Source organism: Leopardus geoffroyi, chromosome B2 (genome assembly GCF_018350155.1).
Source record: "Leopardus geoffroyi isolate Oge1 chromosome B2, O.geoffroyi_Oge1_pat1.0, whole genome shotgun sequence".
Taxonomy (NCBI): domain Eukaryota; kingdom Metazoa; phylum Chordata; class Mammalia; order Carnivora; family Felidae; genus Leopardus; species Leopardus geoffroyi.
Genome location: NC_059332.1, coordinates 20,471,117 through 20,615,295, shown reverse-complemented (window position 1 = coordinate 20,615,295; position 144,179 = coordinate 20,471,117). Strand labels below are relative to the sequence as shown.

Genomic DNA, 144,179 nt, shown 5'->3' with positions numbered 1-144,179 from the left:
ATAGGAGTAGGTGCTGAGGGAGGGGAAAGAATATACTGTATTTACACACAATGTAATTAAGTTACTTAGTATCGGCATGGGGGCTTTCATGACAGAATCTTAAGTCACATGTAAATATCGATTATGTATCAAAATTCCAATAACTCAGCAGACTCCGCCATTTGCTTTGAGTCACTGCTGAACCAGCTCTGGGGCTTTGAAAACTGATGAAACACAACTCAGACTCTTTGCTCTCCCCTCCCCTCAAATTAATAATGGCTATTAGCACTGATACACTGCAGCGTAGCCCTTTGTAGCTTGATTCACAGTATGGCACCGGACTTATTACCAAAGCAACCATTCCTTTATGTCTTAGTTGTTACCCTAAAAGTTTCAATGAGACAGTGAAGGAAATTTTCATCACAAATGTATAGCGGAAACTGGTAAGCGTGCTATCTGGTGCATCTAATGACTTGAGCGGAAGAAGCCTGTGGAGCAGCGTGCATCGTCCCGAATCTAAAGGCACATTTGGTGAGTGGAGCACTTAACACTAGTTTCAGATGCTCTGGAAAGCTCAGCGCAGGCAGATATGGTCTCTGAGGCCTCTTCAACTGCCTCTCTAGGTTATCAGAGCCATGCTTTAAGAATGTAGGACATGTTGGGGGCACCTGGGTGGCTCAGTCAGTTAAATGTCCAACTCTTGATTTCGGCTCAGGTCATGATCTCACCATTTCGTGAGTTCAAGCCCCACGTTGGGCTCTGCACTGACAGCATGGAGCCTGCTTGGGATTCTCTGTCTCCCTCTTTCTCTGCCCCTCCCCTGCTCATGCTGTCTCTGCCTCTCAAAATAAATAAACTCAAAAAAAAAAAAAAAAAAAAAAAAGAATGTAGGACGTGGCACCCGTTGAGACGACGATTCATAAGACAACCAAACCCTCACCTCATACAATCTTATTTTTTAATGAGAGCAACTGAAAAGGAACAGATTTTCTCTCCTGGATGAGTTGCTTGCAATAATTTTTTTTTTTTTTTTTTTTTAAATCACGTCTATGGAAATTCTTCCCTGCACCATAATCCATTAAGTTTTTTTTTTTTTTTTCCACGCCCCGTCATACAGTCAGTCCTCTGGGCTGACTTAAGAACATCTCGCTTGCGTGGCCAGCCAGGACGGGGCAACCAGGAAACCGAGCGTTAAGTGGCCGCTTCATCCCCTTTCCTTTGCAAGCTCTGCCAGGTGTAGCCCTGACTTCCCGAGCGCGTCTGGCTCTCGGCCGTATCCTGCCTGTTATCTCTGTCTGGCAAACAACCACTCTGGGCTTCCAGAACTTTAGAGCTTTTTGGGGCACCGATGATAAGTTATTCTCAGCCCACTGTGCCAAAAGCCCTGTTGGCCGGCGGGGACGGAGGAAGACCATTGTTGTCTCTGGCTGTTATCTCCCCCTGCGACTCCGCTTAGCACACGTGCAAGCCCCATCTCCCTGGTGTGCAAACGGGGCGCTTGACTCTAGATGAGTCAACGCGCTAATAAACAAGAGTCGCGCAGGAAATAGCAACCAGTCTTGAAAACAAAAAAAGAAACATTTCAAGGCTTATGGGATGCCGAGATGTTTGTCCTCGGGCGGCGCGCGTCTGCTTTATCTCACTTCACAGCCTTCCTATCAGAGAAATGGGGAAGTTAAGAGTTTATCAAATGTTAATCGGCTGTAATGTTTACGTACTTCTTACATAGCATGGAAACTATTTTTTGGTGCTGGGGGTGCTTTTAATTGCAAACGTCTATCTTCGCCATTCATCTCGCCCGTTGTCAGACTCGGTCTACTGAGACATTTCTTGTCTCCTGAACTTCTTCCCCTGCTAACAGCAATACCACCCTGACTGTGGCCTCTGCAGCGCGTGCAGTGAGATCAACGCTGTGAGCTTTCACCTAATGTAGACAGAGAGGCAACATGGGGACCTTGCTCTGGGGAAGGTTCTATGTCTGCGGCAGGAGCGCAGGGCAGGAGAAGAGCGAATCACACCTGTCACACCATGTCTTCCCGGCAAACACAGCGTGGGAACCAAGTACCTCTCAGCATCTGGCATGGGCCACGTGTGGGCCAAGCACCAGGCTTTGGCAAGTTAGCAGGAACCCGGAAGGCCCGCATGGGATGAGAGCTCAACCTTAAAAATGTGGTGGGTCACAATTGGGGTTGTTGAGGAAACACGGTAGGGGGGGGTGGGAAGCCCGCTCCAGTCCCGGGACCGCCTTCCTCTCAGAGATCTAGAATGGACAAGAGTGGTGCTTTGTATGACTCTCCAAGGTCACCTGGGATTAGGATCACCCTCCCTGGGGTGACACAGGGCCATTTTGCAATAATCCTGTGGGGAGACAGTCATAAGAGGGTGACCGTATCTCCCGGTTTCCTCCAGAAAATCCTGGGTTTGCCCTGGCATATGTATGAATAACACCTTTTTTCACACTCAGAAATGTCTTGGTTGGCATGATAGATGCTCCCCTTTTCGGTCCGCGCCCTAATGGGGCTGTCGAGACGCATTCCTGATGCCACAACTTCACTATTAGGGGCCACTCACCACCTAGCCTTTTTTTTTTTTTTTAATGTGATTGCAGCAAACATTTGCTCGGCACCCACGGGGGGCCAGCCCCTGTGGCTGGCAAAGGGGACAACAACATGAATATGAGAGACAGACTCATCCGGAGATGGCTGTGGGGTGCTGTGTTAAGTGCACAGCAGACGCGCACACAAAGCCTGGACCTCAGTGTGTCTTCAAAATGGCCATTCAGTGAAGAGCTGCCTGCCCGCTTAGAAAATGGTGCAGGGTATGCACTGGCTTGCAAGTGGGGACACAGTGGCAGCATGAGCAGCGCGAGCAAACAGAAAGACCCCACACCCGTGGAGCAGACACGTTTCTCGCTGTGCGTCAGGAAGCATTATCAGCATCTGGAGAGCAGAGTGTGAACGACTCACAGAAGCACTCACGTTTGGGGCACCTGGGTCCAACTTTGGCTCAGGTCATGATCTCGCGGTTCAGAAGGTTGGGCCCCGCGTCGGGCTCTGTGCTGAATGCTCAGAGCCTGGAGCCTGCTTCAGATTCTGTGTCTCCACTCTCTCTGCCCCTCCCCCACTCGTGCTCTGTCCGTCTGTCTCTCTCTCTCTCAAAAGTAAATAGAGATTAAAAAGAAGCTCTCACATTTTCCCTAAAGGATACGCATGATTTTTAATTTCAACATTTACTCCTATCAGAGCTTGGCTACTATCAAATATATACAATAAATCCACTCTTTGGAAGCGAAGATCCAGGCATGGAGTTTTAGATGAACAAAGAAGCCTTCTCCTTCGATTTCTATTTTTACTCATGCCTCCTGGCAGCAGACCATTCTCTGTTTTATTATCAGTCTTTAGTACGAATGCAAAACTTGATAAGTATTGATTTTTCTGATCCTTTTTTTTTTTTAATGGTTGAGTGAACATGCCTGCAGGTAAAAACATTTTTTTTTTGAATGTTTGTTTATTTTTGAGAGAGGGAGAGAGACAGAGTGCAAGCAGGGGAGGGGCAGAGAGAGAGGGAGACACAGAATCTGAAGCAGACATGCCTGCGCTTTTAGACTTTGCTCGTGTTCGTACATTTTCTACCTGAACATCCCTAGCCATCTTCTTCATTTGTTCTGAGGCCAATCATACGCCAAGACCCAGTTCACATGCTGACTCCCTAGGAAATCAATCCTGATCCCATGAGGCAAGGCCGGTCCTATTCTGTGTATTGATTCTTGATGGCACTTAGCACATTACTCTGTCACAGCCATTTGTCTGTAAGTCATGGTCCACAGCTCCTCTGAGTTCCTGGAAAGCAGACACTGCCTCTGATCCACCTTTCCAATTCTAGCATTTAGCCCAGAGTTCAGTAAATAATAAGGCCTATTTTGAATAAACATAATCACTGGTTTGTATCTTGATTTTTAAAAGATGTTTATTTATTTAGAGAGAGAAAGGGAGACAGTGAGAGAGTGAGCGAGGTGGAGGCAGGGGACAGAGAGAGAGAGAGAGAGGATCCCAAGCAGGCTCTGCACTGTCAGCACGGAGCCTGACGTGGGCCTTGAACGCACAACTGTGAGATCACGACCTGGGCCAAAATCAAGAGTCGGACACTCAACTGACCGACTGAGCCACCCAGGCGCCCCTCAATGTTTATATTTTAGGTAAAGCATTTTTTCACTGTTTACATTCAAGGTACATCTTCATTTACCTTTGTTTTGAAATCTGCCAGCTTCCTATCAGCTTTATGCTGGTCTTGCCTGTTGTAGGTCCTCTTTTCCCCATCTTGTTTTTTGCCTTCTTTAGAATTGACACAATATTTTAAGTTAATTTTCTTCCATTAACTCGGCGGTTTTCAATCTTTTACTATTCTTTTAATAGGTGTGATTACAACATGTATTATTCAATATCAAAAGCTAGTATCAGGGCACCTGGCTGGCTTAGTTGGTAGAGCATGTGACTCTTGATCTTGGGGTTGTGAGTTCGAGCCCCATGTTGGGGGTAGAGATGACATTAAAAATAAATAAATAGCATTTTTTTAATAGCTAATATCATTAACACTTTTACTTCTAAATGCAAGGGACCTTGGAGTAATTTCATTTATACCCCTCCTGATTGTTGCTGAGATTCTAAAAAAAACCTTTCTATATTTTTAAACATCATTTTTAATTTTATTGTATTTATTTTTACATTAAAAAAAAAAAACAAAGTATAGTTGATCATACACTCAGCTAGTGACACAAGAGACTGATTCTTAAATCAGTTAATCACACTTCTTGGAGCCGCTGAGTTCTTTCTTCCATAACACACTGGTTTTGCTGTTTGAGAAAACTTCTATGTGTGAGTTAGGATTTCAAGGATTTGATACCAAGAAGGGAATGAGGCCAGAGCACTTGAGATGGTAAGACATATAAGTCATTAAATACAACTCAAAAAAAAAAAAGGGCTTAAGGCAGGAGTGAGTTAATCAGGGAAAGAAACTGATCGATTGTTTTGATGAGAACAATGAAGAAAGCAGGCAGGGGACTAGGAAAAGTGGAGGTGATCCTGTGAAAGCATCTCAAAGTAGAAAAGCGAGGCTCTTGTTTTGTTATCTGCAAAAGGAATGACCCTGCGCTTTAGTTTACAAAGTAATTTCATACCCCTGACTGTAGTGACGGTAAAATTGGGCAGGGGTGAGGGAGGGGGAAGCAGCTGACTATATCACGTCTGTCAGTGCAATGGTAGAAAGCAAGTCGAGATGGAAAGGAATGGCCAGGAAGGGGTAGAGCCCCTCATGAAAATTAAATCCAAACAGAAGTAAAAATGTAGTGGAAAATGGAAATTTTTTTCTGGACTCATAGATTTTATAAATGTAGGATACCATTTATTCGGTACAGAACTCAAATGAGTCATCGATGCGTTTGCAGTGTCTTTATATTAGCTATTGCCTAATTCTTATTCATTGTACTGCATGTTTCCATAACATATCTGCTAATAAATATACCTGCTAGAGTGGTGGGTGCTTTCCTGAGACTTCTTCAATGTTATAATTTATGCTAGGAACTAAGGAAACAGATAAAAGGCATGGTCCCTGCTGCCAAGAAGTTGCTTGGCTTACTGGTGGAATTTCCTAGTACCCCATGTTGCTCTTGGTTATGCAAACATTAGATTCCTAGATTTTCAGTCAAGGTTACTCCATTTAGAAAAAGAGGCCTCGCTATGGTTGTTCACTGATGCGGCCACTCGGGTATTAGGTATAAGGGCAGGCCTCACAACAGATTCTAAGTAACAACTGTCGTAGCCTTTACGCAGCGACACGACTGTATCACTTTTGCTAAGACTGTGTGAACACAGCAAAATAATATTTCAGTAGTGCTTTTTAATCTTAATGACAAAAAAAAAAAAAAAAAAAAAAAAGGGAGCCAACGCTCTGTCCAGGAAAGAAGAAAATGGCTATGTCACTTGCTGGGATGCTAATGTCAAATTGGAGTGGGGATGGAAGGAATCCCGAGGTTCCGGTGGTGTTTTTGATTACAAGTTAATTAAAATCAAATCGTGTTAGGGGTGCCCGGCTGGCTCAGTTAGTGGAACGTGTGACTCTTGATTTTGGGGGTCATGGGTTCGAGTCCCACATGGAGTGTTTAGGTTACTTAAAAACAAAATCTTTAAAATCAAATTATATTAAATGTTCAGTTCCTCAGTCCCACTAGCCACATCCTAAGTGCTCAATAGTCATGCACAGCTCATGGCTACGACATTGGACAGCACAGATCCAGAGCATTTCCATCACCACAAAAAGTAAATGGAATGGGTTTCCTTAAAAAGGTTGAAGGTGCCAATGGGTTTGGATAGCTAAACAAGGAATTGTAATTAAATGTAATGAGAGATTTTTTTTTTTCCGGTTGAACTTTGTAGAATGTAATTAAGTCAAGCAATAATGATAGAGACAAACTTTCTCCTGGTTTTGGGTGTTTGGACGACCAAGTGTCTGAATTATGTCTCTGGGATATGCAGAATGCCGTGTCCCTGGGTCCAGCTACCAGATGGGCCTGGGGTCTCTGTGTCATCCAGCTGCTGGTTGATGGAAAAGGCCCTTCAAAACAAAGCACTGAAATAAGGATGCACATTCATCCTGCACATTTAACAAATACCCTGTCTGCCTACTACTGGATTCCATAATATGAGAGAAAATGCTTAGAACAAGAGGGGACTCTTATTCATGTGATTAGACACTTAAAAGTTTGCCCTTGACCTGATCACATGAGAGGGACAGAATGGAGTCATTCTGCAGTGGATTTTGTTAAGTGCAACTTATCTTGCTCACGTTGACACAGTATGCTTTTCTACACTCCATTTACTTGCTCCGATCCAAGACAATTAGATACATTCTACTCTTAATCTTCAGACATAAGACAGAGGCACACGGATAGGTGCAGTATTTCTTGAGTCATGTGGATAAATGAGACCAATAACAATGTCAGACCTGTAACTGGGGCTAAATGAGCTTGGTAAGTGCTAGTTTATGTCTTCTGTCTACCCCCTGGTGGAGGGATTCATTACTAGTTGTAGCCAAAGAAGGAAAGAGACAGAGAAAAAAGCATGAATTATTTCCTGAATATCTATTCAGTCCCTCCCTCAATAATCTAGCGTTTGTTGTTTCTACAAGATTGCCAGCTCCACAGGACAAGAACTGAAACCCATTATTTCCCTTTGAACATGTTCTTTCCTGGGAATGGCCAGAGCAGCACAGCAGTGGGAGAGCTGGCCTGCCAAAACGTTTAACTCTGAGCTCGAGAGGACATTGCTCAGGGTGCAAAAAAAAAAAAAAAAAAAAAAAAAAAAAATTAGAAGAAGAAAAGAAAAAAGAGTTATGAGCTCTGCTGCCCTGTCAGGTCTGGAATCCTTCCCTTGGCCAGCCATGGATAATACCTAATGAGTCAGAGGAAGTACTGTTAATTCTTCAAAGTGAACCTAGCTAATTGTGTAATGTTATTTGGAGGCATTGGAAGAAGCCAGAAAAGAAGGGAGGTTGGGGCAGAAATTCCTTCCTTTGCAATGATCGGCTTGCATCCTGCACCATCAGATTTGATTATCCTTATCTTTTCTTGCATAACTACTAATGTTATGACTGGACATAGGTGACCAGACTTCCAAAAAAAAAAAAAAGATCCAGCCACAAAATTTGACTCTATGACTGCCTGTGGTGGTAAATTCCTTACCCTGGCCACATGCTGTGTGAACAGCTATTTCCTTTGATTTATTCATTTACCAGCTCGTAATGCTATCAGGTACCCCCCTGTTCTCACATTAGAGAAGGAGGCAAAGAGAAAAGCCTGTTTTCTTGTATCAACCCTTTTCACTGAGGCCATTTAAGCTAAATATACTCTGATCTCTTTTTCTCGTATTGCATACGAAGTTAAAAAAATTAATTCCTTTCTTTAAGCTAGTTTTTAAAAAACTGAATGAGTCATACAGGGACCTGATTAAAATCATTTAGGCACTACAGTAAATTAAAAAAGCAAATATCTTTCTCATTGGAGACCCTTGGCTTTCCAGTCCCCACTTCTAAGGGCAGTATTATTACCAACGGCTGAAATATCCAGAAATATCCAAATATGCAGGAGTTCCAAACCCACGGATGTGTGCATTTCCTTATTTTAAAATGCATTTTCACATATCTTAGAGTCACCCTTTCTCATGGCTGCATACTGTACTAATTTGAATATACCTAATTTATTTAACTAGTTCCAAACTGATGGATATTTACATGTTTTCATTAGCTCGCTCATATATGAAAAGCCCCAACAAAGATCTTTGTATACATGCCTTTTTTAAAAAAAAAATATTTATTTTTGAGAGAGTGCGTGCACACAGGCATGGGATGGGCAGAGAAAGAGGGGGACAGAGGATCCGAAGCGGGCTCTGTGCTGACAGCAGAGAGCCTGATATGGGGCTTGATCTCACAAACCATGAGATCATGACCTGAGCTGAAGTTGGATGCATTAAGCGTCCCAGGCGCCCCTTTATGCCTTAACATACAAATATAAGTGTATGTATTTTAAATGTTGGTAGATATTTCCAGATTGCCCTCCAAAGATGTTACATTAATTTATACTGTCGCCAACCAAACCTAAGAGTCCTTGTTTCCTGCAATCTTCCATCAAATGCTAGCTCTACCTGAAAAACCACACACGGTGTAAGGAACCTCAAATAAACACTGAGTCCTGACACTGAGCCTTCTACTCCTGTAAAACCAGTCTCACCTGTGTAAGCCCTAATATTCCAGAGAAAAACAAGATGAAAACAAACAAAATGGGTTACATGGACGAACAACTAGAGCCACCTAGAGGTTCCTGGGTTCCAGTACCACCAAGTTGGTGAACAGCTCAATTTGTACCAATAACTGTTTATGCATGTGCTTTTTAGGGCTGGAGGCAGAGAGGGGAGTCCGTAGTTTTCATTAGATCCCCCAAATGACCTACTTCAGCCCAAAAGGCTAAGAATAAGTAACCTAGATAATAAAAAAGGGAAAGAGATAAAAGTAAAACTGTACACAAACCCAAGTGCCTGATTTCATGGCCGAATGTAGATAAACTACCATTGTAAACTTCAAACTATCATTACATAAAATAATGAAATCATGCTAGAGCTAGAATCGGTTCTCAAATTTGGGGTTAGAAAAAATTTCAAAAACAAAACTTGTGGCCCAGTGTGGTTTTGCCCAAGTTCTAGGACATCATGCAGAGATGTTAACAACAACAAAAACAACAACAAGAAAATAATAATAACTTCTGTTCTGCCATCATAAGAATATCTTAACATCAAAAAGTAGGAAAGATACAAACTTCAGAGTAAAAGGCAGAGTTCTTTAAATTGAATACATTTAACCGTTTAAAACTCCCTATACTGACCCTCATTTTCTCGTTTCAATCATCTGGCCCAAGCATCCAAATGGTGTGGACAGCAAAACTCTGTCACGTACTATCATTGCGAACTGGCACTTGGAAGTTACCGTGATCAGGGACTGGCTCTTGAATTCACAAAAGCCAGGACTCCTTAGCACCGGTCTCTTTTCTGATACGTGAGGCTGTAAAGCCCAGAGGAGACAGCACCGGATTTTGAGTCCTGGATTTGCCATTAATTAACTTTAGTTAAGTTATTTAACCTCTCTTCGAACTTCAGTTCTTGACATCACATGGGAATAGTAACACCTTTCCTGCCTACTTCACAGGACTGACGGGTTCAAAGCAAATATATAGGTGGGCAAGTTTTTTCTAGAAGGTATAATGTGTGATTCACTTTAAGTACTAACATTTACTGGGCAAAAAACAAAACAAACAACAAAAGAATTTACTCAGCATTTCTAAAGCGCTGGGTATTATTGTACTCAAATATTACTCCCTCTAGCCCTTGTAGCCACCAGATGAGGAAGCTGAGGCTGATTCTGGGTAAAGTAACGTGCTAGGTTTATTCGGTTAGAGCCGAGTAAGGCCAGGACTTGACCCCCTGGCTGCCTGGTTCCAATTCCATGTTCTTAATCATTACCATACACCCTTTCCCAATTAATCATCTAATTATTACTATTATTATTACAATTCTTGTATGTTTTAATTCCAGCTCCTCGCTGAACATATAATGGTTATTAATCATTTGCCAGACTCAGGCTCCTCTATCGGCAATACCTACAGATGATAGCTTTTAGTTTAATCACAAGGGATTCGTGCAGGGGCCATTCAGCTAATACATGCCACTTGTTTTTTTAATCTGTTTGATTAACCTTTGTAGCTACCTATAAGACCTAGCTGGTATAACCACTCACCCATATTGCTAAGAAAAAAGATTGGGCGTTATTATATTCAAACTGGACATATAAGTCCTTGCGGGGGGGGGGGGAGCTGTAAAAAACGGGGGAGTAGGGGATATGAAATTGAAAATGTGAAGTCAGTTTGAGAAGCTGATTCAGTTTACCAAATCTTCAGCAAATTTTAGGTAGGCATTAAAACAGCAGCTGAGGCTTGCTGCAGCCAAAAAACTAGGGAGAGACTCTGTAGTCGACTATCTCGTTCAGTTTATTTTGTGATTTATTTAGCAGAAAACATTATTGGTTTTTCTTTTTTACTCAAGACAGGATTATTTTTAGAGCAAGTTGACCGCGGCTCTGGAGGTTTTAAGGTCTGGAGCAGAGAACCCACAGCAGGGTGGCACCAGTAATGCGTGGGGACTGCAAGCGGCAAGGGCAGCACTGAGAGCCCAGGGGCCGTGCTGTCAGCTGAGAGAGGTCATGTCACCAGGACCAGCATCTCCCTTGGGTGTCCTTTCTTTGGACGTCCCGTTGCTTCCCCCAGAGCAGCACCACATCACCTCACGCTTTACGGGGCAGCTCCCCAAGAGGACTTCCAGCACCCCCCCGCCCTCCGCCTACACTGTTTAGAGCAACACTTTCCCATGCCGCTCTCCCATTCATAAACCAGCTGGCTTTTCTGGTCCCTATGGCATCTAGCTCCTAAGGCCCTATATCATTCCATAGGATTTATCCAATCGTGCTTTTCATGATTTCATCAATCCAACCCTACTTCAGGCATGAAGAGGACTTGACTTTTTTTTCCTTTAAAATTTTAACGTTTATTCATTTTTGAGAGACAGAGAGAGACAGAGTGTGAGCGGGGGAGGGGGAGAGAGAGAGGGAGACACAGAATCCGAAGCAGGCTCCAGGCTCTGAGCTGTCAGCACAGAGCCCAATGCGGGGCTCGAATTCACGAGCCGTGAGATCATGACCTGACCCGAAGTCGGTCGCTCCACTGACTCAGCCACCTAGGTGCCACAGGACTTGACTTTTCTTTAGCAGACAAAATGTTTGTTCTTACTCTGTGTGGGATTTTCTACCTGCTCCCTTTGCAAGGTGATCTAATATGAAGAGTGTAGTCTTCGGGGTCAGACAAGATGGAGGTGAGAATCTCCAACTTTCTCTCTCTCTATATTTTTAAACATTTATTGATTGGTTACAGTACATCAGAAATGGCTAAATTCTTTGTCTCATTAAATAGTTATCCATCACGTTAAACCTATGAGGCAGCTGTTATTATCTCCCGTCAGTTTATAGGTGAAAAAACTGGGGCAGAAGGAAACTAAGCACAGCCAGTCAGCAGAGGAGCTGGGATTCAAATCCCAAACTGCCTGCAACTCAGAGCCAATGACCTTAACCATTACTGATTAGCAACTCACTGGATATTTGAGCTTGAGTTAGCTACTTAATCTGTCCAATCCTTAAGACTCTCTTGTATAAACAGGGATATAAATATCCACTCTACTGGATTCATGAGATTATGTATATGAAGCTACTATCACAGAAGCTGGCATTCAAGAGGCTCTATAAATATTTCTCCTTTCTTTTCTGTTCAATTATATTCCACTCATCTTTTACATTCTGTCTCTTTCATGAAGCCTCCTTGGAAGAAAGAATGAACCACTTCAGCCTACAATGATCTCTTCCTCCTGTACAATCCAGGAGTTCTAATATTTAGTTTTAAATTGTGTTCCAACTATTTCCTTTAGGTTAGACTTTGCATCTCCACCTAAAATATTTTGTAGGCAGTAGCTACATATTATTCTGTTCACATCCCCTGTAATTTGCAAAATACGTGGTAAGAACTAGATAAATGTTGGCTGGATTAGCATTATAGCCTCCTGGATATGGTCTAAGATAGATCTTGCTTTAGAAAAAGTACATTTTTGGGGCACCTGGGTGGCTCAGTTAGTTAAGTGCCGGGCTTGGTTAAGTGCTGGACTTCGGCTCAGGTCATGATCTCACGGTTTGTGGGTTTGAGCCCCATGTCAGGCTCTGTGCTGACAGCTCAGAGCCTGGAGCCTGCTTGGATTCTGTGTCTCCCTCTCTCTCTGCCCTTTCTTGGCTTATACACATACACACACACACACACACACACACACACACATTCTCTCTTTCTCTCTCAAAAATAAATAAATGTTAAAAAAATTAAAAACAATTTTTTTAGAACAAGTTCATTTTTTTTAACTTTATATATTTTGAGAGAGAGAAAGAAAGAGAGAGAGAGTGTGTGTGAGGTGGGGAGGGGCAAAGAGAGAGGAAGAGGGAGAATCCTAAGCAGGCTATGCACTGTCAGCACAGAGCCCCACAGAGTCCAACGTGGAGCTCAAACTCACAAACCATGAGATCATGACCTGAGCTGAAACCAAGAGTTGGACACCTAACTGACTGAACGACCCACGTATCCCTAGAACAAGAGCTTTCTATATTAGAAAAGGCATTATGAAAAGAAAAGATTCGTGATTTATCATTTATCCAGCCTGGGTAACAATGAGTAGAAAATGAGGAACAAACTCTAACTCTCTTTGCTTACAGCCTGTGATGTCGAGGCTAACAAACTCTTGTTATTAAAAAACCAACTATGTCTTCCAAATTGCTATATTACCAGGGAAATAACATTGATACTAGAAAACATTAATAGCACCCAACCTTAAATATGTATGGCTGCAATTAGGATTTAAGTGCTTCACAGATGTGTTAATTATTCATAGCTGGTGATTTCCCTCTGAGGTAATTATAAAGACTATTAAAATAACTGGAATTTGTAGAATTGGCTAACTATTGTGTTAAGCCAATCTTGGGAGTGAGCCAAAATGAGAAGCCAAAAAAATGATTCCACTGATAGAAACCACAGCCAAACAACAGAGGCAACTGATTTAAGGATCCAAACACAGCTCATTCTCTCTGAGTTCTTAAATTAGACCTAAGACCACCAGAACCTGGCCCCGGCACACTCCACAGAAGGAACAAAGTACCAAACCTCATGCCTGGCCCTCTTCCACCCAGAGAGACGGCTTTATCCACAATCCTGGGACCGTACGTGGTCTACTTTCCATCCAGTACTGCGTAACGGCACAGGCCCTACTTTTGCTTTCAGCTTTTGTATGGACTCTTCTTTAGATGTTCTTAATTTCATCCATTACCTCTTTAAAACATTGACCATTTCCATCTACAGTTTCTCAATTTGGGCCTCTTGGCTTAAGAAGGGTAAACAGGAATCAAAAGAAGACAACGTCAAGCGGTAAGGAATTCTCTAATGTGGACATAACGGCCATTAGAAGGAGCTAGATGAAGGTTGCCAACCACACAGGTCAGCCAAGTGAGGGCCGGGCTAAATGGAAAGATATCTTAAAGGAAGGAAACCTCAATATAGCTATTTCCGCTATTTCTGAAGAAATGGTCTATGTCTAATACAAATCAGAAACAAACAATTTTAAATGCAAACTTCACACTGCACTTCTGAAAGTTATAAATTTCACCAGAGAGCATGTCAAACAATTTGATTCTGATGTATCCTAATGAAAAGGCATTGAATCAGTATCTATGCTTCCAGACAGGGAAAAGATTTGTGAATACCTAAACAAGGCAGGCTGAAAATAGTCTACCCGACTGTGAAAAACTTTTGGACGCAGCTTATGCAACCTCCTGACGTAACGAAGTGTCTCAAGTTTCTCTTCATTCTGTTAAATGTTACTCCCTGTGACACTTACACACAATACATTATACCTCTTATTTCATAGGGAGGATATGTCAACACAAAGTCCAATATTCAGATGACATTTCAAACAGGCAATCCTCTGGAAGTTTCCAAATAGCTTTAGAGTTGGCATAGTATAGGCTTCAAGTCCAAATGACTGTCCCCAATTTTTTCTCTGGACACGAAGAAGAAAACCCATAATATGAAGTTATGAAGTAATGAAGTAATTTATCGTGCCACTGTCCTTCACATGAGATTTCCAGAAGGTAGTGTCTAAATATTAGAAATGTTAATTTCTGGGGCGCCTGGGTGGCGCAGTCGGTTAAGCGTCCGACTTCAGCCAGGTCACGATCTCGCGGTCCGTGAGTTGGAGCCCGGCGTCGGGCTCTGGGCTGATGGCTCAGAGCCTGGAGCCTGTTTCCGATTCTGTGTCTCCCTCTCTCTCTGCCCCTCCCCCGTTCATACTCTGTCTCTCTCTGTCCCAAAAATAAATAAATGTTGAAAAAAAAAATTAAAAAAAAAAAAAAGAAATGTTAATTTCTATTGTTTGCCACGAACATGATTAGGCTACCTCGGTGATGGCCAGATTGTGAAGGATCACAGAGAAGGCAGCTCTTATTATGAATATCTACCAACCCGCATTGAAGACAAAGGACCCACAGGGTTCAAAAAGCTCTCACGCTACTCAAAAACATGTTTTGATGAAATGGATATTCATTCTCTCTAGCAAGTGTATGTTTCTTATCGGAAAGCCTGAAACTTTGAGAAGTCCCAAATTCTCTTCAGGAGTAAAAGGAAAACAATGTCGTAAATAACTATAGTTCCAGAGGCCGCAGGTAATCTCTGGGAAGGTTCCCAGAAATGGACAAAAAGGGACCCAAGGCCATCATCTCACCAGAGGCTATAAGGCAGTACAGTGTTCCCAAAGCAAAGACAAACAACTTACCCAGCCAGAGCCCCTCTTAGTAACGCCAAGTGGTACTAATTCATTACTGCTGGTCACTGGATTCCAGTGAAGGAAACTGAAATGTCATACCTTCATTCACAACATGGGCTCATGGAATTATTTTTTCCGGATTCCTTGGGAAGTTAAAGTATTTGAGAAGAATATCAGGAACTGTTGTTTCAGCCTGTTTTGTGAGTAGATAATTGCCTTCCAACTCCATTATTTCAGGAAATGATGTGTGCGGCATTGTTCTTAGATGGGGGTAGCACTGTGTTTTAGCAAGACTCATACATGCTTATTAAACAAAACAAAACAAAAGCATGCAGTCTAAGTAAGTCACTTCGCTGAACTCAGACTTTTTGAATCTGGTCTCTAGATAAGAGGCTGGCCCCAGACAACCTACCCACATACCAATAACATTCTTTTGAAAGGGTGTAAGCAAAACTTGTTTTGAGAAATGAGAAATTTCACCAAAATTACTAAATGTGGTAATAAATAACTTTGGTGAATTAAGTGCTGTCAAAATTGGTTCAGCAAAGACCTGTTTGAAAGGCTAGGTTTTTCTCTAATTTGGGTCTGAATCAAAGACCAGCCTGGGAACCAGAAGTAAAACATTTCATCCTGAGAAGTACCTTTGATTCCATGGAATATATTAGCTGATCTTCCTGAAATGTGACATCATTTGTGGTACCAGCTGTATGGGTGTGTCATCTAAGGATTTACAAAACTAGTATTTCTTTGGCTTTAGTATGTATTTTAAGACCATAGAAAGCAGTCTAATCCAGTTAAGTGCTCCAAGGGGAACTACTACGGACTTCACTTTAAGAAGCTTAATCTACTTACAATCATGACCTATCAACCTTTTTATGGATGGACCGCAAAGAGTGAATTCCCAAATGGATATCTAGAGTTGATGATGATGATGAAACTGTTGAAACACAAACCAAACATAAATATGGTACTTATACGTCAGGCTACGTTGGAAATATAGTACGTAAGTTAGCTCATTTAATCCTCAGAACAAACTTATGAGGTAAGTTTTGGTACTTTCACCACCCCTATTTTGCAGATGAGGAAACTGAGGCACAGGGTGGTTAAGTAACCTGCCCGTGGTCACCTAATGAATAAGTAGTGAAGGTGGAACTGAACTCACAATGGACACTTTTACCCCCTTAGTTATCCCATATTTCACGGTTCTCAGATACTTCTGTCTGATTCAGTTATGTATATTACAATCGTCATACCTCCTCTTAACAGAGGTTATTATTTGGATGGTTTGTTAATGAAATGAGAAGTCCTGAGAATTTTCTAGGTAGAGTCTCTATTATGATTCAACCTTCGTTTCCAATAGTTGCGGAAGAGAAGTTTTATTTTCCCCTTGAATAGCATATTACTATATTATAGGATGGGTCAATAAAGAGAGAGCCATTTTTATGAAATATCTATGTCTAGCATTGTCATTCAAAAGTTTAAGAATACATTGTCTCTAAAGTTTTTTTAAAAAATCCATTACCAAATGTAGAATTAAGCTATTAAGAAATACCTCAGTTCTTACATTTGTTTTTATTCTACACTTTAAAAAAATCAGGTATGAAGAAATACAGGTGAAGAGTGCTAGACTACAGCATTTCCTCTCATCCACCTACCCATTCACCCATCCATCCATCCATCCATCCATCCATCCATCCATCCATCCAATCAATAAGTCCCACATGCCAGGCACTGTGAATACAGAATGGGTAAGACAGACAAAGTTCCTGCCCTCATGAGGCTTATATTTTAGTCAGGGGACATTAAATACAAATGTGAGGGTGCTATTTTAGGCTGAGTGGTCAGGGAAGGCCTCTCTGAGGAGGTGATGTCTTGACCAGAGCGCTAAAGAAAATGAGGGAGGGAGTCTTGATTGGATATGGGGCAAAAGCATGTCAGTCAGAGGCTCCTAGGTAGAAATGAGCTTGGATAGGTTTGAAGATCAGCAAGAAGGCCAGCATGCTAGATGAAACTAAGCAAATGTGCACAGGGGTGGGAGATAAAATGTGACACAGACAGGATCTCATAGGCCATGCCATGAAGCACGGATTTTGTTGAGTGGGAGAGGATGTCATTAGTTTTAAGCAGGTGAATGACAATGCTCTGATCTGTGCTTTCTGAAAGACACATGTCTGCTGTGAGGGAAATGAATTGATGGGAGCAAGAGAAAAAGCATGGAGACTGGTCAAGAAGCAGTAGTCTAGGATCTAAGATCTAGGTAGAAAACCGGTAGTGGCTTAGACTAGAATTGCAGCAGTGAGCTGGTAAAAACTGGTGGTTAGACTTGGGATATTATATGAAGGCCGAGTCAACTTGGCTAAATGATGTACTGGATGTGGTGTGTGACGGAAGAATCAAGCACAATGCCAAGAGTTTGATCCAAGCAACTGGATAAATGGTGGAGCCTCATACTCATGACATTTGGAAGGGTGGGAGAGGGACAGTTTGGGAGGAAGGGGCATCAAGAGTTCTGTGGAGACAATGAAGTTTGACACCTTTTAGATATCCAAGTAGAGACGCTGACCAGGCCTATTTTTGAATGTGTGAGGGGAAAAGTCAGGGCTAGAGATATAAATTGGGGATAAAGTCATGGGACTGGCTGTAGGCAAGAGAATAGTCTGAGACTTAGGCACATATAAAATTAGAGGTTGGAAAGAAGAGGCATACCCAGAGAAGTGGAAGGCACCCTGGGAATATATGGTGATCAGAGAGCCAAGTGGAGAAAGTGTTTCTAGAAGGAGGGAGTAACCAACAGTATCAACTGCTGGGGTAGAAAACTGTGAACTCATTGGATTTGTCTTGATAGAGGCTGCTGGTGACCTTGACAAGAGGGGTTTCAGTGGAGGAGTGGTACTGAAAAGCAGGCTGGAAAGGCCTCAAGGGAGAATACAAGGTAGGGCAAGTGGAGACAGCAGCAAATTTTCAGGCATTTTACTGTAAATGTGAGCAGGTAAATGGAGCAGTAGCTAAGGGTAAATGTGGAGCCTCTGGAGGGCCTCGTGAGTCTAGATGGTAGTTTTAACACATTTGTAATCTGTTAAATTAATGATTTTGCATCATCTCTAAATGTTTTATCTTTTCATCTGAAAAAATGGAAGTAAATTAGTTTAACTGGTTATAACCTATGTTTGAAACATGCATTTTTCTTCTGTACACATTAAAATTTTTTTTTTAATGTTTATTTATTTTTGAGCGAGAGAGAGAGAGACAGAGTGCAAGCTGGGAAGGGGCAGAGAGAGAGGGAGACACAGAATCCAAAGCAGGCTCCAGGCTCCAAGCTGTCAGTACAGAGCCCGACACGGGGCTCAAACTCACGAACCGTGAGATCGTGACCCGAGCCAAAGCTGGACACTTAGCTGACTGAGCCACCCAGGCGCCCCTCTTCTGTACACATTTAATCAAAGTTTTGTTTTGTTGCTTTTTTAGGATACAAGGCAGAGTACAAATGGGCATCTAGACTTGGCTCAGTCGGTCAGCTGGCCATAGCAACTCTGAGTATTGCCTCTTACTTTCCAGTAACAGTAATCACACTTTAAAAGGGAACTTGCCCTTTTATTTACTAAAATCAAATCTAGATGCTCCTAGGTGGGCAGTGCAGATGAAATTTCTACTGGAGAACAGTAACCAGGCCTCCCAGGTATAATGTCCACCTTCTCCCTTGGAGATTTCTCCCTGCTATCACCACCATGTATGATGCCAAGGGACACCCACTTCCCAAAATCCACCCCCACCCCCCACACACCACTGAGGTCATGTTGGAATATTGAAAAAAGGTTTCACCAAGAATTTGGAGGTTACAAAGTGGAAATAGCATAAAATAAAACTAGATAATCTGGTTTATAAAACATAACTCACTCATCTTTGGCTCAAGCACTCCTATCGAGAGACTCCCTGACTAGCTCCATGTAGCAGAGGTTACCTGTAACCCTAACCCACCAGGAATGCCATCAAGTGTGCCCAGATTTCTGAAAGTACAGAGGAGAAGGGAAAGGGAGGGGAGAATGGAGGGATTCTCAACCCCTTTGGCCCTAAGAGTTACCACTTTCTCAGGTGATTGACAGTAGTGTCCGTGCATTCCAGCACTCAAGTCAGTCTCACTCTGGGACCTTAAGAAGATACTTACAAGAGATTGTAAGACAATAAACCCAAGAGCAATGCAAGAGCTATATACATAGACACATGTATCAGATATAGGAAGGTGTTTTGTTACCATCTTATAATTGTAGACACCATTGGGACCTGGGATCTCCAACACCACCTTAACTCACTTCATGGTAACCCAGATCTATGATGGGAAGACTAGTTTGGACATGAAAGAAGGGAAGAGGGAAAAAAATGAAAATAAACCCTTAGGAGTTGCTCTCTAGAGCCACTTGTCATTTCTCAAGACCCAAAGAAAGCCCTTAGGCGGCACCCTCACAGCCAACTCAGTCACCTCACAGAACGTCCCACACTTAAAAGAAAGAACCTCAGGGGCACCTGAGTGGCTCAGTCGGTTGAGCTTCCGACTTTGGCTCAGGTCATGATATCCGGGTCCGTGAGTTCGAGCCCTGTGTCGGGCTCTGTGCTGATGGCTCAGAGCCTGGAGCCTGCTTCGGATTCTGTGTCTCCCTCTTTTTCCGACCCTCCCTCATTCATGCTCCATCTCTCTCTGTCTCAAAAATAAATAAACATTAAAAAAATTTAAGAAAGACAGAAAGAACCTCAGACAAAATGTATGAAGTTCGTTGAACCTGCAAATGAAGATACCTTTATCCAGTGGTGGGTTTAAACAGCTATCACTGTCACCTGAGTACATTTCTAAAAATTTTATTTAAATTTTAGTTAGTTAACATACAGTGCAATACTGGTGTCAGGACTAGAATTTATGGATTCATGACTTACATACACCCCCCAGAGCTCATCACAAGGGTGCTGCTTAATACCCATCACCCATCTAACCCATCCCCCCACGCACCTCCCTCCATCAATCCTCACCTAATGACATTCAAAAATGTGTGAGTGTGCATGATGGTGGTAGGGAAGGGTGCTTCTTTTCTGTCATCTGCTTCCTATTGTTAACAAATCATGTTAAGAATTCCAAAATCTCTTCAGCACCAGAGAAGAAACTGTGACTTCATTTGGAAATGAGGTGGAGAACTCTCTGTTTTGAGGCAGTAAGAGTAGCAATAGAAACGCAAGCTGACTGGTGTGAGGCCAGGACTGGCGACAAAGAAGGATTTGGCTTAAACTAGAGAAGTCTCTCTTCATGAACTAAGGGATTTCTCCTTCCTCTGTTCCTATCTGGCAACATTACCTTCAGAGATACAGCAAGAGGGGTTCATTCCAGGTCTCTCAAGTTGAAAATCTGGGTACATTTAAATTTTATTAAAAAAAAAATTAAATATAGTGGCTTACATCATTACATACTACTGGTTCTACTACTGGTACCATAATATTTTGAGACCTAATAGTTTTGTGGGCTAGCTAAGAGCCTAGTCACTATGTACATCATTATTTCCATCTAGAGATTCATTCCAAGTTCCAAACAGATGACCTAAATTTTTGGGGAAAAAAAATATGTATATATTGGTTAATTGGGAGTAATTGTGTGTGTGTGTGTGTGTGTGTGTGTTTCAAAGAGGTTAAGATTTCAAGTTTCTATTTTTGCAGTATATAGTTCACGTTAAAAGCTTCCTAAGAGAAATAGCAAATAATAAATTAGGTGATGATAGACCAGAAACCTGATGGTATGTATACACTAAAAATAATGGAACGCATTAGTCTATGTATTTCTTCATATTCAATCATTATAAAACACAAATGTAAGTAGCGTGGATAATTCAAATCTTCCTTAACAAACTCATGACTAGCTCTGTAATATGGAGAGAATTTCCCTTGTTTAAATCATAGTCAGCACATGTTCTCAGCATGGGATATAAAACAGCATAAAACACATTCTTTGTCCTTGAACAATTTAGTCTTCTGGGAAAGGAAATGGGAAATCCTTAAACGGGGGTAGATGCTTAAAACCCCATAGTATTTTCCCACTAATTATATGAAAGCAAAATATCTAAAAGATGAAGAAAGGACCCTTCAATATCTTGACTTTCCTAATTTATAGTGATCGTACTCTCAAAAGCAAGAATTCAGTTACTTGGGAAAACAATTAAGAATCATATAAAAAGGGTAATGGGGCTGATTATCTAAATCTGAAACTGTGCTAGTAATTGGCATAAGTAATATAAATAGCACATAAACATATCTATATATGGATGTTAATAATCCCCACTACCTTAAATTCCAAACCAAGATCTTCAATTCTAACCCTGCCCTGTCTAGACTAGGAACTGCTGTTTTCAAGTACATTCTCAAGATCCATGAGCAGGTTAGTAATTTCCTCTATCAATCAGTCATGCCTCTGAGTCTACAGAGTAACCTTCCTGTAACTTTCATAGTGCCACTTACTCTAATAGTCTCATTACCTACAGGATAAACACAAATTACTAAAGTTGGAAATGATGTGAAAATTTTCTAAGTGATGTGTTTAAGTCCCTGTATAAATTTAGTGATGGTATGACTAATGCCAGTCTTTTGGCTCCCAAACCAGTGTGCTTTCCAAAATCTAGTCTTCCCTATCACCGTTTTCAACATCGAAGAGTCTACGAATTACTATTTTGAATTTGCTGGGCGTGTTTTTGATAAACAAGGGCAGAAACCAACCTTTATTCACTTCTCCATCCCTAGTATCTACTGAGGAATAGAGTGGCTAGAATATAGGTGCTCCATAAATGCTTACTGAACTAAACTGAACCAGACATATTCTGCCATCCTTTTTGTTCTCTAAGACCTAATGAATTCAAGTTTTATCTCTATTAAGAACGATTTCCTGATTATAATTCACAAAGATAGTTCCTACCTGGAATTCGCTTGTATATTATGGTGTGTGTGTGTGTGTGTGTGTGTGTGTGTGTGTATACATATACATATATATTTATATATATAAAATGGCCTTTGACATATTATAAAATATTATGGTCTTTGATATCATATTATTATTATAGTCTTGGCTTTCCTATTATTATATATATGCACAACTTGATTATAAATTCCTTTAAGATTGAATGCTATATTGACTGTATTTCTCTTGGAATCAAATCCAGATTCTGCACAATGCGCCAAGGAATAAATGCTTATTAAATCCTACTTTGGCTTCCATACTAGGTGGGGGAAAAATGCCCTGACAACCACCTCTTCGATTCCTATTATTTTACACCAATTATATGTTTGTCTCTAAACATTCATTTAGAAATTATAACTCTACCTTTATTTGGAGTACAGGACCGAGTTTTTCAAAAATTCATTTGAAAACATTCCTGGGAATGCTGTTTCTTTCTTTTTTTTTTAATGTTTATTTATTTTGAGAGAGAGGAGAGAGAAAGGGAGGGAGGGAGGGAGAGGGGCAGAAAGAGAAGGAGACAGAATCCCAAGCAGGCTCCATACAGTCAGTGCAGAGCCCGATACAGGGCTTGAACCCACAAACTGTGAGATCATGACCTGAACTGAAATCAAGAGTTGGATGCCTAACCAACAGAGCCATGCAGGCGCCCCTGGAAATGTTGTTTCTTGATTTGATTTTCGTTACACAGCTGTAACCTAATCATCAGTGCACTAGTCTATATACTTCAGTATAAAGTCCAAAACATCACCTCAGGATTTTTACTATGTATTTTTACTGCTAATAAAACCCGCACATCAATTATATAGTGAAAAAATATGTATGTTTGAGACAGGAATAAAGTTATGAAAAAATACAATTCTCAAATGTACTCCTAATCCTCCTGAAATCTTGTACATACTTTTCTACATTCTAGTAGTTTTGCTCAGTGACGTACCTTAAATTCATTATCTCTTACACATCTTTGTTCATAGATGGTATGTACCCATCTACACATAACTCTTAAATGGAGGGGAAAAGAAAACAAATCTGTTATCACAGTGACACCTGCTGGTTTTAGCTATAAATTTTAGATTCCAAGCAAAGGACACATTCTTTAGAATCAAAATTTTGCTTAGTAAAATTAAACATTAATGTCTTCCATTTGAAGAAATTGTTTATTTGATGTATAATTAATTTTTGAAACAAATTTAATATGCAATTGACATTTAAAACATTTTTGTGATAATAATCTAACTTTATAAACTGTTTTCTTAAAAATGATACATTTCCAAAAAAAAAAAAAAAAAAAGCTTTTTAAGCCTTTTGGAGTACATGATGTTTTTAAAAAAGTGGTTTGACTTGCAGCTTTCTTTTCAAATTCTCTACAAATATATTTTAAGGGAATGCATTATATTAAATCTTAAAATCATTTACAGGATATTTTCTTTGTAGAATTAGAATTTTAGCAATATAAGCAATTTCATAAAAGTTAAGAATTACATCTATGCAATAGAGAAACTTTTTTTAATGTTTGTTTTGAGAGAGAGAGAGAGAGAGAGAGAGAGAGAGAGAGAGAGAGAGAGAGAATGCGCACATGAGCAGGGGAGGGGCAGAGAGAGAGGGAGAGACAGAATCGCAAGCAGGCTCTGCGCAGCCAGCCTGATGCAGGGCTTGAACTCAAGAACCATGAGATCGCGACCCAAGCCAAAACCAAGAATCGGAAGCTCAACTGAGCCACCCAGGAGCCCCTAGAGAAACTTTTAAACACAATCTAGCTAATCTCATATATTGACTTTTTTCTATCAGCTCTACTGAGATATGACATATAACACGGTGTTAGCTTAAGGTGTGCAACATGATTTATGTATATATGTCAAAATGGTTGCCACAATAAGTTAACATCCATCACTTTGCAGTTATAATTTTTTTCTTGTGATGAGAACTTTTAAGGTCTATTCCCTTAACAACTTTCAAATATACAATATAGTACTGTTTATTATAGTCCCCATGCTCTACATGACATCCCGTGACTTATTTATTTTACAACTGAAGTTTGTACCTTTGACCCTCTTTGCCCATTTCACTCTCACTCCCCACCCTCCACCTCTGGCAACTACCAATCTGTTTCTGTGAGTTTGGTTTTTTTTTTTTTTTTTAGATTCTGCATATAAGTGAGATCACATAGTATTTGTCTTTTTGTAACTTAACTTACTTACAATGCTCTTAAGACCCATCCATGTTTTTGCAAATGACAAGATTACCTTCTTATGGTTGCTAAATATTCCAGTGTGTACATATGTATCACATTTTCTGTATTCAACTGTTGATGGACTTAGGTTGTTTCCACATCATGGCTACTGTGAATACTGCAATGAACAGAGGGGTGTAGATATCTCTTCCAGATAGTGATAATGTTGCCTATAAATATATACCCAGATGTGGAATTCCTAGATCCTATGGTAGTTCTAGTTTTAATTTTTTGAGGAACCTCCATACTGTTTTCCATAGTGGCTGCACCAATTTACGTTTCCCCTAACAGCGTGTGAGGGTTCCCCTTTCTCCACATCCTTGCCAATACTTGTTATTTCTTATCTTCCTGATAGCACGCTAACAGGCATGCAGTAAAATCTCATTGTGGTTTTGATTTGCATTTCTCTGACGATTAGTGGTGTTGAACACTTCTCTATATAACTATTGGCCATTTGTATCACTTTTTTCAAAAAATGTCTATCCAGTTCCTCTGACCATTTTCCAATTCATTGTTTGCTTTTATGCTGTTGAGTTGTATGGGTTCTTTATATGTTTTGGATAGTAACCTATCAGATATGATTTGCAAATATTGTCTCCCACAGTTTTCATTTTATTGATGTACAGAAATAAGTTTTTTGAAAGTAGTCCCACTTGTTGCTTTTAGTATCAAATGCAAAAAAAAAAATCATCAAATGTCAAAGAACTTACCTCTATGCCTTCCTTCTTCTAGGGCTTTATGGCCATATATTCAAGTCTTTAATCCATTTTAGTGTATGGTATAAGATAGTGATCAAGTTTCATTCTTCTGCATGTGGCTGTCCAGTTTTCCCAATACCATTTATTGAAGAAACTATCCTTTCCCCATTGTGTATGTATGTGTGTGTGTATGTATATATATATATATACATACATATATATATGTATATATGTATGTATATATATATATACACATACATATATGTGTGTGTGTGTGTATATACATATATATATATATATGTATATATATGTATATCTTAAAGTTTATTTGAGAGTGTGCATGTGTGCAGTGGGGAGAGGGGCAGAGATGGGGAGAGAGAATCCCAAGGAGATTCCACACTCTCAGCACAAAGCTGGATGCAGGGCTCGATCCCATGAACTGCAAGGTCATGACCTGAGCCAAAATCAAGAATCAGATGCTCAACTGACTGAGCCACTCAGGCACCCTCCCCATTGTATATTCTTGACTCTCTCATCATAAATGAAATGACCATATACACATGGGTTTATTTTTGGGCTCTATACTCTGTCCCACCGATGTGTTCCACTGTTCTGATTACTATAGCTTTGTAATATATTTTGAAATACAGAAATGTGATGCTTCCAGACTTGTTCTTCTTTCTCAAAACTGCTTTGGCTTACCGACTCTTTCGTAGTTCCATACTGTTTTTAGGATTATTCTATTTCTGTGAAAAATGCCATTGGAATTTTGTTAGGGACTACATTGAAATCTATAGCAATTGTATTGAATTTGGGTAGTACAGACATTTTATACATTTTATTATTCTTCCAGTCCTTGAACACAGAATATCTTCCCATTTATTTGTGTCTTCTTCAATTTCTTTCATCAATATCTGGTAGTTTTCAGCGTATCAATCTTTCACCTCTGGTTAAAATTATTCCTAGGTATTCTTTTTGAGATGTGCAATTTGTAAGGCAATTGCATTTGTAAATGGGTTTTCTTAATTTGATTTCTCTTACTTTTATTGTTGGGTGTATAGAAACACAACTGCATTTTGTGTATTGATTTTGTATCCTATAACTTGGCAGAATCTGCTGATTAGTTCTTTAGATCTAACAGTTTTTTGGTGGCATCTTCAGGGGTTTTCTATATATAATATCATGAAGGAGTACAACTGTCTCTCTTTGCAGATGACATTGACTTCTCTTACAGTCAAAATTTTCACTCATAAATGGTAAGACTTGCTATGAAGTCTAAACTCCATGCCTGCCTGGTCTCAATCAAACTTGATATTCTTTTTTTAAGTTTAAGGGAGGAAAGCAATTACTCCAGAGGAATAATGGGAACCACATTCTGTATTCACTTCCATTTTTAAAAAGTATACTATACTACTGCCCACATTGGCTGTGGAGGGGGTTGGCTGGCCAGGAGGGCTACATGCACTGCAAAAGGTTGGTTCTTCTATCCCGTCTCTCCTTTTGCTATTTAAGTAAAGGCTGGACCACTTGGGCCTGGTGTGTGTTGACTGTTCTCAGTGACCTCAAATCACACAGCGGTCTCTTCCCTAGTGGCACTTATCTCTTAACCTTGGCCAAACTCATATCATTTTCTATCCTGTGGCACAGCATGAAACAGTAGATATTTTCAGTAATTTAGAATATCTTAGAACACTGAAATTTCACATATTGACTTATTAGTGTTTGTAGCACATGAAACAGTCTTTTTTTAAAAAAAACTATGTAATGGTAAAGAAAAATTGGTGGACACATCTATCGTGTGGATTTTCATGATAGTATTTATGAAATATTTTTAAAAAAACATTAGGTATTTTTTTTTATCTGTCTAATGTACTGCTGCTGGCTCAGTGATAGGTGAGCAAAACACTGTATTACCTATATTTCTACCATTTTACTTTTTCTCCAAAAGAACACAGGGTGTATGTCTTGCTTACAAGGATGAAGTAAGATTAAATTACATGTAAGGCACTTAAAAGCACAATGTACACTGGAAGCTATAAGCTATGTTATATGAATGTATATATACTTACCTTAAATCGATTTGGATTTCTTCAGAAATAATTATAATCTTAAATTTGTGTGAGGATCAGGTGTTACTTATTAATTTATTGCTCTTATAATGCATCACATTTAAAAATCTCATTTTCTGGTTTTTATGGAACATAAAGATAAAAATTTCAGAGGCCACATTGCTTTGTTAATTTTGCCAGACCAGTGACAAGAAACCAGTTTTTAGCAGTTAAAATTTAAAAATGAGAAGAGGAAGAGCAGGCAGGCAGTGATGTAAGCGATTTTGATCCTCTCTTCATTCTATGACCTTGAATTACACTAAGTCAATAAAATATTAATATCCATATTTATTGAAGTTGAAAATTAATGAAATGATTGTAAAATTCTTCTGAAAGACTAAGAAAAAACTACTAGAAAGTACATTTTCTAGAATGGTAGCTTCAAGTATTTTCACTGAATTAGTGTTTAAAATATTTTTCTGGTATTTTTCATCCTGAGATATAGACTTATAGCCCCAAATTGCAAAAAAGAGCCTCTAAGGTGCAGTTTCAGGAAAGACAGTCACCATGCTAACTTTCAAAGCAATAAAACGCTCTAATTTTAATTTGCAATGGCAACAAGAACCTAACACATCAAAATACACGTACATTTAAAAACAGTTGAGAAAGTGAATGGAAGTGTTCATATGGAAAGCCTATTTGTGTTACAGGAGCAAAGACGACAATTTACAATGTATCTTGGAGGCATTTGTGACTCCTCCAGGTTTTCATGGCACTTCAGGTTTAATACCACAGATCTAATACCTCTATCTACATAGCCATAGTATCTATCTACATATTCACAAATAACAATAATGTCCTGAAAAGAATCCAAAATGATGTATTCAGGTGAAAGTGATGTAGGTTCAGAAAGACTATTATACTCTCATTTGTTTTCAGTAGCTCACAAATAGTAAGGAAGACTCCAGCAGAAGTAATAAAAACAATCAAATTAGTTCAGAGATAATAAACAATCCAATGAACAATATTTGGTACAATAATGAAAAGGAAAGGTGTCACCTTTTATACAAGAATATGGACATTTCTTTTGGGGGTTTTTAAATTTGGGGGGGGATTTTTCTTTTGGGGGTAAAATTTTTTTTTAATTTGGGAGGGAGAGAGAGAGTGAGAGAGCGAGCGCGCACACGTGAATTCTTACGAGGGGGCAGAGACAGATGAAGAGAGAGAATCCCAAACAGGGTCTATGCTGTCAACACAGAGCCCAACCTGGGGCTGGATCTCAGGAACCAAGATCATGACCTCAGCTGAGATCAAGAGTTGGACACTGAACCAACTGAGCCACCCAGATGCCCCTTGGGGTAGGTAAATTTTAATATAATAAAATCAACATGTATTTGTCTGACATGCTATTTCTGTGCAGAGAAATCTCACTAGATACTGAATACCAAAAACAATGAGAAAAACATTTATTTTTTTATTCATGGCTGAGTAATGGCAAATTAATGAAAACAACTGAAGGCAGATAGGAAAAAGTGAAATTCCATAGCATCATTTAGACTGGCAATTGGTAACAGTCCTAAAAGCATTTTCCCATCCCCGTAGCCTGAAAGGGTTCCAGTTTTAAGAAGCCATGCCTACGTGGGGGACAGGAATTAACAATTTGGGACTGTCTGCTCTGCCGTAACAAAATACTACAGATGGGATGGTTTAAACAAACTTGTTTTCTCACAGTTCTGGAGGTGGTAAGTCCAAAATCACAATTCCAGAAAATTCTACCTCTGGTGAGGCTTACAGATGGCCACCTTTTGCTGTGTCCTCCTATGAACTTTCCTCTGTGTGCAAGTGGAGAGAGAGTGCTCTGTTGTCTCTTCACTTGGTTACGGGATTGGGGCCCCATCCTCATGACTTCATTTAACCTTAATTACCTCTGTAAAGGCCCTATCTCCAAATACAATCACACAGGGGGTTAGGGCTTCAACATATTAATTTGGCAAGACAAATTCAGTTTGCAACAGGGACTGAGCTGGATGAGCAGTAGGACTGGTGAACCCCCAAAAGGTGTCATTCTCAATGAGTAAACTAGAAAATACCTAAATGTGCCTTTCTTTACTCCAAGGAGATCCATGAAGGGGAAAAAGTCTCCTCTGAGAATGCCTTATCACAGCCCAACACTCACCTATGTTTGAGAATGAAATTCACACTACTTCTAAGTGTATGTGCACATGTGCATGCATGCAGTGAAGGACAGGGGAGGGAGAGGCAGGAAACCCCAGAGGAAAACTGAAGGGATCCAGGGTTCATCATGCCACAAGATACAAACTGGTGGTGCGAGAAAAATGAAAACACTATCTCCCTATAGAAACATATTTTAAATAAAAACTCCCCAAAATAAAGTTTAGAGGAATACCAACTCATAACCAAAATCACTGATCATATTAGAAAACAAATCACCAATATGCTTGTTTCAGAACAAACAACATACAACAAATTGGTAGATTTAGAGTCACAAAAAAGGAGAAAACATGAAACTATCATATACAGAACATAAACATTTACTATGTCTTAGGAAAAGAAAAGGAGGGGGCAACTGGGTGGCTCAGTCGGTTAAGTGTCTGAATCGACTCTTGATTTTGGTTCAGGTCATGATCTCATGGTTCCTAAGATCGAGCCCTGAGTTGGATTCTGCACTGAGAGCACAGAGCCTGCTTGGGATTCTCTCTCTCTCTCTGCCCCTTACCTGCTCATTCTCTTTCTCACAAAATAAATAAACATTAGATAAAAAAAGAAAAGAAAAAGAGGAAATAATGGAGCTATTTCAAATGACCAGGAATGTTTGAGAAAGAAAGAGACAACACTTTTGGTAAAGAAAAAAACAACTGTAGTTAAAAACTCAATGGGTTAGGGGCTCAGTTGGTTGAGTGTCTGACTCTTGATTTTGGCTCAGATCATGATCCCAGGGTCACAAGATTGAGCCCCACTTTGGGCTTCGTGCTGAGCATGGAGCCTGCTTAAGATTCTCTCTTTCACTCTCCCTCTGCCACTCTCCCCTGCTCTCACTAAATAAATAAATTTTTAAAAATTAAAAAAAAAAACTCAATAAGATATAAATTGGTTAGAGATGGCAAGAACGCAGAATTAGGGAACTGGAAAACAGATTTTTAAAGAAATATCCAGAATTCAACACACTGCAGACAAGAGACAAAATCTGAAACAGATATAAAAGGGATTTGAAGAACAGTGGGATGGTAAAATATAAGTGTAATTTGATTTCCTAAAGGAGAGAACAGAGAGAATGAGCAATGTCAATATTTAGAGATAGTAGTTGAGAATTTTCCAGAATTGTGAAAAATCACTAATTTTCAGGTTTAGAAAGCTCAATGAATTTGAATAGGATAATAAAAAGAATTTTGAAAAGATCAAAAATACTGGAATTAAAATAAAAAAGAAAATCCACAGCTAGACACATTGTATTATGATGACTTTAACTGTAAAACACCAAAGATAGACTATAAAGAACCTGAGAGAGAAGACAGTTAGCTTCAAAGGAGTAGTGATCAGCTACAACTGTGATTTCAGAAGCAACAATGGATGCAAGAAGATAATGAAAGAATATCATTAAATACTGAGAGAAAATAATCATCAACCTAGAACTGTAGAGCCAGCTAACTTTCAAGGATAATAAAATGATAAGCTTGTGGATAAATCTAAATAAATACTGACTGTATAAAATAAAATAGCTATTTTTGTAGTGAAACAGATAAAATTAAAATTCTAGACACTAATTGATTGAGGAAATAAAGCTTTGTTTAGGAAGATAGGAAAGACACTAACTTTGGATTTTGTTAACTATGCAGGTTAAACTTCTTGGTAAGCACTGAAAGTTAAAAATTGAGTTTTATCTTTTTTTAAAAAATATTTTATGTTTATTCATCTTGAGAGAGAGAGAGAGACAGAGACAGAGAGAGAGAAAGCACAAGTGGGGGAGAGGCACAGAGGAGAGACAGAGTCCCAAGCAGGCTCTGCACCATGAGAGCAGAGACCAATGTGGGGCTCGAACTCATGGACCCTGAGATCATGACCTGAGCCAAGATCAAGAGTTGGACGCTTAACTGATTGTGCCACCCAGGCGCCCCAAGTTTTACCTTTTAAACTAGTAGAGGGAGTGTGAATGGAAAAAGAAAGCAAGGGGCGCCTGGGTGGCTCAGTCAGTTAAGCGTCTGACTTCGGCTCAGGTCGTGATCTCATGGTTCGTGAGTTTGAGCCCCACGATGGGCTCTGTGCTGACAGCTCGGGGCCTGGAGCTTGCCTCAGATTCCCTCTTTCTCTGTCCCTCCCCCACTCAGACACACAGACAGACAGACAAAGACACAGACACAGACACACACACACACACACACACACACACACACGCACACACTCTCTCTCTCTCTCTCTCTCTCTCTGTCTCTCAAGAATAAATAAACATTAAAAAGAAAAAGAAAATGAAACTCAATCTAAAAGAAGGCAACAAAACAAAACAACCAACCAACAAAACGTGGGCAGTGAGCAAACAGACAAGCACAAGAGATGAGATAAATGAATCCTAGTAAGTTACTAGTTTCAACAAATTTAAATGGATTAAACCCTCCACTTAAAAGATAATCAGACATGGGGCGCCTGGGTGGCGCAGTCGGTTAAGCGTCCGACTTCAGCCAGGTCACGATCTCGCGGTCCGTGAGTTCGAGCCGGGCTCTGGGCTGATGGCTCAGAGCCTGGAGCCTGTTTCCGATTCTGTGTCTCCCTCTCTCTCTGCCCCTCCCCCATTCATGCTCTGTCTCTCTCTGTCCCAAAAATAAATAAACATTGAAAAAAAAAATTAAAAAAAAAAAAAAAAAAAAAAGATAATCAGACAGAGAGAAAAAAATCCACCTAGATTTTTTGTTAAAAAACACAGATTTAAAAGTAATACAAAACTAAATAAAAAACATTACTAGGAATAGAAGCTACACTATAAATGTAAGATTTATTCTAAGCTTAGAAGAAAGAAAATGCTAAACTTATATGTACCTAATAAGAAAGTTTCAAAATACAGAAAATGAAAATTGACAGAATGACAGGAAGAATTAGAATATCCACTAGAGTAGGAAATTTCAACATATCTCAGAATCTGAGGGACCACTGAGAAGGAAAACAACAGTAAAACAGATAATTTGAACAACACTGTAAGTTTGTTTAATGGATACCCAATAACTGGAAAACAGTGTATGTTGAAACACTAATGAAACACTTACAAAAACTAACAATATTTTAGGTCATAAAGCAAATAAATTTCAATGTACCAGTCTGATACGGCCCCATTCTCTAACCACAATCCAATTACAGCATAAATTCATTATAAGAACAATTTAAAAATCTACAGGTTATGAAATGAAAAACCACCCGCAAATATGTAAGTCAAAAAAAGAAATCATAATGAAAAACAGAAAATACTTAGGCCTTAAAAACAAATGTTGCTATAGCACTTTAAAAGGACAGAACATCATTTCATTTGATCATTATAAAATAATCCTGTGAGCTACACAGAACCTATATTACCTCTGCTCAACCACATAAACAGTAGAAATGTTGAAAATTACAGTTAACTTTTTATGTAAATAAATTACCTATCAAAAGTGCTTTGGAAACTGAGATGCGAGGGAAAATATTAAGGGGAAGGCAAACCAACTGTCTCTTTCACACACTATGTTGAATAGCTCACAAAGTTATAAAGAAAGAATGTACTATCTTAACGTTTAAAGTTCAAGATGCCCACCAATTCATTTTGGTTTAAGAAGTCCTTTAGATCCTTATGTAAAATATACGAACTTATAATGGTATTTATTATTCATATGAGATGAACAAACACCATCAGAAACCTCTGCTGCACGAGTGGATGGAGGAACCAGTGAAGAGTACGTTTGCTCTCACACACACAGTCCTGATTTCTTGGTTACAGCATCTGTTCAAACGGTGCACAGGCAATTAACAGCATTCCAAAAACTGCCTACAGTACAAAGGGAATTTTCATTTAAGGTTCCCCTCCCTTTTCATGTGTGGGCTATTTTTGGAAGTACGGTTCTATTTTTTTCCATCCACTGAAAGAGAATTAAGAAAATTCCAACATGCCTTTGTGTCAGCAAGTGCTCTTTTTTAGTCCAGGTACCAGAGAATGATTGATGAACCTGTCAAGCCTACAGTAGCGGACAGAGAAAGTTGGCAGAAGTTCAGTGTTATTGAAAGAAATCTCAAATACTTATTTCATCTCCTCTATTAACTTTAATCACATTTTCAACATGGAGCCAAGAATGAAGCTTTGACAGGGGGCCATAAATTTACACAAGCAAGCATTGTCACTTTTCTGCAGTAGCAAGACTGAGATAACACAAGAGAGTTGGGTATTTTCTTTCCTGCCCCTTTCTTTACTGAAGAGCACTAAAAAAATATTTGAAAGATTTACCCATACCTCAAATTCATTTGCCATAAATCTCAAGAAATTATTGCATTTAATTTTGCTTGGTTTATGGCAAATAAAAAAATCAATTTAATTCCTCAATTAGACTGTTAAAAGCAGATTTTTTTTTTTTTTAAAGATCACAGTGATGACAGAATTGGTACATGTTTCATCATAATACACCTGCTTATGAGAACAGACGTTGAACACTAAAAAAGGATTTACATTTAACATGGATCATTTGCTATGTGGGCAAACACTTCTGGTTTATTCAGAGCCAGAATCTTTATATGGTTCCAGAGGGACTCCTTGGCAGATTCTGCTGATTACTCATTAAACAGTTGAAACATGTATGGACGTTATTTATCTTACAAAGCTTACCCACAGCAAAACAGACACAAAAACGAGGTAAATGAGGTGAATACTACGGACAAGATTATGGTTCTTGGAAAGGCTGAAAGTCAAATATATTTTTGGTAAGCTTTTCCTTCTAAGTATGTTTTAAAAGTTGAAAATATTAAGTGCCGGAAGGCCACAAAATTTAACAAGTGTGTTTTGTCACTCAGTGAAACACACGGCATTATGCTGAACTGCAAAATCTGTAACCTTTCCCAGCAGGCAGTTCAAAGGCCAACGTGGCCATCTTTGCCTCAGTAGAGACAAGGTTTTGACTGTCCTCTCTCTTAAATATGACCTCTGCTCCAAAGACATTTGTTTTTGTCTACATTACTCATGGAATAATACTGTATAACACTCTTCCAATAGCCAAGGACGTTATGACAGGCAGATACTGTATCTGCTTCTAAGTCAAATAACTACTGTTCACTCTGTGTGAGAATGAATTAAATTATTTTTCTAAGAAGCCTGTACTTAACAGTTCTCTGAGATGATCAATGGAAAGAACACCCAATTCTGATTAACAAAAAACAAATTTGTACCATTTTTCCTGCTACTCCTCCCCATTCAAATAATCATATGTAGGCACTTAAAACTGGAAAGATGTAGCTCTCTTCTATTAAACACTTAAGACTCCAGTAAGACCTTTCTTTCTTCTGATGTAAGAGTGCCACTGAATATATTGCTAAGCTTGAAGCAGAGGCTAAATGGTTTGGTGGGAACAGTTTTTTGGGGGAAGTCAATGTTTTCTTATTACTTTGTCACTCTTGTGGTTCAAGTTCTTAAAAGGTTGAAAATTTTGCTAGGTCCTTCTCCATCACAGCATACTGTTCTTTAAGTCTCTCCATGGCTTTTCTGTGTTCTTCATCCACTTCAGCCTGTTTGCTGTGTTGTTCTTTCATGAAATCTTCCCACTGGATTATATGCTGTTTTTCACTAGCTATTAAATGGTCATTAAGAATCTGAGAAAAGAAATTTAAAAGTCACATGACATTTTCCAGACAATTATTCTGCTATGCAGAAGAGACAAGCATAACTTTACCTCTTAATATTTGGTTACTACAGCAATAAGTTTGAAAGACACATGCTAAAACTGCATTACAGTTTTAATGTCCAATAGGAACACGACGTATAGAAACATCTAAGGCTTCTCTTACCATGACTGAACATGGGTAACCATATTTCTGAAATCTCAAAAATGTCTGGTATCTTTAAATGACAAAATCAAACACAATCCAAGTAAAGTTTATGCGTCTATTTCTCCTCAAGTTCCATTTAACTACCTATAAATTTTACATCAAGTTTAAAGAATATATGCCAAAAAGAAGCATTATTATATTAAATTAAAGTGCAGGTCTTCCATATTTAGATGCATGAAAAAAGTATAGATTGTGAATCACTGGAAAAGAATGGAAGACATGTCTTCAATTCCATCCCTTAAAGTAAGTAAACACCTAACGTGTCTGCGTCAGATATATTAAGTTTTTCTTGAGATTTTCTTAGTATTTCTAGATGAAGACGAAAAAATTTCCTTTTGAGTACCACGACAATAAAGACAAAACCACGTGTAAGTCAAAAAGGCATACATTTTGTACAATTAAAATTATTATCTTTGAAGATGCACAACAAAGAGCTGAAGAGGAAAAGAGAGTCTGCAAAATAACTTTATCCTTTATCCCTGCCTTAAATGCTCTACATACATGTCTTCAGAAGTTAAGCTTTGATACAGACTAAGTCCTATGAAGCAAACAAAACTGTGACAGATGCAGACCATAACAAGTTACAAAGCGCCTCAAGTCAGCACTAATTTCCAGCACTCTAATGAAAACAGGACACCTGGTATAAGCAGACATTGGTGCCCAGGTGCCTGGCCACACCAGAAAGATAGGTAACAGGAAAAAAAGGAAGCTGTGTTTTCATGCTGCCATGTGTCCTTGCTGCTCTGGTTTCTCTCCCCTCTGAGTCCTGATGATAAACAGGATGAAAAGCTGGACGATCCATCATTCTTTAAGTATTTATGAAGCGCATATTTTTGCTAGCTGTTTTGCCTATCTTACCTGCTTCTAAAAACTGCTTTCATAAAATTACATTACTTTCACTTTACAGATGAAGAAATTAAGGTTTAGAGGACACCACATTTCATTTCTTCACGGTCACTCAGCTATGAAGTTGGACTCAAACTTAGGTCTTTGTGATACCCAACCCATGCCTTTTCTATCACAAAGAGCAAATCGGATCTTTCCAGAGGAAGGTTTACACAGGTAGCTAAAAGTCTCTTTTGCAAGACAGAAACAACTATTAGAAGAGCTTTTTCTGCCAATGTGATCTGAAGTTCCTCTGCACCGAGCCTTTTCAAGCGAAAAGAGGCTGGATTAGAGGCTGAGGTTTGAGTTAAAGTCAAATGTTCCCTTTTAGTATGTGTCCCAGACCCTGGGACCTGCACAGGCACTATGGTGGTGGGTGAGAGGGCTAGGGAGGGGTTGTTGACGCTATAAATTTGGGAAACAGGTTAACCAAAATCCACTTTACCTTTTAACTTTTCAGCCTCATGGACTACAATTCTCCAAAAGATGAATAAAGCATGAAGAATTCATTAAACTCTTTTCATGGAACTTTGGCAAACATATTATATTCTGAGAGAGAAGAAAATGCAAACGACTCCCTCAAAAATGGAATCCTGCTTTAGCTGTAACTTACTTTTTAATAAATACAGAAAACACTAACGAAACATGCACGCTCAGATGCTGTTTAACCGCCTTTTCTTTTCTTCTTATTCTTTTAGGATACGTACCATAACTGGCCCAGCCAACCCTGTGATTTGGACCACAAGGCAACAGGCCGGACTCCACTTCCCACCAGAGAGCACTTTTTCTAGTATAACTCCACAGAAAAATGAAGATTTGGGAAGCACACTTCAAATTCTGGTTCACTTGCTACTAGTTGCATGAGGCTGAGCAAGTTAAAGTTTCTTTAACTTTAAAATGAGGAGACTAATACTTTACAGTCATAAATAATATTTATGAAGACCAGAGGTAATACATGTTAAGGTCCTAGCTCAGTGCCTGTGGAGCTTAATGAAAACTGATATTACTATTATATGAATTATAAGCAAAACATCTAGAAGCCAGATCAAACCACTTTTTATCTTCCCCATGTTTCCCTTTAATTTTAATAATTTAATTTCAGGAACAGATTCTTGTAATAATATGAATACAGGCACTCAAATAAAAGTGACTTTCCTCTTCCCATTCCTGTACTCAATTCAATCTTCCTTGATGATTCCACTATTTACCATCTGGTTCTAAGAAAAGACTTTAAGATGTTGCTAAATACTGGTATGTCTATTTTATAGTTTCAGGATATTATGATATTTTATATATATACATATATCCATCCAACTAGCTTTTTCATAGAAGACAGATCATGTCTTGGCCTCACAGTCCAGGTGAAAAGAAGTTGAATGCTGACCAGTTTCTAATCCAGTTGAAAATCTAGTCTTGCTTTCTTATCAAGAAGTTCTTGAAGTCATCCTATTTCATAGCCTCTCACTTTTAATAACAGTAAGTGCTATGCAAACTTGCATTCTTCATAGCAATCAGTAAAAACAAAAACAAAAACAAAAAATGGAAGGCAGTTTATACATTCATATACTGACAATCCCATACTCTTTATATACATAAATAAAATTTGGCTACCTGGAAATAACATCTTCCTGAAATTTAGTTGAGAACTATATGGTAAGACTTAATCCATCAAAAGAAAAAAAAGATATCAAGAAGTCCCATTACAAGCATTGTGGTGTTCCTGAAAAGCTCTTCTGATTTTGAATCTACTTACCTTACTTTACACATAATTCTTTTTTTTTTTTATGTTTATTTATTTTTGAGAGAGACAGACAGACAGACAGACAGAGCGTGAGTATGGGAGGGGCAGAGAGACAGGGAGACACAGAATCCGAAGCAAGCTCCAGGCTCCGAGCTATCAGCACATAGCCTGATGCGGGGCTTGAACCCACAGACTGCAAGATCATGACCTGAGCTGAAGTCGGACACCCAACCAACTGAGCCACTCAGGCACCCCACTTTACACATAATTCCAACCGTTAGTTAACTGGGTTTCCAAAAGTATACCATATTAAATGTCACAAATTAGAAAACAAATGCTGATAAATGAGACCGGAAGAAATGATAGGCATCAGCCTTACATATAGGGCAGGAGAACACAGATAACAAAAACTTAAAACACAGTCTTTGAGGGCATTTGGTACAGAAAACCACTCTCTTGGGGTGCTTAGGTGGCTCAGTCGGTTGAGTATCCAACTCTTGATTTTGGTTCAGGTCATGATCCCAGAGTTGTGGGATTGAGACCTGTGTTGGGCTCCGTGCTGAGTGGGGAGCCAGCTTAAATATTCTCTCTCTTGGGGCACCTGGGTGGCATAGTCGGTTAAGTGTCTGACTCTTGATCTCGGCTCAGGTCATGATCTCACAGTTTGTGAGTTTGGGCCCAGCATCAGGCTCTGTGCTGATGGTGCAGAGCCTGCTTGGGACTGTCTCTCCTTCTCTCTGTCCCTCCCCTGCCTGTGCCTTCTGTCTCTCTCTCTCTCGCAAAATAAACAAGCAAACAAATAAATAAGTCAAAGGTTCTCTCTCTCTCTCTCTCCTTCTACAGCTCTCCCTGTGCCCTCTCCCCTGCTCACATTCTCTCGCTCTAAAAAAAAAAAAAAAAAAAAAAAAAAAATTGATTAAAAAAAAAAAGAACATTCTCTCTCTTTTAATTCCCTGAGGACATCTCCATATTCACCATAATGTAAAACTGTATGTTCTCAGTAATTCCTAATTCATAAAGAAAGTTAGTCTATAACATTTAGTAAATTTTTTGCAAAAACTAGGAAAGTATGAAATTATATATATATATATATATATATATATATATATATATATACACACACACACACACATATAAATTTTTTTGATTCTTAAACTTATTATTTTCTTTGTGAAGCAGCATGTGTATACAGTGTGGAGCACGTGCAGGCAGAGGAGGTGCTGGGGGTTCGGGGACATCACGGAGCCTCCTGCCCTCCCCAGGCTGCCACCTACTCTTAGAGCCCTGCAGGTCCCAAAGACCACGGGACTCAGAATCCATCTGCAAAACACATCAGCTGCTTAAACAAGTATGAAAGACGTTTTTAAAGATTTCCATCCAAGATAAAGTTATAAAAGTGGTGTGCTTAAAGAAGATAAAACCTCAGCCTTGTGGTAAACTTGGCTAAAACTCCTAGACACATAAGGTTTTACCGTATACAATAGCAGAAAATGCCCCAATTAGCTGTCTCTTACTTATCACTCAAGCAAAAGGTAAACAGTGTTCTAAGTCAATAGGCGTGAAGGTTATCCTAGGGTGTATCTACTCCAAATGTGAGGACATGCGACCTGGCCAGCTGTGACTTTACTGGACAAAATAACAAGGAGCTGAGCAGCTGCTTCATCAGAAGCAGCAGACATGCCTCCCGACAGACTGCCACAATACGTCCTCGGTGCCACCAAATCCATTCTAATGCCAGCACGTGCCCCAGTTCATGCACTTAGAAAATCCACAGATTTAGCTTGACGTGCCAATGAATCTGTTTATAATACAAAGAACTCTCAGAAATAAGGAAAAATCTTTTATAAATACTGAACTCACTGTACACTACCATCACCTGTGCCCATCACTTTCAAAAATAGCCATTCTGCTTTTATGTTCAATTAATGGGGTTCTACAGAAGACTTAGTCTGAAATAAGTATTCCTCTAATTAAAACACATCTGAAAAACAATCCCATCAAACTATAGTTACATTCAAACAGATTCATACAAGTCTAATAGGAAGTGATAGTTCCCCTACATACATACCAAATCCTTTCTCTAGGATCCTTTTTCCTGGTATTATTAGTAGTTCAATGAGTACTGAAGATTTTTTCCTAATGTTTATACAAACGTATTTAAGAACAAGAAAATGAAGTCCTATTACATAAGATGGTCTGCAGCCTTCTCTTTTCAGTAATGACACAATATGTACGAAAGGCACAGCAACAGCAGGAGGGTGGGAGAGCTCTGCCCTGGGTGCAAGCAATAAGAGAGTGTATTGTCTGTAGAGAATTTAAATCAATGACACAAACAAATGAAAGACTGTATTTTATCATCAGCAGGCACTGACAATACTGAAAAATGCTGGTGATAAAATACTCCTAAACCAAAAATCTCTCTTTGGTCTAAAGCTCTAAATAATTACTGAGGTTACTGTCGAATTTTAATAATATGTTTCAAATTAACACATTTCTATTGTTTATCCTTTAATAAGTTTTGTGTTTTACACTGAAGTTAATTTAGAGGACTTCTAGTTACATAGCCCGTCCCAGACAAAGGTGAAGTCGGCTATACAGGTTTATTTAAAAAGTAAATTCCTCATAATTCAGAATCATTTAAGCTTTCTTTAGATGCTCAGCCCCTCCAACTCCCTGGGAGTAATGAAATATTACTGCACTTAAATGATGAGAGTAGAGGAACTGCAGATGAAACCTGAATTAGTTCCAATCCATTATTCTACATTATCTTTTCTTGGTACTTAAACTTGCATATGTTTTTATTTGCACTTAAACTTTTTCATACTGTGGGGACATTGGGAGCCACTAGAATAGTTGCCAAAGAAACAAAGACAGTATTGCCATTTCTGGAATTGATCGTGATATGTGATTTTTATAAAGCTCTTCCAGACTTACTTTATGCTTAAAACTTTTCTGAACTATGTATCTATTGCCTCATGTGAGAAATTTTTCAAAATTATAAAAAAAAGCATTTTTAATCAACTATGACTCAAACCTGATTGATAAATCCGTCAATATTATTTAAATAGTCAAAGATCAAATTAGATGAAGTTATTAATAAATTTGCATAAGAATCAAAAGCAAACTAAAATATTATTACTCATTACCATAACATTAATTTGGATAATAGGTGCTTCCTTTTTAAAAAGAAAAAATAATTGATGTACCTAAATTTATTAATCTCTTCTTTTTTTCCTTTGGTGGTGTAATATTTCTTAAATTTTTAATTTTTTTTTACTGGTGTGACTACATACATAAAGTTAAAAGAACAGTTAAAAAGAACCTGCATTTTCTTTCTTGTTATTATTCTTTAACATCAGGTTTATTAATTAAAAATAATTTTGTTGGGGGGATGTTAAAACTAGGTCTATTCTAGGTATAAAATATTGTACATACACTGCTCCTATAGACCAGTTTCCAAGGTCACACAGTGAGAACAGGGTAGAGTAAGGTTAAAAATCCAGTTTTCTACTCTTTTTGCTATATAATGCTATTTAAATGAAATATTTAAATTATTAGTCTCTCAGGATCAGCAATGTTTTAAAAATGACAGAAATTAATAAGCATTTTACATTCCAGTTTCAAAAGTAATTAAGAGCTTTAAAAAACCTGACTGAATATGCCTGAATAGGCAGAAAAAAAAAATCCATAGGCACACACTGTGTACCACCCACTTGGGGACTTTTATGTGGGACTCCTGCTAATTTTCAAAACAAAGGTAGAACTAACTTTGCACTAGTTTTTCTTTTTCTAGCAAGAGGTCATATGAAAAAGCACGTGGCATTAAAAATCAAGTCACCCCAGACCAGACGAGTTCACTGGTGATACTACCAAACATTTAAAGAAGAATGAACATTAATCCTTCTCCAACTCTTCAAATAACTGAAGAGGAGGGAAGACTTCCCAACTCATTCTATGAGGCCATCAATGTCTTGAGACCAAAGCTAGACAAAGACACTATAAGAAAAAAGAACCGCAGATCAATATTCCTGATGAATACTAGCAAGCTGAATTCAACAGCATATTAAAAGGATCATACACCATAAACAAGTGTTTTTGGACCATAAGGATGGTTCAATACATGCAAATCAATAAATGAAATATACTACATCAACAGAATGAAGGGGGAAAAACACAAAATCATGTCAATCTCTGCAGAAAACACATTTGACAAAGTTCAAGACCTGCACATGATAAAAACACTGCGCAAACTAGTAATAGAAGGAAACACTGCATGATAAAAAACACTGCACAAACTAGTAATAGAAGGAAACTATCTCAACATAATAAAGACCATAGGTGAAAAACTCACAGTTAACCTCATATCCAGTGGTGAAGAACTGAAAGCTTTCCCTCCAGTATCAGGAAGGAGACAGCGATTCTGCTTTTACCACTTCTACTCAACATAGTATTAGAAGTCCTGGCCGGGGCAATTTGGAGAGAGAGAGAGAGCGAGCGAGCGAGCAAGCATCCAAATCGGAAAGAAAGAAGTAAAATTACCTGTTCTTACAGACAACATGATATTATATGTAGAACACCAGAAGATTGCAACAAAGAACTTACTAGAATAAACAAAGTCAGCAAATTTTGCAGGATACAAAATCAATACTCAAAAATCAGTGCATTTCTATACTCTAACAATGAACAATCCAAAACAGGTATTAAGAAAATTCCATTTACAACAGTATTGAAAAGAATAAAGTATTTGGGAATGAATTTAACCAAGGAGGAAAAAAGATATACACTGATAACTATAAAACATTCCTGAAAAAGAAATTAAAGACACAGTCATTGGAAAGTCATCTCATGTTCATGGACTGGAAGACTTAATGTAGTTAAGATGTCAGCACTATCCAAAGTGATTTGCAGGGTCAATGGCATCTTTATTAAAATCCCAATGATGTTTTTTGCAGAAATAGAAGAATTCATCCTAAAATTTGTATGAAATCTCAAGTGACACCAAATAGCCAAATCAATCCTGAAAAAAGAATGAAGTTGGTTTCACACTCTATTAACCCTGTGTCCAGGAGGCTTTGACATCTGGGACCCTTTTCACCCTGGAGAGACTGTCCCTCCCAGGGCCAGCCTATTCCTAGAGATAGTAAACAACTCCCCCACAGCATACCTTTTATATGCAAGCTAACCAGCCCAGAGCCTATACCCCAACCACCTCTACTGGGCTCTCGCCCTCTGGGCCACTATCCACCTGCCCTAATCACACAAGGCCAGATAGCCAGGGAGAGCCCTATGCCCCAGAGTCTGCTGAAATCATTCAAATTAGCCAATCCTAAACCTGCTAATCCTGCCTCACATGTTCCTTCCTGCTGCAACTACAATAACCTATTTTCCCCACTCTCTGCCTCCTGACTAACTCTGGTGCTTCCTCACAGGGTCCCATGTGCATGGCAGGCATCCTCTTCTTGGGAACTATGAGTAACAAACAACCTTTCCATGGCAACCACCCCCTTATCTGTTGGCCTCACCATATCTGAAAAATAATAAAACCTACATTTTATAAAATACATTTCCTGATTTCAAAACTTACCACGAAGCTACTATAATCAAAATAGTGTGGTACTGCCACAGAGATAGACCATCAGAATAGAAGAATTAAGAAATAAACCCCTGCATATAAGGTCAAGTAATTTTTGATAAGGGTGTCAAAACCATTCAATAGGGAAAGGGCAATCCTTTCAACAAATGGTGCTGGGAAAACTGGATATCCACATGCAAATAAAAATGAAAATGGACCCTTGCATCAAATACGAAAATTACTCAAAATGGTCAAAGATCTAAATGTTAAGTCCTAAAACTATAAAATTCTTAGAAGAGAGGGATGCTTCAAGACATTGGATTTGGCAATGACTTATTTGTTAGAACACCAAAAGGATAGACAACAAAAGTAAAAATAAACTGAACTTCATCAAAATTAAAAACTTTTGTGTATCAAAGGACTCTATGAACAGAGTGAAAGTCAACCCATAGAATGGGAGAACATGTTTGTAAATCATATATATGATAAAGGGTTAATATCCAAACTATATAAAGAACTCCTACAATTCAACAACAACAAAAACAATCTGGTTTAAAAAATGGACAAAGGACTTGAATGAACATTTCTAGAAAGAAGATACACAAACAGCCAATAAGCAAAGGAAAAGATACTTAACATCATTAATCCTTAAAGAAATGCAAATTGAAACCATAAGAGACCATCTCACACCCATCAGGACTGCTGCCACCAAAGAAACAGAAAATAACAAGCTGACCAGGATGTGAAGAAAATGGAACCCTTGTGCACTGCTGAAGGGACTATAAAGTAGTGCAGCTGCCATGGAAAACAGGAAATTTTCCTCAGAAAATTAAAAACAGAATTACCATTTCATCCAGTAAGTCCACTTTTGAATATATACCCAGAAGAACCATGAACTCACGTTAAAAGCAGTGTTATTCACAAAAGTGAAAAGGTGGAAGCAACCCAAGTATCCACAAATGAACAGATACACAAATATGGAATATACATATAACGGAATACTAGTCATCCTTAAAAAGGAATGAAATTCTGATACTTGATACAACACAGATGAACCTTGAAGACACTATATTATAGAAATAAGCCACTCACAAAAAGATAATGTTGTATGATTCCACTTAGAAAAGGTGCCGAGAGTAGTCAAATTATAGAGACAGAAAGTAGAATGGTGGTTGCCAGGAATGGAGGGGGAGGGTGGGGATGGGGAGCTAGTGTTCCATGAGCACAGAGTCTCAGCCGGGGAAGATAAAAAGTTCTGGAAATGGATGGTAGTAATGACTGTAGAACAATAGGAGTATACTTAATGCCACAGATTTGCACACTTAAAAATAGTTGAAATTTATGTTCTGTGTATTTTACCACAACAAAAAAATTCTCAAATCAGGTTTCAGAGTGTTCCTCCTAAATGAAATCGACTGCATTTCTTAAATAAGTGGATATGTTTGTTTTTCTCAAGATAAAATTAGAAAATGCCAACTTTAAAAAAATAATGAGGGGCTTCCGGGGGGCTCAGTTGGTTAAGCCTCCAACTTTGGCTCAGGTCGGGATCTGATGGTTCATGGGTTTGAGCTCCGCATCAGGCTCTGTGCTGACAGTTCAGAACCTGCAGCCTGCTTCGGATTCTGTCTCCCTCTCTCCCAGCCCGTCCCCCACTCATGCTCTGTCTCTCTTTCCCTTTCTCTCTCAAAAAGTAAACATAAAAAAAAAAGAAAATGAAGAGAAAGTTTATTAATATACCATAATTGTGTACCAGAAGTACTTAGCTCTAATGATTTTATCTCTTTCTACAAGAGAGAAAGAAATAGTAATAAAAATTGGCTTACATATACCTCTTTAGAGATAAATTTAAACAGGTCTATAAATGAACTCTGGGATACATAAAAGTTTTGCATATATTATGTCTAAGTGATTCTTAACTGGGGTGGGGGGAGGTGGATTTTGACCCTCTTGTCCCTCAAATTTTTGGTTATCACAGCACAAGAGGACGGGCTACTGGCATCTAGTGGGTAAAAGCCAAGGATGCTGCTAAACATCCCACAAAGCACAGGACAGCTTCCACAACAAAGAATTATCTGTTCCAAAATGTCAATACTGCAGAGGCTGGGAAACCCTAGTCTAAGGGCAAACTCTGAATAAGCCAATGGAAGTCTAAGGCCCTTTCAAACATCTGTCAATAATACGCTGTCACTAATTTTACCTATGCCTTACACCAACAAATAAAGAATTTAATTCATTTAGTAAGAAGTGTCAGAATAAATGCCATCAGTAAGGATTTTAAATAGAATACTATATACTGATCTATTTGTATTTTTAAGCTCTATCAAGAATAATGTATATGCTATTTCACTGCTCTCATGAAAAAAATCATGCAGGAGTGTAACCAAATCTAATAAATTTCTAGAGACAAGATGAATTAAAGGATTCATGTTTATTTTATTATCATGTCCAGTCTGGTTGAATACGGCTTCACAAACTGACACTTGTGCACAAACCTAAGTTTAAACTACTTACAGATATTAACAGCTCGTTTCCCTTGATGGAATATTTTTCAGAGTCAGTGAATTTTCTAAGCTAGTTGTATTTTCATTTCACTACTCTTAATGCTAGCTTCCAAAATGCAGCTTTGCGTTAGTGGGTAGTTTTTCAAGACATATGTCAAATAACTGGGGAATGTGCATTTATTGTTCTTCTGAATGTACTTTTAGGTATCAATTGTGGGAAGTGTAATCTGGATGAATGACGTTTATCATAATTTACTTCCCACAGAATTCCACAAATTGTCTTGACATAAAAGAATTAATGATTAATGGCAATAGTCTATTTTATTCCATTACTACTCCCATCTTTCTTTGTCCTGAGAGGTATTCAAATATACAAAATGTAGCCAAAAGTATAACGAAGGGCAACAATTACCATTAGATTGTAAAATGAAGCTACAGGTCGATTTTGCTTTGTACACCTTTGCTAGATAAAACATTAAACTTTATGTCTACATCATATATATATATATATATATACATATATATATATATATATATATATGTAATCTGAAACCTCTGCCATGTCAGTTTCAGCAAAAACCACATAGAGCAGTAAAAAAAAAAAAAAAATCCTTAAAGATACATATTTCAAATATTCTGCTAATTAGAGAAGTACTAGAAAAGAAACAAAGACTAAAAGTTTATTGCCCTGAAAGGATATAAGGAATTTTTACTTTTCTCTGAGCTCTAACACATTTTTGTGTAACAGTCAGCTGGTTAATTTTATTAAATTATCGTGAGAAAATAATCAGAACAGATTTTTTTTTTTTTAACGTTTATTTATTTTTGAGACAAAGAGAGACAGAGCATGAACAGGGGAGGAGCAGAGAGAGAGGGAGACACAGAATCTGAAACAGGCTCCAGGCTCTGAGCTGTCAGCACAGAGCCCGACGCGGGGCTCGAACTCACAGACCGTGAGATCATGACCTGAGCCGAAGTCAGATGCTTAACCGACCAAGCCACCCAGGCGCCCCTAGAACAGATTCTTATACATGTAGGTTTCATAAATGGCATACTAATTCTTAGTGAAACACATTTCAGTACATTGTACTGAATGTGTATTCCACATTAAAAAATGGTTTAGTAACATTCTCTGACATAATACCTATAAGAAGTATATTTAAGATCAAAATAATCTAAGGGCTTTTATTATTTCTTGAGGCCATTTTTTTTTTTTTCTTTCAAACCATGTGATGGTATTTTAGTATCTTTTAATTTAGAAAATCATGAATGGGCAGGATTCTCAATGCTTCACCAACTCTAACCAGACCACAGCAGGGCTCTTATCCGCACAGTGAACACCTGCACCTTAAACAAATGACTGGGCTGGCAGGGGAGAAATGGTGCCTTACATTTGGAGTGAGAGACAATCTGCAAAGCTGTTTCATGTAGATTACGTAATACGATTTATCTGGTAAGGAGAGAATCAACCTATCAGGTAAGTAAAACCGGTATTTATTTTGCAGATGAGGAGCTTGAAGGGCAAGGACCTGTCCAAGGGCAAACAGCTGGCTGACAAAAGGAACTACCACAAGTAGAAGATGCCAGTTACTTCTTCACCTAAGCCGGTCATTCTCCTGCCTATATACAGTTAATACACCAAATGTGATAAAAGTTCCAAGTGACAAGAGGAACTATTCCAATTATAATTTTAGGTTAGTTATGCTCAAGAATGACAAAAATTGACATTTAATCACAATCATAACTGCACTGACAATGTCTTAGGAAGACCAATAATGTGTGAGTGCACATTCACGTGAATCTGCTTAAATCACATAGCAACGTGCTACCACCACTCTTTTTTATTTTATTTTGAAAACCAAGAGAATTGCTTATTTACAGGAATAGCCAGTACAGCCAGCGTTCTATCCACTAGTATTTCTGTTTAAACAGAAATACTCCTGATGCCCTCGACAACAATCTGTTCAATACAGCATTCAAGACTCTACAATTATCTCTGGAAATACCCATTTAGATACTCTACATATCAGTTGCGTGAGACTGCTGACTTCACACATCTTTTACCTTTGCTCACACTGTATCCCTCGCCCTACAATATCTTTCTTCCCATCCTCTAGCAAACTGAGTTCCTACCCACTACTCAAGGCTGGGCTTGAATGTCACCATCTTCTGAATACATTAGCCAAGATCCTACAAAGTTCTTCGGAACTTGATCACAGCTCTTAGTTTATCCTACATTGCACTAGTGTTAGTGGTTTGGGGCTCCCTCTTCTAGACTGCTAGTTCCTGAGTGTATGAACTGCCTTACACTTAACAAATTGAAATATCCCCACTGGCACCTTGCAGAGGAGACAACTAAAGAAACACATCCGGTGTCAGCCTGGCATGGCCTATGTAAGGTCCTGTGCTTGTCTTTACAGTGTTCTCTGGGCATGATGCAAGCATGACACCGTAACAGATGATCCTGCCCGTGGCCTTGCCTTGCCATTTTATCAACACGCTCAATGGCCCTGCTTCCTGACCCAGCCTGCTGTGACCTTACACCTCTCGGGCAGCCTTCCCACCTGCCTGAAATGTTAAGTCCTTTCACTAAGGCCTAATTCACCAAATTGCTGAATTTGAAACTCTGTATCAATGTTTAGAGTTGAGCAGAGGGTACAGAAATGTAAACTCTGGCATGGTTTATTCCACTGTATTTTTATACACAGTGCAGATCTGAACTATTATTGTGGATTAACCACAACACATTCCAGAGAAATGGAGATAGCAACACTTACTTACCCATAAAAGACACTATATTCAGAGTGACTCAGTATTTTCAGCATAAAAAGTGTATCTTTATTAATTCAGAACAATGAATAAGTTATAAAAATACTTTATGGAAACTGTAAGTGAAAATAGCAAATGATCACAGGACCTTAAATTCTTGTGTTGTTTTTCTACATCTAAACTTACTTAAGATATACTTTCAATAAGCAAAGCACTACCCAGCAAGTGTTTCACATACTCTTATGACTATTCATTAAGTAACCCATCCACAGGCATGAATGCTTCCTTTTCTAGAAGAAATACACATAACATACTGATCAGTGCTTCAGGCTCAAAGAAAAGATTTATATTCCCAATCTGGTAGACATTTTTTGTTCCATGTAAAAGTCTTATTCTCTCTCCTCAATGAGACAAATACTGCTTTCAGGGAATAGTTGGAAATGTTGAAAAGGAAAAAAAAAAAAGAGATCTGCAATTTGAATTATAAAAATACGGGTGGTACAATCAAGTGTTCATACCTCCTGAAAACATCTTCAATGAATTAGCCATTTTTAAACTTTTTAAATCACTGCATAAAGAAAACAAATTCAGAGACTTTTTAAATAAAAAGCAACTGCTAATAATATGATGATAATAGGAGTTGTAGGTCCCATTATCCAAATGATGTACTTTTACCTTCTTTCGTTCCTGCTCCTTCTGTTGGAGTCTACAGACTGCGTCAGAAGCTGTTTGCACTGAAATAAAACAGACAATGGGTTTTCAATCAGCAGCCCTTGTTCAAGACTTAGCTAAAAGAAACACCCCCAAAACTTGAATTGTTTTAGATCTCAAGAAACTATGCAAAAAAACTGATATTATTTTGGTTGTGATAGGCTGGCTAGAAGGGAAAAAAGAAGTTTTGCCAATATATTTAGGATGTCATAATTAGAACCAACATCATTCATGAGCCTTGAGGTATAAGCCAAGGGCATTTAGGTACTAATTCCAATGACAAGTTGTCAACAATGACTTCAGAATTCTCCAAAAAGATGTAAAATGCCTGATAAATTTATCATTACATTCTCATTATGTCTACAATGTCTCTCTGATTCATTAGCCCTCCCTCTCCCTTTTTCTCATTCATACAAACTTCTCTCTTGCAGGCAGTACTTGGTATACCCACAAGGCTTCAACAACTTCCCATTCCTGCTTCTGCTCTTGCCTGCTAGTTCATCCTGACCTCCACTGCCAGATTCAAATAAATTTCTCTGCACTGTTTCCTTCGAGTGACTTCCCTTTCTAATGAACCACAACTGCTCATGATAATTATTAGAGTTAGTTATTATCACTATGTGCCCAGACCTGTCCTAAGTACTTTCCATGTATTACTCCTCTCAATCCCATCTTCCTAAATTAGGAGAGGATCACTATCCCATTTCACAGATTTCTGGCATCTGTAAAAACCTGAGGTACAAACAGTAGGTAATGTGACTAATAAGTGCAGAAAGCAGGTTGTAAGGGGCGCCTGGGTGGCTCAGTCAGTTGAGCGTCCGACTTCAGCTCAGGTCATGATCTCACGGTTCGTGAGTTCGAGCCCCACGGCGGGCTCTGTGTGGACAGCTCAGAGCCTGGACCCTGCTTCAGATTCTGTGTCTCCCTCTCTCTCTGCCCCTTCCCCACTTGCATTCTGTCTCTCTCTCTCAAAAACGGAATAAAAACTTTTAAAATTTTTTCAAAAATAAATACAATCAGATCCCTGCCTCTAAAGGCATGGCTCATACCCTCAACATTCTCCTCTTGTGATCTCATCAAAGAAACTGGTTTTCATCCATTAGTTCTTCAGACCTCTTCATTTACTGAACCCATTTTATTTCTGTATACAAATGTTTTCACTTCACTGTTTTGCACGCAGGTGACAGGGAGCTGTAGTCAAATGTAGAGTTGAGCACTTAGTTGGGTAACTTGCACGTTTGCTTGCTCACTCATTCACTTGCCAAATACCGAGTGAGCATCTGCTATGAGCCAGGCACGGTCACTGTTGCTTTTCCTAACACCTCAGCACCTCAGTTCGTCATTTGTAAAATTAATGGAACAACTAATGAGAGGACTTCAGAACTGACATTAAATGAGATAACAGAGTGGATACTAGGCTGACAAGTAATTTAAATATTAATAGCACTTAGAGCAGTTCCTCACACATTGTAAGCAGTCAAGGAAGGTTGTTATTACTATTATTCTACTTACTATCCCTACTGAAAATGCCTTCCTTAGTCCTGTCTCCTAATGACAATGTTTTACTTGTCTTACGAGAACAGTTTATGGTGTCCTGCCTTCATAATAAAGCTCTCCTAGATTAATCCTTTCCCTATAAGGATTTTCTCTTATTTGAAATTCCTTTACCAGGTATGTGGGTATCTCACCACTTTACCTTGCATTTGCTTACACAGAGGTTTAGTAGTGTTTCACAACATGCCTTCCTCTCCTACCCAAACCTAGTCCGGAATAGGTCCCAAGTTCCTCAGCAGGGCAGGGACTGTGACTTCCCTTTCAGAAAAATGTTAGGTCCCTCCCTGTGAGAATATGGTAAAAGAGGAGGATTCTGCTTTTAAAAAGTAATGTTTTTATCAGTAGCCATTTATTTTAGTTATATCAAAGATAATATTTTAGCCCTGAAAATTATGTTCCCAATCATTGTTTGTTCTAACAGAAAAGATGAAAACAAAACAAAATGGGAGCTGATTAGATCTGCCTTCTTTCTGTGGCATATTAATATTACATCATTCTTCCCAAGCAGTGGTTCTATCATTTCCTGATTGGATTTTTTCCCCCCTGACTCTGAACATAACTTAAAAAAAATCCATTCTTTGGTCTTTGGGTGCTTCATCATTTTCAGATCCTTCTGGGCTTAACCTAAGAGAAGAATTACAAGACTATGACATTATTTTGTCATCTGTTATGTCCTTTAAAATTTTAATTAGAACACATCTGACAAAGGCACACTTTTGTTCCTTACAGGGATTGTCTTTGTACTCAGAACGCCCATTTTTAGAAATTTCAGTCCCTTAGAAGTTGCTGACTTTTTAATTCGTTAGCCACACAATAAGAAAGGTTTACTTTCTAAATTTAATGAAACCTGCTTTTCTAAAATACAAGAAAATCACGTGACCATACCAAACATTCCTTCTTCATGATTAGAGACCCCAAGAGGAAAAGGCCTATTATTCAACCTTCCTATCACTTCCACATCATTTACTGGTTGTACCTAATGCAGCAGGAAGCCGTTTCCCCTGTTGTCTGCGTTTCAGGAGACCATACTTAAAGAGTCAAGAAATGTCAAATTACTTTCTCTCAACCAAAAGATTTTTTGAAATTAGTACCACATACAGTAGTGCCACATACGATAGGTGACAATGTCCCGACTGTCCTCACACAAGAAAAACAAATACATTCTATCATGATGGGTATGTGTGAACCTCAAATACATACATAAGCAAGTAACTTTGGCTTGGTATTAGATGTTAGCTGAATTCTCATTCATTCATCTCAAGGAACAAATAATTACTTCGGAACTCCACTGTTTTAGGTGCCAGGGGTACTGGAGAGAACAATCAGAGTCCCCGAACTCATGGAACCTATATTCTGGTTGAGGAGACAGATAGCATATAAATACTTAGCATGCCAGGTTGGGGTGGATACTCTGGAGGAAAAAGCAAAGTAAAGAGACCAGAGAATGCCAGAGCGAGGGAACATGATTATTACAGAATAGCTAAGAAGGTCTCACTGTTGACACCTGAGCAGAGATGGATGGGAAATGAGAATGTACAAAAATCTGACAAGAGTATTCAATGGAGCGTGTGAGTGAGTCAGTCAGTTAAGCTGCCAACTTTCGCTCAGACCATGATCTTGCAGTCCGTGGGTTCGAGCCCCACATCAGGCTCTGTGCTGATGGCTCAGAGCCTGGAGCCTGCTTTGGATTCTGTGTCTCCCTCTTTCTCTCTCTCTCTGCCTCTCCCCTGCTTGCGTTCTCTCTCTCTCGAAAGTAAATATTAAAAAAAATTTTTAAAAAGAAAAAAAGGCTGACAAGAGTATTCCAGAGGAAGCAAGTGCAAAGGCCTTGAAGTAGAAGAACGTTTGGCACATATTAGAAGAATAAGGAGGCCAGAGTAGCTCGAATGAAGTGTGGGAAAAGAAAATGGAAGGAAATAAAAGAGTGGGCGCCATTATGTAGAATCATCTAGGCCACTGTGAGGAGTCTGGCTGTTCTGTAAGCAAGAGGAGGAGATTCTGATATAGTAATGACAAGAGCCAAATTACATTTCAAACGGATCTTCAGACTCCTATGTGGAGAACAGATTATAGGCAGGAAAGGCATAAAGATGAGTTATGTGGTTACTAGAACAATCCAGGTGAGAGATCAGAGTGGCTCAGACCAGGGTGGCAGCAGTTAGTGAAGTGGTGAGGATGGTCAGATCCCAGTTATGTTCTCAAAGTTGTGCCCAAAAAATCTGTTAGTAAGCTACATGTGAGCAGAGGTAGGGAGAACAGAAAAGGGAGAGGCAGTGAGTGAAGAGGATGCTGGTAAAAATTCTAACAAGTAAAGTGCTATAAAATTTTTGGTTAATTTTAGGGACCTGGGTAGTTCAGTCAGTTGAGCGTCAGACTCTTGATTTTGGCTTAGATCATTATCCCAGGGTCATGGGATCAAGCCTCATGTTAAGCTTTGCTCTGAGTATGGAGCCTGCTTAAGATTCTCTCTCTCTCTCTCTCTCTCTCTCTCTCTCTCTCTCTCTTCCTCTGCCCCTCTCCCCTGCTCGGGCTTTCTCTCTCTCCCTAAAAAAAAAAAAAAAAAAAAAAAAAAATTGGTATTTTAAATCATTGACTTCTTAAACATTTCTAGGTAGAGACAGATTGAAGCAAAACCACACAAACTTAGTCCCATAAATCACTCACAAAATAAATAAAAAGTTAAAAAAAAAATAAAAGGTAAAAAATTCCATCACTTACTGAACAAGGAAAAATTATAATTGTATACTATAAACTTTGAAATGTGGTATGATGGCCAAGAACTGAGATTCCTAACCCCTAATTATTTCATCCCCCAAAAGTCAGAAAAAGGAAATAAGTTGACAAAATTGTTAGAACTCTAATATGCTTTAATTCGTACAGAAACAGATATGAGGGGTGGAGAAAGGCTCATAATATGTGAGAGACAGATGAAACAGACACAGCCTCCCTTCTGACAGAAAACCTAATAAAATTGTCCATAGGTGCTCCGTTATACAAAATCTCTCTTTATTAAAAGAGAGCAAACATATTGCATGAAATAAAAATTGAAAGTACAGGGCTAAGAAAACAAACAGAATTATAATATCATCATTAAAGATCCAGTAAACAAATGAGAAGGAAGTCAAGAGTCTAAGACTAAATAAATAAGTGGCAGCATTAGGACTTCAGGACAGAAAGCAAATACTATAAACCTTGATCAAGTTAAAAGTGAGGTTGGGGAAGAGAGTGGTGAGGGAAGCTGTGAATGTCTGAATGCCTCCAACTCTCAAGGCATTAATTAATGCAGAAATAATAACATCATGACTCTAACTTCTAAATGTTTTTTATAATATTTTTCCTTGAACGATCTTTTAGTAAATACTATCTTTTATGCAAAAGTGACTTATTTTAAGGTATTTCCTTCAGTTTTAAGTGTCTGTTGCGTTAAATTCAAATAAAATTAAAAATTAATACCTAAGCTTAAAAGGTCTATGACCCTCCCCATAAGACAAAACAAACAAACAAACAAAAACAAAACAAAAATAAAGACAAAAAAAATAGAGGTGCCTGGGTGGCTCAGTCGGTTAAACATCTGACTTCAGCTCAAGGTCATGATATCGCCAGTTTGTGAGTTCCAGCCCTGCGTCCAGCTCTGTGCTGACAGCTCAGAGCCTGCTTGGGATTCTGTGTCTCCCTCCCTCTCTTCCCCCTCCCCACTGGCATGTTCGCTCTCTCTTTCTCCCTCTCTTTCTCAAAAATACACATTAAAAAAAAAAAGTGTATGATCTCATTACCAAATGCGCTCTCTCCCTCATACCTGCCCAACTATTCATTCAGCTATCATGTCTCTAGCCATCCTTCTATTTGGATTTACACAAAGATGTCTAAAATGATGTTCACCAATGTTAAAAAGCAATGGTTATTTTCAGGTAGTTACTAGGGTGAGTTATTGCTTTCTTCCCCCCTTTTTTTTTTTCTTATTAAACATACATCCTTCTGCTTAAATAATAATAAAAAAATAAAGTCATGTCTCTCTAAAAAAAGAGGGAAGCAGGTAAGGAAAGAAAATTAATTTCCTATGACTGTGTTAGTTAACGTAAGGAAAACCCACAGGCTCTGTCCTTCTTACTCTAAAATCAAGGTCTAGGTCCTTAATACTAAGGCAAGATCTCCAGACAACGAATATGGTGAAATCTGTAAGTCTATTAAATAATTAATAAGCAGGGCATAGACACTAATACTGTTTTCAGGATTAAAAAATAACATAAAGGCTGTATCTTTTTTAATTTTTAATGTTTATTTATTTTTGAGAGAGACAGAGTGTGAGCAGGGAGGGGCAGAGAGAGAGGGAGACACAGAATCCCAAATAGGCTCCAGGCTCTGAGCTGTCAGCACAGAGCCTGAAGTGGGGCTCGAACCCACAAACCGCGAGATGATGACCTGAGCCGAAGTCGGACACTTAACCGAGCCACCCAGGTGCCCCCATAAAGGCTGTTATGTTGATGACTTTATGGGTTGCTTTTTTTGTACCCTCTGAGAACTCTCATTTACTTTTTGTGATTTTTAAAGGAACCACAGGTAAGTTTTTGTTCTAAAGCTTCTGGTCATCAAATCCAAAGACACTATACAAGGTGGGTGGCCACACAGCCAAAAGCGGAAACAGTTCCAAGCTGAGGATTCTGTAATTGGTCTACATTCCAATAATTCAAGATGTCCCCACCTTACTGCTCCACAGTTACCTAGCTCTGCACAACATGTGAGACCAGCAGCCGGAGGTCCACAGCTGCAGAGTTCTGAGCAGCACAGCTGACCGCACCACCAGCACAGGAAGAGATAAATGTGGCAGCTGTATTAACAGGCACAAAACAAAACTTACTCATCACTAGGCTTGTAGAGTACTACTTAGACCAGAATATACTCCACTACATTCCATATAAGCTGGCTTGCATGATTTTGTACAACTCCTTGATGAATCAGTATCGAAAATAAACAAGCCAGCACTCTGACTTAAAATGTCAGATTTTTAAACGTGCAATTCCCTGGGAACGACAGATGGGCCCAGGCAAAGCTTTAAAATTAAAGCACATAATCATCTCCATTCTACCTATGCTCATAATTCTTAGCAGAAAATACTTGGGCTGAAGCCTACTGAAGAAGCCTTCCATGCTTCTAGCAGGAAAACACCTCCAAAGCCATTTTTTAGGTCCACAGAGCTAATTACATCCAGAGTAGTCCACAGATCTTAAAACCTTAATTATCAACTTTGGATTTTATGTGTTTTAATTCTTCCTTTCAGGATACACTTACAGTCTGAACTCCATTTTACTAGTAATACTTTTCTATTTCATTGTGGAGACTACTTTTAAGAGGCTAGTCTTCACATCAGAAGTTATGTTAGCCCAAGAATGAATTAAATCAAAATAACCATTCACAGATTTTTACCAAGTTTTACCCAATTTATCTTTATGACTCAAAGTGTAGAAAAGAACAGTTACAGGCACATCTCAAATGCATACATAAGTAGTCTTACTAATAATCGAGTTTTTTAGTATAATATCTATAATGTTTGTCAGGGTTAAGGAAGTAATAGTCTGAACAAACAAATGATGTGTGTACTAAGATGCAAAAGCCTACAGTCAATTTTAGACTTTCTGCTGTTTCGTTCAAAGATACCAAATGTAATCTTGGGGCATTAATTCTCTCCAAGCCCCTTTTAGCATTAGAGTACATGAGACTAACTTGGACCTGAATACAAACACTTGCTAATTTCAATTATTAACCAAATCTCCCTACTGTATTCCTTCACAGGTCATTATATTACTGGCTAGTTTTGTTTTCTCTCCACCACCCCCACCACCACCCCCCCCACCCCGCTCCCCAGAAAGGTACTTTTTCATTTGCACTTCAGTAATCCATCATTATTTGCCAACATTATCTACCCTCACACAAGCTGAACAGTGTCAGTATGGATCTAGATCCAAGGAGAAACCTTGAGTTTTTGACATACTTCTAATTTTAAAATCAGTTAGTAATAAAACTCCTTTTATTTTATATGTTTAATAAGTATTCTTTTTTTAATATCTCTCCACATTACAATATTTTGCTTAATGAAAAAAGTTATAAAATGTTTACAAACATTTATGATGGGATCCTTTTTTTTAAAAAAGTTAAAAATTCTAGTATCCTGTTTGAAAAACAAGTTTCATTTCACTGCCTAATTCTTAGTCATCAAACTTCTTATGCATAATTAAATTTAAAAAAAGGTAAATAATGCTGCAATTTTCTCACATCCTAAAAGGACTGCTCATCTTGTGTACCCCAGATGCACACATCTCACTTTGGAGATTAATGCTCTCAACATCGTTGGCAACACACATTAATCACTAGATAGTCACATGCTCTGTGACAGGGCTTCCATTTTATAGGTTTTGATTAAGAATCCTCTCTCCACCTACTACCAAAACACTGAAGGAAATACATTTTGGCATAGCATTCATTTGAAATAAAACAGCGTTAAAAAACAAAACAAAAACACACAAAAAACGCTGGCTTACATCTCTGGAGAACTTGGCTTAAGTCGTCCTGCATTATTTCCCTACATTTGGGAAGAGTATGTTCATTTGTTTCATGGATCATATTCTTCAAATTTTCAAGAACTCGCATTTCTCGAAGTCCCCGTTTTTCCTATTAAAAGAAAGTAAATTATGAATACATATTGTGTCTTAAATCTCAGTAATTACTTTCTGGGATTTCCACCCAGGTTTTGGTTATATGTTATTACTGAAATTTACACAGCTTTCTTCCAATTATTTGGCAATAAATGAAGTCACAACCTGGAAGCATTTTTTAATTATGAAATGCTTAAAAAGCTGCAGTGAGTAATATTTTTATAGCAATGTTTAAAAATGGGCACGAGAAGGGGCGCCTGGGTGGCTCAGCTGGTTAAGCGTCTAGTCAGCTCAGGTCATGAGCTCGCCATTCATGAGTTCGAGCCCCACACTGGGCTCCCTGCTATCAGTGCAGAGCCTGCCTGGAATTCTCTGTCTCCTTTTCTCTCTGCCCCTCCCTCTCCCCCTCTCTCTGTCAAAAATAAACATAAAAAAATTTTTTTAATGGGCATGAGAAATAGTAAATGAACCAAAAGAGGCCTAGATTGCCACAAATTTCATTCTGTACATCAGGGAAATTAAGACACCCTTGATCTAATTTTACTTTTGTTGTTTTTATATAAAATACATAATAACAGGTCCTACTATTACGCTGTTTTTAAAACTAATTCCATTTTTCTCAAAAATGCGCCGTAAAGGGAATACTTTCCTATGCAGAAAAGAGTTAACACTGACCACTGTCCTTAGAAAGGCCTACTTGCATGGTTGGCCTTCGGCTGGGGGCTGGAAACTTGACCAGTAAATAGTTCCCTACACTGGTATAAAACTTTCCATAAATGAAAAGACACATCTTTTCTTCTGGGAGTTTGGAATTTTGATACATGCTGGGCAGAGAGTGCCTACTTGACCAGTCACCAATCAAATCCCTGGACTCCTATACTCAGGTGAGCTTCTCCAGTAGACATTTCACATGTGTTGTCACAGCTCATTGCTGGGGGACTGAAGAACATCTGTGTGACTCCACTGGGAGAGGACTCTGGGAAGCTTCTATTTGGTTTTCTCCAAACTTCTTGTCACACACCTGTTCCCTTTGTTGATTTTGCTCTATATCCTTTTGCCATATTAAAGCCTAGCTACCAATATGACCATATGCTAAGGCCTATTTAGTCAATCGCTGAACCTGGATGTGGTCCTGATCCCTAACACACCCTGCTTCAGAAAGCAGACTTTAACACTACCTACCACTACACTTGAGGGTAGGCCAGTGACTTGGTTCCAAGGAACAGAGTAGGGAAAGAGAAAAATATTAACTGCACGGTGGAGACAATGAAAGTTGACATCATCAGTAATGTCATGGTGATAACATGTACCCTCTGATGTAATGTGACAAGAAGGGCACTTCCCCAAAACCCATAACCCCAGTCTAATCTGAAAAAAAAAAACACCAGACAAACCCAGATTGGGGGACATTCTACAGGATACTGGCCAGTATTCAAGACTGTGAAAGTCATGAAAAACATGGAAAGAGATAACTGTCACAGACCAAAGAAGGCTAGCAGGACTGACAAGTAAACGCAATGTGGTACCCTGGATAAGGTCCCAGAACAAAAAGAGAACTGTAATGGAAAAACTGGTGAAACCTGAATAATGTCTGGTATTTCATCAATAGTAACATACCAATGTTAATTTCTTAGTTTTTACCCATTTAGTATGGTAATATAAGGCATTAATAGCGACAGAAACTGAGTGAGGGTAAGGTATAGGAGAACTCTTTATACTAACTGAGCAACTTTAATGTCAATCTAAAATTAATACAAAATAAAAAGTTCACTAAAAAAAGAAGGGCAGTTAACTTGACTGTAGAGAAGTAATAAGTTAGTTGTGACACTGGGGTTTTTGTTTTGTTTTGAGCCATTCTTATGGAGCAGCTATGGCTAGGTTTTGACTCTAATATTTCCATAGTAAAAAATTAAAAAGTCATACGAAAGTTGAGAAAGAATAAACAATGAATCCTGTACTTATCACCAATCAACAATTCTTAACTCCTGGCTGATTTTTTTCCCCCTGTAACATTCCATACATCCTCCTACCCACAATCCTAGATTATTTTGAAGCAAATCCTGGACAGCATATAATTTCAACTGTAAATATTTCAACATCTATCTTTAAAAGACAAAGACTCTTCTTAAGAAAAAAAAATACACCTCTCTGCCCCTTCTCCCCTCACTCTCACTCACTTACACACACACTCAATTCTTTAATATCATTAAATATCAAAGTCGTATTCCCATTTCCTCAAATATCCCATTAATGTTCTTTTTGATCCCCGTTTAAACCCAAATCTAAGGAAAACATATATTGCAATTGGTTAGTATGTTTCTTAATTTTTTTTTTAATCTATAGATTTCCCCTCCATCACTTTTGTCTTTGCAATTTGTTGAAAAAAGTTGAGTCATCTGTTCTGCAGTTTCCCACAGTCTGTTATTTGGCTGAATGAATCCCCATGGTGTAATTTAACATATCCCTTTGTCTGTTCTCCTTCCTGTAAATTAGTAGTTAGAACTAGAGGCTTGATCAGATTCAGGGTTTTGTTTTGGTTTTTGTTTGCAGGAATATTTCAGAGGGAGGTGGGTTGTGTACTTTCAGCAGGATGTTGGTAGCATTCCGTCTTCATTTATCAGCAGGAATAACCTCTGTAAAGGGAAATTTCCCCATAACCACTTGGTTACTCTGAGGAATGTTTACATATGCAAGGCAAAATAAAACACTTGATTACTTCCTCTTACTTAACAGTTTAACTTATTTAACAAAAATAATGATATGGTTCCCTAGTATTCTCTAAAGGTTTCTGTTTGTTCTATGCATTCCTATGACTCATAGATTTAACGATTTTGAAGTTCTTCAAGCCATTACAGTATTTTTCCTTATTGGTGCTCAAACTGTCCTATTTTTGTCCGGTGGGAGCCTAGTTAAGTTGGCTCTGCAATGCTTCAGACAAAATTCTATGTTCTTTAGTAGCCTCTCTGCTTCTGATACGAATGGGTGCTCTAGGCTCACCTAGTACATTTCTAGACTCAGACTTGGAATCAGCAGGTCTCTAAACGCCACTATTTAGAAATCGTACTTAGAGAATGATCACTGGGGGTGCTCACTGCTACCATGTCAGTCATTATTTCTAGGCCTTTTAGTGAACAAGGCTATGAAATAGGTGTTTTTATTTTTTTTTAATGTTTGGTTTTTTTTGAGAGAGAGAGCATTCACATGAGACTGCAACTGGGGAAGGTACAGCAAGGGAGAGAGAGAATCCCAAGCAGACTCCTCACTGTCAGTGCAGAACCCAACACAAGGCTCGATCCCACAAACCAAACCATGAGATCATGACCTGAGTCTAAATCAAAAGTAGGACACTTAACCCACGTGCCCCAAGGTATCTGTTTTTAAAAGATGCATTTTAATGGGGCACCTGGGTGGCTCAGTCAGTCAGAAGTCTAACTTGATTTCAGCTCAGGTCATGATCTCACAGTTCATGGGTTCGAGCCCTGCATCAGGCTCTGCACTCACAGTGCAGAGCCTGCTTGGGATTCTCTCTTTTCCTCTCTCTCTCTGCCCCTCCCCTGTTAGTTCTCTCTCTCCCTCTCAAAAAGAAATAAAAACATTAAAAATAACTTTTAAAAAGATGCAATTTAAGTTTATAATCACAAATTAAGAAAAATAACGCTTTTAATTATACTTCTCAGTCTTGTGTCTCTTTGCAGTTCTCCAAACACCAGACAGAACTACAATTTACTTTATCACTACTTCAATCAAACAACAGCAACACTAGTATCAACAAAATGATTACTGAAAACAGATTAAGGGTTTGTTGTTGTTGCTGTTTTGAAGGGATATTCGACCATATATGCACAAATTACTACGTTTTATAGTTACTTGGAACGATTTCTTTCTGCATGGCAATGCCACCATCCAGAAAGACAGGTTTGCTTTTTTACATTTCACTTGATTTTTTAGGGATTGTTCCTTAAAAATTTCCTTTTAAATTATGTAAGATATTTACATGTCTCCAAAACTGTATTAAAAAAAATACACACACACACACATATATATATCTATATATAGACCTATATATATAAAGTCTAGCTTCTATGTATGTCTTTGCGTTGTATTACCTCCTCTCTCTTTAGGTAATTCTTTTAAAACTTTATCCTACTACTGTCTTAAGTATAAGGATACACATCCATATATATATATATATATATATGTGCATATACACATGCATTACATATATATACACGAAGGTATATATAAATGTATATATGTATTTATTCATATGTATAAGTATATATATATTTTCAATTCCTTCTTAAATGTAAACATGATATACAGACTTTTCTTATTTCACTTTATGAAATTCATAAACACACACACAATGTATATCATCTTTGTGTGATCATGTGGTCTATTTGTTCTTTTTTGGTATATCTTTCAGCATTGAGAAAAATTTGGTGTTTCTGTTCTCATGGTTATGTTTATATTAGTACTTATAGAATACCCTTGGTCTCCATGTATTTGGTTATTGTCAGTTGGTTCCCTACTATAAGCAACAACATTCAAGGCTTCACAAAACCCTCTGCCATCCGTCCATGTCTTCCTCTAGTTTCTGATACCACAGAAGCTTTTTAGCTGTTTAGCTGGTGATTTGGTCATTTGGTATTTTGGGGATACCCTGTCCCCTGGTTTTATTATAGATGTTGCCTGATTTTGCTACCCTAGTAGTTCTGTTTCTATAGACAGATTGAAGCAAAAAAATCCCAAAACAAAACAACACAACAAAAAACTATGTCAAAGCTTGCTGCCATCTTCCCCCCATGTCATTGGAATCTGAATGAATCAAGATAATAAAGATTATTTCATTTCTTATGGTGCATTTTTTCTTTGTCAAGATGCAAAGGAATGGTCTCTCAATTCAAATACAAAGACAATGAAGAACAGAGAGTGGAGTTCTGCAGTTCTACTCAGGGTATAGGTCTTACTTGGGGGGGGGCGGTCAATGGATGGGCTTTGGGGTTCCAGAATCCCCTTGAAATTGTACTCAAATTGAATACATATAGGTGTTCTATGCATTTCTCTGGGAGAAAAAAAATTCTTCAAGGACACCTTGACTTACTAATGTTAAGAGCCACTATCAAAGTTAAAATATAAAGTTAAGAATCCCTATGAAAACACCAACAGCGTTTTTCAGAAATACAGCAAATACTGAACTTTGTATGAAACCACAAAAGACCCCAAATACCAAAAACAGTCCTGAGAGAGAAGAACAAAGCTGGAGGTATCCTAATCTCAGATTTCAAGATATACTAGAAAGCTGTAGCAATCAAAACAAAAAGACCCCTACATCAATGGAACAGAATAGAGAGCCCAGAAATAAATCCGTGTTTATATAATCAATGAAGCTATGACAAAGGAGGCAAGAATATGCAGTGAGGAAAAGATAGTCTCCTCAATAAATAGTGCTAGGGAAACTGGACAGCCACATGCAAAAGAATAAAACTGGACCACTTATTTTACCTGATACACAAAAATAAACTCAAAATGGATTGAAACCATAAATATCCTAGAAAATACAGACAGTGATCTCTTTTATATTGGTCTCAGGCAAAAGAAGCAAAGCAAATATAAACCATGGGACTACACCAAAATAAAAAGTTTTTGCACTAGGGCGCCTGCACGGCCCAGTCAGTTAAGCGTCCGACTTTGGCTCAGGTCTTCTCATGGTTCGTGAGTTTGAGCCTCACAACAGGCCCTGGGCTGACAGCTCAGAGCCTGGAGCCTGCTTCAGATTCTATGTCTCTTCTCTCTCTCTCAAAAATAAATAAACATTAAAAAAAAAAAGTTTTGCACAGCCAAGGAAACCATCAACAACATGAAAAGGCAACCTACTAAATGGGTGAAGATATTTGCATGATATATCTGATACGCAGTTAATATCCAAAATACATAAATAACTTATATAATTCAACACCAAATAACAAATAATCCAATTAAAAAATGGGCAGAGGACCTAAACCAACTTCTTTTTAAGATATATGCACAGCCAACAGACACATGAAAAGATGCTCAACATCACTAATGATCAGGGAAATGCAAATCAAAACCTCACACTTGTCAGAATAGCTAGAATCAAGAAGATAAGAAACACCAAGTGCTGGCAAGGATGTGGAGAACAAGGAACCCTTATGTACTGTTGGTGGGAATGTAAACTGGTACAAACAGTGTGGAAAACAGTATGGAGGTTCCTCAAGAAACTAAAACTAGAAATACCATTCAATTCAGTAATTCCACTACTGGGTATTTACCCAAAGAAAATGAAAACACACGGGGTGCCTATGCAGCTCAGTCGGTTAAGCATCTGACTTTGGCTCAGGTCATGATCTCACGGCTCGTGAGTTTGAGCCCTGCTTTGGGCTCTGTGCTGATGGCTCAGAGCCTGGAGCCTGCTTCGGATTCTGTGTCTCCCTCTCTCTCTGCCCCTCCCCTGCTCATGCTCTCTCTCTCTCTCTCAATAATAAATGAGCATTAAAAAAAATTTAAAAGAAAATGAAAACACACACCCCTATACCACACCATTATTTCCAATAGCTAAGCTATGGAAGCAACCCAAGTGTCCACCAATAGATGAATGGATACAGAAGATGTGGGATGTGTATGTGTGTACACACACACACACACACACACACACACACACACACACACGTGCGCACACACTGGAATATTACTCACTCATAAAAAAGAATGAGATCTTGGCATTTGCAATGACATGAATGGACCTAGCACTTACTACGTTAAGTGAAATAAGTTAGATGGAAAAGGACAAATACCATGTGATTTCACTTATATGTGGAATCTAAACAACAAAACAAACAAGAAGCAGAAACAGACCCATAAATAAAGAAAACAAAGAAATGGTTGCCAGAAGGGAGGGAGGTGGGAGGATGGGCAAAATGAAATGAAAGCGGAGGACAAGTACAGGCTTCTACTTATGGAAGAAGTCTCAAGGACAGAAGGCTCAGCAGAGGGAATACAGTCAATGGTACTGTTAATAGCATCACATGGTAACAGATGGTAGCTACACTTATGGTGAGTACAGCATAACACCGACTTGCTGAATTACTAATTTGTACACCTGAAACGAATGTAACGTGTTGTGTCAATTATACTTCAATAAAAATAAAGATAAAAAAGAACCACTTATTTAAAGGGTTATTTCTTCTAGCAGGAAATTGGGAGTCTCATGTTGTAGAAAGGGAGTTTATAGCCTCGTTCATTTAAACAACATATAGGCCCAATGATAGTGTTAGAAAAGACGTTAGAAATTAGAAAACAGTCTCGCCCTTGAACTTACCCTCTGGTACGTGCCTGTTTTTATGCTGGTATTTTTGACCAAGGTGTACTGTTGACACTCATTACAAAAGGAAGACTATTTAACATCTATTTAACTGCATATATATTCACGTATATTCTGGTGCATAAATATCAAAGCTCAGCACTAATGAAGCTTGGCTTCTGATGTGTAACACTCCATAAAATCACACAGTTAATTTCTAAGTTGAAATGAATAGCAAGTGCTCATGTAATGTTCTTAAAACAGTGCCTGGTTAAGTATGTGTTCAAAAGTGCTAGCAATTATTAATAATATTAGTACAGTTACTATAACCTTTACATTTAAGATGTAATTTGATAGTGTTAGAAAGGAAATGGGAGACCAATATAAGAATTTAAAATTTTCTTTCAATCACTAAACTGGTCAGTCCAACAAGATTTAAAACCATATTGTATATACATATGTTTATTATATGCTACATGGGACATGCTTTACCCTGATATTTAATAATCTGCCAGTTACTCCAATAATCTATTAACCAAAAATGAGAGATTAGGACATCAAGTGAAATTCTAGCTTGACGTGTCTGCCTTTTGAAGGATTTTCTCTTCATGAATTCAATCCACGTTCAAATTCATCGACACAATCCCTCCTGACTCCTGCAATTACTGTACTTACTTGAATACCTTTGTTTTTTAGCCTCTAATTATAATCATCATTTCCTCCATTTTTTTTTTCCTACTTGCTAACATCTATTTTCCTTTCTCAGCTCAAACACCATCCCTTCTATGAAAACTTTCCTCCCAGCTCTGTGGGGAGTTGTTTCTGGAGTTGTTTCCTCCTGAGATCTCAAGTGCTTTGTGCTTATTTTATCATAATAATTCCACCATGAAAATTCACTGTTTATAGGCCTTCTCCCTAGACTGTCAACTTCCTGGAGATAGACTGTTTCTTATTTATTTTTATATACCTACTGTGACAGATAGTTCTGGATCCATTCTCCTCCTCTTTCTTCCTATCAGTCTCCAAGTACTATTTGAGGTGGTATATGTGCCTGTACACAGACTGCTTCTCGTTCCCATCTGCCTTCCTTTTTGCTACATGAAACGCAGATATCATGGTTGGAGTTTCCAGAGCCACCTTATAAGCATAAGGGTAAGAGCAACACTGCAGGGAGGTAGAAGGCAAAGTTAGAAGAAAAAGCTGACATCACAGAGCCCTAGGCTCCAGGTATTGTGAGAGAAATATAAATACTTGTTAAAGACACTATTTTTCAGGTGTTTGTTACTAGTACCTAAACACATTCCTTACTGATACACGTAGGTAATCAACAACTGTTCAATAAAGCACTGAAGGAATAAAATTTGCTAAAAATGAAATAAGCAATCAGAGGAGAAGTATTGGGGGGATGGGCAAAATGGGTGGACAGTGGGAGTCATGAGCTTCCAGTTACAAAATTAATAGGTCTTGGGGATACAAGGCATAGCACAGGGAGTATAGTCAATGGTACTGTAACAGCCTTGTGTGGTGACAGATGGTAGCAACATTTGTGGGGCACACAGCATAATGGATAGATTTGCTGAATTACTACATTCTATAGCTGAAACTAATATAAAATTGTGTGCCAACTATAATCAATAAAAAATGTTTTTCCATTAAAAAGATTTATGAGGGGCGCCTGGGTGGCGCAGTCGGTTGGACGTCCGACTTCAGCCAGGTCACGATCTCGCGGTCCGTGGGTTCGAGCCCCGCGTCGGGCTCTGGGCTGAGGGCTCAGAGCCTGGAGCCTGTTTCCGATTCTGTGTCTCCCTCTCTCTCTGCCCCTCCCCCGTTCATGCTCTGTCTCTCTCTGTCCCAAAAATAAATAAACGTTGAAAAAAAAAAAAAAAAAAAGATTTATGAAACTAAAAAAAAAAAAAAAAAAGAAAGAAATAAGGAACTTGTACAGGACCATATATCCCCAAAACACATCAGAAATGCTCACTAATGTGGGTCTTTCCTCTGTTCCACATGAGAGGCCACAACATATCCTCTGGGGCTAGAAAGATAACGGTACGGCAGACAACGCCTCTCCCCACTCACACTACCAAGTTGATGCTCATGGAAAAGGCCCTACAGGGATCTCTGTTCAGTGGAATCAAGGATATAAAAGATCTGCATAAAGTCAGGAGAAAGACAGTCAGTCAACTGTCCAGAAATACTAACAAACACAAAAAGAGAGCTTAAATATAACAGAACTTCAATACTTTAAGTAATGCTGCCACCATGTGGCACTTATTCCCCTCCTTTAGAAATAAAATTTTATATAGAAAAAGATGATTGTTGGCCCGTGCATTAACTTTCTGAAATACAAAAACTATAAACATCTGTAGTTTTACATACTAGTCAGATTTTCTTAAGGTGAACTACGTTTAAATGCGAGAGAGATGAAAGTTCTAGGGTGCACTGGTAACACTGCTCTGCCACTCCTCTCTGCCCAACCATGCCATCTGGGGTGAATTAGTGGATGCTACTATTTGGACCAAGACAGAAAAGGAACTGTAAATAATGCAGATATATATTCAAATCCAAAGCCTCTAAAATGCTTTCAGCTTTCTTCTAATTTGAGGAGAAATGTCAGAATACAATACACAGAAGATACAGGAAAGTTTCCATGCTATTCCAAACCCTCAGGAAGACCAACTGGGGAGGTTATCGTGTAAAAACCTGGATCAAGTATCTATCAAGAAAAGGAATTATATTACATTTAGTTGAAGGTAACAAGTTAAACTTAGCTGACAAGATATTTTTGAGCCCTTCAGAGGCCAGTCTTCAATGACAATATGAGAATATCTTGCTTCATGAAGGGTGGGTCTATGTCCGTCCTCTTTATCAGAGCAGCACTGGTTTCTATGTTATGTCTCACACAAAGTAAGTGCTCGAGACACTTGCAAAACAAGCTTGTTTCTATCATACCCAATGTGATAATTTTATTCTCTAGCAAACATCTTTTGTTTTTCTAAGTTTTATTTATTTTGAGAGAGAGAGAGAGAGAGATAGGGGCAGAGAGAGGGAGAGAGAGAATCCCAAGCAGGATTCTGCACTGACAGCACAGAGCCCAACACAGGGCTTGAACTCACAAATGAGGAGATGATGACCTGAGCGAAAATCAGGAGTTGGATGCTTAACTGACTCAGCCATCCAGGTGTCCCTAGTAAACAAACATTTTTCTAAGATAACAGTTCTGCCACCTGCTTAGCAAAACTCTATTTTCCCTAAAATCATTAAAAATTGAACTCAAGCTCAAATTATTGTAAATTCTGAGTTAAAACAATTTTTGACTATATTTGCTACCATCTTTTTCTTAATAACAACAGTTACCAACATTTGTCTAACACCTATATATCAGGGATTAAAAAAAAACATATCATTTAATCTTCACAAAAACTGCACAGTATATATTGCTCTTCCCATTTTTAAGTGGGAAACTTAAGACTCAGTAAAGCAAGTAATCATAGCTAGTAAGAGGGGGGCAGGATTTGAATCCAAAGATGTCAAGCTCCAAGGCCCATGTTCTTTTCATTCCTCAACACAGCCTCCTTTCCAAAGAGACCTTGGAAGGGCTCACGATGCGGAATGCAGGTAATCTCTCTCCTCTGAGACACATGCCCATCTTCCCTTGGCAACTATCTTCTATCCCAGTTAGAAGAGGCATTGGCTTCAACAGGAAGTGAGCTCTTAACGGCATAAATGTAAAACTTTTTTCATTTTGAATTCAACATTCAGTTTCACTTGTATAGATAGCCCTTTCACAAAAACCATCTACATTATTCAAAGAATGCTGATATAGGGGCACCTGGATGGCTCAGTTGGTTAAGTGTCTGACTTCGGCTCAGGTGATGGGCTCACAGCTTGTGAGCTTGAACCCCGAGTCAGGCTCTGTGCTGACAGCTCAGAGCCTGGAGCCTGCTTCGGATTCTGTGTCTCCCTCTCTCTCTCTCTGTCTCTCTCTCTCTCAAAAATAAACAAACATTAAAAAAAATTAAAAAAAAAAAAAGAATGCTGATATAGGTATAATGATAAATTTTCTAGGGATAACTCAGCCACTAATTAGCAATGTGCAACTTTTCAATGTTGCTTTCCATCTCTGGGCTCAGTTTCTATGAAGTGGGTTGGGGAGGCTGGATCAGAAAATCCATCTTAAGTCCAAAATTCTATGCTTAATACCAAGTAGATCTCTAAAGTTATATTTTAAAAACTATTCAGTATTTCAAATTAATCAGACTAGCAAAAAGAAAAAAAAGATAACTTATGAAAAAGATGACTTATGACATCACTAGACATTAGGAAACTCAAGTTTTTGTCAAGGCTCTGCTGTTTTTCTTTTGAATCATATTAAGCACTCACAGTGCATCAGACATTGGTTTAGGCATTTTTAATATAATGAGAATAAGGCATTTTTATACAATCAGGAGTCCTGACTCTTATGGTACCTCTATTCTAATGAAAGAAGACAGGCAATAAACAAATAAATAACAAGAAAAATATCAGGTAGTTACAAGAGCTTATGGTAGGCAGAATTCTAAGATGGCCCTCAAGACTCCCCCTCCCCCAGCGTATACACACCTTCTCTTAGTTATTCTACCAAACCCTAATCTAGGTGCCACTGTATCTATACTCTACAGATTTATTAAGGTCCCAAATAAGCTGACTTTAAGAAAGGGAGATTATGTTCAGTGGGCCTGACTTAATCAGCTGAGTCCTTTACAGAGTCTAGGCTCTTCCTGGCAAGCATGAGAGGGAGAGACTCCACATGAGTGAGACTGATTTGTGGCTTTGAAGATGGAAGGAGCCACGTATCAAGGAACGTTAGTGGTCTCTAGGAGTTCAGTGGGGCCCCTGGCTGGCGGCAAATAAGGAAATGGGCACTTCACTGTATCAGGGCAAAGAACTGAGTTTTGGTACAATCATGTCAATTAGGAAGAGGACTCTGAGCTCCAAATAAGAACAATGTCTGGCCAACATCTTGATTTTAACCTTGAGAGAGTGTGAGCAGAGAACCCAGCCATGTGATGCTCAGACTTTATTCTAAGGAACTGGCAATAATCTTCAAATAGCATAAAAGGGAATCATCTCTGGATAATATTCTGTGTGTCCCAGATTATGTGTATCCCACCACGACAGTAATGATGATGAAGATAGCTAACAGTTATTTCTTCCTAGGTACCAGATAACATTCTAAGATACACACACAGAGATGCACTCATTGTGTGAACATGCATACCTTTAACCTTTCCAACAGATTTTGTTGGAGGTAGGTATTATGCAGATTTTGAGTATGAGTCTATTGAACCTAGAAATGATACCTGATGCTGCAGCTCTGTCCCTCTATCTCGAGCACTCTGTACCACAGGCTTTCTGAAGTTTTAAAGGATTTATGAAAAGGTTCTCTCCTTTTGGTAGGTTTAGACTCCCTGCTTGGAGTCTTATTTGGAAATAGAACCCCAACTTACACAGAACCATGAAATTTTTTGTGCAACACCATTTACCATCTATCTGACAGTAGCTTGGGATGTTGCTGCTTAATGCACAATGAACCAATTATACACGTGTAAAACAACAGTACTATGAAACAGGATGGCAGGCTGGCACATCAGTATCACTGGAGCGCAGCATGAAAGGTCGGCTGGCAGATGGTAAAGCCAGCAAGGCAGGGGCCAGGTCAAGCATGCATGGACTTCATCCTGTGCATAGCAAATACCATCAAAGGGTTTTAAAAAGTGAAATAATGTCTGAGCACTCTGGCGGCATGGGAAACACTGGCTTTGACTGGACTGATGAAGCAGGCACACAAATCAGAAGGGATGGAGATTTATGAGTAACATCCAAAAGAAACAGTCACTGAATGTGGGTCCTAACTGGGTCGGAACAACCAAGGATGAATCTCATGCTTTAACCCGAGTGCTCTGGGTGGGTGCTGATGCTCCAACTGAGGAAAAAAAAAAAAAAAAAAAAAAAATAGAAAATGGATCTGGAAGACCTACACCCATCAGTCTTTAAAATCTTTTTTTCACTGTATCTCATGTTACGGATGAAAAAAGCTGAGATCAACAGATATGAAATACCCCAGAGCAGGCACCGGAACTTGAGCCCAAACCCCTGCTCCTTCTGCTCCTTCCGCTCCTTCCATGAATGGCAATGCCTCCTAATGAGCTCTACTTTGTCTATGTTACGAACACATGAATGGAAATCAGAGATTTTAAAACCAGAGTTCCCCTTCTGTATATTAACACACTAACAACTAGGGCAGCGTTTTTACAAAGTAAGGTTTAAATACTCACTTCAAATTCTTTCACAAAATAACGGGTTTCACCTTGAATAACTGGTCTGTGATCTAAAAGCCTTGAATGAATTTCTCCAAGGTCTATAAAGACAAAATGAAATTCAGAGTTAATCCACACTGGGGGGCACAATCTCTAGCGTGATTCACTCTTCCCAATTCCCACGAATACATGTAGGTTAAAATCTAGTTTAGACTGGATTTAGAGGAAATCATATCCACTGCCAGTAAACAGGTACAAGTACTTCTGAGAGCAATTTGGCAATATCTAATACAGCTTAGGACCTGCACACCTAGCAGTTCCATGCCTATGTATGTGCCCTGGAAAATCTCTTGCACAAATGAAAGACATTTACAAATGTTTACTACAATATGAGTATGATGTCAAAAGAAGAAAAAAAGCAAACAACCTAAACATACTCATACAATGGAATACTACAAATCAGCAAATAAAAATGAATACACTGGGGTGCCTGGGTGGTTCAGTCGGGTAAGCATCCAACTCTTGACTTCAGCTCAGGTCATGATCTCACAATTTGTGAGATAGAGCCGCGTGTCAGCACAGAGCCTGCATGGGATTCTCTCTTTCTCCCTCTCTGCCCCTTCCCCGTTCACGCTCTCTCAAAATAAATAAACTAGAAAATAAGCCCAATACATTAAGGTTACATTTATTAACATGGATAAATACCATAAATATAATGCTTAACAGAAAAGCCGGTTTCAGCGGAATAAAGGTATTTATCTAAACTTAACATATAAATGACACTTCCTTTGGGGACACATACAGAAGCAATAAAAGTAGAAAGAAATGCGTGAGAATGGTAAACAGCAAATCCAAAACAGTGGCTACCTTTAGAGAGGAGAGAGGACAACACAACTAGAGCAAGGTACCCAGTGGGCTTTGGGTGTTTATTAAGATGGGTAGAGTGTTCATTACAGGTCTCTATACTTTTTGACAAGTCTGAAAAAATTAAGGGAAACAGTTCCGAATTTTAACTGTTTTTGGTAAGTCATGCTATTCATTCTACTTTGTAACAATTATATTGTGCAAGGGGTAAACCTCAAAACTCCTAGAGGAAATTAAGTCTCCAAATAAGTAACATGCACCATTCATGTTCATTTACTGGTATAACCTGTTCCCCGAATCTTTCATTTTTGCAGACATGCAATGGGGCAAATTTCATTACTCTATTTAAGGAGTTTATTAGGATACATCTTAGGAAGTATGCTAAATAAAAAAACGTAAACAGATACGTAACTTTTGCTTAAGTTCTTCAATGACTCATTACCCAGAACACTTCTATAAGAAGGTAACAGGAGTTCATTTTGAAAAAAAGAAAAAGAAAAGAAAAAGAAAAAGAGAAAGGAGAAAGGTCTATGCTTAGTTAAATTTGGGAAACACTAGATAAAATCAAGTTAGACAAGTTCCTTTACCTCAGATCTTCTGGGAGCTGATAGTTACTCATATGAATTATTAATGCCCAAGCGAGGGTTGCACTATGCAGAAATTCATGGACCTTATTTGATTAAGAGAACCTATGTGGCAAATAATATCTGTTCACATTTCAACAAACACCAGTGTCTTTGAAACACAACTGTCTAACAGGCTGAAGTTCACGCCTCGTAGTAGCCACACAGGGTCCTCCATATGCCTGGTTCCAGCTTCATCTACCCCCATGTTGACAACTCTGAACGACTGGCAGTTTTCCAAACACATCGCGCTACCTCATGCATCTCTGCCACAGCTCGTGCTCTCCACCGGGAACCTTCCTGAATCCCTGCTCTTCCTTCCAAACCACTGACATCACACTTCCTTGAAATTTTCATTTGTTCTATTCAGCTTCCTCCAAGGTTTCAAGGATTGCCCCTATTTTATGCCTCCTAAAGCACCCGGGGCAATTACTTCTATCCTACTACTTACTTACTATATTGTCCTGAAATCATCTCTCCTCCAGTGAGTATCTCAGAGACAACATTATTTGTACTACCCACAGAGAATATGTGGGATGTATTTTTCTATATGATGAGAAGCTATTAGGCTTTGTTGATTTGGGAAGATCTTCTGCAACCTGATAGAATTTAGGTGGCCTTTGGAGAGAGAATTCAATTCTGTTTAGAAATGGATAGTGATCACTTCTACAACTGTGCCCCAAAATTTAAGATAGTAAAGACTTGGGGAGAACATACATGTTACTACAGAAATTAAGCCACTAAATATTTTTGTTGTAACATTACAACAACAAAGCAAACATATAATAATAATTCAGGAGTCCCAAGGACAAATTCTCTAAGTCTGATCATGTAAATGTAAGCTACAGAGTTTCACGTAAGTTCAACCCTAACCCTGAAAAGCATTCTTTTGTTGTTTGATATATAAGATAAAATAATCTTTCATCCTCCAAAAGTTCACACTCTAATATGAGTGTTGGACAAATACCCCTTCACACAAAAGACAGAGAAAAATAAGCACTTTAATGGAAGATCAATATGCCATGTGGCTATGGAACATGGAGAAATATGGTCAATTGTAGAGCTCTCGTGATCTAACAGAAGAAGTTTCTCCTCTGGCCCTGAATTTCCAGGCCTTTATTGTAATATCATAAGGAACAATTTACTGCAATTGTTTCGGATAACTCCCATGGCATCACCAAAAAGATGCTCTTCTTCCTTATCAGGTCTCAAAACCACTCCCTCTTTTTCATCCCTGCTTGTCTCACTAGGACTATTTGAACTAACTAGTCACTTTTCTCTATAACCCACTCCACACAGAGTCAGTTCTTGTCATTCCCAGTAGCAATGTTTACACAGTTGCCTCCAACACTAAACTAGCAAGCACTGAACTACTGGTCCTCCAGGAAATACAAAGTTGGGTTCCTGCAAGCTTCTGGTCACATTTTTTTGTCAAACCAAAATGCCACTTGTGTCACACAGGTTTGTTTTCCAACATCCTTGTGAAACATGCCGCTCTCAGTGTTTAAATTTTTTTAAAATATTTTATTTACTTTTTGATAGAGACAGAGCACAAGTGGGGGAGGGGCAGAGAGAGAAGGAGACACAGAATCGGAAGCAGGCTCCAGGCTCCGAGCTGTCAGCACAGAGCTCAACACGGGGCTCGAACCCACGAACCTCAAGATCATGACCTGAGCTGAAGTCGGATGCTCAACCGAATGAGCCACCTGGGCGCCCCAACTCTTAGTGTTTACCATCTGCTCTTCCAATAGAATCCTTTTCCGTGTATAACACTTACCAGGTATTCTTAAAGTTCTCCCACAGCCCCTTGACCTGCGTAACCTACTTCACCTGCAAGCTGAACACTTTCATCCTGTACCACCTTTGAAAGTGTGGCTAGCACTAGACAGAAGAGTTGAACATTTTCCTGACCTTACACAACTGACCATAAATTTCTGTGGCTTTCAGCTTTACGACAATGCTGTCCACTATGCTCGGTCCATCATCTCAAGAATGCACAAATTTAGCTGCTTTCCCATCACTTCATCACACACTATGAATGTTGCTTTGGCACTTTCTGGAATGGCCGAACGCACAAATTGGTGAATCTCCTTCCTTACTGTGGACTGTTGACTAATTCACATTTATCTCACAGCAAACAGCACTGTAATTCATACCTGAAAGAAACTTGTCTTCTACAGTGTTTTCTCTGTAAGGCACACCACAGAATATGTGTGTACTTAGGGAAAACTCAGCACTACACATTGGGGATCACTTGAAAAAGCAAAATCAGCAACAAAAGCACAAAAATGTGAAAAATATACTAAATAAAAAGCAGAAAGGACACATTTACGGTATGAGAGGTAAAACAAAAAGCAAAGGGTTGCCTTGGTCAGCCTCAACTACAAACGTGCATGTAGAAAAACTCAAATTTTTCTCTCTTCTGTGCATGTGGGAATGACCATGAAAGCATCATCAATATTGATTTTGAAGTTACAAATTCATTTTAGCAATTAGGCAAATTCACAAATACCTAATCCACAAGATGAGGATCCACTGTTATCTGCCTGAGTGCTTTATTTAAAATACAAATCTGGGGCGCCTGGGTGGCTCAGTTGATTTGAGTGTCGGACTTCAGCTCAGGTCATGATCTTGCAGTTCATGGGTTTGAGCCCCATGCTGGGCTCTGTGCTGACAGCTCAAAGCCTGCAGCCTGCTTCTGATTCTCCCTCTCTCTGCCCCTCCCCCACTCACACTCTGTCTCTCAAAAATAAATAAAACATTTTTAAAAAATTTAAAAAAATACAAACCTAACCACATGATTCTCATACTTGCTGGTTAGTTTCCTAATTTAAGAAAAAGTCCAATCTAAGGCAAGAAGTGTTCTATGGTCTGATTTCCACCAAACTCCACCTCTCTGAGAGTCACTTTGTAGCAATATATGTAATTTCCCAAACATGGCCATGCTGCTTGAGGCCTCCACACCTTTGCTCAGGCTGTTGCAAACTAAGTCCAAAATACCCTTGCCCTCTTTTCTTAATTGCTAACACTTTACTCTTCAGTAAAAAAAAGTTCAGGAAGCCCTTCCTATTTCCCACTCTTTACCTCCTAACCCCCACCCATGGGCCACAAACCCTTGGGCCACAAACCCTTACAGACCCAGGGCATAAGCAGTGAAATCATTTATTTATTTCCTTTTCACTAATTCTCACAATAAAATTCAACAATGATCTGTTCAGAACCAATGGTCTTCAAGTAAGGATGAGCTAAAAATAGACTTTCAGAATGAAGAGTGAATGGTTCCATAAAAAAGCCAAGAAGATTCTAGACATATTTTTAATTAAAACTCACTTTTCGATTAACTTGAAAAAATTTACCCTGAATAATCTTTTTCTTTTTTTTAAAAAACTAACACATGAAAGAAACAAAACAAAACTGTGTATGAAGGGATACAATCAACAATGAAAAAGACAACCCATGGAATGGGAGAAAATATATGCAAATCATCCATGAGAAAAGGGGTTAATATCCAGACTATACAGAGAATTTCTACCTCAACAACCAAAACTTGATCAAAAAACGGGTACAGGACTTCAACAGACATTTCTCCAAAGAACACATATAAATGGCTAATAAGCACATAAAAAGATGCTCAACATCACTAATCATTAGGAAAATGAAAATCAAAACTACAAGACACTACTTCATACCCATTAGGAGGGCCACTACCAAAGAACAGAAAATAACAAGTGTTGGTGAGGATGTGGAGAAACTGGAACCCTTGTGCCCGGTGAGACTGTAAATAGTGCAGTCGCTATGGAAAACAGTATGGTGATTGCTCAAAAAATTAAAAATAGAATTATCATTTGGTCCAGCAATTCCAGTTCTGGGCATATACTCGAAAGAACTGAAAGCAAGGGCGCAAACAGTTACTTGCATACCTATGTTCACAGCAATATTCACAAAAACCAAAAGGTGGAAATAACCCAAGGGTCCATCCACAGATGAATGGATACGGAAAATGTGGTATAGACATACAATGGAATATTATTCAGCTTTTAAAGGGAAGGAAATTCCATCACAGACTACAACGTGGATAAAGGACACGTTGAGGACATTATTCAAAGTGAGATAAGCCAGTCACCAAAGAGCAAATACTGTAAGATTTCATGTATATGAATTATCTAAAGCAGTCACAGAGGCAGAAAGTAGAATGGTGGTTGCTAGGGATTGGAGGGAAGGCTCAGATGGGGAGTCAGTGTTTCATCCCTACAATGAGTTTCAGTTCGGGAGGATGAAAAGTTATGGAGATGGACGGTGGTGACGGATGCACAACAATATGGATGTACTAATGGCACAACACTGCCCATTTAAAAATGGTTCAGATAAACTTTATATGTATTTCACCGCAATTTAAAACATTTTTAAGTAGTTCACTTAGAACGCACATATAAACATTTATAATTTAGCCCTAACACCCACGCACCACTCTCAACACTCCTAATTAGACTTAAGAGACAACATGAAGTCTAGAAATAGCCACAGCCAGCCGTGCTGGGGGCTGTCTACAATCTTGACAGATAAGGTTAAAATGAAATAGGCAGCAACTGAAGGATGTCATTCCCTGGGTGGTGCTGAAGGACTCTGGAATCCTACGGTGGGGGGGGGGGGTGTTCAACGCTGCAAGATGTTGGGACAGACAGGACCAGCACAGGGTTAAGAAAGGACGAGGATGAGAAAGTGCAGTATTTAACCGGCAAAGATCCTGCTACGGGAAAACAGGGTTGTTGTGAGCTTTGGGAATCAAACCTACTCAAGTTCTGTGAGAATCCAGGTTGTAACCTTCTCCCAGCGTAAAGCCGACAAACCAAATGGACATCTGTAGCTGTATATGGCGCTTTCATGTTTTAAGATGCTTTCGTATATGTTATCTAATTTACTCCTTGCATGACCCAGGAGCACACAGGGGCAGAGTAGGTAAAGCGGCCGAACCAAAGTCACCCAACCCTAAACGACCTGACTGAGGGAGCAGACCCTTCTCGACCCCTAAGCCCGATGCTATATCTACGCGTTACAGCACCGTCAAGAGGCGGCGTCCAAAGAAGTTCTGCGCCCAAAGGTCCGGGGCTTGGGAAAGGGGAGAGGGGGCGGGCCTCGACTCACGTCCGCGGGTTTTTCGAAGTAGTAACAGGGGCTGAGTTGGCTGGTTGTTTTTGGAAGGCACCTGGCGTGGGGAACCATGCGGACTCCGGCCACGACCCCCCGCTACCTCCCACGAACGCGAAGCCGCCCTGCAGCCGGTGGGCGCCCCAGGGAGCGGCCCGGGTCAGAGGGCGCCGCCCCGGAGGTGGAGCAGCGCCGGGATCCACCAGAGCGACAGCCCCACTACTCCGTACCCTTGATAATGAGGTGCGCTGGAGAGCCCGCGGTCCCCAGCGAGTCCCTTTTCTTGTCGCCGCCGCCCGGGGAGGCCTCACAACCCACAGGCGTCTCCGTCCCTCCGCCACTCATCGCGACCTGCTCCGCCCACCCGCCTCCGCGTTGCGCCTGCGCAGACCTGAACTGCCCGCCTTCCGGGCGCAGACTTGAAGCGTCATCAAAGGGCATCGGGGAAGCTGAGTCCACCCAGCGGGCAACAAGTTCCGTTTGGGTAGCCAGAGTTGTAAACTTGAAGAAGCCGATGCCGCCATGCTGGGTTAGGGCAGATGCTGGCGGAATTGGAATTTGCCTGAAAATTAGAGTGAACGTCTGTTATTGCACCTTAAACTGGCTGGAATTTATTCTGGATTAGAGAGATTGAAAGAGAGAAGATACAGCCGCAGAATAATAGCAATATTAGTAGTAGTAGAAGTATATTATCTCTGTTATACCTGCCACCAATATTTTATAAAGCATTTTGACGTGCGTTGCCGCGTTTGGTCATGGTAGCAACTCGGGGAAACGATTTTATCATTTCTTTATAACAAATGAAGAAATAGGGTTAAAGGTTAAGTAACTTGAGTCTAAGTCTAATCATTTAGCCTCATCCGTGCCGCTGTGAAGAAAAACAAATTTGTTCTTGGCATTTGCGTTTGTGAAATATCAACTGGTTGTGTGTTATATGGTCTAAGAGAAAATACATGTAATTATGAAAGAGAAAGATTTGCTGGGCTGCTTTGAATTGTGGTTATGAAGTGTCAGCTTTGGGGATGCATATATCTAATTGCTGCTCTTTGTTAAACTCCATAAAGTTCACCTTGCAGCCTCAACAAGTCTTTGTGCAGACAATGTGCAGCTTTGCAATGGTTCCTTCACCTCCTGTGTTCATCCAGTGGTTCTAGGAATCATCTCTATGTTTTCACTTGTCCCCCAGCCCCCCCCTCCCCACTTTCTGTACAGTCCTTACTGTCAAGGGTCTTGCAGTCGAGTGCTGAAGAAACATAAACCAACATTTAAAATATAAATCCTACAAATAATAGCATGGAGGAAGGTGCAGCACATGTGGGACACCCCGGGGGGTGGGAGGTGGCCAGGAGAGACTTCCCAGAGGAGGCACCTATTTGTCCTCAGACCTGAAATGAAGAAATGTCAATCAGGGTATGTGAGAGGAAGATGGAACTTGTGGTTTTCTAGCAGAGGAAACAAGCCCAAAGGCAGAGACATAAAATAGATGGATTAATACATGAAATGTACAGCTGGTTAATTCCAAGTTGTTGCCTCTGGTTTGTAACCTTTCTAGTCTCACTTTCATTTCCCTAGCTTTAGCATCAACCTCTAGAAAATATAATTATTTTTAAAGCCCTTCACTATTCTTCCCCCTTCTAGGTACTTTTCTTACTCAAGTTTTCTTCTGTACCTTCTGTACCTGCAAACCCAAATTTCCTCTCATAGCTTGTCTTCTCATGTCTTTGGGGCCACTGGGGCTCCTGGGTGGCTCAATTGGTTAAGCATGCAACTTCGGCTCAGGTCATGTCCTTGTGGTTCACAGGTTCGAGCCTCCCTTTGGGCTCTGTGCTGACAGCTCAGAGCCTGGAGCCTGCTTCTGATTCTGTCTCCCTCTCTGCTCCTCCTCCAATTTCCCTCTTTCTCTCTTTCTCAAGAAAATAAAGAAACATTTAGTGTCTTTGAATTACTGAAAAATCTGAAAAGGCTCACTATGGAAGGTTAATGCTTCTTCCACATTAATGTGGCTGTAACATATGCAGATCCTGGGTTCCATATTCAAAAGTTCTGTTTCAGTAGTTCTGGGGTAGCTCCTACCTCCCCTTAACCAACTTCCGATTGATTATGATTTCAGTGATAGAAGAATTCTAGGTGCAGTAGTTAGGACTTTAGAACCAGACCGAATTGGGTTGAAGCTCTGGCTCTGCCATTTGCCTGCAGTTCCTTCCCTGTCAAATGGCAATAAAATATCCATTTATGAGGTTGTGATGATTAAAAAAGATAATACCTATAAAGCACTTAGTACAATGCCTGGCACAAACCAAATGCTCAATAAATGTTATTATGATTACAATAACCTCCTTATCTCCTTTTAAAGCCTTGTATAATCTGTTCTCATTCTTACAATCCACCTGTATCACCCACCACTAAAATATCTTGTACTTTTTTAGGACTTTACAATTTATAAAATGCTATCACAGACTATCTTCCCCATGTCTCTTAATCTTTTCATGAATCTAGTTGAGGTAGCTATTAAAATACCCATTTCGATGAGTAAACTGAGGTTCAGAGGCTACGGTAGAGAGCCTCCAAAGATGACTGCAGTGATTCCTTCCCTCCCTGTGTACACATGCAACATGCTTCTCTCTTCCCCTCAAGACCTGGAGTTTGTTTCCTATCCCCTTGAATCTGGGCTGGCTCTTTGACTTGCTTTGACGAATAGAACATGGTGGGGAAAAAAATGCTGTGCCGGTTTGGGACCTTGAGACACCTGGTGGTTTCTACTTTTGCTCTCTTGTCAGCAAGTCCAGGGTCTCCTGCCCTGAGAACGGAGACAGCACATGTAAAGAGAGGCTGTGTGAGTGAGAACTAAGGCACCAAGCAGTCAGCACCAGGCCGCAGAAATATGAGGGAGCCATTCTTGGTTCCTTCATCCCGACCATCAGCCTTTTGAATGCAGTTGCACCATCTGCAGTGAAACTGATACCACCACATGAAGCCAGAAAGCTGCCTGATCTGTATTGTGAGAAATAATGAATTCTGTGAGAAATAATACAATTTTGAGAAACAGTAAATAAATAAATAAATCCATTAAATTGTGTGTTTCAATTATGCCCTCCCTCTCATCGACAGGATTTAAGATGGCTTACAATGATCCGGGTACTCCCACAGGATGACATCACAGCTACCAAAGAACAGAACCATGGACAGAGTCTCTAGATGACCAGGCTGGTGCATTACAATACAGCAAAGCCCAGTCAGCTAGGGGGTCTTTCTACTGTGCCATGGCTGTGCCAGGAATATTTCTGCTTCTTCCCTTTGAACGCTCCCTTCCTTACCCCTCCACCTATTCAACTCAGTAAACTTTATTTATGGTGTATAGTAAAGGATCTGGCTGATCTCTGTTCCTGGGTCCTTGGAGATAACCTCTAAATCTTTGGAATATCTCACTTTAGATATTAACTTTGTTATTCATGGTGGCCTGAGTTTATGCTAGCAAGGTGACTCTCAAAGGCCCTTAGATGGTTTCAGGATGGGAGCTCAAAGACCACTGTGTGATTAGAGGGTTGGGGCTCTGAGCCATGTAATATCAGTCTGACCTCTGGGGGGAGGGGGGTGGGTCCTGGCAAGGGGGTTCAATCACGTGGCCAATGACTCAAGCATCCATGTCTAAGTAATGAAACCCAAATAAAACCTGTACAAGCCCTGGTGAGCTTCCTACTTGTCAATCTCCCCCTGATGTGCCTAGAGGGTGGGGTATACGGAGGATATAGAAGCTTCCTGTTGGGACCCTCCCAGGTCTCACCTTATGCATGTATTCCTTTGGCTGGTCCTGATTTGTATCCCTTACAACAGAACTACAATCCTAAGTACAGTACTTTCCTGAGTTCCAAGGACCATTCTAGTGAATTACTGAACCTGAGGGGATAGAGTGGGCACCTCCAAAATTTGTAGACAGCTAACATGGGTAGCTTGGGAACCTGGAGCTTGTGCCTGGGGTCTGAAATAAGGGCAGTCTTGTAGAGGATGGTGTCCTTTACCTGTGGGGTCTAAGCTAACTCTGCTAATCAGTGTCAGAATTGTGTTGCAATTGAACAGACACCTACGTGGCAACCATGGTTTGCCAGATAATGTTGTAAGTGCTCTACACATATTAATTCATTTAACTCTCATGTCAGTCCTTTGAAGCAGATACTGCTGTTATTATTACCATCTTACAGATGAGGATGCTGAGGGACAGAGAGGTTAAATGACTGCCCAGCTTGCATGTGGCAGAAACAACTTTGGTCTCTCTGCATGCATTTACATGGGTGAGTAGAGAGTGGGGAAGAGAGATTGGGAAGGAGGGAAGAGAGAAGCCATTTGACCTCTAAAAGGGCAGATGGGCTGTAAACTTCATTCCAACATATTTAACAAGCATGTAGTGAGCACTTTCTATGTACCAAGTGAAGTGCTAGGAACTGAGATATAGCAGTGAGCAAGACCGTTCAGCCTTTTCCTTCTCTCAGTGAGGGTACAATCTACCAGAGGGAACACTATTAAAATACCGTACAATTACTTTTCTGCAATTCTGTTGCTTATAATCTGTAGGTACATGTTCCAGCTGTTTGATTGTATTGCTCTACATGCTACTGAGTTATGTTGCTCTCTGGGATGGTTAGGTTCATAGCAAGGAGTCAGAGAAGAGTCACATTAGCAGTGCTGTTGCATCGGGAAACTTCAGCTAGGATTAGGGCTGCTTGGACCCTATATCATCCTGCCAAAGGTCTGGTATTACCTCTTGCTGTCTGGCTTGATGAGATTTTTCTGTATTCTTAAATGAAACTTGGAGATAATTATGGATTCTCACACAGTTGTAAGAAATAATACAGAGAGATTCCTTGTACACTTCACCTAGTTTTCCTTCAATGGTAATGGTTTGCAAATGTTAATATCACAAACAGGATATTGACATTGATTCAATTCACCAATCTTTCAGGTTTCCCATTTTCTTATATTCATGGTGTGTGTGTGTGTGTGTGTGTGTGTGTGTGAGAGAGAGAGAGAGAGAGAGAGAGAGACAAAGAGAGAGACAGACAGAGAGAGAGAGAGAGAGAGAGCGTGTATTTGGCTCTATACAATTTTGAAAAAAATTTTAAAATGTTTTTATTTCTTTTTGAAAGAGAGAGAGAGAGAGAGAGTGTGTGGGGGAGGGGCAGAGAGAGAGGGAGACAAAGAATCTGAAGCAGGCTTCAGGCTCTGAGCTGTCAGCACAGAGCCCGACGAGGGCTCGAACCCACAAACTGTGAGATCATGACCTGAGCTGAAGTCGGATGCCTAACCAACTGAACCACTCGGGTGCCTCTGGCTCTATATAATTTTATCACAGTCAAGATAGTGAACAGTTTCAAAGCCATAAGGATGGCCCATGATGCCTTTTTGTAACCACAACCAACTTCCTCTCTGTCCCCATCCCAATCCCTGGCAACCTATAATATATCCTCCATTTCTAAAATTCTGTCTTTTTAAAAAATATTATATGCGTGGAATCATACATTAAGTACTTCTGTGTTTTTAAGAGCAGGTATTCTCACCTTCATATTTACACGATCCAAGATCATTTTCCAGAGGCTCAATATCAGACAGTTTCAGACCATATAAATACAAAGGGATTTTTCCAGTTATTGTGCTTTATGAAAGTTAAGATATCTAAATCATGGAAATAATGTTAATTCAACAGGAGTAAAGTTCTGACTTCGGGGTAGTATTTGCTAAATCCATATTGAATCTTATGAAAATTAGAAAATAGAAATAAAATGAGCACTTAATTATACACATATTGAGAACAACACTGAAATTCATTCCTTGGTATAAGCCCATCCTTAGAGGCATCACTGGGGGGGGGGGGGACTTCCTGAATCTATTTTGCTTTTTATCATATCTATTTCACAAGATTTTCCTCTGGAACATTCTCTGTTGACATCACTGTTTATCCTCTTCTGTCTAACCTATTTTTGAGGAGGATGAAAACAATTAAAAATGGAAGAAATGAATGAAAGCAAAGGAGAAGGAAAGATTAGAGGGTCTTTTGAGGTAAGATGGTAAATATTACTGCATCTCATGAAGTTTTGGGAATGCACGTGGCACACCAGGCTTGAGAGGCCATTTGGTGGAAGCAGCATGCTGTGCTTTGATATCCACCGTCTTCCGGGGGACAGCCACTCCATAGTCCTGTACTGAATCCTGCTTGTTGCCCCTACAGATGCTTCTGGTGTAGATACATCGCTTGGAGTGCATGTGGTGCTTTACTGCAGAGCCACCACGAGAGGGACGTGCTCCTATGATAGGGCCAATGGATCAGAACGTAGAGTGCTCTATCACCATGCTGGCCACACCTTCAGAAAATTCGACTCAGCCATGCCAAAGGACAGAAGCACCCATCGTTGAGTGACCAGGCTGCTCTATGCCTACCGTCACCCAATCTTTGGACAAGTGTCGTACCGGGGTCCTCGGGGTAGGGCCAACCACAACAGACCTCTTGAACCACGCAAACACAGATTGGGACCCAGCAACTTGTATAGAAGTCCTAGGTGATTTACCACGCACGCTAAAGTCTGAGAACCACTGCTTTAGTGCAATGTCTATCGTGCATTCCCCAAACTTCTGACAAGGATAGTCAACTCTTAGATTCTTTTATCCAAGTGACAGGGCTCAAGTCAAATGCTGAAAACAGTTAGAAACTGCCAAGTGGATGAGGCCAACCAGAGGGTTAAAAATCTCTTAACTGACTTTAAGATAAGGGTGTGTGTGTTGTAGAAGGTCCGGAAAAATGAGGCAGTAGAGGAAGGACAGCCTATATGACATGAACAGACTAGTTCATGGACCGCACCAAAGAAACTTGGGACTTGGTAATCAGATGGCTGGAAGTTTGTGGTCTTGGTCAAAGCAAGCCTGTGGCTTTATTGTTTAGAGCTATGCCTTGTCAAATTAGTTGTGTGGCTACTGTATTTCAAGCTTAACCTGGACAGACAGGCCTGCCAGGCACGAATTTCTCAAGCAGATGATGTTAGGGAGGACAAAAATTACCCACCGCAAGACTGAGGGCAGATGACACTCAGCAGGAATGGCAAGCCAAATCTGCAGGATCCATAATACAATTGGCTAGCCCTAGGGACCCAGTCTCTTTGAAGTGGAAGAGACAGCACGAATGAGCCATCACATTAACTCACCAGGCCGGAAAAGATGCAAAGCTTTCATTCTCCCCACAAAGAAATGAAAGTTTAAAAGATTAAAATATTCCTAAAGGAATCACGATAATGGAATCAGAAATCCTTGAGACATAATAGTAAAACTAGCCAACATCTCAAATGCTCCTGACTTCCCGTCTACCTTCTTTTGGCCTCTCTCGTAAGTGAAAGATGAGTTTTGCTAGATTAGGTAGCAGTTGGAATTGGTTTTATTCACCACTAGTATTGGGAATAAAGGCAGAGCCTGCAGGAATGTGGGCTTCAGCAACAAGTAATCATTATTGCAAAATCAAATTCCCCATCTCATCTCTGATATGCCTGTATGTAACCCTACAGCTGGGCTTCAAAGTGTTATAAATTCAGCATATAAGACATGGAGCAGTGGGATACAGAGCCCCTTGTGTACCTAAAAGCTCTGCCCAGCAAGAGAGATATATGATGGTAACTTTCTCCCCATTGCTTTTGCAATAAAATTCACCCAGAGCTCCAGGAAGTTAGAAATGTAATTCAGCTTCAATAAATCAAGACTAAAATTAAGATGGCCAGATATGTAGCAGCCTGCTCAGGTGTATGGAGAACTTGAAATTTAGTGCCCTGGTAATGGGTAGGGGCAGATTATCTAATTATGGAGAGAAAGAAGAAATATTGCTCTCTGGGGTAAAAAGCTAAATGCTCTAATCCATTAAACCACCACATCTCTGCCAAAGCTAGATTAATATCAAAGTTCAGGTAACACCTGACTTTTTTTTTTTTAAAGGAATGAAGTTAAATGAAAAAAATATATAAATGAAAAAGCTATACTTCACAATAATTCTGATTTGACTACTTGTCAAATAGTTGCGTGTTCGATCTTACAGTGGGATGCACCTGTACCTGATTATAATAGAGTTCTATTCTTTCCCAATGACAGGTCTGCTTAAATTTTTATCAACATATCTTCAGGCTTTTCTGGAAGGACTTTTAGCAGGGCTCTCATATGATGCACTGGCCAGAGGTGATCTTCCTGTTCATTCTGTTCCTACCTTCCTGCTTTCATCCTTGCAGAAGACCTTATGAACTTCTCACTGACTGTAGTTAACTATGGCTTCACATTTAGTTGGGTGGAGCCAATGGAGGACGTCCATTTAACAAGGAGTAAAAATGAGAATGTCCACATATCTGTTAAGAACCTCTGTTAAGTGCAATAATCTTATTTCTGAATTTGGATGAGGAGGGAGTGGAGTTTCAACCAGAAAGTCAGGTATGGATAGGTGATTAGGTCATTCTTGAAGCTCTGTTACATTTTCCTACCATACTGAGACAGCAGCTACTTGCGATTTACAACCACAGAACTGCACAAAATATTTCATGACATCTGGAAGCTTTGGATATAACTGTGCCTAAAGTCAGATGACCTTTAGAAATTGCCTCCAGTCCTACTATATCTGTGTGTTTTAAAACCAGTGTTCATTTTTAATGAATGAAAAATCCATGGATTCTTGCCTGAAGAATGACCCTTCCCTATTTGAAATTTTTTATCTGTTCTTGAAAGTTGCATGTGGAATATGGAGACAGGGCCATGTGTCCACTCAGGGCAGTCAAATCAACCCCTGTAACAGACTATGGTGGCAGACAATGTCCTCTGACTCTGAAATTGTACAATTCCTGCTCATTCCAATGACAGTTTAAGTGAGGTGTTGGTTAGCATGTGGATTGGCCTATGCCCCAACCTAACTTCTTAATATGAGATAATTTGAATGTGTAGTGTCTAGTAAAGAGTCTGCAACATAGTAGACATTCAGTAAATGGTACCTGATTGTTTTTATTTGCTTTCCAACAATGTTGAGTGATGGCGGCCTCCCAAAGAAACTTTACACGCTGTTTCAGAAATTTGGTCATAGACCATTAGATTGTAAATGTAAGCACTAATGTCACCGTCATCCTCAGGAACTAGCAGTTTCTGATACATAGTAGGTGCTAAATAAATATTTGAGGGATTATCGAATGATCAGTGATGCAGGCTTCTGCGAATCAAAGAAAATGGTTGGAAAGGGGCATACACTTTTCAGAAGAAATAACATGCACAAAGATTGCCCCACTTTCTTTTAGAGGAGTCTCACCGATCTTTTAGAAAGCAAAACAAAACAAAATGAATAGTATGGTCCCTTTTTGGAACAGCTTGAAAGATGTAAGGACCAGAGATTTTTAAGTTGGTAAGTAATACGACAAATTCATGTTTTCCAAAATCATAAGATGCTCTGCCCAACTGTCTTCTCTCAGATGGGCTCATGTTGGACAGGTGTCCCAGGGGCAGCAGAAGGGAAAAGACTTAAGAATTAGATTAAGGATTTCACTTTATAAAATTGTAGGTTATGATTTTACAATTTTCCATAGTAGGTTGTACTGATCCCTTTCTGTGTGCTAGGCACTATACAATGTACTTTTTATACATTCTCATTGCAAATTAAACAATGAGATCAGAAATTTTCATCTCTATTTCCTAAGAGGAATTTCATGTTCAGTGACTTATTCAAGGTCTTATATGGTGAGGCTGATACGTAATTCCATTCTTTTTTTTTTTTTTAAGTTTATGTATTTATTTTTGAGAGAGAGAGGGAGACAGGGAATACCAAGCAGGTTCTGCACTGTCAGCACAGAGCCTGATGTGGAGCTTGAACTCAAGAACCGTGAGATCATGACCTGAGCCAAAAATCAAGAGTCAGACGTTTAACTAACTGAACCACCCAGGCTCCCCCTATGATTCCAGCCTTAGAGTAAACAAACAAAAAAAACCTTCACTGAGCTATAACTCACATATTACAAAGTTTACCCATTTTACCCACCTGAAGTGTACATATCTATGAGTTTAAGCATATTCAGAATGTGTAACTACCTCATTTACTCTTGAAGTTACTCATTTATTTTACCCAATGCTTAGGAGGGCAGCTTTTTCCCCTAAGGTTGGTAAAAACTGATTTCTCAAGTTGATTTAAGCAGAAACTTACTGGTCCATGGGTAAAGTAGTTTACAGGTTAAGTTTGAGCCAAACTTTTGTCTGAACCCCAGCTCGTTGATATTGATTGTGTGATCCTGGGTAAGTTCTTAACAAATCTGTGCCTCAGTTTCATTAATTGCAAAAAAGAGAATAATCATTAAAGGAGTGAATTCACTTAAAGCACTTAGAAGTCTGCCTGCTACATACTAAATGCTCAAAAAGTGTTAGCTATTATTGTTATTAAAAGTACATTAATAGACCCTCCTGGTAACTCGAGTATTGTAGAATTCTGAAATAGCTTCTGAACCATGGAAATTGTGGTCAGTAAAAAGTACTTACTGTATTCCAATTGTTTGCAAATTGATGATCCATGGAATGTCAACAATTTACTAATAAAATTTCTTTTACACTTTGGCACTCAGAAAGTATTTCCCCATTTAAACACTACTTCCTGTGACAGATACTAGCTGTCTGCCCAGTATCCTTTTTCACCCCTTTTTCTTGTCAGAGCACCAATTTTATTCTGGATGACAATGTATGGGACAGAGAACTAGGTTTCTGGCCCTCTTCCCAGCTCAGATGGCCAGACATGTAAACAGATAGTGCTGAATAAAGCTTCCAGGAAAGGTCCTTCAGTTGATTCAGTTGGGAGAAGACCGTCTTTTTGCCCTTCCTTTCTTCCCCCTTCTCTGGTTCTTGATCATGGACCCTGATGTCTGGGGCTCTGGTAGCCATCTTGGACTGTAAATTGAGAGAAAGGAAACTACCTGTTGAGTACTGAGAAGCAGAAAGATGGCAGCTGCCTGCCTGATACCAACTGTGGACTGTGTGCATTCTTTCATATGAGAGGAAACACACCACTTTCATGATGTTACTTGGTTTTTCTGCTACTTACAGCTGTACCTAATTGCAACTCACCCTTAGACTTTTCTTGGTCAGTACAAAATGGACTTAAAATAATACTATAGTCTCTCAACAAACATACGCTTAGCGTCTGTTGTTGTGTGCCAGTCATTATTTTGAGGGATGGATATGTAAGGGAAGTCTCTGCTCTCAAGGAATTAACAGTCTGGCAGAAGAGAGACAGAATCCTAATGGTACCAGAATGTCAACTGCCAGAAGCAGGGGTAGGGGGAGGTGGGTCAGTCAGGATAGACCTGACTTTCAGGACGAGACATAGTTGAATACTGAAGAGAGTATCAGGTGAGATGGGACGGGCATTTCTGGCAGAGAAGTACCTGACAGAAATGACCTAGGAGGCACTGAAATATTCCTACACAGAAATGAATTGTTTCTATTTTAGATGCTGAGAACATCATCTGACCTTTGCTTACTGGAGCCAGGTCTTTTACATTTCTGCCATTCTCTCATCCTCTAAGATCCAAGTTAGTGACGGGAAGTCCTGGTACCTAGCAGCACCAGACAACACCTGTGGAAGCAATGCCATGCACCTACATAAGAACTGACTAGCAGACTTAAGGGTACCAAGGACTCAGGAGGTAGATGTGGGAGGAGGGGGCATTCGGCAAAGAGGTAGACAGGGGTCCTCCTGCCGCTTCCTTACAACCGACCTAACCCTGAAGGGAATGAGGGAAATGCCTGGAATGGGAAAGCTGGGTAGCCATCTCTCAGCTATCCTGTCTGTCCTGCTTACTTCCCCCAGCAGTTCCGGGGGCAGAAGAGAGAAGTGTTGGGGGGAAGGAGGAATTTGCAGCAGTAAAACATGACACGGAATACTTGTGGCAGACCCAGCTGGGGTGGTGATTCGAACGAAATGTCACAGACTGGGTCTGCCTCTATGGCACACATACGCACTCCCAAGATTGACTTGAGCCCTCTAGTCTCAGTGTGCAAATACAAGTTTATAGTTTCTAATTTAAAGGCTGTATTATAAAATTAAAAATGTTCCTAAGGGCAATACACTTTGAGATTTAATCCTATAAAAATTGTCCTATTTTACAAAGCACTCACCACAGTTGGCCTCTTAAATCTGACTTAGTAACATAAAGGACAAAAATGGAGGCGCGGGGGAGGGGGGGTGTCTTACAAACAAAAAGAGAAAATTTTACTGATAGACATGGGCTCTATGTTAGGCTTTTCCACATATATTACCTCATTTAATCCTTGTAAGTGAGAGTGATCTTTATTTTTATAGATAAGGAAATATGGTTAACTGATTTGCTTTGGGTCATAAAGCTAGTAAGTGATAAAAGAACTCAACCAAAGGGCTATATATTTCCCAAATCTCTTTTTTCACTTGACCTTTGAACTGTATACCGCTTAGATTCAGCATCAGCACCAAAACAACAGTATTAAACAGTAAGTGCTCAAAGGCTCTATTTTTCTTATTACTTAGAAATATAAGTTCTTTAGATCTCAGTAATTGATTATTTACCCAGCAAGTAAGTTATAAAATGTATAGATCTGTTAATAATGTGCCTCTTTGTTCTTTACAGCGCTTCAACAGCAGCCTGAGTTGGCTCTTAGTTCAGAAAAGCCTAGTAGTTGTCAGGCCTAAAATTGGTGGGATAGCAAGAATTTCCCCTCTTGTCTTTAGCCACTGCCTATTCCAATAAGCCCAACAACAACAACAACAAAAGAACCATTAACTCCAATGAATGTATCTTATTCCAGCTCCCTCCAGGGCAGTTCAGTAGTTAGTTTCACCTCAATGAATACTGGCTACAGGAAAGAAAGAAACAAACAAAAAAGATTTTTTCAACCGCATTTACTGGCTCGCATAAATATTTGAAAACAAATCCATCTGTCTTCCCTTTCTGTATCCTTGGCACAATTTATTATAGTTTTTAGTAAACAAATTACTGTAAATATCCATAAGCGGAAAATGAATTTTAAAATATGAGGGAGAGGTCAATAAATAGTCAAATATGTCAGCCACTGAAAGGACTACTTTTTCTCTTAAGATTAAGCCACTGATTTGCAAGTTTATATACTAAAGTAAGTTTCATCTACAAAAACAAAGTAATTTATAACTTGATCTCAACTCAAAGTTTTGACAGTTGAATTTTTACATATAAAAGCTGCAAAATTTCAACTAAAGAAGACAGAAAACATTCGGATATAAGTTTATTCTATCAACCTCAGCAAACAAAGAATGACTGCGTATCAATTTACGTTAGTCCTCTGGTCCGGAATATACTTTCCATTTAAAATATTTGTGACCACGCTTCTGTATGTCATGGACAGCTTCTAGTGGGAATTAGTATATAGTCTGTTCTTGATGAAGACAACAGTGGACAGATGTTGCCTGATCCCTGGGTAATGCTGAATGTGACAAAACCAGCGAGACACATTAAGATATTTTTCCTTTTCTTGAACTGTCAGGTCAACCTAAATAGAGATTAAAAACACACACAACACAGACATTACATAAGAACAATTATCAATATCATTTGACTAAGATAAAAACTGGGGGGAAAAAAAAACAACCCCAGTTCTCAAAAGCCAATATATTTGGATAGGATTAAATAATTTCAGCCACTTAGAAGAGCCATTTGTTTAATGCTTTTATGTTCAGTTCAACACCAGATATGCTTTCTAAGGAAGTCTCAAATTTTCAACAAATGAAAAGTTTACATTAACCCAGCATGTGGAGGCCGAAAGAGTTTGTTTTTTACTTTACTGGAAAGGAAGATAGGAGAAAGTTAGAGAATAGCTCCCAAAAGGTAAGACCTTGGTTCTTTCCACAATATACATATTTTTTTTTTTTAGCAAATCTAAAAGAAAGGTTTATTAGGATCTAACACGCTTAACAATACTATGTAAACTCTAATACATGTGTGTATATACACGCACATTAATAGATGTCTGGTGTGTGTATATATATATATATACATATATACATACATATATATGCTATAGAGAGAGATGGAGAGAGACTATCACTTCCTTTTCATTAACTCTGGGGAAGAACTGTACTCAGGAAGATAATGACCCACTTAATTTCAAGTGATTATTGCTTAATACAAGGAAGGGCTATTTCCAGTGGCATGTGCCTCAGATGAACAGACCTTCTCAATTAAGTTTGCCACAAAGCCGAACTCTACCTCCATTGAGTGCAGCAGGTCACACAATTTCCTGTCAAGCTACAAGAATGCCCAGAGATCTCCTTAGAAAAAGACGTAATAAAAACAGTCGGTCCTATCATTTCACTGGGCTCAAATTCCAAAGTAGGTGACTCAACGACTTTTCTCTAAGCCAAATCTTAAACTAGAATCAAGGAGAGTTGTCAGGTAAAGAGAGAGCCAGTGGGCCAGTAACTAACAGCCATGGCCCATGTTTACGATAGCGTGGCTCCTTTTGCTGTTGTTGAATCCACATTTATTCAGATATTACAAGTGTCTGTAAAACTGACTAGAACATTTTACACAAGGGAAAAAGCCTCCTGTGGTTCAAATCCATTAGAGGTCTGCTTACTGGAAGGCACTTTTAGTGAGAGAGCTGTCCTGGGGCTGTTCAGAAGTTCGCATATACTGTGTCCACAGGCAAATATTCTGCCTGGGTCAACAAAACTGAGGACAAATCACTCTAGTATGCAAAATTTATTGCAGAATATAAAATAATGTTGATAAAATTAAAAGGCAGTCACATAACATTCTTTCAGATGTTTAACTGAACTATTTCCACTTTATATTTATTAGAAGGCAATTAAAAAAGCAAAACCGATACAAATCATCCTGCCTTCCTTTTTACCCTCGACATGAAGATACTACTGTATCAATATCTGATCTTTTAACATTGTCTTGGGTAGTCTCAAAAGTCCATCTCTGTTGGCTCAGTTTACTTAGATTATCAGCAGTGAGAATCTTCTGCCTCTGCTACATAAAAAATTTAAGTTTCAGGTTTAAGTCCGTACATATAAGTTGCTACACAAATGATGAAAACATATTCATCTTGTTTAAGGCAGTGTAAGGTTGAATCTAGTTATCAGAAATCTGTTACTATAACTGTTTCACTTACAATATCATTAGTCTATGGCATGTATATATAAACATATACATGTATATATATGTGTGTGCATATATATATATATATATATATATATATATATATATACACATCTATATATATAAGGTACTTTTTATTACAAGAGAATTCATGGCTTCACATGTGAAGAATTATCTTATTCCTAACTGTCTGGTCTATAAACAGGAGGGAAATAAACATTGCTGAATAAACTGAATTATCAGTTTATGTTTCAAAAGGTAAAAAACATTTTGTAAAAGAGCTAATGTTTTGTTCTTTTTCTAAATGCTTTCCATATGTGAACTTCACCAGTGACTTCAAAAGAAAATGTAAGATTTAAAAGAAAAATTTTTACATAGACTTTATTTTTATATAGTTTTTAAATGTCTACTTATTTATTTTGAGAAAGAGAGCACGTGAGCAAGGGAGGGGCAGAGAGAGAGGAAGAGAGAGAATCCCAAGCAGGCTCTGTGGTGTCAGTGCAGAGCCTGAAGTGGGGCTCGAGATCATGATAACCTGAGCCAAAGTCAAGAGTCCAACGCTCGGGGCGCCTGGGTGGCGCAGTCGGTTAAGCGTCCGACTTCAGCTCAGGTCACGATCTCACGGTGCGTGAGTTTGAGCTCCGCGTCGGGCTCTGGGCTGAGGGCTCGGGGCCTGGAGCCTGCTTCTGATTCTGTGTCTCCTTCTCTCTCTGCCCCTCCCCCCTTCATGCTCTGTCTCTCTCTGTCTCAAAAATAAATAAAAACGTAAAAAAAAAAAAAAAAAAAAAAAAAAAAAAAAAAAAAGAGTCCAACGCTCAACCGACTGAGCCACCCAAGTGCCCCCCAAATATAAGGCTTTGAAAAAGCGCAACCACTACTAAACATAATTGCAAGTCTAACAGGAGATGGGGGGTGAATTTTCTTCATTCATTCATTCATTCATTCACACATACATACGTACGTAAACTCAAAATCAACTTCAGCAAACCTCTTTACCAATAGTTAAAGCAAACAGAACAAGTTCCACTCCAACTCGATTTTGTGTTAGCTGCTGCAATATATGATTCAAATCTGACCGCTTCCTTACAATTTACTCTTTTCAAAACTTCCATTTAAAAGTCTCCACTCAGCCACTGTGTGAGATGTTATTTTTAAGGATGAATTAAAACACACTGAGAAGAAAGCATTTCCAAACAATAAAGTGCTTGTTTGATCTATGATCTACGTTCAAGTTATTCAATCAGATTCCAAACATAAGTCAAAAGGGCAATGTCTGTTTACTATTTACGTTTCAGAACAGCATTTGCTATCACGGAGGACTGGCTAATGCTGCTCCTCAGACTATTATTTAAAGTTGAATAACAGGGGCGCCTGGGTGGCGCAGTCGGTTAAGCGTCCGACTTCAGCCAGGTCACGATCTCGCGGTCTGTGAGTTCGAGCCCCACGTCAGGCTCTGGGCTGATGGCTCAGAGCCTGGAGCCTGTTTCCGATTCTGTGTCTCCCTCTCTCTCTGCCCCTCCCCTGTTCATGCTCTGCCTCTCTCTGTCCCCCAAAAAATAAATAAACGTTGAAAAAAAAAATTAAAAAAAAAAAAGTAATAACAATAAAATATAACACACAGCAAAACCAATATTCTCCAACTTAAAACTTTCACATTTAGAGTCTCCAGTATAGAGATTATCAGCAGATGGTATGAAATAATTTCTATTCCAAGAGCTTCTAAACCTTCTTCTCACATTTCCAATCTATTCCAACAAGATGGATCTATTTCAGAGAATGTGAATCTGTTCATTTTCCCTCAGAAAATTGTACCAGTGGGGTACCTCGGTGGCTCAATCGGTTACGCGTCTGACTCTTGATTCCGGCTCAGATCATGATCCCAGGGTAGTGGGATCGAGCCCCGCATCCAGCTCCACGTTGGGCATGGAGCCTGCTTAAGATTCTCTCCCTCTGCCCCTTGCCCGCAAGTGCACATTCTCTCGTTCTCTCAAAAAACAAAAAACCTCAAGTGACAGAAATACACAAGAGCTTTTCCAAAAGGCTCAGGCTACCACTTACCCTCCTTTTAAACTGTAGAGTTTGTCCCCTGAGTCTGAGAAAATTATGACTGATCGATTTGTTAGCTCTCTTCTACATTTTTGGTAGACGTTCTATTTCTGAACTCATGATAAACAAACACAAAACAGATCTCACCCCACCCCCCAAGTAACCTTACAGGTTTTAGAACTTTTTAGATGGGACCCCCTGGGCCACTTCACTTACAACACTGGTTTTACAGCATCCCTTTCTAGTCGGCTTCTTTTCCTTTCTTGCAACAGGAAACACAATGCAACTTTCCAGTCACCATTTCCTGCTTCTCACTGGCCCACATGCCACTGTGTCTACAGTGATGATGCTTGACTCTTTCTACCTAATCATTCCTTTTTATTTATATTGGCTCTCTATACCTAGCCTGAACTTCAAAGCCAAACAGATAATATTCTTAGACACTAATTTCCCATGAAGACACATGAGAAACACTTTAAGTGACCCATTCCAGATCAGGCTGAAAGGCTGGTTTGCTATCTTTCCAACTGGCACCATGCAACCCCTGGGACAATCTTTATGGTTAGTGTTCCTGGACAGCACCACAGCAATTTCTTTTACTTTTCCTTTCTTTCCTAAAAGAACGACATACCTCCACTCGTGTTGCAGACTTCAGAACAAATGTAATTTAATTGATAACAATCTGATAGTCAGGCAACAGATAACTCTACAAAGGATTTTCATAATCTTGAGCAACAGTCTGCTCACAGGGACTGCTATCTACTAGTGAAATCACTTTAGGAAAGCAATGAGTCACTGGTATGACAATAAACAGCCACACTAACTGGCAGTTTAACAAAGGGAGAACAACATAATATTCCTCAAAGGGAATTATGATAGACCAGATCTTATAATTAGAGTAACTTAGCCACAACTAAAGTTGGGCTTACACTGAAACGAAATACTGTGGGATTATTTGAGGACTTGAAGGTTCCCTGACTGCTGTTTAGTGCACTGCGTTGATTACATATGAAGTGTTTAATAACTTGAAAACAAAGGAATGCATGAGGGCAAAGATAAATACATACCGCCAAAGCAAATGAAGCACAAAAACTGTCTGATGAATACGAGCAGGTAGCCAAACTGAACTGCACATCGATTCTGTCTGAACTTAATGCCCAGTAATCACCTTTTCTCATATGGATAGATTTACACCTAACTCAACAGGGATGTCATTTAACACCACAGTACAAGTCCATCACAGTAGAGGTTTTAGTCTGTGAGGGGTTCCTTGAGAGGATGTTCTCTGATGTTCTCTGCCTGCACTTGGACCGGGGTCGGAGATACACTTTGGTTATGTACTCATTTCATGAAGCCAAATGGATGCCTTGCTACATGATGTACATATTATTCTACTCACTTTTGTTTTGAAAAAGAGAAGTATAATATCCTTCATCATAGTATCCCTAGGTCACTACATGTAAAGAAGGTATACATTCCGAAACAGGAAAATATAAATAGGCGTGGATCATTAAATATTCTTAACGTAACCCTAATTTTAACATGCTGCATTGGACAAAATACTTCTAAACAGCTTGAAAACCAAACACCCTTGGGAGCACCTAAGTAACTTTGCAGCTCATGCTATGAATATTTTGCATTATAGAATTATGACCTTGGTCACTCTGCTGGCAAAGAAATTCCATACAAGCTCCCTCCTTCTCAGAGTATTTCCTTTCCCTACCACGTGACCTGCATAAGCCAGAAGAGAGAAAAATGTAAATACATACTCAGGTTGTAAGAGTTACACTTCATTACTGTCTTTTTTTTTTTTTTTTTTTTAATTAGATGGGAGAAATGGCTCTTTGTCAGTGAGAGCTCGACACTACAAGGAGGCAGGCCTAGTGAAGGCCCAACAGGCCTTCCCTACCTGCGGATAGCGCCACACGTAGGATTAGATTACATTTCTCCTAGTGTTAAGCTTTAAAATGAAATAGTGTCACACTCAAATGTTTTAAAAAGTCAACAAGAGTGTTGTGGTTGTTAGACGGATGTTGTTCTTGTGCCTCTCTGGAAAGTAGCCACGCTCTTGGCTATGAACTCTCCCTCGAGTCAAGCCACAGATGCCTCCTAGTTGAAAGATGGAGGTTTCCCACCAGGATAAAGATACACAGATACCATAAGAGCAATCTTTAGCTTGTGGGCTTTTGCATTTGGAAATGAGGTAAACCGTGCCATGTCACCCTTCTACATTCAAAAAGCTACTAAAATATTTTGAATCTGGAACGGACTAAAAGGAGGCTGGGGTGATCAAAGAATTTCAGCTCTACTTCCACTGGCTTCGCATTCAAATAAGATAATTTTAGATTTAATCATAATGAAGCTTAAAACTAAAGATCGCACTCTCAAGATTTACTACCTAAAACAGGAAACACAAGGAGGAAGAGATTGCTAAGTACTGCTGATCTCAATAAGCATCTAGTTGTATGATGCGTTTGCTAAGAGCTGCAAGGTGTACATGATAGGACATGACCTTCTTCAGTCCCCTTATTTTGCCTGAAATGGAGTCTTACCTCTTCTAAGCAAAAGGAAACATCTGTCCCACTTTATTCTTGTTGTATCAGTAATGACTAATAATTATTAATAACTCTCACTGTCAAAGTGTTGTTCTGGATGAGAAATCCTATGATCATCCTACTTAAATGCAATTATTTATATTCAAACTTATCATTAGCTTTCAGAAGCAATGAAAATTCCCTTAGATAGCTAAAGCCACCAATCCTGCAGATATTTTTCTGACAATTTGATGATTCTACATTTGACTTTACTCCATCTGCCTCTTTAATTGTTCACATAATATTCTGACCAGAAATTAGCCCTTTGCTTTATTCAATAATTCTCTTCCTGTAAAATGGTCTTATTTCTTTGAAGAGATCAACAGTTGCTTGAAAACAAGCTTTATACTTCTTTTATGTCTCTCAAGGATAGTAAAATGGGCACATATAATAAACTCAGTTTAAGTATCGTCGTGAGAACACAGACTATTAGGCTGAGTGAAGGACCGTAGCTAGGTGGTTACCGTGACGATGTTACAGAACTGAGCACAATCCCTCAGGGATCTTAGAGGAACAATGCTTAATAAGCCAAGTAAATCCAACTGAGGAATTAGAGCTTGAGCAGGGCGTGAAGAAAAACTATCATACATTATGGTATTTGACAGCATACGAAGGGCATCCCCACACATTGTGACACTTGCAGAAGACAGACTTTGTCTTGGCCCTTCCAAAACCCAGGCGGTCTTTGCACAAAGCACTAGTTTCCTTCTGTATAATAAGAGGGTAGTACCACTAGTTCCGTCTCCTTTATCTGAGGTACAAGGAGAAAATATACATAAAACTGAAAAATACAGAGAAATATGTTAATTACATTAGTCGGTGTTCGTGGAGGGGAGTGTAGACGGTATGCACTTGGGAGGCATTATGTCTGACAGCGGTGTTATAGTTACGAATTGCCGTAGTCTCTGACTCAAGCAGTTTACGACTTGAAAGAGAAATTTTCCAAGAAGAATTACAGTATAAAGTGAAACAAGCCAGAGCTGAGGGAGGCTGGGAGGCACAAAGAGAAACCGAGGAAAGAGCACTTCAGTAGGCTTCAGGAGCCCGAGGGGGCCTCACCAGGAAATCAGTGCTGTAGCTGAGTGACCCTTGGTGAAATGTGAGCGAATCTGGGAGGAAGATAAGGGCTGGGCCCAGGCAGCGAATGAGAAGAGCAGAGTGAGGGCCCTGAGCAGAGGGGGCGCAGGGCAAGAGACCAGGGAGTATGTTACGGCCGAGACAGAGGCATGTGGGGAGAATGATGGCAATGAGGCCGGAGGGTCAACATGAAGAAGGGGCTCCCGTCCGGGCAGTGAGGAGCTACTTCATTATTTTGAGAAAGATACATTCATGAGAAAAATCGCTCGGGTGGCAATGAAGATGGACTGTGTGAGAGGAGACTGGTGGCAGGAGGCCATTTCAACAGCACTGACAGAAGATAATGAATTCTGGAACTAGGGCAATATCACCCAGGATCGCAGCAAGATGTATGTGAGAGGCATCCCGGAGGTGGAAACAAAAGAACCTGATTAATTGGATGCACGAGGCACAGAATACAGAAAATGGGTTATTTTTTTCCACAAGGAAGAAGATCGGTGTTGGGAGGAAGTTTCAGGAGGAGATAGACGTAAGGAAGCCCAAATTCTGGAGCCAAACTCCCTGGTTTCCAGACATGGTTTTGCCACTAACAGTGTGATCTCAAAGAAGACATGTGACCTCTCTATGCCTCTCTTACTTCATCTGTGAAATGGGGATAATAATAATAGTACCTACCTGATAGGGCTGTTATAAGGATTAAATGAGTTAACACTTATGAAGAATAGAGAACACAATGAGTTCCATATAATTGTAAATAAATTTAGGATGGGAAACAATTTAAAGAGATTGACCAGATAATGGGAAAAATGGCAGATATGAGGAAGAAAGGATGTAACATTTGACAAGATCCAGAAATGGGGCAGGAGGGGGAGTTCAAGTAAGAGAGCAGAAAAGGGAGACAAGAGGGATGCATGCATGGGGGCAGGGCAGGGGGGGCTGGAAGATGGGGGAAGATGAGGGCATTTAAATCAATAGCCTCCACCTTATAGCTGAAAGAGGGAGGAAGGCTCCGAGATAATGAAGATAAAGGAGGAGGGAAAAGGAGGGGTTAAGGAAAGCGCTAAGGGTCTGGAAGTATGCCTAGGAGGAATGAAGAGCTGATGCAGATGAGAGCCCGGCTGAAACTGAACAGTATAAATTCATAGTGGCACCAATCTGCAGCTTTGTGATTTCTCCCACAGACCTCAGCCTGGACAAGGACATAACATGGAAGCATTTATTAGAACTGACCAAGAGGTGGGGATTTACAGGGAAAGGGTGGTGAATGTACAGTAGAGCAAAGAAGCTGAAGATACTAGTAAGAGTATTTGAGGTTACACAAAAGGAGATCCAGGTTGGATGGAGAAAAAGTACGTAGGTTTGGAAAAAGGGAAGGGATCCAGTTGCTTCAGATAATGACGGGATGAGTAAGAGATTAAGAGCTAAGAAGTAGAGGTTGTACAGAAGACGTGGTACTGGAATTAAGAATTAGAAGGAGGGGCACCTGGGTGGCTCAGCTGGTTAAGCATCCAACTTTGGCTTACATCATGATCCCACAGTTCAAGGGTTCGAGCCCCGCATCGGGCTCTGTGCTGACAGCTCAGAGCCTGAAGCCTACTTCAGATTCTGTGTTTCCCTCTCTCTCTGCCCCTCCCCGGCTTGTGCTCTCTCTCTCAAAAATAAATAAACATTAAAAAAAAAAAAAAAGGAATTAGAGAGGGGGAGGGTGATGATGGGGGGCTAGTCCAGGCCATGATGACAGTCAAGTCTACGGAATGGCAAGAGAAGTAGCTGCGAACAGGAGCAGAGACAAGAACAGGAAGCAAATAGGTCAAGGAACAGGAAGCTACTGCATTTGATGGATTATGTGGAAGGAATATGTGCATAAAGTACTTTGTATAAAAAAAAAAATTCATTTTTATTTGAAAAGGTGAAATGCAAATTTGATTTAAATTCAAGACAAATAAAAAAATCATTCTGAACATTACAGAGAAAAAAGCTAACAACTATTCAAATACTCACTATAAAGCGATGGAGTCCATAGTACAACAGGATATCTGCTAAGGTAAAGTTATATCCTGTAAGGTAGACTTTATCTTCAAGATACGAATTAAGATCCTAGAAAAAACAAATAAGATATTAATCTAAAAAGCGATAATAATCAAGTCAACTACCATATCATTAGATTTGGAACATTTAGAAGACTATTAGAAAACAAAACACTGGCTTTTAATTTTTTAATTTCTGACATTAATAGACTCAGATTCATTCAAAAGAACCAATCATAAACCAATCGCCTCATTTTGAAAAATAGGGTAAACGTTATTAGTCTTATTTTAAAGAAATAAAAAAACATTAAAAATGTTATTCAAAATACCATCTATGTCCATTTCAAAGGCACGCATTTTTCCCCCCAGGGTTGGGGAGATCATTTTGTAAATTATGATGTTAGATTTACTTTTTCCATCAAAATATAAAAAAAACTCTTCAATAATTTCTCTTAAGAGTACTATATAATTTACTGGCTTGGTGTATTTTTTATATATGTATATTTAAAAAGTTTTAATTGCAGTAGAATCATGTTACCATCTTACCCACTTTTAAGTGTAAATATCAGGAATATTCATACTGTTGTGTAACCAATCTTTGGAATTTTTTCATCTTGCGGAACTAAAACTCCGTCCTATATTGACAGATATATTTAGAACTCTGCATCCCAAGGCAACAAAATATACTTTATTCTCGAGTGCACATGGAACATTCTCCAAGATATATCACGACATACTGGGTCACAAAATAGTCCTTAGGAAGTGTAAAAGAATTGAGATCATAGCATGCACACTTTCAGACCACAATGCTATGAAACTTGAAATCAACCACAGGAAAAAGTCTGGAAAACCTCCAAAAGCATGGAGGTTAAAGAACACCCTACTAAAGAATGAATGGGTCAACCGGGCAATTAGAGAAGAAAGTAAAAAATATATGGAAACAAATGAAAATGAAAATACAACAATCCAAACGTTTTGGGATGCAGCAAAGGCAGTCCTGAGAGGAAAATACATTGCAATCCAGGCCTAGCTCAAGAAAGAAGAAAAATCCCCAAAAGAAAATCTAACAGCACACCTAAAGGAAATAGAAGCAGAACAGCAAAGACACCCCAAACCCAGCAGAAAAAGAGAAATAAAGATCAGAGCAGAAATAAACAATATAGAATCTAAAAAAACTGTAGAGCAGATCAATGAAACCAAGAGTTGGTTTTTTGAAAAAATAAACAAAATTGATAAACCTCTAGCCAGGCTTCTCAAAAAGAAAAGGGAGATGACAAATAGATAAAATCATGAATGAAAATGGAATTACTACAACCAATACCTCAGAAATACAAGCAATTATCAGGGAATACTATGAAAAATTATATGCCAACAAACTGGACAACCTGGAAGAAATGGAAAAATTCCTAAACACCCACACACTTCCAAAACTCAAAACAGGAAGAAATAGAAAACTTGAATAGACCCATAACCAGCGAAGAAATTGAATCAGTTATCAAAAATCTCCCAACAAATAAGAGTCCAAGGCCAGATGGCTTCCCTGGGAATTCTACTACACATTTAAAGCAGAGATAATACCTATCCTTCTCAAGCTGTTTCAAAAAATAGAAATGGAAGGAAAACTTCCAGACTCATTCTATGAAGCCAGCATTACTTTGGTTCCCAAACCAGACAGAGACCCAGCAAAAAAGGAGAACTACAGGCCAATATCCCTGATGAATATGGATGTAAATATTCTCAACAAGATACTAGCAAATCGATTCAACAGCATATAAAAAGAGTTATTCACCATGATCAAGTGGGATTCATTCCTGGGCTGTGGGGCTGGTTCAACATTCGCAAATCAATCAATGTGATACATCACATTAATAAAAGAAAAGAACCATATGATCCTGTCAATCGATGCAGAAAAAGCATTTGACAAAATTCAGCATCCTTTCTTAATAAACTCGAGAAAGTAAGGATAGAAGGAACATACTTAAACATCATAAAAGCCATTTATGAAAAGCCCACAGCTAATATCATCCTCAATGGGGAAAAACTGAGCTTTCCCCCTGAGATCAAGAACAGGGATGTCCACTCTCACCACTGCTGTTTAACACGGTGTTGGAAGTTCTAGCATCAGCAATCAGACAACAAAAAGAAATCAAAGGCATCAAAATTGGCAAAGATGAAGTCAAGCTTTCACTTTTTGCAGACATGATATTATACATGAAAAACCTGATAGACTCCACCAAAAGTCTGCTATAACTGATACATGAATTCAGCAAAGTCGCAGGATACAAAATCAATGTACAGAAATCAGATGCATTCTTATACACTAATAATGAAGCAACAGAAAGACAAATAAAGAAACTGATCCCATTCACAAGTGCACCAAGAAGCATAAAATACCTAGGAACAAATCTAACCAAAGATGTAAAAGATCTGTATGCTGAAAACTATAGAAAGCTTATGAAGGAAATTGAAGAAGATACAAAGAAATGGAAAAACATTCCGTGCTCATGGATTGGAAGAATAAATATTGTCAAAATGTCAATACTACCCAAAGCTATCTACACATTCAATGCAATCCCAATCAAAATTGCACCAGCATTCTTCTCGAAGCTAGAACAAGCAATCCTAAAATTTGTATGGAACCACAAAAGACCCCAAATAGCCAAAGTATTATTGAAGAAGAAGATCAAAGCAGGAGGCATCACAATCCCAGACTTTAGCCTCTACTACAAAGCTGTAATCATCAAGATAGCATGGTATTGATACAAAAACAGACACATAGACCAATGGAATAGAATAGAGACTCCAGAATTGGACCCACAAAAGTATGGCCAACTAATCTTTGACAAAGCAGGAAAGAATATCCAATGGAAAAAAGACAGTCTCTTTAACAAATGGTGCTCGGAGAACTGGACAGCAACATGCAGAAGAATGAAATTAGACCACTTTCTTACACCATTCACAAAAATAAACTCAAAATGGATAAAGGACCTAAATGTGAGACAGGAAACCATCAGAACCCTAGAGGAGAAAGCAGGAGAAAAACCTTTCTGACCTCAGCCGCAGCAGTATCTTACTTGACACATCTCCAAAGGCAAGGGAATTAAAAGCAAAAATGAACTATTGGGACCTCATGAAGATAAAACGCTTCTGCACTGCAAAGGAAACAATCAACTAAAGGCAACCGACAGAATGGGGAAAGATATTTGCAAATGACACATCAGACAAAGGGCTAGTATCCAAAATCTATAAAGAACTCACCAAACTCCACACCCGAAAAACAAATAACCCAGTGAAGAAATGGGCAGAAAACATGAATAGACACTCCTCTAAAGAAGACATCCAGATGGCCAACAGGCACATGAGAAGATGCTCAACGTCACTTCTCATCAGGGAAATACAAATCAAAACCACACTCAGATATCACCTCATGCCAGTCAGAGTGGCTAAAATGAACAAATCAGGAGACTATAGATGCTGGCGAGGATGTGGAGAAACGGGAACCCTCTTGCACTGTTGGTGGGAATGCAAACTGGTACAGCCACTCTGAAAAACAGTGTGGAGGTTCCTCAAAAAATTACAAATAGATCTACCCTATGACCCAGCAATAGTACTGCTAGGAATTTACCCAAGGGATACAGGAGTGCTGATGCATAGGGACACTTGTACCCCAATGTTTATATAGCAGCACTTTCAACAATAGCCAAATTATGGAAAGAGCCTAAATGTCCATCAACTGATGAATGGATAAAGAAACTGTAGTTTCTATACACAATGGAATACTACTTGGCAATGAGAAAGAATGAAATATGGCCTTTTGTAGCAATGTGGATGGAACTGGAGAGTGTTATGCTAAATGAAATAAGTCACACAGAGAAAGACAGATACCATTATGTTTTCACTCTTATGTGGATCCTGAGAAACTTAACAGAAGACCATGGGGGCAAGGAAGGAAAAAAAAAAAAAAGTTAGAGAGGGAAGAAGCCAAACCATAAGAGACTCTTAAAAACTGAGAATAAACTGAGGGTTGATGGGGGGTGGGAAGGAGGGGAAAGTGGGTTTTAGGCATTGAGAAGGGCACCTGTTGGGATGAGCACTGTGTGTGGTATGGAAACCAATTTGACAATAAATTTCATTAAACAAACAAACAAATAAATAAATAAATAAATAAAATAAAATTCTGTCCTATTAAACAACTCCCCATCTCCCCCACCCCAGACCCTGGCAACCACCATCTTTCTATACACTGATTACTTTCAATACAGCATATAAGTGAACTTATAGAGAGTTTGTCTTTTTGTGACTAGCTTATACTTAGTATAATAACCTCTTAAGTGAGTCAGAATTTTCTTCCTTTTGGGGCTTGATAATATTCCATTGTTTACATATACCAAATTTTGTTCATCGATTCATCCATCAAAGGACCCTTGGATTGTTTCCATCTCTCAGCTATTGTCAATAATACTGCTATGGACATGAGTGTACAAATATCTCTTTAAGACCCATTGTGAATTATTTTGGGTATATATCCTTAAAATAGAATTCATGAGGATGTTTTAGCTATAAAGACTCTCAAGGTTGTCACCTTTAGACTAAAAAACTACAATTAAATAGTATTTTTGATTAGTGATATAAATCAAATTGTCCCTACCACATTACAGAATTTCACATATTCAGATATTCACAGAACCCATGTTTGATGTTCATTTCCTTTGTTTTAAAGTCTTTCCCATGACATTGCCAAACTGTATCAGATATTTTCCCCCTACAGAGTTCTGAGTTTTCTGTTTTCCTAATTAGTTTTAAACGTCTTCATAGGGGTGCCTGGGTGGCGCAGTCGGTTAAGCGTCCGACTTCAGCCAGGTCACGATCTCGCGGTCCGTGAGTTCGAGCCCCGCGTCAGGCTCTGGGCTGATGGCTCAGAGCCTGGAGCCTGTTTCCGATTCTGTGTCTCCCTCTCTCTCTGCCCCTCCTCCATTCATGCTCTATCTCTCTCTGTCCCAAAAATAAATAAACGTTGAAAAAAAAAAATTAAAAAAAAAAATAAATAAATAAACGTCCTAATAATATTGAAAAAGTGGTATAATAAACAGCTATATATCCTCTTTCTAGATTCAACAAATGTTAATGTTTTGCAATGCCTGCCATTTTGAAATTCTGTATTACCTTATTTGTGAGCCATTTAAACTTACAATAATGGTTTTAGCCTGAAATGGAACTCTAGAGAGTAAGAAGTAAACCCTTTCATAATATTCTATTAGCAAAAGTTTTAAAAATAAGTAATACAAAGATAAATAGCCCATTATAAAACTGGGCAAAGAATACATAAAAGCAAATTTTTAAAAATCATTTAAATTCAGGTACAACTATATGATGCAATACTAACAGGTTATCAAATAGGTAGTATAAATGAATATTTAGGGACATGAAAGATATTCAGAACTTACTGTCAATGAACAACAAAAAAACAAGTTACAGTGTCCAATAGCTACCCACTTTTAAAATAAAATGCACACATGTATATACAGAAAGGAAAAGCATGGAAAGAGCACAAAAGGAGTTCAATAATATCTGACAACTAAAGTGTTAGTAGCAGTTCTCTCTTGGTGGGACTATAAATGCTTAAAATTTTTTTCCCTTATTTGTATTTCCTAAATTTCTTTAATAAGTATTTACTGTCTTTAAGATAAAAACACTATCACGAAATAGCAAAAAGCAAAGCAAAACAGAAGACAACACTTTCTCATCTATGCTCATATGGCCAAAAATCACACTGCAGTCCATTATACATACATTAGTCTCCCTAGCCAGTCTGCGTTCTGTAAGGACAGGGGCTGTATTCTTACAGCCTACCCTTAATGGGTCACTGGATCACAAGCCCTTAGAGCTGCATCTGACACATCATTGTAGGTACAGATTAGGAAATTGTGGCAGGGCAAGGACAACCAAGTCACCTATCCCCTTGTACATTTCAAAAATGGTAGTATCTCTGGTCAGATTCTCTGGATTGGAATTTCAAATACTATTTATATATCCCAGATACAACGTTTTGGTGGAATTACTTCCATGTGCCTAATACAAAATCTCTGAATACAACTTTGGACTTATAAACCCAATTCAGTGAAATCCTGTTCATATCTTTCAGAATTAAGTACTATCACTATCCTTTCTTCTGGGAAATTACAAGAGATAGTTACATTTGCCTGAAATCTCACATTCACTGAGAGAACAGACATGCTTGCTTCCCTTTGGAAATGCTGCTGAGCACGGCAGAGGCCAGCAGGAAGGGTCAGTGTGGACATTAAGCATGAGTAGTTGATCAGGATAGCACCTATAAAGAAACAAGGCCTGAAATCTACCAGTTCTCTTGATGATATCTATCAAGAATATAGTTTAAACCATTTCCCCGAGTGATAAATGAAAAGCTTTTCGTACTATGAGACCTTCTTACACAACTTACACTACCAATTTATATAATGGGAATAAAATTAGAAAACAGAAGGGATTCCTGTAGTGGTATGTGGTTGTCTGGATGATTTCTAAGATTCAAATTCTAAACTTCTACAAAAATTTTTTAATCTGCTTGATTTTTATGTAATTAATAAAAAATATTTAGAATTAAAAAAAAAATTTAATGTTTTTTTTTTTGGGGGGGGGGGAGGGGTAGAGAGAAAGGGAGACACAGAATCTGAAGCAGGCTCCAGGCTCTGGGCTGTCAGTAGCAAATCTAATGTGGGGCTCGAACCCACAAACCAGGAGATCATGGCCTAAGCTGAAGTTGGATGCTTAACTGACTGAGCCACCCAGGTGCCCCACAATGTTTTTTATTATTGGTGATTCTGGAGCCATCTTCAGTTTATACCTTATATCAATAGATTCTTTTATTCTGATCTAGCTGCTTTGGAAAGAAAATACGAATCTTAAAGCAATACGTCTCAAGGGAAAAAATGTGGGCTTTCTCAGATCAATCTAACAGTGTTTTTTAGTAACTCCCAAAGATTCTGATTCCCTTCTTGCCCTTGACAAAGTACTTTACTGCTGAATGGAGAAAATAAGTATTAAGACATTACATTAAATAAAAATCATGCAAGTAATTGTTGACTATGATGAACGTTATGAGAAAACGCACATAGAATAAGGACCTACATCTGTTAGAGAGAGGTGGCTGAGAACATTTCTGAGGAAGGGGTATCTGAGCTGAGATCTGAAGGCGGAGGGCTGGTGGACTCTTACCAGCACAGGTAATAACAGGTACAAACTACCCTGAGGCAAAAGGAAACAAGAAGGCCCATAGCTTCAGCTACTGCATCTCAGGGGAGAGAGAGCTTCCTGCTATTAACAGTTCACGCATTTATTTTAGCCTTTACAGCGAATCACAATACCTTCAACAGAGTGCGGACATCGTCTTTACTGGAGTGCCCATCCACTCGAGTTACCCTGTACTCCAACCACTGCTGAACTACTGCTTTTTCTTCTGCAGTGCTCCCAAGCAAATATTCTTTGTTGGCCTGCTTGACAAGATGGGCTGCTATAGTAGTCAGTCCTGTTAGACTTGGACCGTTGTTTGTTTGAAGAACTGGAATCTTAAAAAGAAAAAATTCTTCAGATAAATTTAAAAAACAAGTACCATCATGTTTTTAAGTTCTACGTATCAAATCCCTCACTGTTTTTTCAAGACAATCTAGGATTCTACTCTAAGGTACTAAACTATATACAAATGAAAATCAGCAATATAGTTGTTCTATTATTTACAATTTGGTAACAGATGTTTGGAGTAAAACTCGTAGTAACATTGCAAAAATAAGTATGTTTCTACATAATTTATAACTGTGCTTATACAAGAGGAAAAAATGGAAAGCCTAATAATACTGCATTAATTTCAATCAAGTTTGCCAATACCCTATTTTAGCAAGATGAACATACTTAAATAAACCTGACTTCTGTAATAACAAAAAGATACAATTATAGTAACACTGACTTAATGCTGATGTAGTTACAACCACCAAATGAGATCTAGGCTGCTTTTAGTGATATGTGATCTTAATATAATTAGCGATCTCATTAACTAGGTATGGACTGTGATGGTGACTTGGTTGCTATGAATTGCATATCCATCAATTCTGGAATTATTTAGAGTAAGGTCACTGTTGGCCTATATCTTATATTTTTAAAAATGTTCTAAAATATAATTGGGGCCAATGATAATAGTCTGGGCTTCAGGTAATCATCTGAAAAATAATACTGTTTTTGTTTCCCTTATTAGAACAAGTAATACAAAAGGTCAGCTTATAAGAAATTGCTAATTAATTTAAATGTTTTTGATGTACAACCAAGCAAAGACCTATGAGAAATTTAAAAGAAAATGGGGAGGTGGGGTGCCTGGGTGGCTCAGTCAGTTGAACATCTAACTCTTGAGCCTGCTTGGGATTCTCTCTCCCCCTGTTCCTCTCCTTCTCTCTCAAAAATAAATAAACTTAAAAAAGAAAGAAAGAAAGAAAAAGTATCACCTGATGGGGAGACTGACCAATTACTCAAAAACAAGTATACAAGGGCACCTGGGTGCCTCAGTCAGTTAAGCGACCAACCCTTGATTTCAGGTCAGGTCATCTCAGGATTCCTGAGATCCAGCCCTGTGTCAGGCTCCTTGCTGATAGTGCAGAGCCTGCTTGGGATTCTCTCTCTGACTGTCTTGAGCTCACACACACACATGCTCTCTCTCTCTCTCTCAAAGTAAATAAACATTAAAAAAAGTATACAATCTAAACGACCCAAACAAACCAAACAAGACTATCTTCTTGGGAAGATGGCTGCTTTTTCCAGTCACTAAATAGTATCTGTACTTGTAAAGTGATTTACACTTTGTGGGACACTTTCATGCTCACATTTAGGTCAACAGGACCCTGTGAAGTATACGGAGAGATTAACATTTTCAGATACAAATTCAAAGGTTACCTCCTAAAAATTAAAGTAACAAAAGGTACTTTCTGGTTTTCCACTTCCTTACCTACTTCCCATTCACTACTTAGCTCCTTGAAATTTCACTTTTGCCTTCATACTCAAATGAAGCCTCTACCTCTAAGATCACTGATAATATCCTTTAAAAAAAAAAAATGCATGGAGGGGCACCTGAGTGGCTCAGTCGGTTAAACATCTGACTGTGGCTCAGGTTATGATCTCACGGTTTGTGAGTTCGAGTCCTGCACCAGGCTTTTTGCTGTCAGCACCTCTGGGGTTGCTGGTAATGTTCTATTCCTTGACTGTGTTGTTACCTACCTGTGTTCACTTTGTGGCAACTCATCAAGATTTATTCACTTTTCTGAATGTATGTTATATTTAAAAAACAAAACATTACAAAACCTGAAAAAGAACCCGCAAACAATGACTGTGTGTGGGGAAATGACATTTAATTCTAAAGAGGATTATTTGTAAAAATATATTATCCACAATCCCACCATGCTAACTCAAAAAATTCCCAGTTACCTTCTCATTTAATCACTACATCTTCTAAGTTGGAAAGTAATTTCATCATCATCTTACAAAGAATCAGGGTCACCTGCTTTGTAATGGCAAGGTGGATAATGTCAGGGTTTGGATAAAGTAAGACTGACTTGTAAAGTCCATTCTCTTTCCTTTATACAGCCTAAAGTACACAAATCTTGCATAGCTGCAATCATGGGGCACATGCTATTTTCATATTATTCTTAGAACGCCATGGTTTTCTAAGTAATCACCATCAGTGGCTATATAAGTAATATTCCAATGTGCTGATGTACCATAATTTAGTGAACCATTCTCCCAAAGCTGGATCTTTGGATTGTTTTCAATTTTTTTTTAAATTTCTTTAAATAATCTCTACACCCAACGTGGGGCTTGAACTCATAACCCTAAGAGATTAAGAGTCATATCCTCTACTGACTAAGCCAGCCAGATGCCCCTGGATTTTCAATTAAACATTTTTTTTTAATGTTTTATTATTTTTGAAAGAGAGAGAGAGAGAGAACACGCTCAAGTGGGGGAGGAGCAGAGAAAGAGGGACACACAGAATCTGAAACAGACACAGAATCTGAGCTGTCAGCACAGAGCCTGATGTGGGGATTGAACCCATGAACCATGAGATCATGACCTGAGCCTAAGTCAGACACTTAACCAACTGAGCAACCCAGGTGCCCCTGGATTGTTGTCAATTAAAAAAAACAAAAACAAATTTTTTTATGTTTATTTATTTTTGAGAGAGAGAGACAGAGACAAGAGTGCAAGGGGGGAGGGGTAGAAAGAGAGGGAGACACAGAATCTGAAGCAGACTCCAGGCTCTGAGCTGTCAGCACAGAGCCTAATGTGGGGCTCAGAACCCACGGACCACGATATCATGACCTGAGCTGAAGTGGGAAGCTTAACTGACTGAGACACCCAGGTGCCCCGTCAATTTTTAATTATACTAGTCCCCCCTTATCTGTGGGGAAGATGTTCCAAGACCCCCAGTGGATGCCTGAAACCATAGGTTTGGATAGTTCCAAATCTATGCATACTATGTTTTTTCCTATACATAAATACCTATGACAAAGTTGAAGTTATAAATTAGGCACAGGAAGAAATTAACAGCAATAACTAATAATAAAGTAGAACAATTATAACAATATAACGTAACAAAAGTTATGTGAATGTGGTCTCTCTTTCTAAATATCCTATTCTACTATACTCACCCTTCTTGCGATGATACGAGATGACAAAATGCCTATATAATTAGATGAAGTGAGGTGGAGAGCATCAGCATTGTGACATAGTGCTAGGCTACTCCTGACCTTCTGACATAGTGTCTATTTCTGGACATGACTAACCATAGGGAACTGAAACTGCAGACATTGAAACTATGGATGGGGAGGTGGTACACAGACAGGTGACTAATGTATAATTGGTAATGTTGCAGAGAATGCCTTATTGCTTGATGTGGAGAATGAAGGCAAAACAAAAAAAATTAAAATTTCTTACAACTTACAATCCACTGACAAGTCCTTGAGAAAGGCAGAGTGACCTTCCTCTAGAAACTCAACTGCCTTGATGTTAATACTGTGCTAAGGGGAAAAGGCAACCTAAGCTTAACATTAGCCTAATCTCCAGGAACCTGTAAGTCTCACATAAAAATTCCTTTGGAAACTTTATCTCTACCCCTCCTCAAAGATATATGTTGCCAATCATCTTCCAAGCATGTGGCCCACTGATATACATCTGAAGGGTCTCAGAAAGTTTTACTAGACAGTAGTGAATGACCTTTTCCTAACAACAGCTAGCCCCTCCAGGTCCTGGAAACCTTGATTCCAAACCCCTTAGAGACTTACGCTATCCCTAACCCCCTCCCAAATTGAAAGTATATAATTAGCCACTCCTCACAACCCCAGTGCAGCTTTCTGCCCAAGGGTCCTGTCCCTGTGCTTTAATAAAACCACCCTTTTTGCACCAAAGACATGTCAAGAATTCTTTCTCGACTGTTCGCTCCTGAACTCCAACTTTTCATATCATTGCTGGCTTACTGCTGTCAGCTGTCTTCCCCCAAAATGACTGAATCTTTTCATATAATCCCAACCCTTTCCCCAAACACACAAATAGAAACTTTCAATAGCTACCCTCTGCTAAGACAAAAAAAAAAAAAGTTTCAATTAAAATAAAGTAAGAAACCATACTCTGAACTCCAAAGCCCTCACAACTGCCCTCAAACTATAATTTTGGGCTTACTTTGCATTGCAGCACTTTTCATATTGGTCTACTTCTTGCTCCAAATTTCCCAATCTTTCATAATTTTGGTCTTACACACTTTCCATAGCAGCTTTTCTGTGAAGTTTACAAACCCAATTTCACAGTTAAAATTAACTTTCTCCTTTCACATTCCTCAACAATGTTTTCCTCCACTTAGTATATATTCCATTCTGCCTTAAATTGCCAAAGACTGTTTCTCATACTAGATAAGCCTCCAAGACTCATGTCTTGGCAATGTTCTCTAAAAAACAGAAACCGAACTAGGGAATAGTGGGCGAAGGGACGGCATCAGCAAGAGGCCAGAGGAAAACGCAACAGCAGGCCTTTTGTCTCCAATGTCTACTTTGCCACCAATCAATGGGCTGATCTTAGGCAAGTCCCATGACTTTTCTAGGCTTCAGGTTAACTTATGTATAAAAACTACACAAGGACTGCTTTTTACCATGGACCAAACTGAGGAACAGAAAAAGAAAAGCGTCACATGGAAAAAAATCTCAAAAGGGACGAAAAATGTATTTATCCAAAGTTGTCTGCTTACAATCATTCCTCTTTTCTAACACATTCCATCCACGTCAAACAACGATGTTTATGAAACACAAACGTTCTTCAACGCCCTGTCAACGCCCTGAGAAATCGGAGTCCTTATACCTTCCCAGTCAATTTCATACCCAGTACCTTTCCCCTTCATTTTCTGCACGCTGCACACTGAACTTGAAGAACTCAGAAAAATCTTCCTTGAATCTCCCAGACTGGAGCAAAACCAATTATGTATTCTCTCAGACATCTGCGCTTCAATGTAGCACTTTTCACTTGTAATTAAAACAGCAGCAAAGTTTGTCCACCTAGAAAAAAACCAAGCTTCCGGAGGAGGAAGGAGTCCGTCTCAACCACTGCTGCATTCCCCAGCTCCAGCACAGCGCTACCTGGCATCCTGTTAGCTCTCTGGAGTGGCTGAATGACACTGAATGAAAGGTAGTGTTCTAGTTAATGCTGTCACTGAATGCAAACGCGGGGCCTCCAGACTGGACTCTTTGAGGGCCTTTCTCGCTTTCCCAGAACGGGATGACGACAATTTCCCAGGAGAAAACGTTCAGGCTGAACCCGAACTGAGGAGGTTCCCCTGCACCCTCTAGGAGCCAGGGCCGCAGGGGGAGACCGAGAGACGCCAGCCGGTCCTGCGGCGCAGACACGTGGGGAGAAGGAAAGCCGCCTCCTCATTCTGGCCGCCTCTGCCGGCCACCCCGTCCTACCTGGGCTCAGCAAGCCCCGCTCCTGTCCACCTCTCCCCCTCCGCGCCGCCCCCGTTTCTCACCTGGCGCTCGCCCTGAGCGCTGTATTTGTTCCCTTTACTCAGTCCCAGGGACTTCTCCAGCAGCTTCAACTCCGCGGCCGCCGCCATCTTCCGGCAGGAGCTCTTGGCAGGGGCGGGACCAGGACAGCAAGGATCTCCTGCATTGGCTGGGAGGGAAGGCCTACTCCCACCAATGTCACCATCTATTGGCTGAACGCAAGGGGGGGGCGTGGAAGGCTCGCTGAGCGCAGAGGCGGGGTCAAGGCAAGGGGCGGGGCAGAAGGATGGGTGTGAGACAGGTGGAGAGGTGGTAGCAAACAGCTGTGTGAGGTCTTGGAGCTCCCGAGCTTACTGGCAGAGCGGGGCTTTGCTGTTGCTGTAGACGGAGTCGGCAAACTTCTAGACAGCAGGCTGCTTTCCTGGCTGCCAGAGTTAACTGGTTAGCTGATTTGGCATGCTAAGAGTCTTTTTATGCATAATTGGAACCAAGATTTACTTTAGTTTGGCTTAGGAATCTGTGAATTTGAACAATCAAATTGAATAGCAAAGAGTTCACAATCTATGAGGAGTTTCTAACATGGTGTTAGTCATAGGAATTTTAATAGCGTCGTAATGCTGTATTGGAAAAACTAATTTAACGTTTGTCAACCTACAGTTTAATAGTAACAGTAGAAATATAAATTTAAAGACTATTTATAGAGCACTGGTATGTTAGATAACATCAAGCAATTCCTATGGCCCAAGAAAATCAGCCATTAATAGTTTTAATGATCTTTATTTGCCATGCCACGAAGATAAAGTAATGATGTAATTTAAGTAGCTTTTGGCATGTAGATAAGCAATGCAGTGACGTTTCCCTCCTGAGCCGCTATATTCTTACATCTTCAAGACAGAAAATGGGTAGCATATGTTGAAGCCTTGAATTTCCAAAAGATTTCTAGAAAGATTTTTTTTTTTCCAAATTGAAGAGTGAATAAACAAAATTTATGTCAGTCTGAGAAAAATGGAAAAGAATTACTACAAGGTAGTTCACTAAATCAGAAATATGAAAGTTTCATGGAGAGTGCTGTCCCTGTGTGACACCTTCCTTACTCCAAAATACTTAATGAGTTAACACTGGTAGCAGAATTAAATGTAGAGAAAAGAGAATTTGACCAAATCAACATAAACAAAATACAAAAGAAATTCTGGTGTAAGTGGATTGTTGTGCATCTATTTTCTCTTTACTTTCCAAAATACAGAGAATTGAATGACTATTTCACTACTTCTAAAAAGGTCAGTACTCTAAGAAAATTCACATAATCTATTTTCAGTATTTAGGTTCAGTTTCTGTTTATAATGAAACATTTAAAAAAATCCCACAGTTAAGGGCGCTGGGGTGGCTCAGTCAGTTAAACCTCCAACTCTTTTTTTTTTTTTTTTAATTTTTTTTTTTAACGTTTATTTTATTTTTGAGACAGAGACAGAGCATGAACAGGGGAGAGGCAGAGAGAGAGGGAGACACAGAATCGGAAGCAGGCTCCAGGCTCTGAGCCATCAGCCCAGAGCCCGACACGGGGCTCGAACTCACGGACCGTGAGATCGTGATCTGAGCTGAAGTTGGCCGCTTAACCGACTGAGCCACCCAGGCGCCCCAAGCCTACAACTCTTGATTTCTGCTCAGGTCATGATCTCACGGTTCCTGAGTTCAAGCCCTGCCTCAGGTTCCTCGCTGGCAGTGGAGCCTGCTCGGGTTCTCTCTCCCTCTCCCCCGCTCATCTTGCTCTCTTGCTACAATAAATAAATAAACTTTAAACAATAAAAAAGATGCCACAGTTATGTGATTCTAGTGGATGGCGTATTTAAAATAAGGCTTGATCTAAATTACCTGAACTGATGATTTGAGTTCTGGGATAAAAATAACTGAACGGATATTCCCCTAAATGATAGAAGTGATAGTTTTGGGAAGTTTGAGTGGATAATCGGGTAGAATATCATCTTTTAATTTATGCACTTTGATTTGAATTATTGTGGATAGATTTGTAATTGAAAAGAAAATTTTTTTTAATGTAGAAAGCTTCCCTTCAAGCCCTGATGACTTTTAATACTGGATGTCTTCTTACTCTCTAGTATTCTTACTTTTGTTGTGGATATTAATGACTGGGGGAGAAAATTAACTACTGCAGGGCTGCTGAGATGAAAAGGAAGGGAGGTGGTGACACATAAAAAGAGGCAAATTTAAACCGGATTTCAGGAGCCCAAAGATTCTGTTCTCTATTCAGCGCTGTTTATGTCACTCTAGGCAGGGAGTTAGCCTCATTGAGACTCAATTTCCCTAAATATAAACCCAATGGGCTTGGATTCTCTCTGGTTCCTTTTGGCATTGATATTCTGTTTTTCAGTATTTAAGGTGATCATGTTTCACTTTTTGCCTTAAAGTGAACATGTATTTTTGTATGACTAATGTAATTTTGTAATTGTAATTTTGAAATGTAACTGCACCACTAAAGCAATTTTGTATGGTTGGCTGGAAAGCCTTTTGCTGTGGCCAGCTGTGGTGTATAAATATCATGGTTTGCTTGTTTTAAACAGAATTTAGGGGTAGAAATAGAGAGAGGGGTTTAGGTGTCCCTGACTACTCTCTTTATTATTATTTTTTTATTTTTAAATGTTTATTTATTTTTGACAGAGAGAGACAGAACACAAGTTGGGAGGTGCAGAAAGAGAGGGAGACAGAATCTGAAGCAGGCTCCAGGCTCTGAGCTGTCAGCACAGAGCCCTATACAGGGCTCAAACTCACGAACTGCGAGATCATGACCTGAGCCGAAGTTGGACGCTCAACCAACTGAGCCACCCAGGCACCCCTGGATCAAAGCTCTGATTGGCATAATTTAGTCACTTGCTTGTGTCCTGGCTGTAAGCTAATCTGAGAAATTGAGTTTTGACTTCAGTATTCAAAGAATTGATTTTACACTTATCTCTAATATCATATCTAAATTACAGAAATAATGGAGGCGGTCATTATACATTGCTTATCTGCTCTGAAATGTGGAACAATATAACTATAAAAAATGCAGGGGCGCCTGGATGACTCAGTTGGTTGAGTGTCCGACTTCTGATTTTGGTTCAGGTCATGATTTCATGGTTCATAGATCAAGCCCTGCGTGGAGCTCTGTGCTGACAGTGTGGAGCCTTCTTGAGATTCTCTCTCTCTCCCTCTGCCCCTCTCTCCAACTTGCACATGCTCTCTCTCTCTCTCTCTCTCTAAGATAAAAAATATATAATTATTAAAAACTATAACTATTTGTAAGACTATCAAAAATGGGAAGATAAGATGATGAACATACAGGAATGAGAGCAGCTTGCTGATTGCCCTGTTGGTGTTAATTAGAAGGAAAAAAAAGCTATTATTTTACATTAGGTGCTGAAGGAAAAGGAGGGAAGGAGAAAGAAAAGATTTCTAGCTAGTTCCAATATTGTTCATGATAGGCAACTGATAAGCAGTATCCCAAAGAAGAGAGGATTTGATTAATATATAAAGGTAGTATTCTAAAGGTAACCTTAGAACAAAAATATAAACTTTCCTAAACACCAAAAGAAAGAGATAATGCAAGTAAATGGAACAGACCATGTAAGTGGATGACTGTATGTCTGTCTCTACCAATATGACAGAAATAATGAGGCCAAGTATTGGCTGACAAGCAAAATTCACATTGTATTATTTATAAGACCACATCCAAAAAAACACAAAGGGCACTTTATAATGCTAAAGGCTAAAGATATATACCCCATATTATATGCCCCAAAATGTGACAAAATTTTTATCAAAGCAGATACAACAGGAGAAGGTAGGAGAAATAGAAACTCAGGAATAATAGGGGCTGTTAGTATATTTCTCTCAATCTGAGACAGAGCAAGTGGAAAAAAAAATCAGGAAGAATATAGAAAATCCGGATAAGAGAATCAGTAATGTAGAACATATGCATATGAACAAATCTCTGAAACCTGATAGAGAAAACACCTTATGTGTTAGTTTTCCTGTGGCTGCTGTGCCAAATTCCTACCATCTTGGTGGATCGAAACAACAGAAATTCATTTTGTCACATTCTGGAGGCTAGAAGTTCAAAACCAGTTTCATTGTGCCCAAATCAAGATGTCGGCAGCTTGCCTCATTCCAATATTCAAGTCCAGAATCCTCAGATTTCTTTCTGTTCCGTCTTCACACAGACCTGCTCTTTAGTTTGTCACATCTCCCTCTGCCCCTCTCTTATAAAGACACCTGTAGTTGCATATAGGGCTCAGTTGTATAATCCAGGATAATTTCCCCATCTACAAACCCTTAACTTAATCGTATCTGCGCAGACCTTTTTAATATTGCTTTATAGAGTAATATATTTTCATGTTCTAGAAATAAGACCTGATATTCTTGGGGGCAATTGTCACCTACCATACCTTCATTTCACATGCACCCCTGGATCATTCATGAAAATTCATTGCATCTTTGGTCACAAAGAAAATAAATAAATTTGAAAAGTAACAAATTCTAAAGAATAAAAATAACAAAAGCATTATTTTTTTGACCACTATGCAATAGCATCAAAAACTAAGAATAAAATAAAAATTTAAAAAGACTTCTTTTAGAAATGTAAAAACGGGGGCACCTTTTTTGACCACAATGCAGTAGAATAATAAACTAAGAATAAAATAAAAATTTTAAGACTTCTTTTAGAACGTAAAAACAAGGGCTCAGTCAGTTAAGCATCCGACTTCAGCTCAGGTCCTGATCTTGCGGTCCATGAGTTCCAGCCCCACGTTGGTCTCTGTGCTGACAGCTCAGAGCCTAGAATCTGCTTGGGATTCTCTCTCTCGCCCTCTCTGCCTGTCCCTCCCCCACTCATATTCTGTCTGTCTCTGTCTCTCAAAAATGAATAAGTATTAAAGAAAATTAAAAAAAAAGAAATGTAGAAACATTTTAATAAACGACTCTTGGACCAAAGAGGAAACACAGGGTGAAATAGTAGAATTTGTGCATCTATGAATACAGTGATGAGAGGAAAATTTATACTATGAAATATTTATATTAATAAAAATGAAAAATAAAGTAGAATTGAAATGTAGATAGGGAATCTAAAAATAAGCCAAAAGAAAGCACAAGGAAAGAAGTGATAAATATTAAAAAATGTGTAAGAAAACAATAACAATGAGAGAGTAGAATTTATGAATAAAATCAAATTGCAAAAGTGAAAAATTCACAAAATTAACAAACCACCAGCTACTGTATGTAGTGAAAGACATAAAAGGGAGAAAGCATAAATACACACAATTAGAAGTGACAGGAAGGCAATAACCATCATAACGGAGAAAATTTTCAAAATCATAAGAGATTTGTTTTGTGTAAGTCCCTGTAAATATACACTTAGATGAAGCTTCCTAGAAAAATGTTTTGAGTTATTTTCTGGAAAAATGTGATTTCAAATTGACACCAGTGAGAACAAAATCGTAAAGAGACTAATAGTCACTAGGGAAGAAATAGAGGGAGGAGTGGAAGAACTGCCCACGAAAAAGTACCAACTCCAGATGTGTTCACGGTGGGAGTCTACCAAAATTAGAGATCAAATCATTTCAATGCTGGTGAAATTATTCCAGAACATAGAAAGAGAAAAACTTGGAAATTTGTTTTACAAGGAGATGAAGGCATTGATCCCTAAACCTGTCAAAGATTTTTCCTAACAAGAAAACCACAGAACAATCTGTTATACATATATATATAAATCGTAAATAAAATATTAACAAACAGAATCCAATGGCATATTAAGAAAATACATCACAAATAAGTGGATTTTATTCCAGGAATGCTAGGGTGGTCCAACATTGGGAAATCTGTTAGTATAATCCATCATGTTAATATGGCTAGGGAGAAAAATCATATAATCCTTTTGCCGGCTCAAAAAAGTCATTTGACATTATTTAATACTCATTCACATTAAGAACACTGAATACAATGGCAATTAGTATATACATATATGTGTATGAGTGAGTGTGTGCCAAAATCCCAAAGGTAGCAGTTTATTTTTTATTTAATGGGAAAACATTAGAAGCTTTCTTGTTAAAATCAGGAACAAGGTAACAGTGCTCACCATCTCCACTATTTCATGACATTGTGTGAGACAGTTTTAGCCAATGCATAATTACATAAGAAAAAGTAATTAGAGGCATACAAATGGAAATGAGAGGTCAAATCTGTTTGTAGAGAATTTGATTTTATATCTCAAAAACTCAAGCTAATCAGTGGGAAAACTACAAATAGTAGGAGAATTTACCAAAGCAGTAGATTATAATAGCAACATTAAAAAATCAATAGTTAGAAGTTATAATTGAAGAGAAGATCCCATTTGTATTAAATATTAAAAAAACGGAGATGTAAAAGCATAGGTGTCACTTATATGTAAAACAATATAAAAACTCAAAGCTGCAAAAGTACATTTGAACAAACGGGCAGGCATGCCATATGGATGTCAAGCCCCTGTAAATTAATTTATAAATTACCAAATTGCAAGAAAAATCTAACAGGTAGTTTATTATTATTATTATTCTGGAATAATAATAAAAAGCCATAAAAATTCTGTGTGTGAAAAAAGAGCAATGTAGTTTGGGGGCCGGGAGAGCCCTTTTACCATATTAAAACTTTATTATAAATCCTCTATAATCAAAACAGGGTGGTATTGACATATGAAGAGACAGATCAGTGGAACAGAATAGAAAATCCAGATAGATACCCAGTTGTATTTGTTAATATGCAATAAACTCAAATTAGTGGGGGAAAAGATGGACCGTTTATTTTATTGTTATTATTTTAAATGTTTATTTATTCTTGAGAGAGAGAGAGAGAGAGAGAGAGAGAGAGAGAGAGAGAGAATCTGAAGCAGGCTCAAGGCTCTGAGTTGTCAGCACAGAGCCCGATGTGGGGCTTGAACTCACGAACTGTGAGATCATGACCTGAGCCGAAGTCAGATGCTCAACCGACTGAGCCATCCAGGCGCCCCTAGACTTTTTCAATAGCCTCCGCCACACACAGAGAGATAAATTCCAAATATATTAGAGACTTAAGTGTATAAAATAAAAGCATACAAGTACCAAAAGAAAACATGGGTAATTTGTACTTACACTATGTACTCATAATAATGTAAAATGTACTTACAATAAGGGGAATGAAAATTATAAACCGCATTGATACCGTTTCTTATCTGTCATATTGGCAACAACCCAAAAGGGTGACATCACAATCTGTGATCGGCTATGTGAAGAAATATGTGCTCTCATACATCTCAGATGACAGCAAAATGATCTAATTCCCATGAGTAGAACTGGGTGATGCCTAGCAAAATTACAAACATCTTTACTTTTGGGCCCAGAAATTCCACCACCAGGCTTGATTCCACGGAATACTGATAAAAATATAGAAACAAGAAGATATATGTGTATAAGGCTATTGAATGCCATCCTGTTTATGATAGTAAAAAACTGTAAACACCCATATGTCCTTAAAGAGGGAGCAGGTTGGAGAAATAGAGGATGAGTTGAAGAAATAGGGAGCAGAGTGCTAAGTAGCTCTAAAAAAGGAATAAAGAACGTCTTTATATGGTGGTAGAAAATGATCTCCAGAATATGTTGTTAAGTGAAAAAAGCAAGGTAGACAAGGTGTTTATGGCATCCTACCATTCATCGAACGAAGTGTGGGTAGTATAAATACACGTATATTTTTGCTTGTATTTAAAAAGGGAATAATAAACCAAAAACTTAAAAAAAATGAAGTGGACAGGAATAGAAACTAGACTTTTGTGATTACACTTTTTCTTATAGGTTTGACTTTGGAACCAGATACACATTTTCACATAACCATAAACATATCACATCTAAGAATTTGTCCCTAAAATACTGGAAGCAAAATAAAGCAAAATGGTACGTCAAGTTGGGGGCGCAATCACATAGTGTGGAACTCTTTTAAATGGCTTTGTAATGCAATAATTTAGTTGTACATTCTTTAGTGAGATATACCCTAAAGACAAAAGTTCATGAAGATGTGCAGGGTTTTTTGTTTGTTTGTTTGTTTGTTTGATTAGCATGTTGGCAGTGTTCGTATTCTAAGGCGTGTGCACTATGCATGCCTACAAAGGCACGTATACTGTGGCACAAAGCAAAGAAGTAATTATGGTTTGGAAGAAAAGAGAAGCAGATGCAAGAAAGAAGAGTTGAATCAAAGCTCCTCAGTTCTGAACTTGAATTGAAATCTTTTTTTTTATTTTTATTTTTTTAACGTTTATTTATTCTTGAGACAGAGAGAGACAGAGCATGAACGGGGGAGGGCAGAGAGAGAGGGAGACACAGAATCGGAAGCAGGCTCCAGGCTCTGAGCCATCAGCCCAGAGCCTGACGTGGGGCTCGAACTCATGTACCGCGAGATCGTGACCCAGGCTGAAGTCGGATGCTCAACCGACTGAGCCACCCAGGCGCCCTGAAATCTTTTTTTTAATTTAATTTTTTGTTTTTTAAAATTTACACCCAATTGGAAGAATAAATACTGTTAAAATGTCAATACTACCCAAAGCTATCTACACGTTCAATGCAATGCCAATCAAAATTGCACCAGCATTCTTCTCGAAGCTAGAGCAAGCAATCCTAAAATTTGTATGGAACCACAAAAGGCCCCGAATAGCCAAAGTAATTTTGAAGAAGAAGATCAAAGCGGGAGGCATCACAATCCCAGACGTTAGCCTCTACTACAAAGCTGTAATCATCAAGACAGCATGGTATTGGCACAAAAACACATAGACCAGTGGAATAGAATAGAAACCCCAGAATTAGACCCACAAAAGTATAGCCAACTAATCTTTGACAAAGCAGGAAAGAATATCCAATGGAAAAAAGACAGTCTCTTTAACAAATGGTGCTGGGAGAACTGGACAGCAACATGTAGAAGGATGAAACTAGACCACTTTCTCACACCATTCACAAAAATAAACTCAAAATGGATAAAGGACCTGAATGTGAGACAGGAAACCATCAAAACACTAGAGGAGAAAGCAGGAAAAGAACTCTTTGACCTCAGCTGCAGCAATTTCTTACTTGACACATCTCCAAAGGCAAGGGAATTAAAAGCAAAAATGAACTATTGGGACCTCATGAAGATAAAACGCTTCTGCACTGCAAAGGAAACAATCAACAAAACTAAAAGGCAACCAACGGAATGGGAAAAGATATTTGCAAATGACATATCGGACAAAGGGCTAGTATCCAAAATCTATAAAGAGCTCACCAAACTCTACACCTGAAAAACAAACAATCCTGTGAAGAAATGGGCAGAAAACATGAATAGACATTTCTCTAAAGAAGACATCCAGATGGCCAACAGGCACATGAAAAGATGCTCAACATTACTCCTCATCAGGGAAATACAAATCAAAACCAGAATCAGATATCACCTCACACCAGTCAGAGTGGCCAAAATGAACAAGTCAGGAGACTATAGATGCTGGCGAGGATGTGGAGAAACGGGAACCCTCTTGCACTGTTGGTGGGAATACAAATTGGTGCAGCCGCTCTGGAAAACAGTGTGGAGGTTCCTCAAAAAATTAAAAATAGACCTACCCTATGACCCAGCAGTAGCACTGCTAGGAATTTACCCAAGGAATACAGGAGTACTGATGCATAGGGGCACTTGTACCCCAATGTTTATAGCAGCACTCTCAACAATAGCCAAATTGTGGAAAAAGCCTAAATGTCCATCAACTGATGAATGGATAAAGAAATTGTGGTTTATATACACAATGGAGTACTACTCGGCAATGAGAAAGAATGAAATACAGCCCTTCGTAGCAACGTGGATGCAACTGGAGATGTGATGCTAAGTGAAATAAGCCATACAGAGAAAAACAGATACCATTATGTTTTCACTCTTATGTGGATCCTGAGAAACTTAACAGAAACCCATGCGGGAGGGGAAGGAAAAAAAAAAAAGAGGTTAGAGTGGGAGAGAGCCAAAGCATAAGAGACTCTTAAAAACTGAGAACAAACTGAGGGTTGATGGGGGGTGGGAGGGAGTGGAGGGTAGGTGATGGGCATTGAAGAGGGCATCTTTTGGGATGAGCACGGGGTGTTGTATGGAAACTAATTTGACAATAAATTTCATATATTTAAATAAATAAATAAATAAATAAATAAATAAATAAATAAATAAATTTTCTTTGATGGTTGAAGCAAAAATTATAAAAAAATAAAATAAAATAAAATTTACACCCAAATTAGTTAGCATATAGTGAAGCAATGATTTCAGGAGATTTCTTAGTGCCCCTTACCCATTTAGCCCATCCCCCCTCCCACAACCCCTCCAGTAACCCTCAGTTTGTTCTCCATATTTATGAGTCTCTTCTGTTTTGTCCCCTCCCTGTTTTTATATTATTTTTGTTTCCCTTCCCTTATGTTCATGTTTTGTATCTTAAAGTCCTCATATGAGTGAAGTCATATGATTTTTGTCTTTCTCTGACTAATTTCGCTTAGCATAATACCCTCCAGTTCCATCCACGTAGTTGCAAATGGCAAGATTTCATTGAATTGAAGTCCTAATATGAGCTCATAATGATTTTATCTTAAAGAAAATGAAAAGTATTTTCTATCTAGCTCTGTTCACTTAGAAGTCTTAGAAACAGGAACAACTGCATAACACTGAGAGTCAATCAGACCCAGGTTTTAGTTTCGAATACTATTTCCACTGAAAGGAATAATCGTTCTTTGGAGAACTGACTGATTCCAGATCTGGGACAAGACATGTATCAGATGATCCTGGATCATCTTGTCAGAGCAGAAAGCAAAGAAGTTATCAAAGAGTGACAAGGAAGCGTGAAAGGGTGAGATAAGATCATTTGAGTGTCACTAAGACTGCAGTGGATTAAAACACTTTAAATATATTTGAATCTATGAATTCATAATGATACTAAAAAACAAAAAAGAACAAAATCAAAGCGACCCTCATTGATCACCTTTGGGTGATTCTAGAGATCCAGTTCATCATTTTGCAAAATGATAAATAATAGAATCAAAAAAGGGAACTTTCCCCCCCTCGATTATTATATAGTTACTGCATTTTGGGGAAACCAAATACTGTTGAGGGGTAATTTTCTCTTTATGGAAGTGCTCAAGCTAAGAAATGAAGATAAAACAATGGACTATCATTGTTTTGCATCCTTCAATGAAATAATAGATCTAGGCAATGGTTATTAACAGTTGCTCACATCACAAAAATGGAGACAATAGATATAAAGTGTTTCAGAGAAAGGTACTATTAACAAGTAGGTGGGGCGACGGGGTGGCTCAGTTGGTTCAGCACCCAACTTTGGCTCAGGTCATGATCTCACGGTTCATGGGTTCGAGCCCCACGTCGCGTTCTGTGCTGACAGCTCAGAGCCTGGAGTCTGCTTCAGATTCTGTGTCTCCCTCTCTCTCTGCCCCTCTCCTGCTCATGCTCTGTCTCTTTCTCTCTCTCCCTCGAAAATAAATAAAACATATAAAAATAAAAAAAAAATAAAAACAAGTAGTCTTGCCAATTGAATCTGAATGTAATTAAGCTTTTTGCTCTAGCAACCCGTAGGGGGAAAGAACATGTTAAACCATCAGCAAATTCTAGATCATAGGAAACTCTTTGGAACAAATGATCTGTTTCAGTAAATAAATTGTGAAAAAATAAAAAATAAAAAAGGGAAGTAGAACTTAAAAATTTAAAGAGGTCTAGGGACATATCAATCAATTACAATGTATGGATATTTTCTTAAACCTAATTCTAGCAAAAAACTGTTAAATTAAAAAAAAGTTGGCAGTCAGCCATTACAGTGGCACACATCGACCACATTCCATTTTGCATACCAGGGATATTAAATTACTTACTCAAATTCATATAGCTAATAAATATGTGCATGAATCACCTGGAGTTTTAAAAAATGCAGATGTCATGCTATACTCCAGATCCTGATTTACTTTATCTGGGTTGGGACCAGGCATTGGTATTGAAAAAAAAAAAAAAAAAAACACAAGAAAACAAAAAACAGTCCCCAAGTGATTCTAATGTGCAACTGGGGTTAAGACCCCCTTTAATAGAGACCCCCTTTAATAGAGGAGGGGTGCCTGTGTGGCTCAGTCAGGTAAGTATTCAACTCTTGATTTCAGCTTAGGTCATGATCTTAGGGTCATGGGATCAAGCCCCACGTCAGGCTCCAGTGCGGAGCCTGCTTGGAATTCTCTCTCTTCCTCTCCCTTTGTCCCTCCCCTCCTTGTGCTCTCAAAATAAATAAATAAACAAACATTAAACAAATAGAGGATCTGAGATTTCAACTCAGTTTTCTGTCCTCAAGCCCCTAGAGTTCTAACTTCCTGCTGTCTCCTTTCTCCGTGATTATGGTGAGCTGGTGCCTCCTCTCCAGTCAACATCAGGCATAGGAAAGAGGAGAAAGGTATTTTATTTAAAATAATCAATGGACGCATTTCTTAGATGATTCGCATATTTGATCGGAGAGCTCCCTGTCGAGGCAGCCTTACTCACAATAAAGATAACTCGAGGACTTGAGTTTGTCAGATGGAACACTTCTCTAATCTGCTTTTATTACAGTCAAATTTTAAATTCACATCACCTTAGGATACGAACTGAACGTCAAGTGAAATTAATTTGGCAAGTGGAACATGAACTGGCTGACTTTCCTTTTCGGAGCAGGCCTGACAGCTTTCTGTGTGTCATATTGGCATCTGTTAAAATGAGCTGCAGATGCCAGAAACTGTTACTGTATCAGATTGCTCTTAGCAGTTTGGGGGAATGTAACTTTCTATTTCAGAATATGTTGGGATTTTGAACGCATGTTTAAGCAACATCGATTGAGAGGTACATAGGTGATGCCTGCACCCTGTGCGCCCGTTTCTCTTTGTCACAGGTACCTCACACATCTACAGGTGTTCCGTGTGTGTGTTAAGCCATTACTATGTGCCAGGCACTGGACCAAACACTAGGGACACACTGATGAGCAGCCCCCGCCCTGTTAGGTTTAGGGCATCTTGAGGGAAGAGACTAGAAAACAGATAATTGGGATCCTGTGGCAGGCAATGATTGGGAAATAGAGTGACAAGAACACACAGAGGGACACTTAATGTGGAACTGGGGGAGGTCAGGGAAGTTTCCAGGAGGTCCTGGCACCGAACCCAAGACCTGAAGAATGCATGGATTGGTCTGGAGAGAGCTGGGGTGGTGGGTGTTAGGGGAGAGTTCCAGGTGGTGGGAATTGCATGTGCAAAGGTTGTAATGTGAGGAGAACCTGATTCTTTGCAGGAACCTCTCAGGGTGAGTAGTGAGAGGGGAGGCTGGACAGGTAAGAAGAGGCTGAGTCAGAAGAGCCTTGTAAGCTGCTTCGGAAGCCTTTACTCCAAAGTCTCTTAGGCACCTCAGACGCAGCATGTCTGAACTGAGCTCCCTGTACTGTCTCGTGCCCTTTCCCCAGGGCCACCCCTTCTCTCCTGGTCTCCATCTCACTGAATGACATTCAAACATTTGCCCAAGTCAGAAGTCCAGGCACCAGTCTTGAGTCTTCCCTCTCCTTCATGTCCCACTGCAGGACAACCCAGGGTGGATTCAAGGCCCAAGACAGTCTTCCATGCCCTCCTTGCCTCCCTAGCATGGGCAGACTGGCTCAGAGTGTCTACACTGGATCTGTACTTGAGCCCAGACTGCCTTCTGGTCACTGTTAGCCCTTGAAAGCTGCTTTTTGTATCTGCTGTTCCCCATCCTCACTGCTCATGCCTTGGCATAAATACTGTCATGGACTGTGTGAAATTTTTCAGCTACCTGGGGTAGCTCCTACATGGGCTCCGCACATCATTTTGGCTTCTTCCCTTCTGTCCTCCACCTTGCAGCTTTAGACATCTATCTAAAGTGCCAGTTTATTTTGTCAGTCCCCTGCTGAGGACTGAGAATTTAGTCCAGATTCCTTAGCCTGTCAACGAAGGTCCTTTATAACCTGACTGCCGTTGACTTCTTCAAACTCACTTTTCGATGCCTCCTGCCTGGTGTTCTCTGCTCCAGCCCTGCCTGTCTCCTCACAGTCCTGGAAGCTCCATGTGCCCTCTTGCCTTTGGGTCTTTGCATCTGTTCCCACCAAGAATGCCACCACCCTCGCTTAGGGCTGAGGCTCCGAGCTCTCAGGGCCTCCTTGGGAATGTTCCCTCCACAAGGCAGAAGGAGCCCATGGCACTGAAGCTGCTTTCTTGTCTCTCTGCCTATCGCCAGCAAGCTCCCTGAGGACAAAGACCGTGTCCTATTTATTGCTGCGTCATTGGCACCTGTACAAGGCTCCGAACAGAGTGGGGACTCGATAAATTCATTTGTTGAATGAAAAAATGGATGCACAGAGACACAGAATGATGTTGAAAGCTAGGGCCATGGGTCAAAGCAATGAACACGCAAACCATGAGAATATTGTAGAGTTCTGCCGTTAAGTAAATATTAAAACCCCAAAAGCAAAAAAACCCACATGTGATGGGTGGGCCAGTGCAAATAAAAACGATTCCGAAAACTAAAATCAGGAGTTGGCAAGCAGTTTCCTAAAGGAAAAATCATTTCCTTTCAGCAGCCCCCAGTCACTCCTTTACTGATTTCCTGAACTGCCTGCCTTCTTTGAGCTCTGGACGTGGCCACTTATCACCTCATCACGGCCATCTTATCCTGTTCATTGGACTGTCAAACATTTATCACTCACTGTCGTGTGCTGGACAGCGCCCTGGGCTCTTGTATTGACTTACGGATCCTCACCACAACCTTTGAAGCAAATACCATTATTAACCCCATTTTACAGATGAGGAAATTGAGGCTCAAATAAGGGTAAGAAAATGAATTTCTAGAGCATTCAGAGAGGGAAATGCCTTAGAAGAAAGAAAGAATCCAATTCCCAGTAGGTTTTGAGACCCGCCCCCGCTGGACCTGTTCTCACAGCCTCATAACTCTCAGACTCAGCGGCAATTCCGTGAAGCTCCAGGCTCTTCTTGGGGACAGCAAGCAGTTCATCACAACTCAGCTAGAACTCAGCCGGAGAGCCATCCAAGGGTCACTGCTGTGCCGTGGCGGCTCGCCCGCCTGCCAGCAGCTGCTGCTGGTGCCAATATTGTTGCTGAGCTGAGAATGCGTTAGGGAAGAGCTGTTGGCCCAGCTTCAACCTCAGCCTTGGGGGCGATGATGGCAGATAATCACAGGATTTGTAGCGGCGAATATCTTCCCAACCTCTCTGGAGGAAGGCCCACAGGCGCGGCGTGTCCTCCGTGCTACCCTTAAAGTGAAGACTTAGCATACACTGACCCATCTCTTGGCACAGGCTAATTCTTTCACGTAAGAGTACAGGCTGTTAGAAGGACAGGTGTCCATATAGCTACTACTTTTCAGCCTGCTCAGGGTCACCTTTTCTCTGAAGACTTTCCTAATCCATCCATACCTTTGCTCCTGACCAAGGCAGAGCTGGTCACTCCCCATTTTGGGTCCTCCTGAACCCCATAGGTCCTTCCAACAAAGCACTTGCTACACTTGACCTGTAGGTCTCTTACAAGTAGACACTAAGTCACTGGGAAGGTGACTGGTGCAGAGTTGCCATTCAATAAATGTTTCTAGAATGAAGGAATGAAGGTTAAATGAATAGTAAGTAATCTTAGGAATGAAATCTTAGGGAGACAGAATAGCGTTGAAGAAAGGGGGTCCAAACTATATATATATACCCAAGGACTATTGGTCCACATGCTGGTGTTGAAGGGCCGCACTTGTCCCCATTTATGGCAGCTACTGTTGGATTCATACCCAAAAGCTATTTTTCTTTCCTTTTCCTCCATCCAATAGGGCACAGCTTCTATAATACTGACAGAAAGTACAGGAGAAACTTAAGATGCAAAGGTTTGATTGCTTTGGCCCCAAGTGGGTAACCTATTGTTTCATGGTCCTTTTCTGCTAATAATTGTGAGGATAGATTTTCTAAAGTTATTCTTAAAATCTTTTGCAAACTTTGGTTAATTTTAGAATTTTTCTCCACCCCCCCAAATATTCATGTATGTATTGGCTACATTTGTCTACATAATAAGTAATTCCGTAATCTCAGAAGCTTAGCACATACAAATTGGTTTCTCACTCATGTCACTGTTGAGTGTGGGTCTGTGACAGACACAGTCATTTAAATACCCAGGCTCAGCTAGTCTAATGGCTCCATGATCACTGAAGACCTCAAAAATCCTCCTCTGGATCCTTTCAGTCTGAGCTATAGATGAGAGCACAGACAGAGCATTGAGGGCCATGCCAAGTGCTATGGGCCAGGACCAAAAACGTGGCACATCACTTATGTCCACATGCTAGAAATCTGTCATGAAGCCTCACCTAGCTGATGGGAGGCTGAGTAATGGTGTCTATGTATCAGCTGGTTCTTCTTCCTTTGCCCCCTGGTTCCATTCTCCACTCTCTTTAGCTCTGCTCTGTGCCCCAGAAGACTGACATCACACTATGGATGACATCACCCAAGATCTCTGAATCTTCCAGATTCAGATTCAGGCTTCCAGAAAGGTTCAGTGTGGTAGGCACAGGCAGGAGATTGGAGGGCTAGAGTTTGGAGTTTCTATATCTTTCTCCCTTCTTGCATTTGTTTGGTTGCCTGATAGAGTCTGACTCCAGTTTTGAGGTTTGAAGGCTGACAGCTTTTAGGCATCAACCTAACCCTTCCCCACCAGTGCACATCTGGTACTTTATGTAAGGAAACTCCACATACCTCCTTGAGGTCTTGACATCAACAGGAAATTTGAACCTCATAGTCCTAGCTTGGGTATGGGAACTCTTCTCCGCTCTGATGCCCTAGGCATGATGAAGGCCAAAGCCATTCTCTGCTCTTTGATCTTGCCATTCTAGACTGCCTTGCACCTACCCTTCTCTCCCCTGAAGTCCGTTGGGTGTGTGTAATAGACTTCCTTCCAACTCTCTTTGTGGATGAAGAACTGTTGTCAGTCAAGATGGCCAGCCTTGAGGAGGAGTCCATCCTGTGTATGGAATGAGCAGAAGACAGGCCATGTTATCTGAGAGCAGCTGGCAACCTAGTAGTGGCAATGGCTCTCTCTTCTTGCTAATCCCTGGGTACCTCATCATCCCTTCTTGATTTTCCTTAATCATGTCCACACCTCTGTAAATAGTTCTTCCATTAAAGTTTCTTGAATCATCAGAGTTGGATTCTGTTTCCTGCAATAATCCTGATTTACACTGGAAAAGATAGCAGGTTTGCTGAGCATTTTGTTAGTTGCTGTTGCATGATGGTCAGTGCCAATCTTTAAGTTTTATCCTTGGCTTTCAACAGATTTGGATATATATGCATGCCAACGTAAGTAGATGGGATTTGATTAGGGCATTTAGTAGAGGAGGATTTTTTTCCATGTACTTGACGCTAAAGTGTCACTTTGTTTTAAAACATTTTTGAGAGTAGGATGGCATTTAGACATGGAATGAACACTACTCATCTGCGACTGGGCTCTGGCTAACATGGGAAAAGCATGTTTCATATAATATTCCAGTGTAAGGCCAACTGTGATTCTTTGTAAGGGGGCATTGCTTCAAAGATCAGCCTGCAAACTAGACACGCTTCTTCCTCCAGCTCATCCTGCTGAGGTGCGCATAGATGTCCCTGTGTTAGAATCCACTGGTGCTGGAAACAGGTCCATGTAATTGAGGAAGGAGATGCCAAAGAAAATCAGGGGGACAGGTATGTGTTCCCACAGTGGTCTTGGAGTTCCACGGATGACTTGTCTGTTCATACCTTATCCTCAGTTGCTGCATTGAGATTAGGCAACTGAGACTTGTGTTTCTAGACTTCCCTTGATTTCATATCAAGCATTTTCCAAATTGAGGGGCATTTTTCAAATTCCCTTAAAGTTTGTGAACAAGAATCTCCAGGGAGGCTTTGCTGTCTTCGCTCCTGATTTGTGTGCCCTTGGTAGCTTGCAGCTCTTTCCAGGCTCTCTGGTGTTAAATTAATAACAAATGATGTGGAGTTGACAGGTGGGTGAAGACGGACGAGTACCATGATATTAAAAAAAAATCTCAATCTGTTATGTAGCACAATGTAAAACACTCTGTCAGGTTTTGCCTGTAGGCATCTTAATTGAACTTAAACATTTTGCTCACATCTTTTTAACCCAGAGGATAGAAACATGGCCCTTAGCATCTCTCTCACAGACTTCGTAGCATGTATTACTGTGATATAGAATACCAAACTTTGCCACTTATTTGGGATTATTTGAAAATGCACTGAATGAAGCAGAAAGGATAAATCTAATTCCTTGATAGAGGAACTATCTGGTTCTCAATTGAAGTTGTAAGGGGGTCATATTTTGGATCAATATCAGCATTTTCTGACAAGCAGAGCCAACTCCGAGTGCCTCAAGATCTGTGTGCTCCTTGTCATTGTAAGTATTTAGGCAGTGGTAGACCATCTGCCAAGGACTCCTTGGAAATGGTTCTTAGCAAGTATGCTGGATCTTGGAAGACTAATTTCGCAGTGTTCAAACTGCATACATTTAGTTTGTTTTATGTATTAAATGTCAATGCAGTTTTTCTTTAAAATAGTTTTTTATGGAAAATTTCAAACACACACCAAGTAGAATACTAGAATGAATCCCCATTACCAATCCCTCAGTTTCAACAATTATAACATTTCCTTTGAAGACAGGGGCTGCCACAGGAAATGAATTTAGAAACTGCTGGCTGGGGTGATATCACAAGTTCCCATGATTCAATTTTATAGGGAACTTAAACTTTCCTGTCTTGAAGGGTCTTGGTGTAAATTGAAAGAGAAGATTTTGATTTGTGCTCCTCCTGAGCTATTCTCTTGGCCGCTGGCCCTCTCCATCTCTGCTCCCAACTTTCCCATGGACATCTACTCATTTCTCTGCTGGATACAATTTTTTGATACATTTTGCTCCCTCTCTGTGTGCCTGTGGAGGGGTGAAGATAGGCAGGCTTCACAACTGTTTCTGCTGTCTTCCTTTGTTTTCTTTCACACCACCTGATTTTCCTGAAGGGTCAAGGCAACTACAGGGAATTATAACAGAAGGAAGAAGGCTAAAATTGAATCCAAATTTGGCCCATTAGTTCAAGAACTGCCCTATCCCAGAAGTTATACCATTCCTGAGGAGCATACCCAGGATACCCTCATGGGTATTCCCAGATCTTAATCCCATTTCTCCCATCCATAGATTTATACAAGTTCCCAAGGGGGTCTGGGGCTGTGACCTGGATTCCACTTATCAGCTCCAAGGGAGTCTGGGGTTGAGAGCTTCCAGCTTCTACCTTGAGAAGGTGGAACTCATAATTAGGGAAATTACCAGAATGTAGGGAGGATGTTCAGAGATGCTAGTTGGCCACACGTACTATATTACCTGTATTCTCTTTCACTGTGAGAGCCATCACCTCACTGTTGCCAGGATTATCTTAACAATGCTCAATCCAGTCCATCTCTTCGTGATTTCTTAGTGTTGAGACAGCCATTCCAAAATTCCCTAGTTTGGCAGGGACGCATCATCAAGTGGCCCCCTCCTATCTCCCAGCTGCCTTTCCTACTTTCTCACCTCTGCACTCACTATGGTCTCACAATGGTGAATTTCCTCCAGCTCCTCCACGGGCCACACACTTTAATTCCTCCACAGCTGTGGCAGAGACTCCTCATATCTTCCAATATTTGTTCTCTTCTTCCTTAGTTATGGAACCTTTGATTCTCACCTGGACACTTGACTGTCCAGGATAAACACCACATTTCCCAGTCTCATGCATCCAGGTGAGGCCGCGTTCTGCTTAGCATGATTTAAACTAAAGCACCACACAAAAGAGCTCTCCCTTCTTTGCTGGAGTCCAGATATGATGGCTTGTGTTGGAAGAACCACCTTGGACCATGAGGAGGAAGACACACGTGGAGGATGGCAGATGAACAAGATGGAAGGAGCCTGACTCACTGATGGTCATAAAGAGGCCATCCCAGCTGCAGGTGCTTCTTTGCGACGGTGAAATAAAACTTTGTTTTGTGAAGCCAGTTTTTTTTTTTTTTTTGTTTGTGTGTGTGTTTTTCTGTCACACATCTAGTGAAACCTAGTCCTAATTATTTCAGGGCCTTTATGTGAATGACTTTTGTCCACTTGGAAGATTTTTATTCATCCTTCAGCATTTAATTCCAATATAATCACTCTGAAACTAGGTTTCTTTGTTGTTTTTTTTTTTTTTTTTTTTTTTTTGGTCTTCTACACAAAAGAATTATTTGCTGTCCTATTTTATATCTAAACCATTGTATCTGGGCATCTTTAATAGCTTTTCTTACCTTGTGTTATAATAATGGCTCACATTCTGTCCCCTCTGTCAGTGAACTCCATCAGGAGATCACTTCTCTTTCCTCTGGGCACACCCAGGCTTATCACAGAGCCAGAACTAGTGGATATCCAGTTCTGAATTGTACTTCTAGTTCTTTCTTTTGGCCTCTTTCACATTTCAAGTGATGGTCAGACGTTATTCTGGTTGATTGAATTTTTCCCTCTCTTCTGGTGGGGATTCGTGGGGAACCTTAAAGCATGCTAGGTGAGAAGAGGGGTTCAGCTTTCATACAGATCAAGGGCATTTTGAAAAATTTACCTCTAAAATTACCAAGCCTTCAAAGTCTCAGAGTATCACTTCCATCCTAGTCTATTAATCAAGGATGCCCTGATTTAGGGGCAGGGGAAGTAGACTCTGCCTCTGGAAGAGTAGCTGCAAAGTTCTGGAAGAGCATATGGGACGAAAACTATTGTTGCAGCCATTTTTAGAAAATGCAATCTGCTAATGTCTCCCTCCTGGCCACAATAATTCAAGTCTGTCCTGCATGGAAACCGCACTCGCCCAAAACCTCATCCCAGGAACAAGCTCCAACTCAATGTCCAGTATCCCATCATTTAAATCTTGTCCAGTGAGGATGAGGCAGGCTTTTGAACATTACACCTCTGAAACAACTCCTTGGGAACTCTTCCTTTTTTTTGAGAAAGAGAGAGGGTGCCATTGAGTAAGGGCCAGAGACAGAGAGAGAGAGAGAGAGAGAGAGACAGAAGCGGGGCTCACCTGAAGCAGGGCTCGTGCTCACCCAGTGCAGGGTTCTTGCTCACCCGATGAGAGACCCGAACTCATGAACCGTGAGATCATGACCTGATCTAAAGTCGGATGCTTCACCTACTGAGCCACCCAGGCACCATGAGAACTCTTCCTTTTGACTGAAACAGCTGTAAGTACAGTGACACAGTGTATGGACCCCACTTAACCCAATACACAATGATGGGATAGGCATGGGATAACCATTGTAAGCATTCTGTTCAGAGAAGGTGAAGGTACACAGCCCTTAAGGGTTCATAGCAATTCTGAAATCCAGCTGCACAAGTGTTGCCAATTCTACAATTAGGGCTCAGGCTTAAAGACTGGAAGTGATTCACTGTGGCTCTTGGCCTCATTCTCTGAAATAGCTTTCCTCTTCCATCAAATGTGGCCCTTGTTTGAAGCTGAGTAATTCCTAAGCATGCAAACTTTACCATTCTGTTTGTACTGTCTATCCCTCTCAATTCAAACTAATATTATTCCTTTAAAAAATTCGCAGGTTTTTTTTTTTGGGACTTGGTTTGTAACCCATCTCATTAGGCAAAAGCAACACTCCAAATCCCCTGAATAAACTCTTTTGCAGCTTAGATTCCCTCTAAGACAGTTGAGGGACAATGACTTTTTTTCTATTTTAAAGGGGTACTGTCTTCCGAGATCTCAACAAAAGACTGTATGGTCACACCCTTGGCCTCATCTTTAGACTGTTTTCCTGATCGTGCCTTGGATTTGATCTTTGTTCCAAAGGTTTTATTTATTTATTTATTTATTTATTTATTTAGAGCGTGAGTGAACAGGGGAGGGGCACAAAGAGAGAGGAAGACAGAGAACCCCAAGCAGGCTCCACGCTGTCAGCATGGAGCCTGATGCAGGGCTTGGTCTTGAGAACCATGAGATCATGATCTGCAGTCAAATGCTCTACCACTGAGCTATACCCCCAATGAGATCATGATCTGAACTGAAATGAAGAGTCAGACGCTTAACCAACTGAGCCACCTCGGCGCCCCCAGAAGGTATTTCTTAGAAAGAATTTGTTTTTGAATGCAATCCTGGGTCCTTTGTATGTATATGTTCCTTAGCTTATCTAATTTGCTTTATTTCTCTTACGCATATTTTACCATACACAGCAAATAAAGGCAGGTTGTATTCTCAGTACTCTGCTTGGGTATCCCCTGAGCTAGGTTATCCCTTCCAGAAACACATCTTCTATTCCACCTTCCCACAGCAATGCTGTTGCTGAATTTTCTGTTACTACATCACAAGGATCCCTTTTCTTTAAGCTTCTTGGAACATTTTCTTCATTTTCCTTTGAGTTATTTGGCAACCTTCTCCTTAGGGCTATGGTCACGATTCTGCTTAACAGCCTCCCGAAGGTCATCAGGACTTCTTCCAACACTCAGTCTGAAAGCCTGCATGTATTCTATGATATTGTTGGGGAGGGAAGTACCCTACTTCTGGGTGCCAAAATCTGTTTTTTTTTTAATTAAAAAATGTTTCATGTTTATTTACTTTTGAGAGAGAGAGAGAAAGAGGGAGAGAGAGAGAGCGCACAAGTGGGTTAGAGCAGAGAGAGAGAGAGACAGGGAGACACAGAATCTGAAGCAAGCTCCAGGCTTTGAGCTGTCAGCACAGAGCCCAACTTGGGACTCGAACCCATGAACCATGAGATCATGACCTGAGCCAAAGTCAGACGCTTAAATGAATGACCACCTATGCGTCCCTTTAAAAAAAATTTTTTTTTTTTAAATCAGTTTTGAATTTATCTAGGTCATCCACAGCACAGCACCTGGTGAGTAGTGGATATTTGCTGTGGAACTGAATTGTCAGCTCTTTATTTTTGTTTTTTTCACATTTTCAATGATGGAGCCTGTCTTACAGTTTTTAAAAAATATTTTTTTTAATGTTTATTTATTTTTGACAGAGACAGAGCATGAGTGGGGAAGGGGCAGTGAGAGAAGGAAACACAGAATCCGAAGCAGGCTCCAGGTTCTGAGCTGTCAGCACAGAGCCCGATGTGGGGCTCGAACCCACAGACCGCGAGATCATGACCTGAACGAAGTCGGATGCTCAGCCAACTGAGCCACCCAGGCGCCCCCTTGTCTTAAAGTTTTATGCATGAGAAGAGAGTAGTGGTTTTGACAATAGATCAATGGCATTTTGAAAACTTTTCTTTTCAAATTACTTAAGCACGTGGGGCTCCTGGGTGGACTCAGTCAGTTAAGTGTTTGACTCTTGATTTCATCTCAGGTCATGATCTTGTGGTTCATGAGTTCAAGCCCTGTGTTGGGCTCTGTGTTGGTAGTGCAGAGCCTGCTTGGGACTCTCTCTCTTCTTCTCTCTCTCTCTCCTTCTCCCTCTCCGCTCTCTCTTTCTCTCTCTCTCTCAAGATAAATACAAAGGGGCACCTGGGTGGCTCAGTCGATTGGACGTCCGACTTTAGCTCAGTTCGTGGGTTCAAGCCCCGCGCCGGGCTCTGTGCTGACTGTTCAGAGCCTGGAGCCTGCTTCAGATTCTGTGTCTCTCCCCCCCCCCATCTCTGCCCCTCCCCTTCTTGCACTCTGTCTCTCAAAAATGAATAAATGTTAAAAAAAAATACTTCAAAGTAAATAAATAAATTTAAAAAATAAAATTACTTAAGCATGCAATTTGAGACATCGTAATTTGTTTTTACTCCATAGGGGCATTCATAGTAACCAAGTAATTGTGTATAAAATAAATACAAAGGTCAAAGTTATTTGATATTCAGACTGATTTTCTGACTGATATTCAGACTAATTTTGTTTGGAAGGCGGGGGTTGTTGTAAACGATAAACTTTTGAATCATTTTTATTTAAGCTTATTCTTTAAAAAAAATTTTTTTTAATGTTTATTTATTTTTGAGAGAGAGAGACAGAGTGTGAACAGGGGAGAGGCAGAGAGAAAGGGAGACACAGAATCTGAAGCAGGCTCCAGGCTCTGAGCTGTCAGCACAGAGCCTGACACGGGGCTTAAACTCACGAACCATGAGATCATGACCTGAGCCGAAGTCAGGCACTCAAACAACTGAGCCACCCAGGTGCCCCTATTTAAGCTTATTCTTGTGAGGAAGGGAAATTTAATCCCCTTTGACCACCAAACCATTGACTGAACCATTTCTTTTTTAAATATATCACAAAGTGCAAATGATGAGTTTGTGAAAATGGGAACTTTTATTTCTTATCTTGCTCAGCTGTTTGCAGTAGCATTATCCCATCTGTGAGTCTGACATGGCTCTCTTGCTTTTCGAGTCGCTTTGGGTGCCTGTGCACCATTTGGATATATATGTGGATTCCCCAGTGTCCCTACATAAAAAGAGACTGCAGGTGACAGTGACTGAGATTAGGGACACAAAAGAGAGCAGAAGCATGAGCATTTGCACAGTTTTTGGGGACAGATAATGCCCCCCTGGTCAACATGCGGACACGTTCCTCCACTGGTCCCTGTGGTTGCTCACTCCCCTTGACTACAGCCTATATGTCTCTGTGGCCTGTCCCCAGTCGTGGAGACTTGCCAGAAAAAATCCACTCACAGCCCTTGAATTGAATCTCAAAGGTAGATGATAACTGAATGCAATCACATAACTATTTATTTTTCTGCCATGGATAAATTATTGGTGAAGATGGCTTTCTTTCATATTTTTAAGATAATTGCTATTTGTTAAGAGAACAGCAGCGCAATTTGTCTACAGAAAGGTGCACCAATAGTAAACATATGGCTCAATGCGATCTCACCAATAGAACACACGTGTGTGACTCCAGTGTGCATCCAGATCAAGAAGCGAGGTTTCCCGCACCCTTTCCAGTCACGACCTATCCAGAGAGGAACCACCATAGATTAGTTTTGCCTGTTGTTGAATGTCATAGAAATGTAACCGTATGGCAAGTTCTCCTTTAAAAGCATTTAAAAGCTTTATCGAGACATAATTGACATAAATAAGTTGCATATATTTGGAGCGTGCAACTTGCTGGGTTTTGACGTATGAATGCACTCATGAAACCATGATTAAGATAATGAGCATATCCATCATCCTCAGAGTTTCCTTATCTATTCTGTCTCCACTCCTACCTCTCTTCTCCCCAGGCCACCACTTTCTGTCACCACAGATTAGTTTGCATTTTATAGAGTTTTATATAAATGCAATCTTACAGAATGTACTCTTCTTTTTTTTTGTCTTTCACTCCCTATAATTAGTTTAAGACTCATCCGTGCAGTTGTGTGTATCAAAAGATCAATTCCTTTTAACTGCTGAGTAGTATTTCTTTGTATGGATATACCATAGTTTTTATCCATCCACCAGTTAGTAGGTATTTTTGGCATCTGACTTTTTTTTTTTTTTTTTTTTTTTTTTTTTTTGGTTAACAGCACGTTTGTGAGATTTATTCCTAGTAGGTCATTTATGGTAGAAAAGTGAAATTATTCTGTAATGCTCCATGGGATAAAACTCTACACCAGAGAAGATGAATCTCTCTGCGTTTAGTGTGAGGTTACCGTACATACATTCACATACTAATTCACGTACTAATTATAATAGTTACGTCATTCACGTACTAATTCAAAGCATTTATTAAGCATCTCCTTTTTTACAAGACCCCACGCTAGACAATGGGCGTTCTGTGGAATGGTAGACTGGATTATTGTTTCTAATTGTTTTCTGCCCTCTCTGTAAGAGCATTATCCATTCCTGTTTGTAACCACCTGGCTTGCAGTGTCTATGTGAGGATTATACTTTCCTGCCTCGCTGATGTCAGGGGTGGATGTTTGACTTATTTTGGTCGATGAAATGTAAGCAGAAACGTGAAACGCCATCAAGTGGTTTGGTCTTAGCTCTTTTCTCTGCCACAAAATTACTGTGTCCTCGACGCGGGGCACTTCTTCAGCCTGGAGTCTGAATGAAGAAGGCACGTAAAACAGAACAAGTGTGTGCCTGTGGCTGAGACGGGTAGTGAGCAAGAAATCTTATTGTAGGCGGTAGGTACGAATAAGAGCTTAGCGACTTTCTGCATGAGAAAACCAACTCAAATTACTGAATTATCGGTTGTGTTTTTATGATAATACAACATTCCAATATCTAAGTGTTAAGGCTTTTTCAATTTTAACCAGTCTCCTTATTCTTTCTTTAACAATATATTTCCTTTACTAGGGCGCCTGGGTGGCTCAGTCACTTAAGTGGCCGACTTCAGCTCAGGTCATGGTCTCGAGGTCTATGAGTTTGAACCCCACGTCAGGCTCTGTGCTGACACCTCAGAGCCTGGAGCCTGCTTTGGATCCTGTGTCTCCCTCGCTCTCTGCCCCTCCCTTGCTTGCACTCTGTCTCTCAAAAATAATAAACATTAAGAAAATTAAAAACAAAAAAACCCAATATATTTCCTTTACTCTTAAAAACATTTTTTTTTGAATTAAGAAATAAATCGTTTCCTGAGTGCCCAGCTTCTCTCACTTAATACTTGGTCACCTGATTTCTTTTCCTGAGCACATTTCAGGTTTGAGACAGTTTTTTTTTTTTTTTTTTCATACTGTTCTCTGTGGATCCCAAGAATATTTCTTAAATCTCTCCTCTGCTCCCTACTGTGAATTACAGGCATAGTGCTCTAGATTCTTCTTCCATACTTGCATTCTGGTTCTTCTTCAACCACAGAACCTCCTGTACCGTTAAGAAAAAAGTGGAGGGGCACCTGGTGCCTCAGTCGGTTAAGCATCAGACCCTTGATTTCGGCTCAGGTCATGATCTTGCAGTTGGTGAGTTCGAGGTCCACATTGGGCTCTGCACTGATGGCATGCAGCCTGCTTCAGATTTTCTCTCTCCCTCTCTCTCTGCCCCTCCCCTGCTTGTGCTCTCTCTCTCTCTCAAAATAAGTAAATAAACTTACAAAACTGGAAATGACAGTTAAGAAATTATCAGCACCGTGCCAAAATTCCCACCAAAGGCCTTCTGCTGATCTACCAGTAAAAGCGGTCTAAGATAGACTCGGCTATATTTTCTTTCTTTCTTTCTTTCTTTCTTTCTTTCTTTCTTTCTTTCTTCCTTCCTTCCTTCCTTCCTTCCTTCCTTCCTTCCTTTATTTCTTTCTTTCTCTCTCTCTCTCTCTCTTTCTTTCTTTTTTTAAGATTTTTCAATATTTATTGTTGAGAGAAAGAGAGAGAGAGAGAGAGAGGGAGGGTGGGAGAGGGAGAGCCGAGAAGGGGCAGAGAGAGAGGGAGAGACAGAATCCCAAGCAGGCTCTGCACTGTCAGCACAGACTGTGATTTGGGGCTGGAACCCACGAACTGGGAGATCATGACGGGAGTCTAGATCAAGAGTCGGGCATCCAACCAGCTGAGTTGCCCACATGCCCCGTGGCTATATTTTCTTATAACCACCCCTCTGAATCATTTATTTTCTTGTATTTTACACTGGGCCTGGGCTAACTGGCAGAGCTTCAAAACTCTCCAAAAGGAGTCACTTTATGTCTTAATATTGTCAGAAACTCTATCAGTTCAGTGTCAGTTGGGATCTCACTCTGCGCTCACTTGTCACTCTAAATTCTCAAATTAAAATTCATTCCTGATCTATAAAATTCATGTAGCTACCTTGGCCTTATTATCATCCTGTTGTCACTGGAAGGTTTTAAAGTCCTATTTCTAGGAGCTTGCTTCTAACTTACCGCCAGCTATAACATTACAGACATGCCCAGGAGATACTGGGTTCTATTCCCAGTAATAGAGCAAATATTGCAATAAAGCGAATATGGCAATAAAGCATGTCAAATGACTTTTTTGGTTTCCCAGTACATACAAAAGTTATGTTTACACCCTGCTCTATAGTCTGTTAAGAGTGTAATGGCATTATGTCTAAAAGAACAATGTACAATGCATCTAAATTTAAAAATACTTTATTGCTGGAGCGCCTGGCTGGCTCAGTCAGTGAAGAGGTTAAGTGTCATACTTGGGCTCAGGTCATGACCTCACGGTTTGTGAGTTTGAACCCTGCACTGGGCTCTGCGCTGTCAGCATGGGGCCTGCTTCTAATCCTGTCTCCCTCTCTCTCTCTGCCCCTCCCCCATGCTCTCTTTCAAAAATAAACATTGAAAAATCATATAAAAAATTTTAAGAAATACTTTACTGCTAAAAAATGCTATCATCTGAGCTTTCAGTGAATCCTAATTACTGATCACAGATCATCATAACAAATATAATGATGAAAAAATTTAAACTACTGTGAGAATTACTAAAATGTGACACAGAGGCATAAAATGGGCAAATGCTGTTGGAAAAATCTCACTGATAGACTTGCTTGACACCAAGTTGCCACAAACCTTCAATTTATTAAAGAAAAAAAAGAAATATCTGCAAAACACAAAGCGAAGTGCGGTAACATGAGGTATGCCTATATGTATTTGGAAGGAATATGAAAATCTAGCTTATGTGCCAGGGCTGGAAAAGAATATGTTTACCCAGTGATTCCTGGCTATAGTTAACTTTTTAATCTGTTTCCTGAACCTTTTCCTCCCTAGCTAGGCTGTTGTTTGGGATCTGACCAGCTGATGTCACTATGGGACCGTGAATGCAGGCATATTTCAAGGTCCTCGGTTCAGAGAAACTCTGGATTGGTGTCTTAGCAGCCCCGGGAAAGATAACCTCCCTCCCACCCAGCGCCAGCCTCCGCCCGACCTCCTCTCTCCCCCTGCCTGCATAGTTTATAAAATTGAGAACTAGCTGACGGATTTAATTTTGATGGAGAATTACCTGTAGGCAAGAGGGCAATCAAACCCATACTGTTAAGGAGAGGGGGGCTGAGATAATGAATCTATTATCTCTGTTTAGCAAATGGAGAGTGTCAGGCTAATAATCTGTCAGTTTCTTTTTTCTACACTATAAGCTTTCATTTCCATCGTTAGGTGCAACTAACTTAGAACTATCTGTAAAGGGGCTGATTAACTGGATGGCGTATTTTCTAGACTTCTTACTTCCTGTATCCTTTTTTGTGCCTGCCCTTGATCTGCTTGTGCTATCTCAGAATCCCAGGTGGACTTGGGACTTCAAACCAGTCTCTTGGCCACAAAGATTTATTTATTTATTTATTTATTTATTTATTTATTTATTTATTTGGGGGGGGCGGGTAGGGGCAGAGAGAGAGAGAGGGGGAGAAAGAGAATCCCAAGCAGGCTTTGTGCTTCAGTGCAGAACCCAACATGGGGCTTTATCTCACAAATCCATGAGATCATGACCTGAGCTGAAACCAAGAGTTGGCCACTTAACTGAATGAGCCACCCAGGTGCTACACCCCAGCCATAAAGTTCTAGAAACCATGGAGATTTGGTATGGGGGAAGGTTGAGAGGAAAGGCTAATAAGAGTTTTGGAACTACCTGTAGGCAGAAGGCATTTATGCCACCATTTCCTCTCATTGCAACAAATCATGTACAGGTTCTCAGAGGCCACGGGGGATCACTCTAAGTTTGAGTTTAAAGTTGTACTAATGTACTGCCTGGGTGGCTCAGTTGGTTAAGTGTCCAACTTCAGCTCAGGTCATGATCTGATCAGGTCATGGGTTTGAACCCCACATCGGGCTCTGTGCTGACAGCTCAGAGCCTGGAGCTTGCTTCGGATTCTGTGTCTCCCTCTCTCTCTCTGCCCTCCCCTGCTCATGTTCTGTCTGTCTCTCTCAAAAAATAAACATTAAAAAAAGTTGTTTTTTAAGTTGTACTAGAAAACTCAGGGTCACTAACTGCACACACCCTGCATTCCTTTGCTAGGGTTGCCATAACCAAGTATCACAGACTGGGTGCCTCCAACAACACAAATTTATTTTGTCACAAGTCTGGGATCAAGATGCTGGCAGGATTGGCTCCTTTTGAGGCTCCTCTTCTCAGCTTGTGTCCTCACATGGCCACCCCTCTGTGCAATTGAGCATCCTTGGGGCCTCTCTTGTATGTCCTAATTTTTTCCCTGTACAAAGACACTAGTCAGACTGGATTAGGACCACTTTAATGGCCTCATTTTAATTGAATTACCTCTTTAGTATTTTTTATGTTTATTTATTTTTGGGAGAGAGAGACACACAGAGTACGAATGGGGAAGGGGCAGAGAGAGAGGGAGACACAGAATCCGAAGCAGGCTTCAGGCTCTAAGCTGCCAGCACAGGGCCCGGCACAGGGCTTGAACTCACAAATGGTGAGATCACGATCTGAGCTGAAGTCTGACACTTAACTGACTGAGCCACCCAGGCGCCCCTTGAATCACCTCTTTAAAGGCCCTGTCTCCAAATGCAGTCACATTCTGAGGTCCTGGGAGTTAGGGTTTCAACATATGAATTTGAGGGAAGAAAACGGTTCAGCCCATAATCCCCTTTCCACTCCCTTTACTGATCTAGATTGAAGTTGACCAGTCTCAGAGGCTGATTTTTCGACAGAAATATCTTTCCCAATTTCCTTAGCTCTTTATGTCTTTTTGAGTAGCAGAGAATAGACTTGCCAAT

At 39.6% G+C, this 144,179-nt stretch overlaps 2 protein-coding genes across 4 annotated transcripts; both read right to left on the bottom strand.

Moving 5' to 3' along the window:
- Positions 1-32,109: 32,109 nt before the first annotated feature.
- On the bottom strand, positions 32,110-77,998 carry BLOC1S5 (biogenesis of lysosomal organelles complex 1 subunit 5). The gene is made up of 5 exons (XM_045497447.1): positions 77,848-77,998; positions 71,004-71,086; positions 57,252-57,381; positions 49,129-49,187; positions 32,110-34,748 (listed from the first exon to the last, which is right to left on the bottom strand). Exons 1-5 carry the CDS (start codon positions 77,960-77,962, stop codon positions 34,569-34,571), a joined length of 567 nt encoding a protein of 188 aa, XP_045353403.1. The 5' UTR covers positions 77,963-77,998; the 3' UTR covers positions 32,110-34,568.
- On the bottom strand, positions 71,003-113,694 carry EEF1E1 (eukaryotic translation elongation factor 1 epsilon 1). 3 transcript variants are annotated; one of them, XM_045497451.1, is made up of 5 exons: positions 113,562-113,694; positions 107,884-108,084; positions 100,479-100,574; positions 78,009-78,179; positions 71,003-71,086 (listed from the first exon to the last, which is right to left on the bottom strand). In XM_045497451.1, exons 1-4 carry the CDS (start codon positions 113,646-113,648, stop codon positions 78,048-78,050), a joined length of 516 nt encoding a protein of 171 aa, XP_045353407.1. In that variant the 5' UTR covers positions 113,649-113,694; the 3' UTR covers positions 71,003-71,086; positions 78,009-78,047. The 3 variants fall into 3 exon arrangements, with proteins under 3 accessions (XP_045353407.1, XP_045353406.1, XP_045353408.1); XM_045497452.1 differs by lacking the exons at positions 71,003-71,086; positions 78,009-78,179 and adding exons at positions 91,044-91,144; positions 92,487-92,631; XM_045497450.1 differs by lacking the exons at positions 71,003-71,086; positions 78,009-78,179 and adding an exon at positions 90,868-91,144.
- Positions 113,695-144,179: the final 30,485 nt, after the last annotated feature.

Excerpts from the sequence above, each read along its gene's own strand:
- BLOC1S5 (XM_045497447.1), bottom strand. The coding sequence starts at position 77,962 with ATGAGTGGCGGAGGGACGGAGACGCCTGTGGGTTGTGAGGCCTCCCCG. Across the intron at positions 57,382-71,003 it reads ATTTTGTGAAAGAATTTGAA|GAAAAACGGGGACTTCGAGA; the intron begins GTGAGTATTTAA and ends TTCTTTTAATAG. Across the intron at positions 49,188-57,251 it reads AAGCCAAGTTCTCCAGAGAT|TGCAAACAGCTTCTGACGCA; the intron begins GTAAGCCAGCGT and ends GTTTTATTTCAG.
- EEF1E1 (XM_045497450.1), bottom strand. The coding sequence starts at position 113,648 with ATGGCGGCGGCCGCGGAGTTGAAGCTGCTGGAGAAGTCCCTGGGACTG. Across the intron at positions 108,085-113,561 it reads GCGCTCAGGGCGAGCGCCAG|ATTCCAGTTCTTCAAACAAA; the intron begins GTGAGAAACGGG and ends TTTCTTTTTAAG. Across the intron at positions 100,575-107,883 it reads ATGTCCGCACTCTGTTGAAG|GATCTTAATTCGTATCTTGA; the intron begins GTATTGTGATTC and ends TGTTTTTTCTAG.